The following is a 144,179-nucleotide window of genomic DNA, read 5'->3' on the forward strand; positions in this document are numbered from 1 at the left end:
ATATTCAGAAATGAGATAATATACATTTGTATTGCTAGATTTATTTTGCTCTGCAATTTTATTTTAATGTTTCACTTATTCTTTGCTTTGCAGAAGGGAATGGCAATCCACTCCAGTATTCTTGCCTGGAGAATTCCATGGACAGAGAAGCCTGGCTGGCTACAGTCCATGGGGTTGCAAAGAGTCAGACACAATTGAGCGACTAACACACACACCCATACATTCTTTGCTTAGACCACTGAGTTAGAATTAGACATTGAGTGTTGTTAGTACAGTGTATGATAATTCATACTGAGTAAATTCAAAGCAGAGTTTTATAAGCTAAATTCTCATTTTGTTGGGCCTGTTTTCAAAATGCAATTGAATCGCAAATGGGCAATTCATTTGGTATTTTATATTTAAAAAGACTTAAAATATGAAGAAAGAATGGTTAATCATGGCATTTGATACAGTGTAGGTACTTAATAAATATTTATTCAATTGTATTCAATTAATTTTTCTTAGTTTACCATTACAAATGAAAAGTAGAGCTATCTCAGTTAATCTATCTCTATTTTGCAAGATATCTTTCAAGGAACTGAATCTGTCTCAGTTTATCCCTCAGTCTACAAATACTCATGGACTGTTTATTGTGGTCAGTTGAAAAAACTCACCCATTATGATGAATCTTTTCTATGTTAGGAGTTTTGGAGATAGGGAGTCAATCTCAAATCAGTAAAAGACCAATAATAATAAACTGTTACCTTTACAGAGTGCTTTGCTGTTTTCAAGACACTTTCACATGCCTCCTCACATGTAACACTCATAACAACTTTGGGAGATGGGTATCATCCTCATTTTATAGAGAAAGAAAGTGAACCTCTGATAGTGATTGATTGTCCCAAGTCACTGAGGACAGAAAAGTGAAAAAACTGAGACTCAAACTACCGCACTTCAAATTCAGGCTTCCTTTGATAAATATATATACATATATATATATATATATATATGGAGAAGGCAATGGCACCCCACTCCAGTACTCTTGCCTGCAAAATCCCATGGACGGAGGAGCCTGGTGGGCTGCAGTCAATGGGGTCGCTAAGAGTCGGACACGACTGAGTGGCTTCACTTTCACTTTTCACTTTAATGCACTGGAGAAGGAAATGGCAACCCACTCCAGTGTTCTTGCCTGGAGAATCCCAGGGATGGGGGAGCCTGGTGGGTTGCCATCTATGGGGTCGCACAGAGTCAGACATGACTGAAGCGACTTAGCAGTAGCAGTAGCATATATATATATATATATATATATTCTTATACAAGAGTTACTGTCCTTATAGGACAAATCCTTAAAAAAAAATTAATTCACACTTAAAGAGTGACCTATATAGAATGGGAAAGAGGAAGTCTGTTGGTATACCAATAACAAATTAGTACCCTGTGAGGTTATATGTATGTTAAATCTAAAGTACATTCTACCCATGGTTCTCAATATATGGTCCTTCACCAGCATCAGCATCCCCTTGAAACTTGCTAGAAAGCAAAGCCCCATCCTGGACCTACTGAATCAAGATCTGCTAGGGGGTCAGCAATCTGGTTTTAATAAATCCTCCACATTTATTCTAATGCACATTAAAACTTGAGAACCATAGTCCTATCTTGTAAACTGGCAGAAGATAAATAACTTGCTATTCAAATCTGAACACCTACCTGTCTGAACCTTCCTGCTGAAACATATCCTATTGAGGTCAAAAGATATACCTTCTACAGAGATCAAAAGACAGCTTTCTCATTTGAAATATAAGCAGCTGCTCTCTGTGGATCCAGGTCAGGGCTTATTGCTTCCAGGTATAGTGGTAGGATTTCACTTCCTTTAATATATTCTTCATTTCTTGTTATGGTGAAAACTAATTTCAGAATCCTCCTCAATCTATTTCTCTATTAATTCCCAGTTCCCACATAGGAATATGAGATAATTTATGCTTTTCACTGATTCATTAAATTCTGCATGCAAAAAAAAAAAAGACAACAAACAGAATAGAAATAAAATTTCCCATATCTTAAATATACAGTAGGACAATAACTATAACAAACAAGATAGTGATGTTTTGGTGATTGTTATGAACTGTTTATGTCCCCCAAATCCATATGTTGAAACTGTACCCCATGATAAAATGATACTAGAAGGTAGGACCTTTTGAAGGTAATTAGGATTAGATGAGTTGTTCTCATGTGAGAGATGTGTCTCTAAAAAGACACTAGAGAGCTTGTCTCCTTCCTTTAGGCTCTGCTACAAGATGGCAACAGTATGCAACCTGAAAGAGGGTCCTCCCGAGAACCTGACTGTGCTGACTCTCTGATCATGGCCTCCCAGCATTCAGAACTGTGAGAAGTAAGTTTCTCCTATTTACAAGTCACCTGTATGAGTACTTAGTTGCTCAGTCATGTCTGACTCCTTGCGACCCTTTGGACTGTAGCCCACCAGGCTCCTCTGTCCATGGGGTTTTCCAAGTAAGACTACTGGAGTGGGTTGCCATGCCCTCCTCCAGGGGATCTTCCCAACTCAGAAACTGAACCCATGTCTCAGACGTCTCCTGCTTTGCAGGTCGATTCTTGACCCACTGAGCCATTGGGAATTCCCTCAAAGATAGTAGAGGAGGCCATGAAAAACAAAAGGATCATGACCATAGGTTACTGTTCAGAAACTTGTCTTGCTTCATATGAGGATTTGAGTGAGCCTTAAACATTTTTGCCATTACAGCAGAGACCTGAGATTTTACTTCTGTCATCCTTGTTTGGCTTAGCATCTATTTCACAGGCTAAGGATTCTCCTTGGATTTTATATCATCAGCCTACATTAAGAAACAATGTGAGGGGAAGCATTCAGTGATAGATGTTGCTATTAAGTTAGAGGAGTTTCATTTATTGTGTGTAAAGATTGTCATCCAAAGTAAGCAGTAATTGTTGAGTAAATTAATACACATATGTATAAGAAGCAAATTTTGAGCACCTTGCATATTTCTTTTATGAAAATGAACCAGTGAGGTATGTATGCTTTATAGAAACTTTGATGTGTTTTAAAAAATATTTAATAAAGTTTATTTTTTAAAGAAGTTTTAAGTTTATGACAAAATTTAGTGGAAATTACAGAGAGTTACCATATATTTCCTGTTCCCATATATACATAAACTGCCCCATTATTGATCTAAACCACAGCAATACATTGTGACAATCAGTGAGCCTATAGGATCCAAAGTTTACAGTAAAGTTCACTCTTTTTTTTTTTTCTTGTGTGAAATGCTGCTAAAGTTTTATTTTATTTTTTTATTATTTATTTTTAAAATTTTTATTTTTACTTTATTTTGTTTTACAATACTGTATTGGTTTTGCCATACATTGACATGAATCAGCCATGGGTGTACATGAGTTCCCAATCCTGAACCTCCCTCCCACCTCCCACCCCATATCATCTCTCTGGATCATCCCCGTGCACCAGCCCCAAGCATCCTGTATCCTGTATCGAACATAGTCTGGCAATTCGTTTCTTACATGTTAGTATACATGTTTCAATGCCATTCTCCCAAATCATCCCACCCTCTCCCTCTCCCACAGAGTCCTAAAGTCCATTCTATACATCTGTGTCTCTTTTGCTGTCTCACATACAGGGTTATTGTTACCATCTTTCTAAATTCCATATATATGTGTTAGTATACTGTATTGGTGTTTTTCTTTCTGGCTTACTTCACTCTGGATAATAGGCTCCAGTGTCATCCACCTCATTAGAACTAATTCAAATGTATTCTTTTTAATGGTTGAGTAATACTCCATTGTGTATATGTACCACAGCTTTCTTATCCATTCATCTGCTGATGGACATCTAGGTTGTTTCCATGTCTTGGCTATTATAAACAGTGCCATGATGAACATTGGGGTACACGTGTCTCTTTCAATTCTGGTTGCCTCAGTGTGTATGCCCAGCAGTGGGATTGCTGGGTCATAAGGCAGTTCTATTTGCAATTTTTTAAGGAATCTCCACACTGTTCTCCATAGTGGCTGTACTAGTTTGAATTCCCACCAGCAGTGTAAGAGGGTTCCCTTTTCTCCACACCCTCTCCGGCATTTATTGCTTGTAGACTTTTGGATTGCTGCCATTCTGACTGGTGTGAAGTGATACCTCATTGTGGTTTTGATTTGCATTTCTCGGATAATGAGTGATGTTGAGCATCTTTTCATATGTTTGTTAGCCATCTGTATGTCTTCTTTGGAGAAATGTCTATTTAGTTCTTTGGCCCATATTTTGATTGGGTCGTTTATTTTTCTGGAATTGAGCTGCAGGAGTTGCTTGTATATTTTTGAGATTCGTTGTTTGTCAGTTGCTTCATTTGCTATTATTTTCTCCCATTCTGAAAGCTGTCTTTTCACCTTGCTTAGAGTTTCCTTTGTTTTACAGAAGCTTTTAATTTTAATTAGATCCCATTTGTTTATTTTTGCTTTTATTTCCAGTATTCTGGGAGGTGGATCATAGACGATTCTGCTGTGATTTATGTCGGAGAGTGTTTTTGCCTATGTTCTCCTCTGGGAGTTTTATAGTTTCTGGTCTTACATTTAGATCTTTAATCCATTTTGAGTTTATTTTTGTGTGCGGTGTTAGAAAGTGATCTAGTTTTATTCTTTTACAAGTGGTTGACCAGTTTTCCCGGCACCACTTGTTAAAGAGATTGTCTTTACTCCATTGTATATTCTTGCCTCCTTTGTCAAAGATAAGGTGTCCATAGGTGTGTGGATTTATCTCTGGGCTTTCTATCTTGTTCCATTGATCTATATTTCTTTTTTTTGTGCCAGTACCATACTGTCTTGATGACTGTGGCTGTCTTGTAGAGCCTGAAGTCAGGCAGGTTGATTCCTCCAGTTCCATTCTTCTTTCTCAAGGTTGCTTTGGCTATTCGAGGTTTTTTGTATTTTCATACAAATCTTGAAATTATTTGTTCTAGTTCTGTGAAAAATACTGCTGGTAGCTTGATAGGGATTGCATTGAATCTATAGATTGCTTTGGGTAGTATACTCATTTTCACTATGTTGATTCTTTTGATCCATGAACATGGTATATTTCTCCATCTATTAGTGTCCTCTTTGATTTCTTTCACCAGTGTTTTATAATTTTCCATATATAGGTCTTTAGTTTCTTTAGGTAGATATATTCCTAAGTATTTTATTCTTTTCGTTGCAATGGTGAATGGAATTGTTTCCTTAATTACTTTTTCTACTTTCTCATTATTAGTGTATAGGAATGCGAGGGAATTCTGTGTGTTGATTTTATATCCTGCAACTTTACTATATTCATTGATTAGCTCTAGTAGTTTTCTGGTGGAGTCTTTAGGGTTTTCTATGTAGAGGATCATGTCATCTGCAAACAGTTAGAGTTTTACTTCTTCTTTTCCAATTTGCATTCCTTTTATTTCTTTTTCTGCTCTGATTGCTGTGGTCAAAACTTCCAGAACTATGTTGAATAGTAGTGGTGAAAGTGGGCACCCTTGTCTTGTTCCTGACTTTAGGGGAAATGCTTTCAATTTTTCACCATTGAGGAAAATGTTTGCTGTGGGTTTGTCATATATAGCTTTTATTATGTTGAGGTATGTTCCTTCTATTCCTGCTTTCTGGAGAGTTTTTATCATAAATGGATGTTGAATTTTGTCAAAGGCCTTCTCTGCATCTATTGAGATAATCATATGGCTTTTATTTTTCAATTTGTTAATGTGGTGAATTACATTGATTGATTTGTGGATATTGAAGAATCTTTGCATCCCTGGGATAAAGCCCACTTGGTCATGGTGTATGATCTTTTTAATGTGTTGTTGGATTCTGATTGCTAGGATTTTGTTAAGGATTTTTGCATCTATGTTCATCAGTGATATTGGCCTGTAGTTTTCTTTTTTTGTGGCATCTTTGTCAGGTTTTGGTATTAGGGTGATGGTGGCCTCATAGAATGAGTTTGGAAGTTCCCTTCTGCAATTTTCTGGAAGAGTTTGAGTAGGATAGGTGTTAGCTCTTCTCGAAATTTTTGGTAGAATTCAGCTGTGAAGCTGTCTGGACCTGGGCTTTTGTTTGCTGGAAGATTTCTGATTACAGTTTCAATTTCCATGCTTGTGATGGGTCTGTTAAGATTTTCTATTTCTTCCTGGTTCAGTTTTGGAAAATTGTACTTTTTAAGAATTTGCCCATTTCTTCCAAGTTGTCTATTTTATTGGCATATAATTGCTGATAGTAGTCTCTTATGATCCTTTGTGTTTCTGTGTTGTCTGTTGTGATCTCTCCATTTTCATTTCTAATTTTATTGATTTGATTTTTCTCCCTTTGTTTCTTGATGAGTCTGGCTAATGGTTTGTCAATTTTATTTATCCTTTCAAAGAACCAGCTTTTGGCTTTGCTGATTTTTGCTATGGTCTCTTTTGTTTCTTTTGCATTTATTTCTGCCATAATTTTAAGATTTCTTTCCTTCTACTAACTCTTGGGTTCTCCATTTCTTCCTTTTCTAGTTGCTTTAGTGTAGAGTTAGGTTATTTATTTGACTTTTTTTTCTTGTTTCTTGAGGTATGCCTGTATTGCTATGAACTTCCTCTCAGCACTGCTTCTATAGTGTCTCACAGGTTTGGGGTTGTTGTGTTTTCATTTTCATTCGTTTCTATGCATATTTTGATTTCTTTTTTGATTTCTTCTGTGATTTGTTGGTTATTCAGAAGAGTGTGTTTCAGCCTCCATGTGTTGGAATTTTTAATAGTTTTTTCCTGTAATTGAGATCTAATCTTAATGCATTATGGTCAGAAAAGATGCTTGGAATGATTTCAATTTTTTTGAATTTATCAAGGGTAGATTTATGGCTCAGGATGTGATCTATCCTGGAGAAGGTTCCTTTAGCACTTGAGAAAAAGGTGAAATTTATTGTTTTGGGTGAAATGGCCTATCGATATCAATTAGGTCTAACTGGCCTATTGTATCTTTTAAAGTTTGTGTTTCTTTGTTAATTTTCTGTTTAGTTGATCTGTCCTTACGTGTGAGTGGGGTATTAAAGTCTCCCACTATTATTGTGTTATTGTTAATTTCCCCTTTCATACTTGTTAGCATTTGTCTTACATATTGCGGTGCTCCTATGTTGGGTGCATATATATTTATAATTGTTATATCTTCTTCTTGGATTGATCCTTTAATCATTATGTAGTGGCCTTCTTTGTCTCTTTTCACAGCCTTTGTTTTAAAGTCTATTTTATCGGAGATGAGTATTGCTACTCCTGCTTTCTTTTGGTCTCTATTTGCATGGAATATCTTTTTCCAGCCCTTCACTTTCAGTCTGTATGTGGGTGGGTCCCTTGTAGGCAGGATATATAGGGATCTTGTTTTTGTATCCATTCAACCAGTCTTTGCCTATTGGTTGGGACATTCATCCCATTTACATTTAAGATAATTATTGATAAGTATGATCCCGTTGCCATTTACTTTATTGTTTTGGGTTTGGGTTTATACACCCTTTTTGTGTTTCCTGTCTAGAGAATATCCTTTAGAATTTGTTGGAGAGCGGGTTTGGTGGTGCTGAATTCTTTCAGCTTTTGCTTGTCTGTAGAGCTTTTGATTTCTGCTTCATATTTGAGTGAGATCCTTGGTAGGTACAGTAATCTGGGCTGTAGGTTGTTTTCTTTCATCACTTTAAGTATGTCTTGCCATTCCCTCCTAGCCTGAAGCGTTTCTATTGAAAGATCAGCTGTTATCCTTATGGGAATCCCCTTGTGTGTTGTTTGTTGTTTTCCCCTTGCTGCTTTTAATATTTGTTCTTTGTGTTTGATCTTTGTTAATTTGATTAATATGTGTCTTGGGGTGTTTCGCCTTGGATTGATATATCCTGTTTGGAACTCTCTGTGTTTCTTGGACTTGGGTGATTATTTCCTTCCCCATTTTAGGGAAGTTTTCAACTATTATCTCCTCAAGGATTTTCTCATGGTCTTTCTTTTTGTCTTCTTCTTCTGGGACTCCTATAATTTGAATGTTGGAGCATTTCATATTGTCCTGGAGGTCTCTGAGATTGTCCTCATTTCTTTTAATTCATTTTTCTTTTTACCTCTCTGATTCATTTATTTCTACCATTCTATCTTCTATTTCACTAATCCTATCTTCTGCCTCCGATATTCTACTATTTGTTGCCTCCAGAGTGTTTCTGATCTCATTTATTGCATTATTCTTTATATATTGACTCTTTTTTATTTCTTCTAGGTCCTTGTTAAACGTTTCTTGCATCTTCTCAATCCTTGTCTCCAGGCTATTTATCTGTGATTCCATTTTGATTTCAAGATTTTGGATCATTTTCACTATCAATATTCAGAATTCTTTATCAGGCAGATTCCCTATCTCTTCCTCTTTTGTTTGGGTTGGTGGGCATTTCTCCTGTTCCTTTACCTGCTGGGTATTCCTCTGTCTCTTCATCTTGGTTATATTGCTGCGTTTGGGGTGGCCTTTCTGTATTCTGGGAATTTGTGGAATTCTCTTTATTATTGAGTTTCCTCGCTGTGGGTGGGGTTGTGTCAGTGGCTTGTCAAGATTTCTTGGTTAGGGAAGCTTGTGTTGGAGTTTTGGTGGGTGGAGCTGGATTTCTTCTCTCTGGAGTGCAATGAAGTGTCCAGTAATGAGTTATGAGATGTCTATGGTTTTGGAGTAACTTTGAGCTGCCTGTTTATTGAAGCTCAGGGTTGTGTTCCTGTGTTGCTGGAGAATTTACATGGTATGTCTTGCTCTGGAACTTGTTGGCCCTTGGGTGGTGCTTGGTTTCAGTGTAGGTATGGATGTGTTTGATGGAGCTCCTATCGATTAATGTTCCCTGGATTCAGGAGTTCTCTGATGTTCTCAGGATTTGGACTGAAGCCTCCTGCTTCTGGTTTTCAGTTTTATTTTTACAGTAGCCTCTAGACTTCTCCATCTATACAGCACCGATGATAAAACATCTAGGTTAAAGATGAAAAGTTTCTCCACATTGAGGGACACCCAGAGAGGTTCACTGAGTTACATGGAGAAGAGAAGAGGGAGGGGGTAGTTAGAGGTGACTGGAATGAGGTGAGGTGGGGTCAAAAGAGGAGAGAGCAAGCTAGCCAGTAATCACTTTCTTATGTGCACTCCTCAGTCTGGACCGCTCAGAGATGTTCACAGAGTTATACAGAGAAGAGGAGAGGGAGGAAGTAGACAGAGGTGGCCAGGAGGATAAAATAGGGAAATGAAAAAGAGAGAGACAGATCCAGCCAGTAACCAGTTCCCTAAGTGTTCTCCATCGTCTGGAACACACAGAGATTCAGAGTTGGGTAGAGAAGAGAAGGGGGAGGGAGGAGGCAGAGACAACCTGGTGGAGAAAAAGGAGAGTCCAAAGGAGGAGAGAGTGGTCAAGCCAGTAATCTCGCTCTCAGGTAAAATTGGGTACTGAAGATTGGGTTTTTTAATGTACAAAATTGACAACAAATACTAAAAAGCAAAGATTAAAAATCTAGAGTAGAGGTTGGATTTTCAAAAATACAATATTGAAGAAAAGAAGAAGAAAAAAAGAAAAAAAAAACAAAGTCACGAGAATTATTAAAAAACAACAACAACAACCACAAAAAATATATATACGGCGTTTGCTTTAAAAATAGGGTCATTTTTTTTGAAAAGTAATAGTAGGTTATAAAAATTAAAATTAAAGGAGAAACAGAGGACTTAAAAATTTTTTAAAGTTAAAAAAAAGAAGAAAAAGAAAAAAACAATCAAACTACTACATCAACCAAAAAAAAAAGAAAGAGAATGGTGGTAAAAATAGTAAAGATATTTCTGGGACTTTCTGGTGTTGTGGGCAGTGTGGGGTCACTTCCAAGGCGGTTCCCTCTGTTTAGCTTCTTCTGTTTGCTGGTCTCTTCAGTGTCTGATTTCTGCCCTGACACAAGGGGGGCGGTGGTGGACACTTTTTTTTTTTTAGGCTCACTTGTTCAGTCGCGCTGTGGGGAGGGAGGGATGCTGCAAACAAATAACACTGGCGTGTGCTCGCAGTGTCTCAGCCACGCTGGGCATGCCCCTGCACACGGCGCACACCGCTCAGGCTCTACGTTGCTCCGCCGGGAACCGTCTGAGGCCGGCCCTAGGCTGCATGCACCTCCCTGGTCTAAGCTGCTCAGGCTCGGCGCTCAGGTAGCCCTCAGAGGCGCAGATTCGGTTGGGCCTGCATTTTGTGCCCTTCCCAAGACCGAGTAGCTCAGGTGTTTGGCGAGCGCAGTCGCTGCAACTTATTGCCTTTCCCATACCTGCCCCTCTGTTTTCTGGGTGTACCATTGGTGCCCCTTGTGAGGCGGATGGTGACTGTCCAGGACCCCAAGAAGTCTTAGCAAAGAAGCCTGCTTGCAGTTTGGTAGGTAAAGTCTCTCCGGGGCTGTGATTGCCCCCTTCCACCCCTTATGACTCTGGCGGCCTGTCATCGGAGGGGGATGGTCTGCAGCCGGCTACTTCTGTTCCATCCTTTGTTCTGTGCGTGGTCCTGGCGGTGTCTTATGTTAGAGCTTTTCTTGTGGTAGCTATCCCACAGTCTGGTTTGCCAGTGTAAGTTAGTTCGCTCTGGTTACACTCGCGGCATTCTGGCCTGATTCTTAGAAAGCACTGCAGTTCGTGCCTCCCTGCCCAGCCCCCACTTGCTAGTGGTGGATGCAGGCGTCTGCACTGCTTCTCCTCTGGGGGAGTTACCCCTGGGCTCATAATCTGTGGGTTTTATTTATTTATTTTTCTTCCCTGTTATGTTGCCCTCTGTGCTTCCAAGGCTCGCCACAGACTCGGCAGCAAGAGTGTTTCCTGGTGTTTGAAAACTTCTCTCTTTTTAAGACTCCCTTCCCGGGCCAGGACTCCCTTCCCGGGACGGAGCTCCCTCCCTACCTCCTTTGTCTCTTTTTTCATCTTTTATATTTTTCCTACCTGTTTTTGAAGACAATGATCTGCTTTTCTGGGTGTCTGATGTCCTCTGCCAGCATTCAGAAGTTGTTTTGTAGAATTTACTCAATGTTGGAATGTTCTTTTGATGAATTTGTGGGAGAGAAAGTGGTCTCCCTGTCCTATTCCTCCGCCATCTTAGGACCACCCTCCTGAAGTTCACTCTTGGTGTACATTCTAGTCTAGACATATGTGTAATGCTATGAATTCATCATGGCAATAATATCATATATAATAGTTTACTGCCCTAAAACTCTTCTAGGCTCTGCCTATTCACCCCTCCCTATAGGGTCCCCACCAACCCCTGGCAACCACTGATTTTTTAATGTCTTCATAGTTTTACTTGGTCAAGAATGTCACATAGTTGGAATCATACATTATGTACCTGTCCCTTCATAATTTGCATTTTACTATCCTCTATCCTTTTCATTGTTTGATTGCTCATTTCTATTTGGTGTTAAATAACATTCCATTGCCCAGATTCATCATAGTCTATTTATTCATTCACCTGCTGAAAGACATCTTGGTTGCTTCCAGGTTTTGGCAACTATGAATAAACATCATTGTGCAGCTTTTTGTGTGGACATAAATTTTTTATTCACTAGGATAAATACCAAAGAACACCACTGCTGGATATTATGGTAAGAGTATATTTAATTTCACAAGAAACTGCCAAACCATTTTCTAAAGCATCTGTACCATTTTGAATTACCATTCAACAGATCTATTTGCCTGTTCTTTGCCACTGCAGCACTGAACTGATTACTGTTTTGAGTACTTGACCTACTGCTTTATAGTCCATCTTTAAGACGGTTATTCTTCTTGAAGATGGGTAGTGTCAGTCTTCTGATTTTGTTCTTCTTCTCCCATACTGAATTGCCTATTCTGGGTCTTTTGCCTCTTCCCAGTAACTTTATAATAACCCTGTTCTTATCCAGAAAATAACTTTTTGGGATTTTGATTAACCTTGCACTGAACATTTTAGATCAAGATGGGGAGAACTGACAGCTTGGCAATATTGAGTTTTCTTATTCATGAATGCTGTTGAACCAGCCTTGCATAATTAGGATAAGTCCACTCTGGACTTTTTTGTGGTGTATACTTCTTTTTATATATTGTTTAATTCAATTTGCTAAAGTGTTTTTGAGGATTTTTGCAACTTTTTTCTTGAGAGATGTTGTTCTGTAGTCTTCTTGTAATGTCTTTTTCTGGTTATGATATTAGAGTAACTCTGGCCTCATGGAATAAGTTAGGAAGTATTCTCTCTGCTTCTATCTTCTGGAAAAGATTGTAGAGAAATGATATAATTTCTTCTTTAAATGTTTGGTAAAATTCACCAGTGAACCTATTTGGGCTTGGCGTTCACAGTTTTGGAAGGTTATTTGCTATTGATTCAATTTCTTTAATAAATATAGGCCTGTGCTGATTATATGTTTATTCTTGAAGGAGTTTTGGCAGATTTTGTCTTTCAAGGATTTGGACCATTTCATCTAGGCTATCAGATTTACAGGTATAGAGTTAGTTGTCCACTGTATTCCTTTATTATTTTTTAATATGTATGAGATCTATAGTGATGTCCCCTCTTTCATTTTTGATGCTAGTAATTTTTGTCTTCTTTCTTCTTAGTTAGCTTGGAGAAAAGCTTATCAATTTAATTGATCTTTTCAAAGAATGAGCTTTTGGTTTTATTGATTTTCTCTATTTGTTTCCTGTTTTCAATTTCGTTGATTTCTGTTCTGACTTTTGTGATTTATTTTCTCTACACACTTTGGATTTAATTTGCCTTTTTCTAGGTTCCTAAAGTAGAACTTAGATTATTGATTTTAGGTTTCTCTCTCTTCATTATCAAGGGCTTCCTTTGTGGCTTCCCTTATCAAGTGCTTCCTATATCAAAGTTTTCCCTTGTGGCTCAGCTGCTCCAGGAAACCTGGGTTAGATCCCTGGGTTGGAAAGATCCCCTGGAGAAGGGAAAGGCTACCCACTCCAGTTTTCTTGCCTGGAGAATTTAATGGACAGAGGAGCCTGGCGGGCTCCAGTTCATAGTGTCACAAAGAGTCACACGCAGCTGAGCATACCCATAGACAGGCATCCCTTGTATCATGGTGTTGTTTATTCTACCTGTATGGAAGGACACATAAGCCTACAGAGTATATATGGGCTTCTCAGATTTTGCTAGTGGTAAAGAACCTGCTTGCCAGTGCAGAAGACTCAAGAGATGCAGGTTTGATCCCTGGGTTGAGAAGATCCCCTAGAGAAGGGCAAGTCAAGCCACTCCAGTATTCTTGCCTGGAGAATTGCAGGGACAGAGGAGCCTGGTGGGCTACAGTCCATAGTGTCACAAAGAGTCAGACACGAGTGAATTAACTTAGCATGCTAGCATGCATACAAGCATAGAGTATGTAGATATATATATATATATATATATATATATATATATATACTCTTACTCATGCTATTATTTGAACCAGTTGCTCTAGATCAATAAGAAGCAAAATGAAACTTTTTGTTTTACTTTTTCTTTTTCCTTCCCTGATGCCTTCCTTTTGGTTGACCTGAGTTTGTGATTTATATTATTTTCCTTCTATCTTCGGAACTTCTCTTAAGATTTCTTACAAGACAGCTCTACGGGAAGCAAATCTTTATTTCTCTTGCATTTATGAACAATAATTTCAGAGTTTAGCATCCTAGTTTGGTGAATTTTCACTCTCAACACTTTAAATATTTCGCTCCACTGTCTTCTTGCCTGCATGGTTTCTGAGGTTTTTGTTTCTCTGTCTTCTTTAAAGATCTTTTCATTTATTATTTATTTTGTGAAGCTTGACTATGATATGCTTAGATATAGGTTCTTAAGGGACTTGTTTCCTACTTGGTGTTCTGTGAACTTCCTAAAGCTATGATTTGGTGTCTGACATTAATTTGAGGAAATTCTCAGTCATCATTGCTTCAAATGGCACTTCTGTTCCTTTTCTTTCCGGTATTCCTATTGCATTTTCATGTGGTTGTCCCTCAATTCCTGGATATTATGTCGTTTGTTTCAGACTTTTTTTTTTTTCTCTTTGATTTTCACTTGTTTCTATTGTCATATATTGAAGCTCAGAGATTCTTCCCTCAGCTATATCTAGTCTTCTAATGAACCCATCAAAGGCATTTTTCATTTCTGATACTGCATTTTTGATTTCTAGCATTTCTTGTTGATTCTTTATTAGAATTTCCACACGTTTACTTTCATTATCCATCTGTTCTTGCATGTTGTCTACTTTTCCCATTAATGCCCTTCACTTATTAATCTAGCTTAAAAAATTCTTCGTATGATAATTGCAGCATTCCTGTCAAATCTGATTCTGATGTTTGCTTACTCTCTTCAAATTGTGTTACTGCATTTTGTTGGGTTTTGTAATTTTTTGTTGAAGGGTGGACATGTGCTGGGTAAAAGGCACTGCAGTAAATATGTCGTTAGTAATGTGATGGTGAGGTGTAGGGAGAGAGAAGTATTCTACAGTCACAGGACTGGGTCTTTGTCGTTTAGTGAGCCTGTGCCCCTGGACTGTGAACTTCAGCAGTGCCTTGCAGCCCCTCCGCACTGCCCCACCTTAGATGGGAGAGAACTGCTAGAGAGGGCTGGAGTAGGGCAAGTCCTTTGTCCCACATGAAAAGCTTGAAAGATCTGGAATTGGGTATTTCCCTTCCTCCAGTTAGGTTAGGCACTGAAACCCCAATAGTTAACAGTTTGCTAAAACAGTTTCTCCTGAGGGCAGGCCTCCTTAAGATGAACAGAATGCTATCTTGTCGTTCAGAGTGGTTTCTTTTCCCCTCCACTAGCTGGAAGCACAATATTTTTCTCAGATGTTCAGTGACTTGAGTTTAGCTTTTGCATTTCTGCCCAGTGACTGTTAATCTCAGTGTCCTCCTGTCTGTTTCTCCAGTTTTGGGGCAGGGAGCAGCAGTTTGTCCTATGACTTCAGTTCTCAGACAGGTCTGAAACTCTTTTTAAATATTTTCAGTTTGTTAAGCTGCTTTCTTATTGTTAGAATGTAGTGACTTCTAACCCATTACATGCCAGACCAGAAAGTCTGTGCATTCTTTTCAAATGAATAAAATACAAGCTAACATTGAATTGTTTGTTTTTCCTTTACATTGAACAGTATTTTTCTAAGAGAGCAGGTGACATAAAGCTGTATATCTGAATAAAATTATAACAATGAAAAATCTGGGCCATAAAACATAGCATAATATAATCATGTTGCTACTTGGAAAGATTAATCACTAATCACAGTGCAATTTTTAATTAAAAAGAAGGTGGGAACTAGATGAAAAAAATTAAGGATGTTCAGTAAGCTAGTGATCAAAGCTCAGCATTAAATTAAAATGTTTTCTATGAAAATTTGAATCTCCTTATGCAGATTATCCCACTGAATTATTTCACCATCTGCAGAATTCATGCCTTTTTGTTTGACTCATTTATTACAAGTAGCTTATCCGCAATAGCACCCACTATTAACATAAATAAGAGATTCTTAGATGATGACGAGAAGAGACAATTAGAAAGTCATAATCTGTTAGAAAAATTAAAGAAACCAGCAATATATTTTCATCCATGTATTACAGTATCAATGAGACTCTGCCCTTAAAAAAATCCAGTTGTATTCCAAAAAGAAAAGCAATTATATCATAGAGACTGTTCAAAATTAAAGATGCTCTTTGTTGATTTAGTTATAATTTTAATGTAGCATGTGCATAAAGATAGAAGCCTGTTTAATGAATTTTCTGTACTGTGGTCAAATATACTGTTACTGACAAAATTTTGAAAATCACATTTTTATTTAAAACATATTACAATTATGCATTTAAAGATTTCATATCCACAACTATGATGCCTGTATTATGCATCAGCAGACATAGTAGTCTTCAGCTTTTATTAAATGATAATGAATTATTCAGAGAAGATATCAAGCTTTCATAAATGGAATATCCACTGTTGATCCCTGTGATCTATGTTTCTTTAGTTTGAGTAGGTAATATGTGTACTTAGAGGCATTAGGAAATTTTTATCTATGTATCTCTTAATCTTAGCCACCTATTTATTTACCCAGATCGCTATCTAACATCTATATTTGCACGTGTATTTGAGATATTAGAAGTGAAAGTTTCTCTTGAGATTCCAAGTTTTCTTCAACCAAGTGAATCTGGAAGTTCACATTTTAATTAAATTACTTTGAGTCATGTCCCACTCTTTGCGACCCTATGGACTATGGACTGCCAGGCTCCTCTGTCCATGGGATTCTCCAGGTAAGAATACTGGAGTCGGCAGCCATGCCTTCCTCTAGACATCTTCCCAATCCAGGGATCAAACCTGCATCTGTTATATCTACCTGCATTGACAGATGGATTCTTTACCACTAGCACCACCTGGGAAGTCCCGAAAGCCTCAGTTCAGTTCAGTTCAGTCAGTCAGTCATTTCTGACTCTTTGCAACCCAATGGATTGTAGCATGCCAGGTCTCCCTGTCCATCACCAACTCCCAGAGTTTACTGAAACTCATGTTCATTGAGTTGGTGATGCCATCCAACCATCTCATTCTCTGTCATCCCCTTCTCCTCCTATCTTTAATCTTTCCCAGCATCAGGGTCTTTTCAAATTAGTCAGTTCTTCACATCCAGTGGCCAAAGTATTGGAGTTTCAGCTTCAGCATCAGTCTTTCCAATGAATATTCAGGACTGATTTCCTTTAGGATGGACTGGTTGGACCTCCTTGAAGTCCAAGGGACACTCAAGAGTCTTCTCCAACACCACAGTTCAAAAGCATCAGTTCTTTGGTGCTCAGCTTTCTTTATAGTCCAACTCTCACATCCATACATGACCACTGGAAAAACCATAGCCTTGACTAGACGGACCTTTACTGGCAAAGTAATGTCTCTGCTTTTTAATATGCTGTCTAGGTTGGTGATAACTTTCCCTCCAAGGAACAAGCATCTTTCTTTTCATGGCTGCAGTCACCATCTGCAGTGATTTTGGGGCCCCCCAAAATAAAGTCTGACACTGTTTCCACTGTTTCCCCATCTCTTTGCTATAAAGTGATGGGGCCAGATGCCATGATCTTAGTTTTCTGAAGGTTAAGTTTTAAGCCAACTTTTCATTCTCCTCTTTCACTTTCATCAAGAAGTTTTTAGTTCTTCTTTGCTTTTGCCATAAGGGTGGTGTCATCTGCATATCTGAGGTGATTGATATTTCTCCCGGCAATCTTGACTGCAGTTTGTGCTTCATCCAGCCCAGCGTTTTTCATGATGTAATCTGCATATAAGTTAAATAAGCAGGGTGATAATATACAGCCTTGACGTACTGCTTTCCTTATTTGGAACCAGTCTGTTGTTCCATGTCCAGTTCTAACTGTTGCTTCCTGACCTGCATACAGATTTCTCAACAGGTAGGTCAGATGGTCAGATATTCCCATCTCTTTAAGAATTTTCCATAGTTTGTTGTGATCCACACAGTCAAAGGCTTTGGCATAGTCAATAAAGCAGTAGATATTTTTCTGGAACTCTTGCTTTTTCAATGGTCCAACTGATGTTGGCAATTTGATCTCTGGTTCCTCTGCCTTTTCTAAATTCAGCTTGTACATCTGGAAGTTCATGGTTCATGAACTGTTGAAGCCAGGCTTGGAGAGTTTTGAGCATTTCTTTACTAGTGTGTAAGATGAGTTCAATTGTACGGTAGTTTGAGCTTTCTTTGGCATTGCCTTTCTTAGGAATTGGAATGAAAACTGACCTTTTCCAGTCCTATGGCCACCCCAAAGCCTACAGCACTGATATTCCCATGTGGTCTACCATCCAAGTACTAGACAGGCCAGACCCTGCTTAGCTTCCAACATTAGATGAGATCAGGTGTATTCAGAATGGTAACTACCTTTAGTGAAGTGAAAATTTGGATATATCCTGGGAAAAAGCCCAAAGGAACAACCAGAATTCCACGTAAAGCCATAGAAAACTAGAGAGCAGGAAAAAAGACTAACACATGTAGAAATTTTGAAGAAAAAAATTGGAGTGCGTTAATAATAGTCCTCCAGGATCCTCTGTCCATGAGATTATTCCAGGCAAGAATACTGGAGTGAGTTGCCATTTTCTACTCCAGGAGATCTTCCTGACCCAGGGGTCAAACCCACGTCCTCTGTGTCTTCTGCTTTACAGGCAGATTCTTTACCACTTGAGCCATCAGGGAAGCCCCAACAATGAAATTTTCTAAATTTGTGTTTTCTTCAGTTTCCCAAATGAAACAAGTTCTTTCTTGGGAACTCTAAAATTTCTTTCATATGCTGCCTTTGGTTTGATCCCTATTTATGGCTGCTATCTCCTAGATTAACAGGAAAGATAATGGACTATGGTTTCCAAAAGGAAAAAAAAAAGAATTTTAAAATAGCTAACCATTGCAGATATTGTAAGAAAGGAAGCTACATTATTAGAAAATGTAAAAGTCACTTTTTAATGGAAGGCCCAGAGACCACCTTAGAGAGATCAAGTCATGTGCTTTGGGAAGTCATGACTCTGCTACATGAATGAATACAAGACTTCTGGGGGAAATCTAAATTTGCAGTAGCTCTGTTAGACCCCCATCATCAAAAGTGGGGAGAATAGGAAGTTTCTGTGAGGCTTATGTCTGCTGTTACATATTTTGTCCATAATGTATTTCATGATAGTAACATACAGAAATGACTACACATAAGGAAGGCTTATAGAAGAGTCACTAAATGCAGACATAAAATCTTGTGCTGTTCACTTCAGTGCAGAAGAGCTCATCATATTAGAAGAATGGGAAACATTGCATTATGAGACAGGGGAAACAATGGATGGGGAAACTATGCAGTACAAGTTCTTGGAGGCTCTTAACATTTCCAAAGTTCAAATTAAATAGGTATCAAAGTTTTCAAATTGCATTTTTAAAAAATAGAATTTAAAATGAAGCAGTTATCCCCTCTGCCTGTGAACATTGCCAAGTAGGCATTTTAAAGTCTCCCTCACAACAGCCCTTCTGTTTAAGTCAGAGTCTCCCAAAGAGCCAGAAAAGCTGCAGAACTCTTCATTCAAGGCTTGAGTTTTGAAACAACTGAGGAGAGTCTGAGGAGCCATTCTGACCTCCTGGACTGCTGGTAATGAGAGATGTAAATGCCAAGCAATCTAAATCTTTTGGGTTTGTCATATAAACCTTTGTGGAGGAGGTGCATGCAGCCATGAATTCAGGGCCACACATGGTGGGTGGAAAAGTTATGAAACCAACGGGCACTGTGCCAAGAGAAGATTCTCAAAGATATGGAGCCCACTTAACTGTGATTAGATTTTAACTATGAAAAAGTTTTGTTGATACAGTAAAAATGCTAAAGAACATCACCTGAGAGAGCATTATATTTTAATTGAAGTATAGTTGATTTACAATGTTGTGTTAGTTTTAGGTATACTGCAGTTATTCAGTTATATACATATATATGTAATATAATATGTATATATATAACTGAATCTGAATATATATTATATAATATATATATTATTGTTTTCCAGATTCTTTGTCCTTATATGTTATTACAAAATATTGAGTATAAATCCCTGTGCCATATAGTTTTTGGTTATTTATTTCATAATCAGCTGGTAAAGAATCCTCCTGCAGTGCTGGAGACCTGGGTTTGATTCCTGGATTGGGAAGATCCCCTGGAGAAGGAAAAGGCTACCCACTCCAGTATTCTGGCCTGGAGAATTCCATGGACTATATAATCCATGGGGTCGCAGGAAGTTGGACACGACTGAGCGACTTTCACATTTCATGTATAGTAGTGTATATATGTTTAACCCAAACTCCTAATTTATCCCCCTTCTTACCCTCTGGTAACCATAAGGTTGTTTTCTATTTGTTTCTGTTTTGAAAATAAATTCACATTATCTTTGTCTTTTAGATTCCATATATAAACAATATATGATATTTGTCTTTCTCTATCTGACTTACCTCACTTAGTATAATAACCACTTGATCCATCCATGTTGTAAATGGCAGTATTTCATTCTTTTTTATGGCTGACTAATATTCCATTGTGTATATACGTCACATCTTCTTTATTTATCTGTCAATGGACATTTAGTTTGCTTCCATGTCTTGCATGTTGTAAACAGTGCCACAATAAATGTTAGGGTGCATGTACTTTTTCGAATTAGAGTTCTTTCCAGATGTATCCCTAGTAATGGGATTGCAAGGTCATATGATAGTTCTGGGGGTTCCCCAGAGGCTCAGCAGTAAAGAATCCGTCTGCAATGCAGGAGACACAGGAGATGAGGGTTCAGTTTCCGGGTCTGGAAGATCCCCTAGAGGAAGGCATAGCAACCCACTCCAGTATTCTTGCCTGGAGAATCCCATGGACAAAGGAGCCTGGTAGGATACAGTCCATAGGGACGCAGAGTCAGACACAACAGAAGCGACTGAGTATGCACGTGGTAGTTCTAGCTTTAGGCTTTTAAGGAACTTTCATACTGTTCTCCATGGTGGCTACACTGATTTACATTCTCACCAATGGTGTAGAAAGATTCGTTTTTCTCCATACCCTCTCCAGTACTTATTATTTGTAAACTTTTTTTGATGATGACCTTTCTGATTTATGTGAACTGATACTTCCTTGGAGTTTTGATTTGCATGTCTCCAATAATTAGCTATGGCACCCCACTCCAGTACTCTTGCCTGGAAAATCCCATGGACGGAGGAGCATGGTAGGCTGCAGTCCATGGGGTCGCTAAGAGTCAGACACGACTGAGCGACTTCACTTTCACTTTTCACTTTCATGCACTGGAGAAGGAAGTGGCAACCCACTCCAGTGTTCTTGCCTGGAGAATCCCAGGGATGGGGGAGCCTGGTGGGCTGCCATCTATAGGGTCACAACAGAGTTGGACACGACTGAAGTGACTTAGCAGCAGCAATAATTAGCTATGTTGAGTGTTTTTTTCATGTGCCTGTTGGCCATCTGTATGCTTTGGAGAAATGTCTATTTAGATGTTGTGCCCATCTTTCTTTCTTTTTTTTTTTCAATGTTAAGCTGTTTGTAAATTTTGGAAGTTAATTTCTTTTTATTCCCACCATTTGCAAATATTTTCTTCCAGTTCATAGATCATCTTATTTTGGTTTTGGTTTCTTTGCTATGCAAAAGATTTTAGTAGTGGAAAAAAAAATCAACAGATGAGATTCTTTTGAACAGTATGAGTAAATTGAAGTGATCAAAATTTTGGCTGAGACAGTGGCAAGAAGAGAGGCTAGATTCTTTACCCTCTGAGCCACCAGGGAAGCCCACTGCCACACCATGAATGGCCATAGCTGAAGTAAGAAAAGACCTAAGCAAGAGACAACTAGTGCTTCATCCAGGCAAAGAGGTTGAAATGGTTCTGGAAACTTTGGTGGTGATCACGGAGGTGATTTTGGTGAGAATGACAACTTTAGTCATGGAGGACACTTTGCAGAGGTGGCTTTGGTGACAGATATGGTGGCAGAACTACTTAAAATCCTAAAAGGTGGTGCTATCAAAATACTGCACTCAATATGTCAGCAAATTTGGAAAACCCATCAGTGGCCACAGGACTGGAAAAGGTCAATCTTCATCCCAGTTCCCAAGAAAGGCAGTACTAAAGAATGTTCAAACCACTGTATGATTGCACTCATCTCCTGTGCCAGTAAGGTTATGCTCAAAATCCCGCATGTTAAGCTTCAACATTATGTGAACTGAGAACTTCTAAATGTCTAAGCTAGGTTTAGAAAAGGCAGAGGAACCAGAGATGAAATTGCCAACATTCGCTGGATCATAGAGAAAGCAAGGGAATTCCAGAAAAATATTTACCTCTGTTTTATTGACTACAATTGAGCCTTTGACTATGTTCACTTCAGTTCAGTTCAGTTGCTGAACTTGAGCTACTAGAAGTAGTTTGAACATTCTTTGGCATTGACTTTGTTTGGGATGGAATGAAAATGAACAATTTTCCAGTCCTATGTCCACTGCTGAGTTTTCCAAATTTGCTGGCATATTGAGTGCAGCACTTTAATAGCATCATCTTTTAGGACTTGAAATAGCTCAACTGGAATTCCATCACCTCCACTAGATGTTGGTGGATCATAACAAACTGCGGAAACCTCTTAAAAGAAATGGGAATACCAGACCATCTTACCTGTCTCCTGAGAAACCTATATGCCGGTCAAGAAGCAACGGTTAGAACCCTATATGAAACAATTGACTGGTTCAGGATTGAGGAAGGAGTACAACAAGACTGTTTATTGTCACCATGTTTATTTAACTTATACACAGAGCATATCATGAAAAATGTTGGGCTGGATGAGTTATAAGCTGGAATCAAGATTGCCAGGAGAAACATCAATAACCTCAGATGTGGGGATGCTGCTGCTGCTGCTAAGTCGCTTCAGTCGTGCCTGACTTCTGTGCAACCCCATAGATGGTAGCCCACCAGGCTCCTCTGTCCTTGGGATTCTCCAGGCAAGAATACTGGAGCGGGTTGTCATTTCCTTCTCCAATGCATGGAAGCATGCTAAGTTGCTTCAGTCGTGTCTAACTCTGACCCCATGTACAGCAGCCCACCAGGCTCCTCTGTCCACAGGATTCTCCAGGCAAGAATACTGGAGTGGGTTTGCATTTCCTTCTTCAGTATGGGAATGATACTACTCTAATGGCAGAAAGGAAAGAGGAACTAAAGAACCTCTTGATTAGGAGGAGAGTGAAAAAGCTTGCTTAAAACTAAATAATAATAATAAAAACTAAGATCGTGGCATCTGGCCCCATCACTTCATGGCAATAGAAGGGGAAAAGATGGAAACGGTGACAGATTTCCTTTTCTTGGGCTCAAAAATCACTGCAGATGGTGACTGCAGCCTTGGAATTAGAAGATGATTGCTTCTTAGGAGGAAAGCTTTGACAAACCTAGACAGTGTATCTTTGTTTAGACATCACTTTGCTGACACAGGTCTGTATTGTCAAGACTGTGGTCTTTCCAGTAGTCATGTATGGTTGTGAGAACTGGACCATAAAGAATGCAGAGCACTGAAGAATTGATGTTTTTGAACTGTGGTGCTGGGGAAGACTCTTGAGAGTCCCTTGGACTGAAAGGAGATCAAAGCAGCCAATCTTTAAGGAAATCAAGCCTGAATACCCTTGGACTGATGCTGAAGCTGAATCTTCACTACTTTGGCCACCTGATGCAAAGAGCATTGCAACTCCAATGATGCAACTCATTGGAAAAGACCCTGATACTGAGAGAGATTGAAGGCAGAAGTAGAAGAGGGCAACAGAGTGTGTGATTGTTGGATGGCATCACTGATGCAATGAACATGAACTTGGATAAACTCCGGGAGATGGTAAGGCACAGAGAAGCCTGGTGTGCTGCAGTCCATGGGGTCAGGAAGAGTTGGACACGACTTGATGGCCAAACAGCAACAGCATGATGGCAGTAGGGATGGCTGTAATGAACTTAGTAATGGTGGAAGCAGTTTTGGAGATAGTAGAAGCTACAAAGCTTTTGGCCAGCACAATAATCAGTCTTAATTTTGGACCCATGAAAGGAGGAAACTTTGGAGGCAAAAGTTCTGGCCCTTTTGGTGATAGAGGCCAGTACTTTGCCAGACCATGAAACCAAGACAGCTGTGGCAGTTTCAGCAGCAGCAGTAGCTATCCCAGTTAAATCCTTGGCAGAAGGATTTAATTACTGCCAAGGAATAAAACTTAGTAGGGAGAGAAGAGTCAGAGAAGTGGCAGAGGGGTTATAGGTGTCAACAGATTTGTGAACTCAGCCAAATACAGTGGAGGCAAGGCCAAGCTGCTATGAGAAGACGTGTTTTAAATGATACTCATGTGGGTGAAAAAACTCAAGGATTTTATCTGTGACTGATAACACAACAGGTTATTTTGATTTCTGTTCTGTGGAAAGAGTAAAGCATTCCAACAAAAGTTTTTAATGTAGCTTTTTTTTTTTTTTTTTTTTTGCACTCACCCTGTTGATTGCCAAATGTGGTAATCTGATCGTGACACTGAATAAATGTGTCTTAATATTATACAATTAGTTTTTAATTCCAAATGCTTAATGGTTAATCCCAAATTCATGTTCCTTTGATTCCTGAACTCTCCAGGAGAATGTTGAATAAGGGCATGTGTCTGCTGACCAGAGGCTAGAAAATTTAGATCATCAGGATGGTCTGGACCGCAGTTCATATATGGCCATATCAGACAGTACCACACACAGAAAACGGTGTGTAAGCAGACTGTGTCAGCGATCCTATTCTTGGGTTGCAAAGGATTATAAGCCTAACACAGAGTAAATAGTTTTGTTTACATTTATGGAAGGCTGGACAATGGCTGCAGACAATATGGTCAAAGAGCTAAAGTAACCACTCAGTGCAAAGCCAGAGGGTTCTAAATGTTGAATAAAATGGGGATTTGGGATCTGTATATCTGAACTCATCCAGAAATCAAGAACCACATTGTGTTTGTCCGCACACTGCTAATGCATACATTCATACTTGCTAACATAAACAGAATTAAGTGACATGCACACACACAAAAATTCACTTTCATTTTTTAAAATATTTATTTATTTGGCTGTGCCAAGTCTTAATTGCTGGCATGTGAACTGTTAGTTGCAGCATGTGGGATCTAGTTCCTTGACTGGGGGTTGAACCTAGGCTCCCTGCTTGGGAGCGTGAAATCTTTTCCACTGGACCAGCAGGGGAGTCCCCTGCACCTTTGATTTTAAAGTAAACTCTACAAAAGTATGTTGTTGTTGTTATTTAGCCTCTAAGTTGTATCTGACTCTTTTGGACCCCAATGACTATAGCCCACCAGGCTCCTCTGTCCATGGGATTTTCCAGGCAGGAATATTGGAGCAGCTTGCCATTCCCTTCTCCAAGGGATCTTTCCAACCCAGGGATCAAATCTGGGTCTCCTGCTCTGAGGATGGATTCTTTACCGTCTGAGTCATGTGGGAAGCCCCAATATATGTATGGGGTTAGATAGTGTTATTTGCTCATGTCCCACTCTTTTCCTCAACCATAGAATTCTCCAGGCAAGAATACTGGATTGGGTAGCCATTCCCTTCTCCTCTCCAGGGCATCTTCCCAACCCAGGAATCGAACCTGTGCTGTCTCCTGCATTTCAGATGCATTTGTTACCTTCTGAGCAAACAGGGAAACCCTAACAAATGTATAAACACATGCTATTTTCAAGAATAGTGCATAGGAAAACTGACTTTTTTCCTTCTCTGATTTAGACTTTAAAACATTAATATTTAAATAGTGGCTATTTCAACTATAATAATGAGATGGTATTGTTTTGTTCTCTAATTTTCCAGACCTATCAAATGGCAATTTTATTGATATTTTTTGAACATCCTAAATTCCTTAAGAACCAGTTGGAAGGACAATACTTGAGTTTGGGTGAGGCAGTCTCTAATTTTCAGAATTAAGTGATCCAAACAGTTTTTGGGAATGTTGATTTATTAGCTTAAAACCTCAGAGATACATGTCTATGCGAACATGATTTTGAAGAGTATTAAATTTAACAAAACTTTCCAGTGAATTTCACCATATGAGAAATTACATGTTAACCTGTATGTTAAACATAATACTTGAGAATAATAATCTTTCTGTAAACAGTACATTAAATCTCTCACATCAGAAATTGCTGTTATGAACTCTAAGGTGTATTTGCTCCTTTTGGCAACTGATGCACTGGAATAAATTACATAGTTATTTTATAAAGTAAATTTACTATGTAAATTACTGTGTAATTTTCTATGTAACTAAAAGAGTTAATAGTCTTCCTAGTAAGCTGATTATAAGCACTTCAAATATGTTTATTCTTCTGTATACATTGATTAAAAGTGTGTGCCAGTTTTCTAAAAATATAGATTCTTATAATGAAGAATTTCTTTTTAAATTTGTAAGAAAATAAGTTTCTTGAGCAGATCATTCATTGGACAAGCAAATGCTGGAAGAAAACAAAAAATTTACATGGGAAAACAAAAAAATTATAAATGAATTCCTGGAAATGCCTTAATAATCTGACTGAAGCAACATAGGAAATACATTTTAGTTTCCTAATTGGAACTGGATTTTATGTTCCTTATCAAAGTAAACTTTAAAAGATTAAACCAAATAAATATTTTTAGTGCTTCTATTTACTGAAAGGTTTTTGCTATACAGAATGACAACATTGGATATTAAAGTGGACACAGACACTTCCTAGCCCTAGTTATATTCCAAAATCCCATTATCTTCTAGTACTGTTACTAATACATAGACTGACCAGTTTTCCTACAGATACTAAGGATAGTTTTGGAAGGTAACTTGAGGGAGAAAGGACTGTGAGCTTCTTGAGTTTTGTGATCCTTTTCTTATTTTTCTCTTCATGTCTAAAATGCTTAGCTATTAGCAATTATAGGATCTTCCCTGTAGCTCAGACAGTAAAGAATCTGCTTGCAATACAGGAGACCTGGGTTCCATTCCAGCATCAGAAAGATCCTCTGGAGAAGGGAATGGCAATCCACTCCAGTATTCTTGTCTGGAGAATCCCATGGGCAGAGAAGCCTGGAGGACTACAGTCCTTGCGATCGCAAAGATTTGGACACGACTGAGCAAGTAACACTATGACTATTAGCAATTACATTTTATTCACTTCTCAACAAATATTTGTTGTGTGTGTATGAAGAACCGCAGAAACTCTTTTAGGTACTGGGAACCAGCCAATGAAGAAAGCAAACAAAAATCCCTACATGCATCACAGATTTTTATATTCTAATATTAAGTATTATACTGTTCACTATCTTTTGAATGAAAGTTTATGGAATGTATGACGAAGGAGCAGCCATGGGAAAACTAGAGAAAAGCATTTTGAAATTTTGTAATTATGACCATTTTTCCATTGTCCTGATAAGGAAATTATGGAGTGTCAATAGAGCATACAAGTTACTTTCGTTGAATAACATTTTGAAGAATGTAACTTCCTAAGCATCTACCTTTAGGTTAAAAGCCATGCTTCAAAAGCTGTCTCACATATGAAAAATCACTTAATCATATTTTAATGTCGTATTTCTTTCTTTGGAAAATATTTAAGTGAAATCAGAATGTGTATCTGTTGCTCCTGGATTAGGAGTTGATATTATCTAAAAGAAAACTCCTATTTTTTGGGGGGGGGGGGATATCTTAGAATAGTGCAAGGGCAGGTAAAGGAGCATACAGCTTGTCTGCTGGCGCCAGGTGGTAGTCTCAAGATTAAAGGTCTTAAATCTTTCATTCATGGTGTTACAAACTGACTGTTATGATCCATTCACTATTCTACTCTGCTGCCGCTGCTTAGTTGCTTCAGTCATGTCCAGCTCTCTGTGTGACCCTATGGACCACAGCCTGCCAGACTCGTCTGTCCATGGGATTCTCTAGGCAAGGGTACCAGAGTGGGTTGCCACGCCCTCCTCCAGGGTATCTTCCTGACCCAGGGATTGAACTCACATCTCAAGTTATCTCCTGCATTGCAGGCAGATTCTTTCCTGCTGAGCCACCAGGAAAGCCCTATATCTACTCTAAGGAATTGCTACAGAGTAAAGGAATGAAGGCACTCTCAAAATTTCTCAAGACAAGAATTTTAAAAGACAGACAAGGTAATTTTGAGAAAATTAAAGATGGTTTGGATATAAAAATATGTTTTTCTCTGATTTTTTTTTCTAATGGGAGCATATTACAAATAATGCTCAGCACTATATTCTGTCCTTCTCTTGACCTAGAGGCAAACACACACCAAAGGAAGGATTAGTCTGTGAATTTTAAAGAGATTTAAAGTCATTCTGTAATGGGAAAATTTGGCTCGTTATCCTAGCACATCAGCTATTTCCTTTGAAACTGGCTTTTATATTGCAAAAATACTTTTTAGCTTTCCTTAGTATAAATAAAATCTTTTTCTTTCTAAGAAATATCTTAATCACCAACCACTGTAAAATTTTGAATTATTATACACTTCCAGCTTTTTAGTTTGAGAAATACATGTATATACACATATATTATAAACATAATTTTTTAAAGAATCCTTTTTTTCTATCAATCTCTTATATGAATCAATTGTATATTTTATATGTGCATGCATGCCAAGTTGCTTCAATCATGTCCAGCTCTTTGCTACCCCATGGACTGTAGCCCATCAGGCTCCTCTGTCCATGGTATTTTCCAGGCAAGAATACTGGAGTGGGTTGCCATGCCTTCCTCTAGGGGAATCTTCCCAACCCAGGGATCGAACCCATGTCTCATGTCTCCTGCATTTGCAGGCGGGTTCTTTGCCACTAATGCCACCAGGAAAGCCCATATTTTAACATAGGCAGTGTTTATTCTGTTTACCAAATATGAGTTTATAGAGTTAAGATATATTACATCTACACTGTTGCTGTTGTTTAGTCCCCAGTTGCGTCTGACTCTTTTCAACCACGTGTATTGTAGGCCAGCAGGCTCCTCTGTCCATGGGATTTCCCAGGCAATACTGGAGTTGGTTTTACATCTACTGAGTATAACTTAAATCTGTCTATAATTACATTTTAATCAAAAATAAAAATATCACACATTTTCTTTTCTTCTTAGAATAGCTGAAACAAGGACTCATAAATGATTTCAAATTTAGAGATGAAAGGAATAGATCCCATTTAAAGTCAATGTATGGCGAAACCAATACAGTATTGTAAAGTAAAATAAAGTAAAAATAAAAATCAAAAAAATAAAATAAAGTTGTTGTTTTAGGAATTCCCTGGCAGTCTAGTAGTTAAGACTCTGCTCTCCCATACCTAGGACCCAGCTTCAATCCACCAAGCTATGTGGCAAAAACAATTTGTTGTTTTGCTTGAAAGGTCCTAGTTATCCTCATTGGTAGTAATGACTTGGCCATAATGGCTGGACTCTGTGGGAGAGGGAGAGGGTGGGATGATTTGGGAGAATGGCATTGAAAAATGTATAATATCATATAAGAAATGAATCACCAGTCTAGGTTCGATGCAGGATACAGGATGCTTGGGGCTGGTGCACTGGGATGACCCAGAGAGATGGTATGGGGAGGGAAGCGGGAGGGGGGTTTCAGGATTGGGAACATGTGTACACCCGTGGCGGATTCATGTTGATGTATGGCAAAACCAATACAGTATTGTAAAGTAAAATAAAGTAAAATTTTAAAAAAAGGATTATCATAAAAGTAATGACTATTGTATCCCAGCCTGCGTAGTTTAAAATCTTTAGTCCTTAAACATTTGTAGGGTATCTTCACATTATACCAAAAGGAAATAATCTGTTTTTCTGTTTCTCTATGATTACAAATATAATGATAAATCTCATAGCATTAAATAAATATAAGACAGGCACTTTGTTTTAGCTATTTGAAATATTTAACTTTTATATTTATAGGGGGAAACGAGGCTTGAAATCAGAACTGATTTTCAATCCCCTAAATATTGTCTGAATTGCTGAAGTTCAGCCTATTCATTTATGAAATAGGATATATTTTACTTATCTCAGTGCTATTGTGATAGTTAATAGGAAGATATATGGAAATGCAGCAAGTAAGTTGTAAGTGCTATGAAATAAGAAATAATCAAGTCGTCTGTAAATTTGAGGGGTCTTTGAAAATTTCAGATAACATAACATAACATACTAGTTCCCCAGACATTGGAGTTCTGACTCATTGTGTCTAAAAATGAAGCCATGTATATTTTTTGTGGGTGATGGAGTAGGGCATTATAGTGGATAAATATTTTCAGTGCTAAATAAGAAAGGTAAATGAGATACAATACCCATTATCAAGAAGCAGTCTTTTCAGGGAGGTGGACAAATAAAGAGATCATTATAAGTTGCTGTTATCAGTGGTATAAATTAGAAAAGCATAACTTATTATTGTTGGACATAAGAATGCCTGCTAATTTTTGATATTGAGGTGATCAGAACAAACTCATAAAAGGAGGTGGTTTTGAAACTTTATTCTTAGGTAAATAAAGTTTATTTATTTGAAACAGAGCAGTCCTGATGAAAGGGATAAAGAGAGAACAAAAGCAGTGCAACAGGAGAGAGCTGTAACTGTAAAATCATGAAGGAGGATGAAAGAGAAAGACCTTGATGATTTGGGGATGGAGAGAATTTTAATATAACTTGAATATAATGTGAAAAGGGAAGAATGTAGGGCAAGATTGAGAAGGGTCTTATATGGCATGCTGAGGAACCCCTGGGCTTGTTCCCAGAAACTGTAATAATCCACTGAATGATTTAAAGATGTATGCCTTTTTTATGCTGAAAAGAAACACATCTATTAATTGAGATTTTTCATCATTAAGCATGCTGAATTATGAATTTAATAAAGGATGTTTCATGGCAGGGAAAGAATTCTGCTTTAGGGAGAAGAAAAAGTCCATAGATCATACGGATTTCTTGTATAACACTGTCATTTTCCAGTAGGAAAATAATGGAACACTTCTATTTTCAGATGGACATGTAACTGCAAGTATGAAAAATAGGAAGAAAAGCTATGACAAACCTAGACAGCATATTAAAAAGCAGAGGCATTACTTTGCCAGCAAAGCTCTGTATAGTCAAAGCCATGGTTTTTCCAGTAGTCATGTATAGATATAAGAGTTGAACTGTAAAGAAGGCTGAACGATGAAAAACTGATGCTTTTGAACTGTGGTGTTGAGAGTCCCTGGGACTGCAAGGAGATCAAACCAGTCAATCCTAAAGAAAATCAGTCTGAATATTCACTATTTCTGGATATTCACTGGAAGGACTGATGCTGAAGCTGAAGCTCCAATACTTTGGCCATCTGATGCGAAGAAAGGACTCATTGGCAAAGACCCTGATGCTGGGAAGGATTGAAGGCAGGAGGAGAAGGGGATGACACAGCATGAGATATTAATAAATGCCTTCATGTACTCTGAAACAATACTGGGTTAAAACAGTGGCTATTAATTTTCGTATTCAATTATATATGTTTAAATAGTCCTAATAATTTTATTTATATCAAAATTTAGGTTTGCATCCTCTAGAGTGTAAGAACATATCTTCTTAGATTTGACAGAAAATTCTCTTATACTTGCCTTGCCTACATTTTAATCTGACCAAAATTCATAAGTGATATATCTATTAGGACAAACATTGGATCATTAAGAATACATATTTAATAAGGCATGCCTCTCAAAATTTTCCTAAATAAATTATTTTGCATATTCTAGATAATAAAAAACAACCAGAGTTAGAACTTGAGAAGACAGTATTAAAAAAAAACACATGAGTCAGTGTGTTAAAGAGCAGAAGTGTTAGAGGTAGCAGTGATGGTTCTCTTTCATCCTTAATGCTGTTGTTTTTGAGTCGCTCAGTCATCTCCAACTCTTTGCAACCCCATGGTCTGCAGCACGCCAGGCTTTTCTGTCCTCACTATCTCCCAGAGCATGCTCAAACTCATGTCCATTGAGTTGATGATGCCATCCAACCATCTCATCCTGTCACCCTCTTCTCCTGCCCTCAGTCTTTCCAAGCATCATGGTCTTTTCCAATAAGTCAGCTATTGGCATCAGATGACCAAAGTATAAGAGCTTCAGGTTCAGCATCAGTCCTTCCAGTGAATATTCAGGGTTGACTTCCTTTAGGATTGACTGGTTTGATCTCCTTGCTGTCCAAGGGACTCTCAAGATTCTTCTCTAGCACCACAGTTTAATGCTTTCATTGTTAATACCAATAGAAGAATACAGATTCAAGAGAAGATATAAGGATAAACTTTAATAGAAAGGAAATGATATATGTAAATTCCAAATTGTTATGGAAAAGGAAGAATTATTTATAAGAAATTGAATTCTGTACCTGATGACATAGAATTAAGAATAAAAGGAAACAGCTAAACCACATAAAATATACACAGCAGAACTAATATAAAAAACGGCCCAAATGTCAGTTTTTACAATAAGTATTAATGGAGTAAACTCTAACATGAATTGCCAACATAAGATTGTATTAAGGAGTATTAATAGCTACGGGTCTTAAAAGACACCAAAAATTAGATGGCAGAGAAAAATTGAAATATAAAGATGAGCAAAAAGATATAAGGAGCAAAGAAATCTCTTCTTTTTTTTTTGTCATGGATGGCTATTGACAAATAATAAAGGAAATATTTAATTGAAAAGCAATGCTCCATCTCTCTCATTCCTTGTCCTGGCAGATTACACTCTCTATATCCAATTGGTCATGCCTTAAACACTGGAGTTGTCCTTGATTCCTCTTCCGTACTATTCACATGAAACTGGTCATAAAGTTCCAAGGATTCTGCTTTCTAAATACCTCTAGAATTAGCCTACTTCTTTCCACCTCTGTTATCCCCATGTAATCCAGACCATTGCCATCTTTCATTCTGGATTATTACATGGTTTGTAATTTATATCATTATGTATATTCTTGGTTAGTTTCCATCCACTTTATTTTCTGTAACCTGGGAACTCTTTATGAAACTTAGATATTATATAATTGTGTTACTTCCAATCTTAATGCTTGTCAGGTATTTCACATTGTCATTTGGATAGAGTCTAATATCAAGCTCCTTTTCAAAATTTATGACTCAGACCTGACTCCTGTGTACATTTGGTAGTAGGGATTATAATCTCTTGTGATACACTGAGTTCTATGAGCTCAAATCTCTAGTATCTGAAATATCCTTAGAATTATATTCAATGTTAGAGGTCAATACTAGAAAGCTGTAGTGGGATGTCATCCAAGAGCGTGTAAAACATGAGTGTGTAAAAACTTCATCATGTTTACAGACGTGTCAAAACCCATTTTTCTTTACTCTGGTACTGTCATTCATCCCTAGGGATAGCAGAGTGCTTGGTAAATGTAGTGGACCATGAATAAATGTATAATGAATGAGTAAATGAATATAAGTGTTAAGGTTGAGGGCAGGAGGAGAAGGGGCCAACAGAGGATGAGATGGTTGGATGCCATCACCAACTCAGTGGATATGCATTTGAGCAAACTCCGGGAGATAGTTTAGGACAGGGAAACCTGGTGTGCTGCATTTCATGGGGTCACAAAGAGTTGGACAGGATTTAGCGACTAAACAGCAAACAACAGCAAGTGTTATAGGCTTCATGGAAACCAGCACCTTTATGGAACTCATTACACTGAACTTGAATACTGACAGACACCCTCCACAAAAATCACAGAATCAAAATGCAGTATATAAATCAATGCTAGAAAAATGTTAAATTGCTTCTATCCATTTTCTTAATTGTATATAATAGAATATAGTAGTAGGTTAGCATATCTATGAAATTGTGAAATCTAGTAATTATATAGGGGCTTTCCTGGTGGCCCAGTGGTAAAGAATCTGCCTGCTAATGCAGGAGATGTGAGTTTGATCCCTGGGCCAGGAAGATCACCCATTCCTGTATTCTTGCCTGGGAAATCCCATGGACAGAGGTATAGTGGCTATCCCATGGCAGGCTACAGTCCATGGAGTCAAAAAGTCAGACATGACTTAGTGACTAAAACAACAACAACAACAAATTGACTATTGTATTAAAGAGTAATTCACTGAAGAAAATGCTCAGGTAAATTTTTGTGACCCTTTCTGGCAAAATTCTACATCCTAACTTTGAGCCAGACATCCTGGAATGTGAAGTCAAGTGGGCCTTAGAAAGCATCACTATGAACAAAGCTAGTGGAGGTGATCGAATTCCAGTTGAGTTATTTCAAATCCTGAAAAATGAGGCTGTGAAAGTGCTGTACTCAATAACCAGCAAATCTGGAAAACTCAGCAGTGGTCACAGGACTGGAAAGGGTCAGTTTTCATTCCAATCCCAAAGAAAGGCAATCCCAAAGAATGCTCAAACTACCGCACAATTGCACTCATCTCACATGCTAGTAAAGTAATGCTCAAAATTCTCCAAGCCAGGCTTTAGCAATACGTGAACCATGCACTTCCAGATGTTCAAGCTGGTTTTAGAAAAGGCAGAGGAACCAGAGATCAAATTGCCAACATCTGCTGGATCATCAAAAAAGAAAGAGAGTTCCAGAAAAAATCTACTTCTGCTTTATTGACTCTGCCAAAACCTTTGACTGTGGATCACAATAAACTGGAAAATTCTGAAAGAGATGGGAATACCAGACCACCTAACCTGCCTCTTGAGAAATCTGTGTGTAGGTTAGGAAGCAGCAGTTAGAACTGGACATGGAACAACAGACTGGTTCCAAATAGGAAAAGGAGTACATCAAGGCTGTATATTGTCACCCTGCTTATTTAACTTATATGCAGAGTACATCATGAGAAACACGGGGCTGGAAGAAACACAAGCTGGAATCAAGATTGCCGGGAGAAATATCAGTAACCTCAGATATGCAGATGACACCACCCTTATGGCAGAAAGTGAAGAGGAACTAAAAAGCCTCTTGATGAAGTGAAAGAGGAGAGTGAAAAGGTTGGCTTAAAGCTCAACATTCAGAAAACGAAGATCATGGCATCTGGTCCTATCACTTCATGGGAAATAGAAGGGGAAACAGTGGAAACAGGGTCAGACTTTATTTTGGGGCTCCAAAATCACTGCAGATGGTAATTGCAGCCATGAAATTAAAAGACGCTTACTCCTTGGAAGAAAAGTTATGACCAACCTAGATAGCATATTCAAAAGCAGAGACATTACTTTGTCAACAAAGGTCCGTCTAGTTAAGGCTATGGTTTTTCCAGTGGTCATGTATGGATATGAGTGTTGGACTGTGAAGAAAGCTGAGTGCCGAAGAATTTATGCTTTTGAACTGTGGTGTTGGAGAAGACTCTTGAGAGTCCCTTGGACTGCAAGGAGATCCAACCAGTCCATTCTGAAGGAGATCAGCCCTCGGATTTCTTTGGAAGGAATGATGCTAAAGCTGAAAGTCCAGTACTTTGGCCACCTCATGCGAAGAGTTGACTCATTGGAAAAGACTCTGATGCTGGGAGGGATTGGGGGCAGGAGGAGAAGGGGATAACAGAGGATGAGATGGCTGGATGGCATCACTGACTCAATGGACGTGAGTTTGAGTGACTCCAGGAGTTGGTGATGGACAGGGAGGCCTGGCATGCTGCGATTCATGGGGTCGCAAAGAGTCGGACACGACTGAGCGACTGAACTGAACTGAACTTTGGGAAGTTTGCTTTTGAGTGAGAAGCTTTACAAAAAAGAGTTAGTGTAAAGAGGTACATAGGGTATGAATGTTCATATGTCAGAAAAGGTGGTAGATAGTATTGATAGATTTTCCCTTTATGATCATTTTTCAACTTGAAGTGGTTAATCAAATGTGATATAACAACTGTGGTGAATGGTTCCCATATGGCATGACCTTTGGGGGTGTGCTGAATATTTTCTCTTTATCATTCCGAAACTATTCTCCACTGTATTCTATGCCCCAAAGGGTGAACTCTATAACCTTTATCAGTTTGGGTCCTTCTGACCCAAGATGAGGGCTAGAAAGAGAGAAATGTCAGGGAAACGTCATCTAGTTCCTTCCTTGCTTGTCCTCAATTTGTCAGTGACCTTATTCTTCTAGGGCTCCCCTGCTGGCTCAGCTGGTAAAGAATCCACCTGCAGTGTGGGAGACCTGGGTTTGATCCCTGGGTTGGGAAGATCCTCTGAAGAAGGGAAAGGCTACTCACTCCAATATTCTGGCCTGGAGAATTCCATGTACTGTGTAGTCTCTGGGGTCACAAACAGTCAGACATGACTGAGTGACTTTCACTTTCATTTTATATTTCTATAGGGCACAGTTTCTGTTAGGCATCCCCTCCTATGGTGTAACTATAGCTATAGCTTTTGCTCCCTCCACTTGCCCTTACAGACCTAAAGATGAGTAAGTCTTTCTGACTGCTACCTGTGAGTGCTCATTTCTTCTGGTTGGTTTTCCTGTAGAACTCAGACCTTTGCAAATAACTTCTTTACTAAAATTTCTGTGATAACCTCTTTTATTAAATTAAGGGTTCTTAGCTTGAGAGAAATACCTCCAAATATCATAAAATAATTTGTATCTCTCTATTTATTGTCTCAGTCAATTCACTCTATAAGCAATCGTAACCCCAAACCATTTTTGGTTCTAAGGACCAAGCTTAACATTTTCCACTGAGATTTGCTAGAGTAAAATTTTGCTGTTCATGTAAGTTGCTTATAAAAGGATTTAGCTTTAAGCCCTTTTGAATGTCTTTAGAGATTCCTTAGAGTTCTGAAAAAGATCCTTGGAGGATTTTCTTGGCTTTCCATTTGTTTGTATCAAAATAAGAATCAGAGAAATGACCCTTAATTACTCAGCCGTGAGGCAGTCAGGGCACATTTCAACATGTCTGTGATCAGGTGTAGAATCAGAAAAAATATCTTTGACATGCCCTCTCTGCCTCAACTGCCATAAAAACTTGATTTTCCCTTCTATTTATCCAAGACTCAGGGGCGGCATTACTGAGAGAGAGTTCAAGAGCAATAATACCTTTAAACTTTTTCTAGGACAGTTAGAGATTCGGATTATCATTAGCGCATAGCAATGTGTTGGCATTAGATGCTTAAAAGGAGTTAGAGGAAGAAAAGGCTATTGCCAGTTGTGTTGAGTATAGAATTCTTCATAAAATAGGAAATATTTGTGTTAAATCATTAAAGATGTATATTTTATTATTATTAATTCTATTGTTTTATTTATAAGATAAGAGGAATTATTGAAAGTGCAACTGTATGCAAGAGCATTGGAGTGAGGAAATATAAGTAAGTATAAGAAGCATGCAGGGGACAGACACTGACTAAAACAGTTGAAGTAGAAGCTCGTTTTTAAAGGATTAGTCAAAGATATTTGATGATATAGACTGAGATCAAATAGGTATAGGAATTGAATATTTTTGAATTGGAGTGTGACAAGAATATTGGTCGTTCTGCAGGACTTTACTCTGAAAGTATCGTGCAAAATGGAGTAAGGCAGCGGACTAGGGCTCTTGCCATGGTCTGTGGATGAGGTAATATAGGTCTGAATTGGTCTAGGTACAGTAAGAGCTTGAGTGGGAAGAAAGCCTCAAATAAGAAACAGGATATAAAAGAATTAATAAAATTCAGGCAGATACAGATGGTTTGAATTTCAACCCTCTTAATACTTCAGTTAGCCATGTAGACTGTTCATTATTATGTTAATTTGTTTTCAGTATAGATGAGTTTTCTCTTTCTTAACTATGTTTTGTGAATGTAATATTCTGGAACCATTCCCAAATTCCATAAGCGATTAGCAAAAATCAACAAAAATGATTACATAATTTATTTTGCCTGAAATTTTTGTCTTCTTTCAGGAATGCTGTAAGCTAATTACATTGACAATGCAAATATTGATTGTTTAATTGTGTGAATAAAAGCTTCAGTTGCTATAGGGCTTGCAAAGACATAAAAATTACATCACTAAACTCAAAAGGGTGATAATGACTTCACCTTCTTTTACCTTTGTGATGTACATATACTACATTAGGCCTTACTGTTAAGAGCATAGCAAAAAATAAATAAACAAACAAGCTTATATAATGGTCTTATATAAAGAAACCAAAATTCTTTCTCAAAGAAGTAGAAGGGATGCATATGTTTTGAGGGCAAGAAACCTATAGCTTTGACTTTATAAGTTCCCCAATTACACTGCAGTAATTATTTATAAATTTTTATAAAATAATAATTCACTTATAAACTAGATAAACTAACTCCTAGTAAAACCACATTATATTTGTCTATTTTAAATTTTAATCAGAGATACCTCTCCAAAGTCAGTGAAGAGCTGGTTGAAACTAGACTGAAACACAAAACCTCAATTTCAGACTTCTTATGATGCCCAATATTCTGGCTACAATGTTGAAAGTAAATAAAAAATTTAAAATAAATCAACCTATATGCTAGATTTCTTAAGGTCAGATCTTGTACCTGTGAATGCTCTCATTTTCCTAAGAACACTTCATTTTATACTTGACAGAAGATCAGTTAGCCCCCAGAGAAAAACCGTTCATAGACATTAGGCTAAGGTCATTAACTCAAATTTCAAATTTCTCATCACCCATCATTACTCAAACCTTGGATAGTTCTGGCAAAGCTTGCTGAAACAACACAACAAACCACCAGGACCGTATTCAGTGCTTCCATATCCTGGCAAGTGCTTCCTCTTATGGATTTGGAAGACTTCCCAGATTCTGCTTTTTTTTTTTTTGCACTCTAAAACATGAAGTCTGTATCGGACTGGATGACAGAGTGTATGCATAGCAGGCTGAATATGTATTCTCCTGTCTTTCCCTCACCTCTCTCCTCTCAATGCTTATGCATCATTTTGTTATATGATTACTACTGAGCATCTCATTTTTAAGTAAATGTGGAATTTTACGCAGTGGTTGATTCACTAATGCAAGGCTGCATAGTGGACCAGTGAGAAGCCATATTTTATTTTAAAAATGAATAGCTTTCTTTATCTTTTTTTCTGGGAAACATTTGCAGATAGTATCCTTGAAATGTAGTTTCTCTGTGATAATGAATCTACTCAATGGAAAGACCCTCTAATGACACCATGTGTCTGGAGAAGTAAGATATTTTTCAAATAATATGTTCCTGGATTATTTAAAGCAACTGTTTAAAGATTATTTTTATCTTTTAAAATTTCTGTTCCTAAGTTGTTTTATACCTTTTCTGTGTCCTGACGGGAATGTTAGTTTCTCAGTCATATCTGAGAGACCCCATGGATTGTATCCCACCAGGCTTCTCTGTCCATGGAGTTTTCCAGGCAAGAATACTGGGTTGTCATTCTCCAGGCAAGAGTGGGTTGCCATTCCTCTCTTCGGGGAATCTTCCTGATCCAGGGATTGAACCCAACTCTCCTGCATTGCAGCAAATTCTTTATCATCTGAGTTACCAGGGGAGCCTGTCCTGACAGGAATAGTTCACCATTTCCCTTGTATCATTAAAAGAACAGCACTATGAAACAAACCTAAATAATTGTAGATACATTGTTAGGTTTATTTGTTTATTGAGCAGTGAGTCTATTTCAGTTGCTATATATTCTAGGAGGGCTCAGGGATGTGCGTGTGTAAGGCATGGTATGAAGAATCTAACCTAGCACTCTAATTTGGGGGGAAAGTTAGAGTTTACTCAGCAGAAGATCTGCCCAGGTTATTGTAGTGTCCCCTTCACAAGACGGCTTCTCTGGTGGCTCAGTCTGTGAAAAATCCACCTGCAAAGTGGGAAACTGCCTGCAATGCAAGAGACCCAGTAATGGAATACATCATGGGGGAGTTCGGCAGGACCTGGTGGTATTCAAGAATCCCCAGGGGCAGTAAAGCAAGGCTTTGGTCCCGAAGAGATTGTAGAAATTCAGGTAGTGAATCAATGGAGAATATGAGCTGGGTTGCCCAATCCGAATACCCTCCTAAAGTCTGGTTGGGAGTACAGTCAATTTAGGGGAGATGGGGAACCTAGATCCTATGGTTGGGGTAACAGGCTAACAGGCAAGCCCCTATAACCCATAGCTGGTGTGAGTTTACTGCTGTACCTTGTGTACATCAGATCTGGCTTAGCTATTGAGGTCTGTTAGACAAGAAATAGTTACAGGAAGCTAAAGAAAGTAAAGGCAGAAAAAAAAAGTTGGAACAACAAAATTACCTACTATATGATTTAATGGCTACTATACTAGGCTGGCATCAAAATAATAAAGATCTAATTTCCTTCATTTACAAATATTGTCGGGAAATCCAACTTCTAAACAAATCAACTGATCTTAAAGAGGTGAAACATACCAAATGGTAATCCAGTTTTACACATTGAAATATATATATGTGTGTATATATATATATATTTATATATATATTCACACGACAAATTTTGAAAACTGTTTAGAGCTTTTGCAGTATCTTTGTTCTTGCCATTGCCACGTTCAACTTCTAAACCATATGGCTTTGTAAAAGTCACATGGACTCTGTTCAGTGGACCTGGAAACATATCCTAGCTTTAACCTTCTACAAGTGTCTGGTTTGGTGAGAATTTCGAAAAATTCCTGGGAAAGAATTTTGAGGTAGATTTAAAAGACTACCTTGAAAGGGATAGTGAATACATGAGATGAATGATCTAGTCAAAGGGAATATTATTTGTAAAGTTCAAGATAACGTTGTGATCCTTTTGTGAGTAAGAAGAATATGACATTGGTTATATTGCATGAAGGGAGTCTTTAACTGTATCAGACTATAATTATTGTCAGTGAGTTTTAAATCAGTGATTATTTTCCAGATTCATGGGGAATATGGTCAAAAATACAAGTTAAACATATGGTTTATATTTGGTTACATTTAGTAGTCATTAAGGTCAGATGCCGTACTCTGTTCTTAGAAGAATATGTTCATAGAGCATTCTATAAGAGCATCTTAATAAAATTATCAATTAATATTTTAAATTCTGTGATGTTTCTACACACAAAAATTAACTTGTTAGATTCAAATGACAATTCTAATTAGACCATACTGACAGCAATACAATAATTAAGATTTGATCAAAATTTGATTTTTTAAAATTGGCTTCATCATTCTGTCATTGAATCTTGATGCACTGAGTTATAATTTTACAACTAGAAGAAAAAAATATTCATCTAGCCCTTGTATGATAAGTAAGAGAAAGAAGACCCAGAGACATGAGTTTGCAGAGTTTCTGTATATAGAAAACAACAGAATAAAGACTAGAATGAAGATTCTTAGCCTGGAGCTCTTTCTTCTCCATCAACCACTTCATTTCTCTTCTTTCTATCAAAAAACTCAATGCCCAGAAAATGCTATACCTGTTTGCTTTAATCGACTGTTGACATGGGTTGAAGGTCTTTTCCTTGTTGTCTTTTATCTCACTTTCTATCAGTGCTTGCATTTGATCATTATTTCTTTTTATCTTTCCCAAACATGGGCTACTAATCAAAGCAAGTTACCCTCAATGCCACTATCTGTAGAGTTGGGGGCTCTTATAAATGTTTTATAATCCCTGAGATTAACAGAGTGAGATAATTACATTGTAACAATCCTTTTATGAAAATCAAAACAAGAGAAAAAAGTACTTTTAAACATTTTTTTTTAATTTTAAAATACACATAACATAAAATTTCCATTTTAACTATTTAAGTGTATGATTCAGTGGCATTAATGACATTCACAGTGTTGTACACTTTTCACTGCTGCTGCTGCTGCTGCTGCTAAGTCGCTTCAGTCATGTCCAATTCTGGGCGACCCCACAGACGGCAGCCAACCAGGCTCCACCGTCCCTGGGATTCTCCAGGCAAGAACACTGGAGTGGGTTACCATACACCTATCATTACTATTTCTAAAATCCTTTCATCACACAATAGAAATTCAGTACTTATTAATCAGTAATTTCCCATTTTCCTTTTCCTCAGCCTTTCAGTTCAGTTCAGTTCAGTCGCTCAGTTGTGTCCAACTCTATGTGACCCCATGAATCGCAGCATGCCAGGCCTCCCTGTCCATCAACAACTCCTGGAGTTCACTCAGACTCACGTCCATCAAGTCAGTGATGCCATCCAGCCATCTCATCCTCTGTTGGCCCCTTCTCCTCCTGCCCCCAATCCCTCCCAGCATCAGAGTCTTTTCCAATGAGTCAACTCTTCCCATGAGGTGGCCAAAGTACTAGAGTTTCAGCCTTAGCATCATTCCTTCCAAAGAAATCCGAGGGCTGATCTCCTTCAGAATGGACTGGTTGGATCTCCTTGCAGTCCAAGGGACTCTCAAGAGTCTTCTCCAACACCACAGTTCAAACGCATCAATTCTTCGGCACTCAGCCTTCTTCACAGTCCAACTCTCACATCCATACATGACCACAGGAAAAACCATAGCCTTGACTAGATGGACCTTAGTCGGCAAAGTAATGTCTCTGCTTTTCAATATGCTATCTAAATTGGTCATAATTTTTCTTCCAAGGAGTAAGCGTCTTTTAATTTCATGGCTGCAGTCACCATCTGCAGTGATTTTGGGGCCCAGAAAAATAAAGTCTGACCCTGTTTCCACTGTTTCCCCATCTATTTCCCATGAAGTGATGGAACCAGATGCCATGATCTTCGTTTTCTGAATGCTGAGCTTTAAACCAACTTTTTCACTCTCCTCTTTCACTTTCTTTAAGAGGCTTCCTCTTCGCTTTCTGCCATAAGGGTGGTATCATCTGCATATCTGAAGTTATTGATATTTCTCCCAGCAATCTTGATTCCAGCTTGTGTTTCTTCCAGTCCAGCGTTTCTCATGATGTACTCTGCACATAAGTTAAATAAGCAGGATGATAATATACAGCCTTGACATACTCCTTTTCCTATTTGGAACCAGTCTGTTGATCCATATCCAGTTCTAACTGTTGCTTCCTGACCTGCATACAGATTTCTCAAGAGGCAGGTCAGGTGGTCTGGTATTCCCATCTCCTCAGCCCTTAGTAACCTCTAATCTACTTGTTGTTTCTATTAATTTGTATATTCTATTCATTTAATATAAGCAGAATTATTTAATATGTGTGTGTCCTTTTGTGTTTGGTTTGTTTCATTTAGTATGTTTTTAAGATTCTTCCATGTTGTAGCATGTATCAGAACTTCATTCCTTTTTATGGCTAAATAGTATATTCAAAAGCAGAGACATTACTTTGCCGACTAAGGTCCATCTAGTCAAGGCTATGGTTTTTCCTGTGGTCATGTATGGATGTGAGAGTTGGACCGTGAAGAAGGCAGAGTGCCGAAGAATTGATGCGTTTGAACTGTGGTGTTGGAGAAGACTCTTGAGAGTCCCTTGGACTGCAAGGCGATCCAACCGGTCCATTTTGAAGGAGATCAACCCTGGGATTTCTTTGGAAGGAATGATGCTAAGGCTGAAACTCCAGTACTTTGGACACCTCATGGGAAGAGTTGACCCATTGGAAAAGACTCTGATGCTAAGAGGGATTGGGTCAGGAAGAGAAGGGGATAACAGAGGATGAGATGGCTGGATGGCATCATGGACTCGATGGACGTAAGTCTGAGTGAACTCCGGGAGATGGTGATGGACAGGGAGGCCTGGCATGCTGCGATTCATGGGGTCGCAAAGAGTCGGACACGACTGAGCGACTGAACTGAACTGAACTGAATGTTTAATTTTATCTATGCAGTACAGTTTGTTTATCTGTTGACTTGTTGATGGACTCTTTTTTTAAATCTTATTTTATATATTTTTTTTAATAGGAGGCTATTACTTTATAGTATTGTGGTGGCTTTTGCCATACATTCACATGAATCAGCCATGGGTGATGGACTCTTAATAATTTTTTAAAGTAATAATGCCATTCTCTAATATTACATTTATCTAAAACCCATAAAAAGTTAAGGGTTATTTGGTGTAGCTTTGTATCTGAACTTTGGAAAAATTATTGTTAAAAATGAAGCCATTACCACTATCAAACAACATTAAAAACTGATCAATAATATACTATGGGAAATAACTTCACATTTTCCATTAGATGAGTCACAAGATTGGGCTATCACTAATTCAATAGTATTATCTAAATAGGTTTTATGTACATGTTAAAACATATGCTATTTAAATGAATTTTATGCTAGTTTAAAAAAAAATGAATTTTATGCTAGTTTAGAATTATAACCATATAAAGACCATATGTGGGCTTCCACACTGGCTCAGACAGTAAAGAATCTGCCTGTAATGTGGAGACCTGGGTTCGATCCCTGGGCCAGGAAGATCCCCGGAGAAGGGAACGGCTACCCACTCCAGTATTTTTGCCTGGAGAACTCCATGGACAGAAGAACCTGGTGGGCTATAGTTCATAGCGTAACAGAATCAGACACAACTGAGCAACTAACACTTTCACTTTCAAAGACAATATGTCCTCTAAACATATTAGAGTCACAGATACTTTATGAATACATCATAAAAGTCTTTAATGCAAAGGCACATGCACACAATTTCTCAGATGATACTATAGTTCATGGAACTCCAAGCTCAACCCTTGCAAGTATTCAATTCCAGAGTAAAGAATTCAAATCCTGATGGGATATTTAACCCAATGTTCTAGGAGGTACAGATAGTTGCACACGATCCCTCAACTCACTCTTCTTCTTAATGCATATTCCCACCCTTATAATGCTGACAAAATTCTCATAGGCTTAATTCATTATCCTTTGGTGGTTGTTTTGTATTTCCTCTTACATTGCAATCATTTATAGTAAACAACCAGGGCTTATATCTGCTAAATTTTCACACTCTTTAGTGTGCATAATATTTTCAATAAAAGTTATTTGTTTTACATCTACTAGATAGTTTTAAATGGGGATGTAATACTTCTTTTGCATTTCCATTATTGCCTTTGCTTTTTTAACAATGATACTTTAGCATCATACTTTATGCTTAAAAGATTGTTGTTTTTGTTTAGTTGCTAAGTTGTGTCTGACTGCAACCCCATGAACTGCAATACACCAGGCTTCCCTGTCCTAAAATATAGTTCAGAATTAGTTGTTAGTTTGATTTGATCTTTGTTTTAGATTCTTTCTGAAAATTCTTTATTTTTCTTGGTGTTGTGAAAGGATAGCTTTCTATAATTTGAAAGGCAATGAAGAAGTCATGTGCCTATATTGTCTTTAGGAAGAATTATACTTGTACCATTATTACTTAGCTGATATTTTTCGATATGAGTTCAGTAAATATTTCTAATATTGTTAAGCATTTTAAAGTACTACCAAAGAGAGCAAGAAAGTGGTTTCAATACTTTCAGAGAAAAGTTAATTCACAAAGGAAGCTTGTGTTTTATGAGGCTTTCCTGAATTACAGAAATTAAAGATGGAAGGACCCATTAGGTCATTCAGTTCATTCCCTTAAGAGTGCAGAATTGCTCCCTGAAGAATATGCACTAGGGCTTTTCTGGAAAGGAAACATTAAAACTCAACTGCAATTGAGATAGTAAATTTGTAATTTATGCACAAGAAAGGTTTTTCTCCACAGATATTAATACTACCACATATTTTAAAATCTGGCTAAAGCATTAATAAAGTGATTAGCAGAAGTCAAGGAGGCCATTTGTTAGTGTACTTCCTGATGAAATAAAAATCTCCTTAGGCAATTAGTGTGGAAGGAAATGAAAATGAACCCCCTAATTCCTCTTTCTTATGCCACCCATCTAAGGCTTTTCCTCTTTGTTCCCCAAAATACAGTTTCACTGTTCTGTAATTAAGGGGTAATGGTTCCTGCTTGGGAAGCATCATGGATTGAAATTTTCTCTTAATTTTTCTCGTTCAAGCATAGTTTTCCCAAAAGCCCTTTAGAAAGATAGTGTGCAAAATATTAATTTGACCAACCTCTAAACTCAACTTGTACAAGGATCAAGGTTGTTATAGTTCCTAGCCTCAAAAATACTTTCTCATGTAACTACTATGGCACTAGAAAATGTAACCTTTGCATTTATTTCTTAGGTTAACTCTTCCCAGCATATTTTTCACAGAACAATAGTCTTGAGGTAATAGCTCTATGAAGAAATCTGGGAAATGCTGAGTATTTGATTTCCTCTCTTAGAGATGTATGATGTCTGACAATGATTTAAAGACTGAAAAACCCACAATAAAGAGAGCTGCTTTAACTTTGAGAAGTCAAATATTTAACTCAGAGTTGTTTTTGTTTTTTTTAAGTTTGTGACCATCTATTAATGATCATGGAACATATTTTTGGAAAGCTGGCTTAGAATTCTCCAGATTCTTTGTTCAAATTATAAATATCTTGTGTGGGGTAATGCTAGTGTTTGACTCTCAGAGGTTTGATCTGTGGTATAAATCAGTGTATCTTTGAGTTTTCTAATAGGTGGTATTCTAGAGGAATTGAAGGAATAACAGGGCAATAAAAGGACTAGTTTGGCCTTCCCAGGTGGCTCAGTGGGTAAAGAATCTGCCTACAGTGCAGGAGACATGGGCTTGATACCTGGCCCAGGAAGATCCCCTGGAGAAGGAAATGGCAACCCATTCCAGTATTCTTGCCTGGAGAATCCCCATGGACAGAAGAGCCTGGCAGACTACAGTCCATGAGTTGCAAAGAGTTGGACGTGACTCAAGTGACTTAGCATGCACACACACAGACTGACTATATTAGTACTGGACAGCAGATTTTAGACCAAAGAATATTTCCAGTGTTAAGATAGTCATTACATAATGAAAAGGGAATTGATTTGTAACAATCCCAAATAATTACTCAATAAGAGAGCTTCAGAACACATGTAGCAAAAACTGATAGAACTGCAAGAAGAAATAAATCCATAATTATGATAATAGATTTCAACACCCCTTTCTGAATAACTGACAAAACAAGTGGACAGAAAGTCAGCAAGAGTATGGTAAATTCGATTAATACTACCAACCAAATTAATCTAATTAATAAAACAGTATACCCAATAACAATAAAATAAACATTTTTCAAGTGCACACAGATTATTTATCAAGAAATTGAATTTTAAGAAATTTAGATTGGATCCCATTTATTATTAAGATATTTTGTGCTTCACTTTTAAATCTTTGTAGCATTTCTATAAAAATTAATTTACAAGCTTTTATTCTACTTTATTTTAGAAATAAACTTTTCTAAACCACAATTTTCTTTGGGAATTTTAAATGTAACACCCATAAAATATAGATATATACCTAATTAAAGAGATACATTTGGTATTTCAAATATGTGTCTGGCATAAAAAAAAATGTTTCATATCATATTAATACCAAAGTCAAAACAGCAGTTAATATAGAGTACTATCACCCAATAAAATCACCCAGTAGGTTGCAGCATGTTTATCTTTACCAAATACTAGAGACACTAATAATTTAGGAATTAAGAGCACCTTCAAAAAGATGCTATTTTAGAAATGTCCTCATTTATTCATTTTAATGTTTTTTGCTTTTGCTTTAAAACAACTGCTTAGAGTATCTCTCTACATTCTTTTGTCAAATACTGACTGCTGCTTTCAAGAGGCCTACTCAGTAGCCCAATATTTAATAGCCTGTGCTTATCTACCACAAAGGTTAAACAAGAATAAAATTGGCAATAGCTTGAAAGAAACAGGCAGAGTAGGGGAATGAACAAATTTAGGACTAGGTTGGCCTTAATGTCACAAATTAACTTAAAAACAAACTTGCAGTATTATTCGGAGGCAAACTCCTGCAATAAATTCTGCCTGAGCAGGGCAGTTCAGCCAGGAGTTGGAGGATACCTGTTTTGTTTTGTTTTTATAGTTGATTTACAATGTTGTTAATTTCTGTTTATAGCAAAGTGATTCAGTTATACATATATATATATACACATTATTTTTAAATGTTCTTTTCCATAATGATTTATCATAGGATATTTTTTAATTGGAAGATAATTGCTTTACAATGTTGTGTTAGTTTCTGCTGTACAGCAATGTGAATCAGCCATAAGTGTAATATATCCCTTCCCTCTAGGGCCTTCCCGCTCACACCACATCCCACCCCTCTGGGTCATCATAGAGCACAGATCTGAGCTCCCTGTTACCCAGCAGCTTCCGACTGTGTATCTGCTTTACCCATGCTAGTGTATGTATGTCAGTGCTACTCTCAATTTGTCCAGGCTTCTCCTTCCCTCACTGGGCCCGTCGGTCTGGTCTCTACATCTGTGTCTCTATTTCAGCCCTGTTTTTTATCCCTCCCCTCCAATCCAGGTTCAAAATATAGACTCACTTTTAAGATGCAGTGTATGTGTATAGGAGCTGTGCATGGTTCAAGACATTCACTCTTATGGACATCAGTGTTGTCTCAAAATTCACCAAAGCATGATGATATAATTTTATATCTCTAAAGGCAAAGAAATTGAGGTGCACAGAAGCTCTTCAATTTATGTCAGTTCAGAAATTAGCAAGGAGCAAAGCCAGTTTTTAATCCAGATCTCCAGGGAACAAATCTAATGTTCTTTTCACGCTTAGACTTTGTCCTCTTTTGGGGAGTGTTATTTTTGTGGATTGCTCCTTTTAGTTCCACTCTAAACAGGCTTTGAGTCAACCAGTCCTGGGTCAAGTTCTGCACCAGTTACTCACTGGTTACTTGATCTGAGCTTTGTTTTTTTTTTCATCTGAAAACTAAGAATCCTAAAAATATATAAAAAAATTAACTTACCTAAAGTTCTTACTAGAATACATGCATCACAGAAAATACTTTAATAAACATTAATTCTCATAAGAGTATCCAGACTTTTAGTTCCCTGATTTTGGTATCTCTGTGTTAATAAATAAAACTCTACATTAGATGTTACAGATTTAGTCAAAGCATCTAAATATTGTAATGGACGTCATTGCCTGTCGGGAAGTTATCAACATGTAAGAAATACATGAAGGTAATTTGGAGTCATTCCTCATAGAATATTTCTGAAGTTAAATGTTATTTAGTGAATCAGTCTTAAGAATAATATGTAATGTGGAGATTTGGATTATGGTTGGAGTCATGATAAGTAAGAACTATTGTCTTATATTTTATCTTTGTGTAATTATGGGATGGTTGAAAGACTGATCATTTTTAATTGATCAAGCTTGTTTAGAGAATTCTTACATCATATATTAAGTCCAGAAACAATGCTGTCATTTATTTCACCCACTTTCCAGAGAAGCTTGTTAGCTGAGAATCAAGAAAAGTATATGACATACGTCATGAATATTTGACATTTTAGTACCTAATCTTCTTTCTTATTTGTGTTGGCAGTTCTGATTTTCTTCCTTTAATAAGTGTGTCATCAATTTATGATAATTAATGAAGATGTCCAGGGAAAAAAATGCTTCCCTGAAGTAGATGCTTTTTAAATACTAATAAATAACTTGGCTGTTTAAAATTTTCATAACAAATTTATCACGTGCAAAAATGCACCATAAATTATAGATACCCATCATTAGTAATGTATAGACCATCTGATGTCAGACGTATTAAATAGAGAGTACCTTAAAAGAGCCCTAGTTGCCGTGGTTGTATTGTTCACTGTTTGTAGCCATATTAAACATCTCTGTTTCACCCTAGTATGTCCTACTCCAAGTAATTTTTATACAATTAGCAAGCAACTTGAAATCATTATCACCCTAAAATAGCATTACAAGGATAAGAGGCTATTAGTTTTGGTCAAGTGAAACTGGGTTGCAATGGGTTAACTGGGATCATTGCCTCAGAGACTGTTCATATCCTCAGACTTCACAGCCCTAGCAGAGGCTGGCTCTGTAATAAGTCTCATGTTACATGCGGATTAGATTTGTAGAAATCCTGTAACTCAATAGGTACCTGCCTATTCTCTCCTGGCGTCAGCCTGCCTGCACTGCTTTGCTCTGTAGACATACCTGGCATTCCACCCATGCCTCTCACTTACTAAGTGAACTGGAGTCTGCCTACCAAAACATTGGGATATTGTTGTGAAGAAGAACATTCCCTGACAGACAAGTAAAGTGTGAAGTTGGGCTTCCAGTGATGCCTTGTTACCTTTCGCTAAAGCATACATGCTCCTCTTTCTAACCTCCTCATACCCCTAAGCTTAGTTGATTTGCAGCTATTTCCAGGTATTTGTAAGTAAAATGCAGTCACTCTCCAACAGTAAGATGGCGTTCTGGCTGTCTTTTCCTCCTCTCTTTTCTCTCCCTCCCTGACTGTGGCCCCCTTGACCATAAGTCTTCCCCTCCCAACAGTGGTACCTTGACAAACATGTTTACACTGAAAGGTGAGAAAACAAAACCCAGCACAGAGCACAGCAAAAAACAAGCTTGGCACCAAATCCTAGAACAGTCAGTGCACTGATTTCTGGGAGCCGTGCCAAACGCGATCAGCACTGCTATTTTAACACATATCTCTAGTTCTCAGCGCAAATCATTCATTAAATAATTAGCATGTTACCTTGTTAAGAATCTTTCGACCTAAGGTAAGGTTTTCCTTCAGGAAGCACATCAGATTGTTTAGCATCTTTTTCTAATTAAGCATTAATCCCTCCCAGGAAGAATGAGTCACTCAAGCAAGTGAACTTGCAAAGATAAGGGATTTCTCTTTTGTAAACTGCAATTAACAGCTTTTAACAGCCAGCGCTGCTTTGGTTCTCCCAGCGGTTGAAGTGATTCTGATGAGGTGTTTTCTGTGTTTTTTTTTTTTTCTTTCTTTCTTGCTTCTTATGCAGCTAAACAAACTCAGGAAATGGAGACATAAATGACAAATGAGAGATGAGTAGTAAGAAACCCAAACCACACCAAACCAAGCAGAAACTTGACTTACATTGCAATCCCATATAGCATCCTTCTTAAAGGAGATTTTTCCAATGTGTCAAGTAACGGCACCTTCCTTGGGGACACGTATGGCATTCTTTGTGACAGCTTGGTGTAGGTGCTTCCTTTCACAGGTGCAAAACTTACCCTGGCAGTTAAACTGTATCACTTGTCCTAAGAATAAGTACACTTTTTAAATACAAAAATTTACTTTACATTTATATTTGAAAGAAGCGTTGAAGAAGTCTTTAAGTCCTACAATCATTCAAACACTTATTTCCAATTTTTGATAACAAAGGCAAAGATAAAATCTTCACCCTTGCTTGTAAATAGCTGAATGGAGGACTTATGCTCTCTCTGATGTACCTGGTAATTCCAGAGTAGCAGTCAGACTGTTCCAAGTGGGCTCTTACACTATTATCCATTTATTGTTTGCATATTCTTATAGGGGAAAGCCATAAGCTATTTCCTTCCTGAAAGTTTTCATGCTTCACCATTTTCAAAGAGGATGTATGAAAAACAAAGGGTAAGTGTTCAGGACTTGTGCGATTCAAAAAGGAACAGCACCGCTGGTTTCTCATGCGTGTTAAACATTTTGTTATTAGCTCTGTCTGGGTTGCTTCAAAGGGCATTTTTACCTGTGAAATTCATTCGGTTGTATATCTGTAAGGGACCTTGAAAACAATCCAGTCCAGTTTTCTCAACTTTTAGAAAATTAAATTGAAGCTAGGGAGGCAAAGTGACTTATCCAAGGTTACACACAACTTCATTGCAAAGCCAGAACTAGAACTAGGTCTGTTGTTCAGACATTTCAGTTGTGTCTGACTCTTTGTGACCCCATGGACCACAGCATGCCAGGCTTCCCTGTCCTCCACTATCTCCCAGAGTTTGCTCAAGTTTATGTCCATGAACTAGAACTAGATCTCTTAACATCCAGTTCAGGAAGCTCTGTCCTTTGACACATGATGTCTGGGAAGGAGTCTCAACTGTAGGAAGACATCACTTCCTCAGTTAGTGATGGGGAATAATTCTCAGTGGTTTTCTTCTTGCTGATATTTCCATTAAAGAACTTCAGGTGTTGTTCAAGGAGAAAGGGGAACACTGAGCTTCAGTAGGTCCTTTTGAAAATGACCGATGCATAAAGTGAAAACAGACAAATGGATAAATCGGCAAACTCTATCTTAAAAAAGCAGACCATTGTCGGATTCAAGTTTGATTTTGTCACTGATGGAGGGAGCAGAAATTCTAATTTAAGCTTCATGCTCACAGAAGTCAAATACTTTCAACACACTTTGAAGGGACAAACATTTCTTGCATATTTTGAAAAACTATCTGTAGAATAAAGACCAACTTTTGTTCTCAATAACTTTTTACCTTATTACAGGGATAAGATAAACATAAAAAAGCACAAAACCCCAACTTATACCAGAAGTGCAAAGGAATACAGTGATAATATAATTAGAGATCTTTAGTATTGCATATGTAAAGCTGATGGTTTATAAGTTGTTACACATACTATATTAGTCAAGCTTTTGTATTTGTTTCCTGCATTTAAATTGTTGATTAAAAACCGCAGTGGGAAAATATGTATTTCAACACACACACACACAGGCACACTACTACATTGAAATAGATGTACCAAAGTCCTTGGTATGGTCAGAAAACAGCCATGTTATCTATTCTTATTTATTCAGACAGTTTTACTGAGATCTAATTTTTGTGCTAGCAGCCATGTAGGAAACCCAAAATGTATATAAATATGGTTGGCTTTGTCTAGAAGTGTATAATCTATCTTGGGGAAGTGAAAAATATAGGGAAAGAGCTAGTAACTTTGTAAAGATGATGCCTATTAAAATGCCAAAAAAAGAACATCAACCAATAAATTACATTAGGCATTTAGAGGAAGGAAAGACAATTAGAGTTGTTTTAGATGGGAAAAATCTTATTAAGAATTTAGAATTAAGTCAGGCCTTGAAGATTGTTCCAGATTAGATATTAGTTTTACTTTTAGTTCAGAAGTCTGAGGATAGCATTTATGGAAGAAATGAAAGACAGATCTCTATAAATTCACACACTTTTATATACATGATACTGTAGATAGATTGCAGTTCTATTATGTGTTAACTCTTTTATCAGTAATTCATAAATTTCTTAGTCCTTCAAATCCTCCCAGTACCATTTAAGTCCCAAGACCTTCATAAATTCATTCAAAACAACTTCAGTTAATGTTTTTTCCTTTCCTTATCACCACTGGTATTCAGTGTATAAATTAGTTTTTAGACAGAGATTTATCAGAAATATTTTGAAAAGACATTGCATCAGGATCTCAGGTAAGTTTTTTCCTAAGTATCTCATAAAATCTTTGGAGATAAGCTGGAGAAATGTGAAAAGGACAGTAGTACAGAGAAATGGATCCATAGTGGAATGAATCATGGGATGAAATTAACAGGACCATTACTGAAATGCATGTTTAGTTTAAATATGAATCGACTATTTAATTTATTCCATAAAGGATATCACACAAAAACTAATCTCAATATATATTCCATCAAAGGGAATCTTAATATCTATGTATTGAAAAGAAATTCTATCACCTGAAATTTCTACAACTGTTACACTGGCATTGATGCCAACCATTTCCCACTCAATAAATCAAACACAAAGTTCCAAGCAAGTATGTTGCCATCTAATTTTCCACCTTTGAAGACTGTACATCAACTTTAGTACTGTTGATGTTATTCAAAACATTTAGCATCATCTTTTGGCTCAGATATCAGAGTAGATTTTTGCTCATGGAAGTGAGATCTTCTTAGATAGCCTAGATTTTTGGAAATAGCCAAAGGTTTGAGAAAAATTGGGGAAGTAGAGAAGTGAGTCTGTAATGTAGCAGGATTTAACTTGGTGTGTTTCTCCTAAGGGTTTATGAAGGCAAGTCAAGTAAGAGCAACGTTTTGGGTGATGGCAATGCATTTTCATCACCTTCACCATGTGACTGCTTTAGAGGCAATGTGAGTTGCAGTTAAAAACACAGCCATCGAAGCTGGAGATACCTGGGTTGCTTGACCTTAATGAGCACAAATTTCCTCATTTTTAAATGAGGATGATAATTTCTGGTCTTCCTTGATGGCTCAGGTAAGGAACCCACCTGCTGACACAAGAGATGTGGGTTCAATCTCTTGTTCAGAAGATCCCCTGGAGAAGGAAATGCAACCCACTCCTATATTCTTGCCTGAGAAATCCCATGGACAGTGGAGCCTGGTAAGCTACAGTCGATGGGATCGCAAAAAAGTTGGACACAACCAGGTGACTAAAAAACAAGTATTCCTACCTTAAAGGATTAGTTATTGTTAGTTATATTATTGAAAGATGACCTTGACTGGTAGAGATTTAAAATATCTATTACTCCACAATCTCACCTTATACTGTTACCGAAAGGTGGGGGTATGGCTGCTCACCACCCAAAAGTCAATAAACAGGAAAAGAAAGTTTGCTTTATTTCAGATGCCAGCAACTAGGGGCAGGGGCAGGTCTGTCCAAAGGCCTACTCCCCCACCCTGATAATCAGTAGGCAAGAAGTTTTTATAGACAGATGGAGGGGCTTACATGCGGAAACAGTATAGTCAGGTCTGACAGTCATTTTCAAACTGGTCATGGGTGGTCTGACCAGGGTCATCTTGGTTGTGTTAGGTGCAGTTAACCTTCAGTTCCGGGGATCAGTTTGTTCCCATTTCTTTGAGGCCAATTGTTGGAATTGTGGCAGCTTATCCTATGAGCTTCCCAGATGGTGCTAGTGGTAAAGAACATGCTTGTCAGTGCAGGAGACTTAAGAGACATGGGTTCAGTCCCTGGGTCAGGAAGATCCCCTGGAGGAGGGATGGCAACCCACTCCAGTATTCCTGCCTGGGAAATTCCATGGACAGAGGAGCAGTCCATGGGGTCACAAAGAGTCGGATGCTACTGAAGTGACTTAGCATGCATGCACATGTTTTGGTTACTGTCTGGTCATCATATAGTTAAGTTCTTCCACCTGGTGAGGTTTCAGCATCTATAAGACAGCTCATAGGAGATGGCTCCAAATATTATCTATGGCCCTTGAGAAGGAAATAAAGGTCTTTTGACTATGCTTAATGATTACATTATTTTTATTTGGTCTCCTTTGACTGTTTTCCTTTGTTTCTACATGTTTTCATTTCTCTGACTAAACTTATTCTTTGACTAAAGTTTTTCAGAAACAAAAGGCAAGCAGAGGACACGGTGTTAAGGGGGTGGGCAAGGACAATAGAGTCCAACTCTGTTTCAATACTTTGTCTATCCTATCTGCATTTGTGCATCATAATCATAATTTGGCTATTAACATATTTAACAAATCTACTTAAAATTCAGAGCATTTCACCAGGGTTTTATCTTTATGGCAAATCTGTTATTAGAGAATGATATTAACCTAGTCAGTCATAGTTAACAAAAGGCCAGGTGATTCTTTCTGTGAAATACTAATCAAACCAAATTGCAGATATTAGCGAAGAGCTTCCAGGGTAGAAGAGTCTGTAAGAAAAGATGAAACATGAAACACACATGATTGAATAAAATGTCTTCAGTGAGCAAATGATAATCTCACGCAGATACATTGGTTCAGGCTGTTAGCAAGGTTATAAGAAAATTTTTTAGAAAAAAATGGTAAATGTGTCATATTATTAGTCATTAATATTTGCAGAAGGTCCACACCTTCATGCCTGAATGGATCACACTCTAGTATTCATCCCTGGTAGGACTGAAAGAGGATAATAATAATTTGTTTTTTAAATCTGTGGATTGAAACACCAAAATACTTTTATAGCTCACTTAACACTTAAAATAGAATTCATTTTGGATACTAAGTTCTCTATTATAGGTTTAATTTCTAATAGGACTCTGCTTGTAATAATAATCACACTATGCTGCACATATGTTCCTAATGTTGGGTTTTCTCCCAGCAATGTTCTCTCATTTCTCTCTTTAAAATTTTGCAAATTGACTGAATTTTCATCATTAGACTAACATTATCACACTGTAGACAGTTAAGAAAAAGGATTCATAACTTTACCCCTCTAAGGTAAAAGTCTCACAATGTTGGTATTTTACATTTTTAGTTTTGATTCATGTAGTTATGTTGTTTAACATGACTTTAATCATAGTGTAGATATACTTTGTATCCTCTTTCTTACTCATCTTGGTAAAAACTATACTGTATCCTCAGTCAATCATTGTGATGCCTTTGAGAGTTTCCATTCAATAGACACAGCATTTACAATTATCCCCATCAAACTTGTAGTGTTGGCATATCCTCACCTGGTCTGTGATGCGCTTCATTACATGTTAAGAGATTCATTCACAGAGAGAGAATACTAGTGGATTTTGTGGCTTGAGGTTGAATCCTGGCTTGGCCACTGCGTCAGTTTGATCAAGTTGTTTCAACTGTTAATCTTCAGTGTCCTCCTCTGTAATTGGGGAAGTATCTTCTGACAGAGCTGTTGTGGGAATTAGATGTAAAACTTCATTTAAAGAGCTCTTAGTATAATGTTGTAAGCTTTCAACCAATATGAACAGACTAGCAGTCAGGTCTCCCATTGCACTGCCCAATCCAGCTTTCTTCTCCCTCTATCATGCTGAGAACCTGGGAGTCAACACAATGATAAATGTATGCCTTAATCTCCATAGCTCCTATACATCATTTCCTGGGCTGTGGATTATCACAGTCTATATTTCATGACTACAACTCACATTCTTTCAGAATACTTCAGCAGTTTTCACTGTGCAGGGTTGCATTCTTTTTTCCCAATGCTAAACATGACTGACAAAGAAATTTAAGAGAACTACTCAATGAAATCTCAACACAAACTGTTCCTGTTTGCAATGCTAAGATCCCCAAAACGCTGAGCTCCATCATTTAGAGACTTCCGGGGAAATTCAAAGTACCTAACTTCCATCTTATCCTTTAAGAAGACCAAGCTCCCAGTCCCCACACCCCATCCTATATCACACACATACAGTTGTAAATGTTGGTTTAAAAAAATACCACCATTGGCTTAGCATTTCTGAGGTGAGTTGGGCTTTCTGAGAGTCTTCATTATTTCAGTTTGTCTGTAGGTGAAATAGAGGATTGGATTTGTAAAATGGAATGAGATTATGATGCAGTAATCTTATTTCAAATGTTAATTTATGGGTTTCATAAGATCTACTGTGCTTTAGTGCTTAGAATATTTATTTTCCAGTAGCTCAATGGCTCAATTTCCATGGCAGTGCCACTCCAAGAAAATTGAGTAGTTATCAGAATGAGAATTTTTGTTCCATGGTATGTGAGTATCTAGTGATATTCACATAAATTTCATAAATCAGATAAATTTCACTCTACCCCAGTCAGAGCACTGTAATTTTAACACACACACACACACACACACACAGTGCAATTGTGAAATAAAACCAAGAATGTCTTTATTAGCATCCCAAATCTTTCTCTAATAAAAGAATACATATTTGTTAGCAACCTAGAACTTTGTACATAAATATATTACAATTGTAAATGTGAAATAAATTCCATCACATTTATTAAATTCATGTTTTTTAAGGAAAAGACTTAAAAATCATAATAAAAACAAACTATAGTGAAAGATACACTGGATTGGAAGTCTAGTGTTCAGAGCTTAAGTTAGCCCCATTACTGCTCCGTGGTGAAATTAGATTGTTGTAAGATTATTTGGACCACAGTTATGGTTAGCAACAGATCTTGGTTTGACTGGACTGTCCTTATTTTAAAACTGAAAGTCTTGCATCTGAGGAAACCTTGCTGGCAATCTGCTACAGCTGGCCACCCTATAAAGGGAGAGAACTTTGAAAGCTTTAGCTTGGAGAGTGGAAGGGGAATGACTTAAGCAGTGATGGACTGCGATACTAGAAACGTTCAGGTCATTGTGGATTTCTGGAAGACTTAAGGTATCTCAAAGAGGCGGTCCTGCCTAAGAGTATTGCTGGACAAAAGGCTGTACAACATCTATAAATTTGGAACTGGGCTCTCCTGAATCCTAGCTCATTTAAAACCATAGCAGAAATGTTATTGTTCAGTCGTTCAGTCCTGTCTGACTCTTTACCACCCAGGGACTGCAGCATGCCAGGCTTCCCCGTCCTTTACTATGTCACAGAGTCCACCCAAGCCCATGTCCATTGAGTTGGGGATGCCATCCAAACATCTCATCCTCTGTTGTCCTCTTCTTCTCCCACCTTCAATCTTTCCCAGCATCAGGGTCTTTTTCAGTGAGTCACCTCTTTTCATCAGGTGGCCAAAGTATTGGAGCTTCAGCTTCAACATCTGTTCTTGCAATGAATATTCAGGGTTGATTTCCTTTCAGAGTGACTGGTTTGATCTCCTTGCAATCTGAGGGACTCTCAAGAGTCTTCTCCAGCACCACAGTTCAAAAGCATCAATTCTCGGTGCCTGTCTTCTTTATGGTCCAATTCTGACATCTGTACATGAGTACTGGAAAAACCATAGATTCAACTATACAGAACTTTGTCGGCAAAGTGATGTTAGCTTGTAAAAACATACAAATCTGCTAGCTCAGACCTTTCTGCCTTTAGGGCTACATGATTACTCATCCCTTTCTATGCCTCATAAGCTGCCTTTGCCTCTTCTGTTTCAACGAAACCTGATCTTGGTTGAAAGGACAGGGAAGCCTGGTGTGCTGCAGTCCATGGGGTCACAAAGTATTGGAAACGACTGAGCGACTGAACAACAACAAACCTGATTTTGAACTATTTCTATCTTTGATCCTCTCCCTTCTGCTTTTCAGTCAGCCAATGTTAACTTCCCCTACTTGCATAACAGCTGACCTGATCACAGTTTAACTTAGTTTTCCACACTTGTCTTAGTCCCTCAGTCGTGTCCAACTCTTAGTGACCACATGGACTGTAGCCTGCCAGGCTTCTCTGTCCATGGAATTCTCCAGGCAAAAATACTAGAGTGGGTAACCATTCTCTTCTCCAGGGGATCTTCCTTACCCAGGGACCGAACTTATGTCTCCTGCATTGCAGGTGGATTCTTTACCACCTGAATTACCAGGAAAATCCACACTGAGACATTGTTTCCGCATCTGCCTTGGGGATTAATCCTCTATCATGGCTTCCAATTACTGTATCTGACATTTTCTTTGAGAATTTTCTCTGAACTTCCCCTGGTGGCTCAGTGGTAAAGAATCCTGCTGTCAATGCTGGAGACACGAGTTTGATCCCTGGACTGGGAAGATCCCCTGGAGAAAGGAAATGGCAACCCACTCCAGTAATCTTGCCTGGAAAATCCCACGGACAGAGGAGACTTGCAGGTGATAGTCGATGGGGTCTCAAAAGAGTTGAATAGGACCTGGCAACTAAACAACAACAACAACAACAACAACAACAAATGTGGAAGATGGAACTTGCCTCACATATATTTTTAAGCAACAATCACACTTATTGAAAAGGAAGTCAAGGAATCATTTTCCTTTTTGCATCATTGTTTTCTTTGGAGGCTAAATTGTATTTTTTTAATTGAATATAATTTGTTTATAATGTTGTGTTAGTTTTTTTCTGTACAACAAAGTGGATCAGTTATGCGTATACTTTATCCACCCACTCCAGTGTTCTTGTCTGAAGAATTGCATGGACAGAGGAGCCTGGTGGGCTACAGTCCATGGAGTCACAAAGAGTTGGCCACAACTGAAGCAATTTAATACATTCCTTCCTCCTTAGTTCACCACAAATCACTGAGTAGAATTCCTTGTGCTATATAGTAAGTTTTCATTAGTAATCTGTTTTATACAGAAAAGTGCATATATGTCAATTACTTTAAATGGCTTTGTCCTCATTAAGTTTTGTTTCGTAACTATGAAAAAATCCTTCCCTATGTCGTACACAATGTCACATATCAATTCAATTCACAATATCTTGATTATTTTAATTATTATGGTGGCCTTGATGAGCCTTTGTATTTATATGTTAGGAAGGCTGCAAGAGTCATCCTTTTCTTGTAATTTATTTCTCAGACTACTTCTGTTCCACAAAGATCTCTCAGTGCCTTCAGAAGGACCTCTGAAAAGGCTAGAGGAAGCAAGGTGAGTCTGAGCCATTCCAAGGCCATAGTATAGAACCGCTGCTTAGTAGTACTAAAAATACACAACCAAGGACATGTAAGATTGTCACATCATGAAAAACATTGTTTTCATAATTTTTGTCATATTTGTAAGCTTTTCATACTTTTAAACTTGTGATTTCTTTCATACTCTTATTACATATTAGACCTTATACATAATGTTGAACTGGCAAATTATTTTTCTGTCTTTTAAACAGTGCCCTCCATATTATACAAACTTGAGGCACCACAATTCTTAGATCTGTTTGTGCTCTTTAAGAAAAAATCAGCAAGTACTACCTACTTCTGAGCTCAAGCCTTTCTGTCTTAAAAAAAATGTATTTGGAATATCCTTTCATTTCTACCACAGACACTGCTAGTTACACAAAAATTCTGATTTGTCAGAAATTAACACAAGCAATTAGAAGGATTCATCATACTTTCATGACATACAAAATAGATATTTGTGTGGACTGAAAAGAAAATCCTTGTTAGCCTCTCAAGTATTTCTGAAGTATTCATTCTCAAGTAAACTGTTGGTGTGGCTTTACTTGGGAGAGAGCTTTCTTGTGGTCATGAAAATTTTTTGTAGTTTCACCCATTCTTCTAGTGGTAGTTTAAAGAGATTGGCGAAACCAAATGGAAAAGAAGATAAAAGAGAGAGGTTTTAGCTTGTTTCCAACACTGCCAGTTTATTGAGTTATAAACCATGTGCTCTGTGAATATTTCCTATAATCTCTTACTTAATGTTTTGTGACAGATTTAATACAGCAAAATTAGACATGCTGCCACAGTCTTTCTGACAGCTACCTGATTTCCATGCACTAATACCACTGGCTTCTTGCCCAGTACAAATACACTTGAAAGGAAGGTCAAGGAACACAACAAAAGCAACCAGGGAGCATAAAAATAAGAAGTATGTTTCAGCATGCAAACACTAAATGCTTCTGAAGAAACTTTATTTTTTTTTTTTTAAATTTTTTATTTTTTATTTTTTTTAAATTTTAAAATCTTTAATTCTTACATGCGTTCCCAAACATGAACCCCCCCTCCCACCTCCCTCCCCATAACACCTCTCTGGGTCATCCCCATGCACCAGCTCCAAGCATGCTGTATCCTGCATCAGACATAGACTGGCAATTCAATTCTTACATGATAGTATACATGTTAGAATGTCATTCTCCCAAATCATCCCACCCTCTCCCTCTCCCTCTGAGTCCAAAAGTCCATTATACACATCTGTGTCTCTTTCCCTGTCTTGCATACAGGGTCGTCATTGCCATCTTCCTAAATTCCATATATATGTGTTAGTATACTGTATTGGTGTTTTTCTTTCTGGCTTACTTCACTCTGTATAATCGGCTCCAGTTTCATCCATCTCATCAGAACTGATTCAAATGAATTCTTTTTAATGGCTGAGTAATACTCCATTGTGTATATGTACCACAGCTTTCTTATCCATTCATCTGCTGATGGACATCTAGGTTGTTTCCATGTCCTAGCTATTATAAACAGTGCTGCGATGAACATTGGGGTACATGTGTCTCTTTCAATTCTGGTTTCCTCGGTGTGTATGCCCAGCAGTGGGATTGCTGGGTCATAAGGTAGTTCTATTTGCAATTTTTTAAGGAATCTCCACACTGTTCTCCATAGTGGCTGTACTAGTTTGCATTCCCACCAACAGTGTAGGAGGGTTCCCTTTTCTCCACACCCTCTCCAGCATTTATTGCTTGCAGATTTTTGGATCGCAGCCATTCTGACTGGTGTGAAATGGTACCTCATTGTGGTTTTGATTTGCATTTCTCTAATAATGAGTGATGTTGAGCATCTTTTCATGTGTTTGTTAGCCATCCGTATGTCTTCTTTGGAGAAATGTCTATTTAGTTCTTTGGCCCATTTTTTGATTGGGTCGTTTGTTTTTCTGGAATTGAGCTGCAGAAGTTGCTTGTATATTTTTGAGATTAGTTGTAGCAAAAATCAACAAAGCCAAAAGCTGGTTCTTTGAAAGGATAAATAAAATTGACAAACCATTAGCCAGACTCATCAAGAAGCAAAGAGAGAAAAATCAAATCAATAAAATTAGAAATGAAAATGGAGAGATCACAACAGACAACACAGAAATACAAGGGATCATAAGAGACTACTATCAGCAATTGTATGCCAATAAAATGGACAACGTGGAAGAAATGGACAAATTCTTAGAAAAGTACAATTTTCCAAAACTGAACCAGGAAGAAATAGAAAATCTTAACAGACCCATCACAAGCACGGAAATTGAAACTGTAATCAGAAATCTTCCAGCAAACAAAAGCCCAGGTCCAGACGGCTTCACAGCTGAATTCTACCAAAAATTTCGAGAAGAGCTAACACCTATCCTCCTCAAACTCTTCCAGAAAATTGCAGAGGAAGGTAAACTTCCAAACTCATTCTATGAGGCCACCATCACCCTAATACCAAAACCTGACAAAGATGTCACAAAAAAAGAAAACTACAGGCCAATATCACTGATGAACATAGATGCAAAAATCCTCAACAAAATTCTAGCAATCAGAATCCAACAACACATTAAAAAGATCATACACCATGACCAAGTGGGCTTTATCCCAGGGATGCAAGGATTCTTCAATATCCGCAAATCAATCAATGTAATTCACCACATTAACAAACTGAAAAATAAAAACCATATGATTATCTCAATAGATGCAGAGAAGGCCTTTGACAAAATTCAACATCCATTTATGATAAAAACTCTCCAGAAAGCAGGAATAGAAGGAACATACCTCAACATAATAAAAGCTATCTATGACAAACCCACAGCAAACATTATCCTCAATGGTGAAAAATTGAAAGCATTTCCCCTGAAGTCAGGAACAAGACAAGGGTGTCCACTTTCACCGCTACTATTCAACATAGTTCTGGAAGTTTTGGCCACAGCAATTAGAGCAGAAAAAGAAATAAAAGAATCCAAATTGGAAAAGATGAAGAAACTTTAGACACTTCTCAGCACTGACTGTTTTGGAAGGAAGGAAAAATAACTGTGTACCTGTTTCAGGCATTTAAAGACTGTGTGACATAAGGTAAATCATCCAAAGTAATCTTAAATTTAAAATAATATTGCATAACTTTTAAAACTTCATATCCAGTTAGAGTCATTATGATAAATTCAGATGAAATGGTTTTGGAATAAGTCCATTGATTTCCACATAAAGTTGGAAAGGTGCATAAAGGAGAAATGTTATTGTTGTGCTCATGCTCAGTCACGTCTGACTCTTTGCAACCCTATGGACTATAGCCCACCAGGCTTCTCTGTCCATGGATTTCCCAGGCAAGAATACTGGAATGGGTTGCCATTTCCTTCTCCAGGGCATCTTCCCAGCCCAGGGATCAAATCCAAGGCTTTTGCATCTCCTGCAAATTGGCAGTCAAATTGTTTACAACTGTATCACTTCATGGGAAATAGACAGGAAAACAGTGGAAACAGTGTCAGACTTTATTTTTCTGAGCTCCAAAATCACTGCAGATGGTGACTTCAGCCATGAAATTAAAAGACCCTTGCTCCTTGGAAGAAAAGTTATGACCAACATAGATAGCATATTCAAAAGTAGAGACATTACTATGCTGACTAAGGTCTATCTAGTCAAGGCTATGGTTTTTCCAGTAGTTATGTATGGATGTGAGAATTGGACTGTGAAGAAGGCTGAGTGAAGAAGAATTGATGGTTTTGAACTGTGGTGTTGGAGAAGACTCTTGAGAGTCCCTTGGACTGCAAGGAGATCCAACCAGTCCATTCTGAAGGAAATCAGCCCTGGGATTTCTTTGGAAGGAATGACGCTAAAGCTGAAACTCTAGTACTTTGGCCACCTCATGCAAAGAGTTGACTCATTGGAAAAGACTCTGATGCTGGGAGGGATTGGGGGCAGGAGGAGAAGGGGACGACAGAGGATGAGATGGCTGGATGGCATCACTGACTGGATGGACGTGAGTCTGAGTGAACTCCGGGAGTTGTTGATGGACAGGGAGGCCTGGCATGCTGCGATTCATGGGGTCGCAAAGAGTTGGACACAACTGAGCGATTGAACTGAACTGAACTGCACCGCCTGGGAAGACCAAAGAAGAAGTATATGAAGCAATATTCTTTTTACTTGCGTCAAAATAGTTTAATCATTTCGTAGGTTATACTAGATAATTCTTAGGCCATAATTACTCAAGATTATAAACAGTAGATTTTAAAACATTGCTTTCTTTTTGGTTCACAATCTTAGTGATAATTGTGTCTATAAAATAGAGTAAATGCCAAGTGCAAATACAGCATCACCACCTTAGGATCTAGTAGGGAAAAGTACACATAGAATAAAGATTATGAAAAAAGTCAAATTCTTAACATTTTATCCATTTGCGCCATTGTTAAAAAATCCCAGTGCCATATTTTCAGACAAAAAATTGGAGGAAAGAGGAAACTGAAATGATCCTATAAAAATCTATCATTCAGAAAGTGAAAGTGAAAGTCACTCAGTCATGTCCATCTCTTTGCAACCTCATGGACTATACAGTCCATGGAATTCTCCAGGCCAGAATACTGGAGTGAGTAGCCTTTCCCTTCTCCAGGGGATCCTCCCAACCCAGGGATCAAACCCTGGTCTCCTGCATTGTGGGCAGATTCTTTACCAGCTGAGCCACAAGGGAACAAGGGGTTCCTATCATTCAGAGGGTTATGACTACTATTAGTACTTCTCCTTTATGTCCACTCAGGTAAATCCTTACGTTTTGGATTTGCCTATACTCTCATTACTGAGTCATATTCTATATTAATACCATGTATCTGTTCACTATTTGTATGTTCCGTGTTGGCTTTGAATAAAATTTTTGTTCTGATTTTTTGCATCACTTTGCCTTTCAACAAACTATTTTTGAAACATTGTTTCATTTTAGTGAATTAGGAAAATAATGTATCATAATGATAAATTAAAAGAAACAATTTTAATAAAATTTGTATAACCACAATGACAGGAAATATCAGCATATTTTAAATATTTTAATATATTATTACTCATTTAATTACATGTTAGCCAAGATGAACTTAACTGCATTTTGAAACAGAAATACAGTCTTTAGGAACATAACAACTGTTTTAATATAACATGATTGGAAGGGGGCAATCATAATAAATTAAAACATCACACATGTCAGATTAGAAAAATTAAGTTAGCAATAACATTTATCACTGAAATTATGAAAAATGGGAAATTTTATATATTTGGTGGAAATATAAATTGATACTGCCCCTTTAGAAAATAATTTGTCAGTTTCTAGGAAACCTGTGCTGTGCATGATCTATTTACCTAGAAATTCTACTGTATTTGTACTCTTTATAAATTATTACACAAAAGTACAAGAAGGCATATATTGACCTGTTTCCTGTAGTGCTGATTGTCATTGTGAAAAAAAATAACAAACAACCCATTTATTGAGAGATGATGAAGTAACCCTAAATCTTGTCAGTAAAAATGTAGAATGACTTCTAATTCAGATACTTGGAATTCTCAGATATGAAGTTAAAATAACTATATTAGTATCCATAAAGAAATAGATGCCAAAGAGGAAAATATTACCAGAGATCTGGAGTCTATACAAGAAAAGCGTAAGAGGGAAATTCTAGATATTTGAATAAAAACCAATATCTAAAACTAGGAATTCAGTAGGTGGTGTAACAGCAAACTAGATAGACCAGAATAGAAGCTTAGTAAACAGAGAGATAGGTCAGCTGAAATTATATAGGATCAAGCTACAGAGGAAAAAAAAAATGATGAAAATGTACAAAAAGGGCACAAAGTATATGTAAAGTCAGGAGGGAAATTATAGTAATGTATGTATAATTGAAGTCTCAGAAAGAGAAAAAAGAGAGAGAGAGAAGGGAAAGAAAATTCCAGGAATGATACGAGATGACATTTGCAAGTAGTTCTGTAGCCACAAGGTAGGAAACATAAAAAGAACATTATACTGAGGCACATTTTGCAAACTGCTGACCACCAAATTGTAAGAGAAAATTTAAAGGTAGACAAAGGGGAAAAAAAAAAAGACATTAACTTCAAGTGGTTACAAGACTGACAGCTGGTTTCAAAACAGATCACAGGAACCAGAATACAGTAGGGCTTGCCTGGTGGCTCAGACAGTTAAGAATCTGCCTCTAATGTGACAGACCCATGTTTGATCCCTAGGTCAGGAAGATCCCCTGAAAGGTAGTGTCTACGCACTCCAATATTCTTCCTGGAGAACTCCATAGGCAGAGGAGCCTGGCAGGCTACAGTCCATGGGGTCACAAAGAGTTGGACACAACTGAGGGACTAACACACACACACAGAATTCAGTGGAATGGCATTCTAAGGTGCTGAAAGACAGAAAGAAGAAAGAGAAAAAGGAAGAGAGAAAAAGGAAGGAAGAAAGAAAAAAAAAGGGGGGGGGGGAGCTGCCTATCCACAATTTTAAATCCAGTGAAAATACACCTCAGAAAGTAAAGTGAAGTAAAGATGTCTGAGGGGAAAAATGATATATTATCAAGGGAATCACAATTAAAAATCTAGTAAAGGAAGTTCTTCAGATAGAAGGAAAGTGATCAAAGATGTGGGCATGGATATTCAGAAAATATAATAAAGAACATTTTAAAAGTAGTAAATACATATTCTTTCTAAAGTTATATGGAACAGTAAACAAAATTGATATCTTGGATAATAAAACACATCTTAACCAATAAAAAATGATTAAAAATTCTGTGATGTATCTTCTTTGATGATAGAGAGGTTAAGCTAGAAATAAAAATCCAGCTCTGTGAAAAATATCATTGGTAGCTTGGTAGGGATTGCATTGAATCTATAGATTGCTTTCGGTAGTATACTCATTTTCACTATATTGATTCTTCTGATACATAAACACAGTATATTTCTCCATCTATTAGTGTCCTCTTTGATTTCTTTCACCAGTGTGTTTTATAGTTTTCTATATATAGGTCTTCTGTTTCCAGAAAAATAAATGACCCAATCAAAAAATGGGCCAAAGAACTAAACAGACATTTCTCCAAAGAAGACATACAGATGGCTAACAAACATATGAAAAGATGCTCAACGTCACTCATTATCAGAAAAATGCAAATCAGAACCACAATGAGATACCATTTCATGCCAGTAAGAATGGCTGCTATCCAAAAGTCTACAAGCAATAAGTGCTGGAGAGGGTGTGGAGAAAAGGGAACCCTCTTACACTATTGGTGGGAATGCAAACTAGTACAGCCACTGTGTAGAACTGTGTGGAGATTCCTTAAAAAATTGCAAATAGAACTCCCTTATGACCCAGCAATCCCACTGCTGGGCATACACAGAGGAAACCAGAATTAAAAGAGACATGTGTACCCCAATGTTCATCGCAGTACTGTTTACAATAGCCAGGGTATGGAAGCAACCTAGATGTCCATCAGCAGATGAATGGATAAGAAAGCTGTGGTACATATACACAATGGAGTATTACTCAGCCATGAAAAAGAATACATTTGAATCAGTTCTAATGAAGTGGATAAAACTGGAGCCTATTATCCAGAGTGAAGTAAGCCAGAAAGAAAAACACCAATACAGTATACTAATGCATATATATGGAATTTAGAAAGATGGTAACAATAACCCTGTATGTGAGACAGCAAAAGAGACACAGATGTATAGAACAGTCTTTTGGACTCTGTGGGAGAGGGAAAGGGTGTGATGATTTGGGAGAATGGCATTTAAACATGTATAATATCATATATGAAACGAATCGCCAGTCCAGGCTTGATGATGATACTGGATGCTTGGGGCTGGTGCACTGGGATGGCCCAGAGGGATGGTACGGGGAGGGAGGAAGGAGGGGGGTTCAGGATGGGGAATATGTGTATACCTGTGGCAGATTCATGTTGATATATGGCAAAACCAATACAATATTTTAAAGTAATTCACCTCCAATTGAAACAAATAAATTTATATTTTAAAAATCTAAAAAGAGCAAACAAACAACTAATAAGCATATTGATACAATAGAACACTATACAGCAACAGAAATTTATGAAATATTATTACACAAAGCAATATGGATTAATTTCACAAACACAATTTAAAACAATAGAAACAAGCAGCAAAAGGCATATGCTACATAATTGCAATTATATAAAGTTCAAAATAAAACTAATCTGAAGTGATTAGAAGTCATTACACAAGTTATCCCTGGGGAGACAATATTGTTAATGTTTCTGTCCTTTGTGGGTGGTTTCTCTGGTGACTTTATTTTTTACAAATTCATCAAACTGTTTATGTATTTTTCTCTCTGTGTATTTTCTCTATAATATATGTATTTTTCTCTATAATATGCATAAATATCTTACCTCAAACTGCATAGAAAACAGAGCAGAAAGATGCGGTGTCTGGAAATAAAAGTGCAACTTTAAGACTAAATTTTGAAGAAGAAGAATTAGCTCATACTCAGAGAATTGAAAAAACAAAAGATGTAGCAGATAGAAAGAATGCTGAAGTCAAAGGGCAAGAAACATGGTGGCTGAATCATTAAAGAACGGATCTATGGAAGAATCCCTGAAAAAAGGAAAAAATTAGAAGATTCAGTTCTGAATCAAACTGGTAAATATACAATAGCATCTTCAAATTCTTAGGTAGGATGATTATTTTTTAATGTACTCCCAATAATCCAGTGGCGTGCACTATGTGCTGTGACTGTGCAATTTTTGTTTAATTACCAGTAGGGCAGATTTGTTTAATTACCAGTAGGGCAGTTTTGTTTAAAAGACTTGTATGGAGTGACCTGGGGGAGGAAGGCAACTCCTAACCACATCTCCCACATTCCTGGACCTTGACCTCCAACTTTAACATTTAAGCTACTTCTATTCTAGACAGATATATGTATTACTGTGGGCAAGAATCCCACAGAAGAAATGGAGTAGCCCTCATAGTCAACAGAGTCTGAAATGCAGTACTTGGGTGCAATCTCAAAAATGACAGAATAATTTCTGCTTGTTTCTGAAGCAAACCATTCAGTATCACAGTAGTCCAAGTCTATGCCCCAACCACTAATGCCAAATAAACTGAATGGTTCTATTAGGACCTACAAGACCTTCTAGAACTAATATCCAAAAAAGTTGTCCTTTTCATCATAGGGGACTAGAATGAAAAAGTAAGATGTCAAGAAATACCTGGAGTAAAAGGCAAGTTTGGCTTCAGAATATAAAATGAAGCAGGGCAAAGGCTCAGAGTTTTGCCAAGAGAATGCACTGGTCATGCCAAACACCCTGTTCCAACAACACAAGACACAACTCTACACATGGACAACACCAGATGGTAAATACCAAAATTAGATTGATTATATTCTTTGCAGCCAAAGATGGAGAAGCTCTATCCAGTCAGCAAAACAAGACTGGAAGCTGACTGTGGCTCAGATCGTGAACTCATGATTGCAAAATTCAGACTTAAATTTAGGAAAGTAGGGAAAACCACTAGGCCATTCAGGTATGACCTAAATCAAATCCCTTATGAGTATACAGTGGAAGTGACAAATAGATTCAAGGAATTAGATCTGATAGAGTGCTTGAAGAACTATAGACAGAGATTCATAACATTGTACAGGAGACGTTGATCAAAACCATCCCCCAAGAAGAAGAAATGCAAAAAGGCAAAATGGTTGTCTGAGGAGGCCTTACAATAGCTAAGAAAAGAAGAGAAGTGGAAGGCAAAGGAGAAAAGGAAAGATGTATCTGTCTGAATGCAGAGTTCCAGGGGGTAGTAAGGAGAGATAAGAAAGCCTTCCTCAGTGATCAATGCAAAGAAATAGAGGAAAACAATAGAATGGGAAAGACTAGAGATCTCTTCAAGAAAATTAGAGATACCAAGGGAACATTTCATGCAAAGATGGGCACAATAAAGGACAGAAATGGTATGGACCTATCAGAAGCAGGAGTTATTAAGAAGAGGTGACAAGAATACACAGAAGAACTGTACAAGAAAGATCTTAATGACCCAGATAACCATGACAGTGTGATCACTCACCTAGAGCCACACATCCTGGAGTGCAATGTCAAGTGGCCTTAGGGAAGCATCAGCATGACCAAAGCTAATGGAGGTGATGGAATTCCAGCTAAGCAATTTCAAATCCTAAAAGATGATGCTGTGAAAGTGCTGCACTCAATATGCCATCAAGGTTGGAAAACTCAGCAGTGGCCACAGGACTAGAAAGGGTCAGTTTTCATTCCAATCCCAAAGAAAGGCAATGCCAAAGAATGTTCAAACTACTGCACGATTGCACTCATCCGCAATGCTAACAAAGTAATGCTCAAAACTCTCTAAATTAGGCTAAGCTGGATTTAGAAAAGACAGAGGAACCAGAGATCAAATTGCCAACATCTGCTGGATCATGGTAAAAGCGAGAGAATTCCAGAATACCATGTATTTCTGCTTCATTGACTAGGCTAAAGCCTTTGATTGTGTGGATCACAACAAACTGTAGACAATTCTTAGAGATGGGGATACCAGATCACTTTAACTGCCTCCTGAAAAATCTGTATGCAAGTCAAGAAGCAACTGTTAGAGCCAGGTATGCATGAACAGACTGGTTCCAAATTGGGTAAGGAATATATTAAAGCTGTATATTGTCACCTTGCTTATTTAACATATATGCAGAGTGCCGGGGTCCAGCCCCGGTGGATCCAGGGAATTCGAAGGGTGGACGGCGTTGGCGTGGAAAGACTTGTTTGTTTATTAATGTAAGATTAGATTAAGAAACTATAGTGTAATAAGAAGATTAAGTGGAGGAAGAGGGCTGAATAGCTTGGTTTACGCGGAAGGCCAATAAAATTCCAGACAAGGAATTTGCACCATCTACGTTGGGCCACCGGCGCCCGCTTGAATATCTAAGGGTGCCTCGCCTTAAGCTCCCTTTCGTGCGGGTCTTAACAGCCGGGGCAAGTAAGTAGACCTGGCGAGCCTCCGCGCCCCAGATGGAGATTCAGCCTGAAGTTAAAGTAAAGAGCAGAGAGAGGGAAGGGGAGAGAAGAAGAGAAAGAGAGAGAGAGACATCGGGGGAGCCAGAGTCCCAAGAAACCAGGCCGAGAGACTAGTTCGAGAAACTGGTCCCATCCTTTATTGTTCAGAAGGCCTTTTATACTTTTGATAAAACATGGAGATCAATGGGTAACACAGAATTATGTAGCGTTCGCAGCCCAGACTCTTTCTATACATCATTTTGTATACAAAAGGTCTCAGGTGATTTACATTATCTTCTGGCCAAGAGGCTTGTTAACACTTTTTAGCTCTCTTCCTTAATGAATGTTAATTTTGTTTCCCCTGAAGTGTTTTTCTTTAATCTGCATCTCCTTAAAGCATTAAAGTTACATCTCTATAGAACAAAGGTGCAGTGGGATATAACAAAGAAGGTGCTTAACTCGAAGATCTAATGTTGCTAATACCAGGTCTACTACTTGTTTTTCTATATACCAACTATATCTAAAAATAAAGGATATGAAAATTTGGCAGCAAGCATTGACTCAACAAATGAAACTCTTAATCAGTCCTATTCTAAAGATTTTGACTCTTCGGAAGCCCCTACATTCCTAGGATGTTTTAAGCTTCCTGTGCCTCCTGCGGTCAGGAGGCCTCAAACAATCACACTCGCAGAGTCCTGCAGGCAGGCTAGAAAGCCATCGGAGGGGTTTTTTGGATTGAAACACTCTTTCAAATGCAGAAGACTAAAGCCCTGAATTGACTTTTTCCAGAAAATGTCAGAAGAGTGGAAAAGCAGAGCACAAAAGCCGGCAGATTTTTGTTGGGGTACATGCTTAGGAATTTCCAGAGGGGTCCCTGAAGTCTGAGCACGCCTTGCGTATGTCAGCTTCCTTCCTCATGACCTTGTCATGGGCGGGATTCCTCACACTGGCTTCCGGCAGCAGAGTATGTCATATGAAATGCCAGGCTGGATGAAGCACAAGCCACAATCAAGATTGCAGGGAGAAATATCCAGAACCTCCGATATGCAGATGACACCCTCCTTATGGCAAAAAACAAAGAGGAACTAAAGAGCCTCTTGATGAAAGTGAAAGAGGAGAGTGAAAAAGCTGTCTTAAAAGTCAACATTCAAAAAATGATCATTCCATCCAGTCCCATCACTTCATGGCAAATAGCTGGGGAAGCAATGGAAACAGTGACAGACTTTCTTTCTTGGGCTGAAAAATCACTGCAGATCGTGGCTGCAGCTATGAAATTCAGTGACGACCCTGTATGCAAGACAGCAAAAAAGACACAGATGTGTATAACGGACTTTTGGACTCAGAGGGAGAGGGAGAGGGAGAGGGTGGGATGACTTGGGAGAATGGCGTTGTAACATGTATACTATCATGTAAGAATCGAATCACCAGTCTATGTCCGACGCAGGATACAGCATGCTTGGGGCTGGTGCACAGTGATGACCCAGAGAGATGTTATGGAGAGGGAGGTGGGAGGGGGGTTCATGTTTGGGAACGCATGTACACCTGTGGTGGATTCATGTCAATGTAAGGCAAAGCCAATACAGTATTGTAAAGTAAAATGAAGTAAAAATAAAAATTAAAAAAAAAAAAAGGATGTTTGCTACTTGGAAGAAAAGCTATGACAAACCTAGACAGTGTATTGAAAAGCAAGGACATTACCAACAAAAATCCATCTAATCAAAGTTATGCACAGTTAACCTCATATTTCCTCTTTTCCCATAATCCCTTAAGCAGTTAAATATGGACTTATTAACTATGCATGTATATTCAACCATTGAGTTTAGTCAACTGCTTGATTATTCTGGTGGGAGTTTTATTAATTGGTTGTATAGAGGTCACTCAACCATTTCTTCCTCACCATCTACTGTTTGACTGTAAGTTCATTTCTCCATATTTGCCAAGGCACCACAGCCATTATCCTTTCAGATGGGAGGAATTTGTTTTGGTGTTTTAGGTTGATTCAATTTTTTTGAGTGTAATTTTAAACCAGTAAATGTTTACTCCCTTTTGTGTTATGTTCACCTTCTAATTTGCTCTCAATCACTAAAGTTTATCTAGTCATTATAAAAACACAGAAGTAGGTAAAATAAGAAATGAGGTTTCCCTTATCTTTATTCCCTAAAATCCTTCAGAAATAATAATAAGTGCCAGCCTAGACTTTTTTTTTTTTTTTTGGTTAGGAAAGTTTCTGAGAAAAGCTAACCTCAATATGAAAATAAGTGCAAAATTTAAAGCCAACTTAAAACAATCTTAGGTCATCTGTTTTATTATTACATGTGTTAAGAAGTGGGAATCTGACATTCAGATCTGATGCTTTTCTTTGTAGATGAGTAACCAAGAATGAGAACTGGGAATATGGATTGTTTGAGAAAAAATAAAAAATTGCAACCAAAAATAATGTTAGTATTCATAGATATTTGTTGAAATGCTTCACAGGCCCAGAATTTTCATATTTCCTTCAAACAATGCCTCTCTGTCTGTATCTTCTAAACTTCAACAAAACATCTATCTTGATTGATGACTTCTTCAGATAGCTCCTCTATAAATCTTAAAACTTTGCATTTCTTTTTCACTTGCCCGTAAGCTCCTTTAGGCAAAAACTGCATTATTATTCATTTTTATGTGTGCAGCTTAGCATTATGTCTGGCACTTGGTAGGGGTTGGATTAATAAATCCTGTCCTTGTTTAAGAAAATGTAGGAGAGATATCTTTAGATTCAATTGAAAATAATCTTGAGCTGTATATAGGAGTAAGATAATTAAATCACTGCTGTTGAGATACTAAGTGGCTGTTTATGCTCTCACTTGTTCCTTCAACAAATATCCTCAGAACTTATATGTATAAAAGACTTGCCAAGCAGCAAATCAGACCCTAGAAAAGAGAATTGAGTTAACTTAATCTAAATAACTATTATTAAAAGTGATCAAACTATATTGCACATTCAGTGTTCTTTGAACATGCCAGAATTCCTGTGTTTGAATTATGGGAGTAGTATTTTTAGATTAATTTTCAGTTTAAACTCAGTTTTCAGTTTGTACTCTCTATGGATAAAACATGTCAGAGCACATTAGAGCAGCTACTCAGATGTGACCTTTATACCAGACTTCTTGCCTTCTCAATCACATTCTGGATATTAAAAATATGTATACTATTTTCTTATTCATTTACTTTATTCATTTTGACATCCAAATTTGGAAAAAAGGCATGTATTTGCAAGTAGCTTTAATAAAATTATTGGTTTGCTCAGAAGATGTGTGAATATTGTTGTTTACCTCCAGTGTTCCAAATCCTAATGAAAATGCCCTACACACTTGTCATATTTTATATTTATTAATGCAGTAAATGGGCCCCAAAGCAATTCTACAAAAGTGTGAAGTGACACATTAGTAACTAGGCATGTCTTTTTGACATAGCCTTAATTGTTTGAAAAGTTAAATATTCAGTCAATCACCCCAAAAGTAAGCTCTGTACTATTTTTTACACTAAAGTGATTTCATTTTAACTCAGATTCAATTGATTATAAAGCTTTAGAAAATAAAACAGATCATTCTATAAACTTAAAGAACAAATTATAATTAGTTATTAATTTTCATTCAATTCATTGAATAGTTATTGAGAAAATCCTTCAGTACAATTTAAACAAGCCGTATGGCAGAGAGGAAGAAATATGAGTAAAGGCAGGAAAACTGAAATATTTGAGGGTAGCGTGTGATCTGTGTTGGATGCTATAGACAGGAGGTAGAAGGTAGTTTGGGTTATATTATACAGAGCCTTTAACTAATAAGAATTTGTCTTCATTTCTTCAGCAATTTAAAACCATGGAAAAATTCTTCTATAGCAGAGTGACACCCTTGGAGACGTTAAGACAATTAATCTGCAAACAGTGTTGAATCCAGGCCACTGGTGTTGGAGAAACTGGGGTAAAGAAGATGTCAAAGAGGTAATTTTAACACAATTCAATACATTTTATTCAATTTCTATTGGATTTGTGCCTAATTGTATTTCTGGTGAACCATAGTAATATCCTTCCCTAAAAACACAAGTATTTCAGATTTGTGTTAAAGCAAATCTACTTAGCTTCTATTATATTCACATATAATATCTCATCAAATCCCTAAAAGAGATTTTGCTAATAAGGAAACTGAGAATTAGAAAAGATAACTTTTTCAAGATCAGACAGATAATAAGCCCTGAATGCTTAGAGCAGAAGAGAGAGTGAAATTAAATCAGTTTCAGGAAAAGTAATCCAAGGAAAATATACTGCATAGGTCAGAGGTAAGACCACAAATAAACAGGCCACTGCAATCATTTCTGTTTGTTAATGACAGAAATGAATTAACATGTATATGCTGGTCTTAGAGTGTTGAGCTAAACCTTCTAGTCTCTAGGTAGTAAAGAAATACAATAATAAATTCCATACATTTCAGCCACTTTATTTTCTATGTGTTTGTTGCTATTCTGTGTTTATTTGCCTGTTTAATTTTTGGCAAAGGGAGAAAGATGCCTATAAAGAATCTATTATCTAAGTTGCTGACTGGCCTATAGCTTATTTCAAGTTCGCTTAGTCAGGAATAACATTGTGTTGTTCTCTCTGCCCTTTTACAACATGCAGGAATACCCACATATTATTTCTCTCTAACATATAAATGCGCTCTGTTAGAGTCATACCTTTAAAATGGTTTCCATGAATTTAAAAAATGAATCCAAGTGAAATATTAGGAAGTTAGATATTCCAGCCATGCTGACTTTTGTGTTATACCACTGAAAGTCAGTATTTATCAATTAAAGTTTAAGGTTTAAAAACAGAAGAATGGATTCTGAATTAATGACCCTTCTAAATCAAACAGGTAAAACTTAAACACTTTGCCATTTATTGTGTAGGTGAATTTTTTTCACCAGGTCAACTACATGTTTTGATCAACTAAACCTACACATTTTTCTTACCTTGGGTTAAATCACAGTTCTGCTTTGCTTTCAACAAGCCTGCTTATTTATAAATCAGAACTAATCCAGGGAAAATGATGACATAAATAAATGTCAGTGGGAAGGAGCTAATTGGGTATGCCACAAGTGTAGGACTAGTACTCTGGAAGTAATAACACTTTGGAATATGAAAGATGAAATCAATGCAGAATTTATACTTTAGTCCCCTTATCTGCCCCCCTCCCCCAAATCACATTTCTTGTGCAAGGGTGCCTATTGGCCAAAGGAAAGTTTAGTGAATCAGGCCTTAAATTACTGCACCTAGTAATTGTTGACATATGTGTACTTTACAGTGCTAATTTATCTCACCATGAACCCAGTGTTTACGAACACACAAAAGCAGATTTATAGTATGTGAGATTAAGAACATTTAAATTCTTTATTTTTAATTTTTTACATTAAATATATTTAAACATGCAAAATACATTCAAAAATGACCAAATCTGCCCACATGAAGTACAGTGAACTGTAAAGTTCTTGAGGAACTAAAAAAGAAAATAATTTCATTTAAAGGACATTATACCATATGTTTGAAATACTAAGATGATTTGAAGATCTTAGATCTAAGGTCATGTTAACAGATAAGATCTTGAGGGATCACAGGATTAAGTTATGTTTTGAATAATGAGGCCATCTCACATTTACTGAGCCCTCATGCTTCGCCTGGCACTGTGCTAAGCCTTTCACATAGATTATCTCATTTAGTCATCATAACAACCATGTGAACTGGGCACTGTTAATATTCCAATAGAATAGATGAAGCACTCCAAGTCAAAGAAGCTAACTGACTTCCCCAATGTCATATAGTTAACAGTGGGTAATCCAGGAATCAGCCCCACATCGTCTGTATCCAGAGGCCAACTGTAGCCGCCACCTTCCATTGTAAGAATCAGGTCTGCTCCTTGCAGTAAGTGTACAATGGCTTTTCCTCAGTTGGTGTTTCTTAGAAAACAGCAACTTATTTCAACATTTGTAAATATACTTTGAGACAGGATAAAATGGAAGTTAACTAGATTAAATTATAAAACAGATGAAACTCACATGAGCAAAGATCACTGAAAAAATTGTATTAACTAGTCACAAGGCCTATTCTTCTTTCAGTTTTATGCTTTTCCTCCTTTGGGCTTCCAAAGTGGTGCAGTGGTAAAGAATATGCCTGCCAAGGCAGGAGATGCAGGAGACCAGGGTTTGATCCCTGGGTCAGGTGGACCCCCTGGAGGAGGAAATGGCCACCAGCTCCTGTATTCTTACTTGGAAAATCCCATGGACAGAGGCAACTCAGTTCAGTTTTCTTGCTCAGTAATGTCTAACTCTTTGTGACCCCATGGACTGCAGCACCCCAGGCTTCCCTGTCCATCACCAACTCCAGGAGCTTGCTCAAACTCATGTCCATCGAGTCAGTGATGCCATCCAACTATCGCATCCTCTGTTGTCCCCTTCTCCTCCTGCCTTCTATCTTTTCCAGCATCAGGGTCTTTTCCAGTGTGTCAGTTCTTCACATCAGGTAGCCAAAGTATTGGAACTTTAGCTTCAGCATCAGTCCTTCCAATGATTATTCAGGATTTCCTTTAGGATTGACTGTTTAGATCCCCTTCCAGTCCAAGCGACTTTTAAGAGTCCCTTGTCCAACACCACAAATCAAAAGCATCAGTTCTTCAACACTCAGCTTTCTTTATGGTCCAACTCTCATATCCATAAATGACTACTGGAAAAAACGTAGCTTTGACTAGATGGATCTTTGTCAGCAAAGTAATGTTTCTGCTTTTTAATATGCTGTCTAGGTTTGTCATAGCTTTTCTTCCAAGGAGAAAATGTCTTTTAATTTCATGGCTGTAGTCACTATCAGCAGTGATTTTGGAGCTCAAGAAAATAAACTCTATCACTGTTTCCATTGCTTCCCCAGCTATTTGCCATGAAGCGATGGGACCAGATGCGATGATTTTTGTTTTTTGAATGCTGAGTTTTAGGACAACTTTTCCACTCTCCTCTATCACTTTAATTGAGAGGCTCTTTAATTTCTGTTCTCCTTCTTCCATAAGGGTGGTGTCATCTGCATATCTGAGGTTAATAATATTTTTCCCTGCAATCTTGATTCTGGCTGTGCTTCATCCAGTCTGGCATTTCACATGATGTACTCTGCATATACGTTAAGTAAACAAGGTGACAATATACAGCTTTGACATATTCTTTTCCCAATTTTGAACCAGTCCATCGTTCCATGTCCGGTTCTAACTGTTGCTTCTTAACCTGCGTACAGATTTCTCAGGAGGCAGTTAAGGTGATCTAGTTTTCCCATTTCTTTAAGAATTGTCCACAGTTTGTTGTGATCCACCGTCAAAGGTTTTAGCATAGTCGGTGAAACAGAAGTAGATGTTTTTCTGGAATTCTCTTGCTTTTTCTAGGATCCAGCAGACATTGGAAATTTGATCTCTGGTTCCTCTGTCCTTTCTAAATCCAACTTGAACATCTGGAAGTTCTTGGTTCACGTACTATTGAAGCCTAATTTAGAGAATTTGGAAAATTACTTTGCTAGCGTGTTAGATCAGTGCAGTTGTACAGTAGTTTGAACATTCCTTGGCATTGGCTCTCTTTGGGATTGGAATGAAAACTGACCTTTTCCAGTCCTGTGGCCACTGCTGAGTTTTCCAACCTTGATGGCATATTGAGTGCAGCACTTTCACAGCATCATCTTTTAGGATTTGAAATTGCTCAGCTGGAATTCCATCACCTCCATTAGCTTTGGTCATGCTGATGCTTCCTTAAGGCCACTTGATGTTGCACTCCAGGATGTGTGGCTCTAGGTGAGTGATCACACTGTCATGGTTATCTGGGTCATTAAGATCTTTCTTGTACAGTTCTTCTGTGTATTCTTGTCACCTCTTCTTAATAACTCCTGCTTCTGATAGGTCCACACCATTTCTGTCCTTTATTGTGCCCATCTTTGCATGAAATGTTCCCTTGGTATCTCTAATTTTCTTGAAGAGATCTCTAGTCTTTCCCATTCTATTGTTTTCCTCTATTTCTTTGCATTGATCACTGAGGAAGGCTTTCTTATCTCTCCTTACTACCCCCTGGAACTCTGCATTCAGACAGATATATCTTTCCTTTTCTCCTTTGCCTTCCACATCTCTTCTTTTCTTAGCTCTTTGTAGGGCCTCCTCAGACAACGATTTTGCCTTTTTGCCTTGCTTCTTCTTGGAGATCGTTTTGATCAGTGTCTCCTGTACAAAGTTACAAAATTGCATCATAATTCTTCAGGCAGTCTGTCTATCAGATCTAATCCCTTGGATCTATTTGTCCCTTTCACTGGGATTCGATTTAGGTCATGCCTGAATGTTCTAGTGGAGACTGGTGGGCTGCAATCCATGGGGTTGCCAAGAGTTGGACACAACTGAGTGATTGAGCAGACAAACACACAGAACTGCATTAAATTATAGGATAGATGCAACTCACATGAGCAAAGATCACTGAAAACATTTATTAACTTATTGCAAGGCCTGTTCTCATGGTTTTCTCCTTTTCTTCCTTATCTTTCTCCACTTTTGATTTTCCTGTCCCTCTAAAGGAAATAATGAGAATCTAATAAATGTTTATTGTATATGCTAATCTGTATATTGTATATATTGGTGTGAAATACCAAGAGAATCATACAGTTTATGAATGATGTATGATCTTTACTTCAAGAGCGTATATAGTTTACATGAAAAGCAAGACATAAAACAACAAAAGGCAAGGATTAAATGATAAATTATGTTGTGGACATAATAAATGTACAAAAGTTGAGTTTTTACTCTTTTTTAAAAAAAGTGTTTTTACCTATCAGAGAGTATAAAATAATTAAATAGATAGAAAAGAAAAGTATAGAAGAAAAGAAACTGTTGAAAGTTAAAAGAACAACAGAAATAATGGTATGGAATTATTTATAATCCCTGGTGAGACACTAAGGAGTTTCACATGACTAGAGAAAAATGTCTATTTTGAGGAAGTTTTGAGAACTAATTCAAATAGTAGGATTAGATTGAAGAGAGTTTGGAAATTTTTTTTAAATTTAATTTCATCTAAAATGTAAATGTCTCTCTTGCACTGATAGTGGTAATGTAAATTGATACAACCACTATGGAAGACAGTACGCTGCTGCTGCTAAATTGTTTCAGTTGTGTACGACTCTGTATGACTCCATAGACAGCAGCCCATGAGGCTCCCCCATCCCTGGGATTCTCCAGGCAAGAACCCTGGAGTGGGTTGCCATTTCCTTCTCCAATGCATGAAAGTGAAAAGTGAAAGTGAAGACACTCAGTTGTGTCTGACTTTTAGTGACCCCATGGACTGCAGCCTACCAGGCTCCTCCGTCCATGGGATTTACCAGGTAAGAGTACTGGTGTGGATTGCCATTGCCTTCTTTGGGAAAACAGTCTGAGACTCCTTAAAACACTAGGAGTAAAACCACTGTATGACCCCGCAATACTCCTACGCATATACCTGAGGAAACAAGTTGAAAAAGACACATGTACCCCAGTGTTCATTGCAGGACTATTTACAATAGCTTAGAATATGGAAGCAACCTAGATATCCACTGACAGATGAATGGATAAAGAAGTTGTGGTACATATACACAATGGAATATTACTTATCCATAAAAAGGAACACATTTGAGTCAGTTCTAATGAGGTAGATGAATCTAGAGCCTATTATACAAAGTGAAGTAAGTCAGAAAGAGAAAGATAAATATCAGAGATTAACGCCTATATGTGGAATCCAGAAAGATGGTACTGAAGAATTTACTTACAGGGCAGTAATGGAGGTCAGTGGAGAAGGCAATGGCACCCCACTCCAGTACTCTTGCCTGGAAAATTCCGTGGGTGGAGGAGCCTGGTAGGCTACAGTCCATGGGGTCGCTAAGAGTCGGACACGACTGAGCGACTTCCCTTTCCCTTTTCACTTTCATGCTTTGGAGAAGGAAATGGCAATCCACTCCAGTGTTCTTGCCTGGAGAATCCCAGGGACGGGGTATCCTGGGGTGCTGCGGTCTATGGGATCGCACAGAGTCGGACATGACTGAAGCGACTTAGCAGCAGTAGCAGTAGCAGCAATGGAGGTCAGACATAGAGAACAGACTTATGGACATGGAGAGAGGGGAGGAGGGGGTGAGATGTATGGAGAGAGTAACATAGAAACTTACATTACCATTTGTAAACTAGATAGCCAACGGAAATTTGCTCTATGTCTCAGGGAACTCAAATAGGGGCTCTGTATCAACCTAGAGTAGCCAGATGGGGAGAGAGATAGGAGGGAGGTTCAAGAGGGAGGGGATATATGTATACCTATGGCTGATTCATGTTGAGGTTTGACAGAAAACAACAAACTCTGTAAAGTAATTATCCTTCATTATTAGAGAAATGCAAATCAAAACCACAATGAGGTACCATTTCACACCAGTCAGAATGGCTGCGATCCAAAAATCTGCAAGCAATAAATGCTGGAGAGGGTGTGGAGAAAAGGGAACCCTCCTACACTGTTGGTGGGAATGCAAACTAGTACAGCCACTATGGAGAACAGTGTGGAGATTCCTTAAAAAATTGCAAATAGAACTACCTTATGACCCAGCAATCCCACTGCTGGGCATACACACTGAGGAAACCAGAATTGAAAGAGACACATGTACCCCAATGTTCATTGCAGCACTGTTTATAATAGCCAAGACATGGAAACAACCTAGATGTCCATCAGCAGATGAATGGATAAGAAAGCTGTGGTACATATACACAATGGAGTATTACTCAGCCGTTAAAAAGAATTCATTTGAATCAGTTCTGATGAGATGGATGAAACTGGAGCCAATTATACAGAGTGAAGTAAGCCAGAAAGAAAAACACCAATACAGTATACTAACACATATATATGGAATTTAGGAAGATGGCAATGACGACCCTGTATGCAAGACAGGAAAAAAGACACAGATGTGTATAATGGACTTTTGGACTCAGAGGGAGAGGGAGAGGGTGGGATGATTTGGGAGAATGGGAATTCTAACATGTATACTGTCGTGTAAGAATTGAATCGCCAGTCCATGTCTGACGTAGGGTGCAGCATGCTTGGGGCTGGTGCATGGGGATGACCCAGAGAGATGTTGTGGGGAGGGAGGTGGGAGGGGGGTTCATGTTTGGGAACGCATGTAAGAATTAAAGATTTTAAAATTTAAAAAATAAAAAAAATTAAAAAATTAAAAAAAAAAGAAAATATAGATGTGATTGCAGAACAGACTAACCTCTTGCATTACAACTTTCCTGATTTGGGGGTCAATCTTTTTTATTTCCTTGAGCTACTCTTTCCATTGAATGTTTAGCAAGTATTATGTGAGGATAAGGCAACACAGTGGTAAAGAATCTGCCTGCCTATGTAGGAGATGCAAGAGACTTGAGTTTGATCCCTGGCTGGAGGAATGAATGGCAATGCTCTCCAATATTCTTGCCTGGGAAATCCCATGGACATGGCTCCACTGTCCATGGGGTCGCAAAGAATCAAATATGACTGAATGCACACACACAGACACATGTGAGCATAAATCAGGGTTTCTCAGTCTCAGCACCACCAGTATTTGAGGCTGGGTGACTCCTGCTAGTGACTGTTTTCTGCATTGTAGGATGTTTAGCACGTCCCTGGCCTCCCTCCACTCAATGCCAGTAGGAGCCCTCTCCTTAGCAGTGACAAGCAAAAATGTCTCCAGACACCTTGGTCATCAAATGTCCCCTGAAGGATCAGCATCACCCACATGCAGAACCACTGGGATCAATCTTACCTCTTTGAACTCAAATGCTGATACATTCCTATTTCTGTCAGGGATTTGTGAGGTATATAAATGGCATTGTTTATATTGGCTATGTGGAATCACTTTGAAATATTCTTACTTGGATTTCAAAATACAGATAAAAATTGATGCTGTGCAGTTTGGTATCATAACTCCCGAACTTAAGAAAAAAACTAGCTGTTATAGTTTCTTCTGTTGTTGGAAATCCATCATTAATCACAAACAAGTCAGCTACTTCAGCTGCCCCCACTCTTTCCTGGTCATTTAAAACAAACTTAATTTTCTTCAACATTAATTTTCCCTTATTCTGCTTCTTCATAACAAGCTTTTGGTTGAGTTCTCTTTATATGTTCTCTCTCTTCAATCTAACTGCAAACCACTTGAAAGCATTTTTGCTTCAACATACATTTCCTAAAAGTATACTTCAAAAAGGGTCGATACATGCTGTTTGATTAAAATAAAATCATACTAAACTTTATATGATGGCATTTCTATTCAAATCCATATGAAAACATGTGCTCAGTGCTTTGCTCACTTGCACAGTCATATCTGACTTTTTGCCATTCCCTGAAATGTAGCCCCCCAGGGTCTCTTGCCACGGGATTTTGCAGGCAAGAATACTAGAGTTGGTTGCCACTTCCTTCTCCAGAGGATCTTCCCAACCCACTGGTTGAAATTGCATCTCCTGCATTGGCAGGTGGGTTCTTTACCACTGCGCCACCTGAGAAGCGTACCTAACATGCACACACTTAAAATATAAATAATACTAGTGATTTAAACCATTTTTAAATGTATGGAGGAGTATTATTTTGTATAGTGGTACTTTTAGTAATAGATAGATGATGACAATCCTTTTATTGAGAATTATTAGTAATTAGGAAATAGTTTCTTTCTGAATATCTAATTATTTCTACTTGTATTTCAAACTCTTTTTCAAATAACTATAGAAAATTTAAGTACAAAATGAGATTTTGCTTCTTTGATCTTGGAAATTTTGTTTGAATTCTCTTAGATATTCAAGCTAAAACATGTCATTCAGAAACCTGGATAGTCTATACAAGCAATATGGAAAATTATAGCTTCTAAAAGTTTTTGAATAAAAATAGAATCATGTAGTTAAGTGAATGTATCAGAGTTAAGTGATATATATGATGTTGAGAATTAATTTTATATATCTAATAAGATGGACTTTGATCTCTATTATTTATGGGAATAAATAGAACACATAAACTTCATCTTTTTCGTTTGTCAGCTGGTGCTGCCATCTGCTTACCCAGGTACGTGGAAAATGTGGGTAAAGGCCCAGGAGCATCTTCTCAGAAACCCACCGGCCTGTTTGGCTGTCTGCTCTGGAAATTGCAGTCGGAACTCAGTTGGTCTGCAACAGTCCCCAGCCCTGGCCCATCAGAGCCACCTCTGGGGCACTATCTGGACAAGTGTTGATTTTAGTACTCTTACAGAATGCTTCCTCCTTCTGTCCTACATTTCTACTTAGATTTCTTTTTTCCCTCTTCTCTCATCTATGAGACCTTCTCATCATGGGGTGTCTGATGGTCAGAATTACATCTAAGACAAAGGTTTTTTTCTTTTCTTTCTGTTGCTTTCTTTAATTAAAAAAATAGTCAATTTCTGGTCTAATGGTATCAAAGCAGTTGGAGATTTTCTTACCCTTTCTTGGATTCTTTCTGTAGATGAGAAAATGCAATATCTCTCAGATGGATAGAAAATCCTAACAAAAGTATCCTTCATATGGAAATTATTTGTCTCATCTTTTACTGGGAAAATAGTGTCTAGGGCTGAGGAAGGGTGTTTCATCGTCAAAGCACTTTATAATTGAGCATTTAGAGGACTTGAGTTGCTTTTCATCCTCTTCCGGGAGGTCAAACTGCAAAAGCCATTTAATCCAGTTATTTGACTTTTTCTTTCTCATCAATACTGGAAGCAAATTGTTGGCATAAATGACTTTTCTTAACAGACACATTACTGACCTTTTGCCAAGAAAAAAAGTTCATCGTGTAGACACTTTAATGCATTTTGCTATAATTCACCAAGTTGTTGGAGAAACTGTCCCTACATTTGCACACTTTTGGAACTCTGAAACCTGTTCTGTTTATCATTGTTATTGGTACTATTGTCATACCGACTTACTGCTATTCAGTCATTATACTTTTACACTTCTGGAATGATCGACTTTCAGGCAAGCCATGCAGAAAGCACTCCTACTCCCTTAAATATAAAAGAACTACAACATCTTCAGCTGCCAGCAATTTTAAGCTTGCCATTTGACTGAATCTGAGGGGAAGTGCTTTAAGCAAATTAAATGACTCATTATTATTCCCTGAGTCATGACTGTATTTATCAGCAACTATAAGGCAGAGGAAGACGTGGTTCTTCCCCTAAATTCCCACTTACTCACGCACTTATAATGCAGTTCTCTAAATATATCATTGTACCAAAGCAACTGTTGTATACCAAGTTACATGAAAAGGAAGGAAGAAAAAATCCACCCAAGCATGTGGGGTTCCCTCACCTCTGTTTCATGAAAGCAGGAAATAACTATAACACATAGAGAAATCTGAATGATCATTAATGGGGAAATGGGTAAGTAAATTGTGATGCATTCATATAATAGTATTAAACAGTCGTTTGAAATTAAGTGTAGTACAAGGATAATGGCGTATTGGCATAGGGCAATACCTTATGGTATAAAATTATTTTAAAATTCAGGATATAATCTACTTGCCCTGATTGATATTAACTGTTTAAGTGTACATGCATAGAAAATAAATGGGAAGTAAATTCAACAAAATGTTTGCAAAGGCCATCTCCGGATATAAGGGTTCTTTGTATGATACCACTTTTATTCTGTGTCTTTCAAAATTTCTACTTAATGTCTTAATTCAGTTTTGGGAAAGGAAAAGAAAGACCTTTATTAGATGATATTTTGATACAGGGACACTGTGAATAATAAAATGTTCTGCAATTCTAAATACAGAACATATTAGAGATTAAGGTGTTTCACCTCGAGCCAGACATCCTGGAATGTGAAGTCAAGTGGGCCTTAGGAAGCATCACTACAAACAAAGTTAGCAGAGGTGATGGAGTTCCAGTTGAGTTATTTCAAATCCTGAAAGATGATGCTGTGAAAGTGCTGCACTCAATATGCCAGCACATTTGGAAAATTCAGCAGTGGCCACAGGACTGGAAAAGGTCAGTTTTCATTCCAATCCCAAAGGAAGGCAATGCCAAAGAATGCTCAAACCACTGCACAATTGCACTCATCTCACACGCTAGTAAAGTAATGCTCAAAATTTTCCAAGCCAGGCTTCAGCAATACATGAACTGTGAACTTCCAGATGGTCAAGCTGCTTTTAGAAAAGGCAGAGGAACCAGAGATCAAACTGCCAACATCTGCCGGATCATTAAAGAGGCAAGAAAGTTCCAGAAAAACATCTCTTTCTGCTTTATTGACTATGCCAAAGACTTTGACTGTGTGGATCACAATAAACTGTGGAAAATTCTGAAAGAGATGGAAATACCAGACCACCTGACCTGCCTGTTGAAAATCTTGTATGCAGGGCAGGAAGCAACAGTTAGAACTAGACATGGAACAACAGACTGGTTCCAAGTAGGAAAAGAAGTACATCAAGGTACATACGCCACCCTACTTCTTTAACTTATATGCAGACTACATCATGAGAAAGGCTGGGCTGCAGGAAGCACAAGCTGGAATCAAGATGGCCGGGAGAAATATCAATAACCTCAGATATGCAGATGACACCATCCTTATGGCAGAAAGTGAAGAGGAACTCAAAAGCCTCTTGATGAAAGTGAAAGAGGAGAGTGAAAAAGTTGGCTTAAAGCTCAACATTCAGAAAACGAAGATCATGGCATCTGGTCCCTTCACTTCATGGCAAATAGATGGGAAAACAGTGGAAACAGTAGCTGACTTCATTTTTTTGGCCTCCAAAATCACTGCAGATAGTGATTGCAGCCATGAATTTAAAAGACGCTTACTCCTTGGAAGGAAAGTTATGACCAACCTAGATAGCATATTCAAAAGCAGAGACATTGCTTCGTCAACAAAGGTCCCTCTAGTCAAGGCTATGGTTTACCAGTGGTCATGTATGGATGTGAGAGTTGGACTATAAAGAAAGCTGAGAGCCCAAGAATTGATGCTTTTGAATTGTGGTGTTGGAGAAGACTCCTGAGAGTCCCTTGGACTGCAAGGGGATCCAACCAATCCATCATAAAGGAGATAAAATCCTGGGTGTTCATTGGAAGGACTGATGTTGAAGCTGAAACTCCAATACTTTGGCCACCTGATGGGAAGAGCTGACTCATTTAAAAAGACCCTGATGCTGGGAATGATTGAGGGCAGAAGGAGAAGGGGACGACAGAGGATAAGATAGTTGGATGATATCACCAACTCGATGAACATGAGTTTAGATAAACTCTGGGAGTTGGTGTTGGACAGGAAGGCCTGGTGTGTTGCAGTTTTGGGGTTGCAAAGAGTCGGATATGACTGAGCGACTGAACTGAACTAAGGGGAATAGAGGAGAGTATTATTTAAGAGAAGAAAATGTTCTTAAGATTGAAAAAATGTCAGTCATGAAATATCAGATGTGTATTGACTGTATGGATGTGAGATTTGGACTGTGAAGAAAGCTGAGCACCAAAGAATTGATGCTTTGGAACTGGTGTTGGAGAAGACTCTTGAGAGTCCCTTGGACTGCAAGGAGATCCAACCTGTCCATCCTAAAGGAGATCAGTCCTAGGTATTCATTGGAAGGACTGATGCTGAAGCTGAAACTCCAATACTTTGGCCACATCATGCAAAGAGTTGACTTATTGGAAAAGACCCTGATGCTGGAAGGGATTGGGGGCAGGAGGAGAAGGGGACAACCGAGGATTAGATGGCTGGATGGCATCACCGACTCAATGGACATGAGTTTGGGTAAACTCCGGGAGTTGGTGATGGACAGGGAGGCCTGGTGTGCTGTGATTCATGGGGTCACAAAAAGTCGGACACGACTGAGTGACTGAACTGAACTGAACTGAAGGGCTTCCCTGGTGGCATTAGTGGTCAAGAACCCACATGCTAATGCAAGAGACACTAGAGATGTGGGTTTGATCCCTGGGTTGGGAAGATGCCCTGGAGAAAGAAATGGCAACCCATGCTAATATTCTTGCCTGGAGAAGTCCGACAGAGGAACCTGGCAGGCTATCGTCCACAGAGTCGGAAAGATTCAGATGCAACTGAGTGACTTAGCATATGCATAACCACTGAGAAGCCACAGGTATTTTTGATATCTGTCTTGAGCTGACTCTTGTAGGTAAAAAGATTGAGGTGAAACAGAAAATTAATTCCTTTACAGGAGAAAGGTGTTGAGAACCTATGGAGATCTGAGCACAGCTGTTTACCAATCTTTTAAAATGAAAGAAATCACCAAATTCCGTTTTGATCAAAATAAAAATTTTTGGGTATCTCCAGTTGTAAATTTAACTTAAATGCATTTAATCTGATCCAATTGAGTTCATTTTAGTTCAATCTAACAAATATTTATTGAAAATTATATCTGCCTGCCTCTGTACTAGGAACAAGGAATACCAGGAGAGTAAGTGAGGAAATCGTCTTCCCTGGTGGCTCAGTGGTAAAGAACCTGTCTGCCAGTGTAGGAGATGCCAGTTCGATCTCTGGGTTGAGAAGATTCCCTGGTGAAGGAAATGACAAGTCACTCCAGTATTTTTGCCTGGCGAGTCCCCTGGACATAGGAGACTGGCAGGCTACAGTCTATGGGGTAGCAAAGAGTCAGACACGACAGTGCCGAGAAAGCAACAAAGAGAGGAAACAATGTCTTCACAGAGCTTACATACTGGTCATTCATGCAGTCTCATTCTGCTGTGGTTAGGTCAGGAGAGAAGGAGTGAAGGACAGAGTGCAGAATTCTCAGAGGAACTCGGAGACCTGACCCCTCACCTGGAAGCAACTGGCCCTGAAATATATGCAAGAAGCAAGTAGGACGTAGATAATGATTGTATGTGTGTATATGTGTTGGGGACACATAAAAATAAAAATAAAATAAAATAAAATCAAAATTTTTATTTTGATCAACACTTATACATGTGTTGGGGACCAAGAGGCTTGGGAACTCAGTTGAGAATAAGGACTACTTGCAAAGTGCAGATAGAAAGAGATGGAGCTTTAGGAAAGGGGAAGCAAGTTTGGTTTGTTCAAACTCAGAGTCTGAATTAGCAACTAAAAGAGAAGAGATTAAAGAAGTAGAAAGAGAAACCAGAGCCTACTATACAGAGTGAAGTAAGCCAGAAAGAAAAACACCAATACAGTATACTAACGCATATATATGGAATTTAGAAAGATGGTAATGATAACCCTGTATGCGAGACAGCAAAAGAGACACAGATGTATAGAACAGTCTTTTGGACTCTGGTAGAGGGAGAGGGTGGGATGATTTGGGAGAATGGCATTGAAACATGTATAATATCATATATGAAATGAATCACCAGTCCAGGTTCAATGCGTGATACTGGATGCTTGGGGCTGGTGCACTGGGACGACCCAGAGGGATGGTACGGGGAGGGAGGGGGGTTCAGGATGGGGAACACGTGTATACTTGCGGTGGATTCATGTTGATGTATGGCAAAACCAATACAATATTGTAAAGTAATTAACCTCCAATTAAATAAATTTATATTTTTTTAAAATAAAGAAGTAGAAAGGATGTCTATACAGTTTAAGTATTAGAGTTCATCTTCCAGGAAATGAGAAGATATTTAAGGGTTTCAATAGGAAAATAATTTGCTTAGATCTGTTTTAAGAAGACTATCCCGAGCTTTCTGTATATTATTTTATTCATATAAAAGTTTTTTTTCTAAATATGTAATCATGCTAAGTATATTGTGCTTTTCAAGTTAATCCTGTCTCATATTCTAATACTCTTCTTTAAAAGCTGGATTTATTCTCTTAACATAGAGTTTAGGATTGCTAATCTCAAATGAGAAAAACTAGAGAAACCTCAAATACTACGTCTAGGCATAGGATCAGGGTCTGTGTTGCTAAACTGAAATTGATGCATTTCAGTATCTCGAAGGCAGCTGAAAATGCTTTCATTTTAAAGAAGAGTTAGAGAAATCTCTTATTCTTGAATAACACAAAAGTGATATAAAGGACTTTTCTCCACCTCCACGTTCTTCTGCATCTGCCTCCCTTTTTCCCTCTCTTTTCCTTTTTTTCGTTTTCCTTTCTCGTTTCCCTCCTACTTTTCTTCTTCCTTTGTTCTTTTAATATTTTCTAAATGTATCATTAGAAGAGGGCTTTAAGATACAGAATTTATAATCTGAGTATTTAACTGAAAAGATAAAAAATAAATGGAAAATTTAACTTAAGAAAAAAGTGAGGCAATATAGCATTAAGTGCCAAAATGAGTGATATAAATGTTAAGTTCTCTAATTTTCTAAGAGAAAAGATGTTTGCTAGTGAATTGGAATTTCTGGGAAAGTTAGATTTGACTTAACTAGATTTGACTAGATGGAGACTATATCTGAACTTATAAAATTTTTAATAGATTTTTAAAATGAAAACGTCTTCCCGAGGGAGAAGCAACCATTTGCAAAGGCTGTTATTATTTTAATAATTAGATCTTAACCTTCAAATTAAAAAGTTTGGAGACAACTTTACAAAATGATCATTTGTAATGATTAGGAGAAGCTATTCTCTTTGGAGTCTATTTTTACTAAATAGAGACTTTGAATGCTATTAGATGAACAGTTTGGCTTGAAAATGTCTTAGTTATTTGGAAAATAAAATTGAAACGTTTTTGTCTCATGCTCAGTTTTAACTTCAATTGTGTATTCAATGGAGATATTTCATTAACTTGTGATATTCTATAATATTTTGCATGAGAAGAGTTACTAACTTTTCTTTAAATACTCTTCATAATCTTAGCATCATTAAATAGCATAAAAAATTTCTTCTGGTACTTAATAATGTTTTTAAATACTATATGGCATCACCAACTCAATGGACATGCATTTGAGCAAACTGTGGGAGATAGCAAAGGACAGGGGAGCCTTGCATGCTATAGTCCATGGGGTTGCAAAGACTCGGACTTGACTTAGCAACTGAACAACAACAATAATGGTCTTAGATGTCCAAATATTCAAGTTCAAATGTTCTGCATGTGGAGTGTTACTACTGAAATTATTGACTAGTCTGTGTTCTATTTTCAGGGCCTCTTAACATCTTGACACTGTTTTAATGATGATACCCTTTAAGAGGAATAACAGCTTTATGCTCACTTTTCCGGTTTTCAGAGTACTTTGTATTCTTCAGTGGATACTATCATTTTTTGCAATAACTGATCACTGAGCCATGACATTTATTCATAGATACAATCCTCAACATTGATAAGTTCACTTAAAAACTTCAGATAAAATTATTTAAATGTATTCTACCTAGGGCAGAGTTTCTCAACTTCAGCATTATTGACTTTGGAGGCTTAATAATTCTTCTATTGTGAGGAGCTATCTTGTGCACTGTAGGATATTTATCAGCTGAGAGTGACCCACTAGTAGTCAGGAGCACGCCCCTGCTTTGAACAATCAGTAATGCCTCTGGACATTGGAAAATGTGCTCTGGGGAGCAAAGTCATCCCCAGTTAAGAACCACTGATTTAGGGCTACCCTTGCAGAACCACTGGAAACTCCAACTTGGCAATTTAAGACAGCAGCTTTGATCTAGCCTATTGGTTCCAAGAGGCATGGCATACCTATGGACATTAAAGCCTGATATTAAGTTTCTATTGTTTAATGGCTTGAGCAGTAAAAATTCATGAAGTTAGATTTAGTCAGTTTTGCATTTCCTTACTTTTGTGCCATGCTTAGAATTAAGAAAACCCACAACAAGCAATCTAATCCTTCTAAGTGTGAACCTTGAATGACCAGAGAGGTAAGACATTTTTATCCAGAGACTTTTAAACTAAGTCTAACAAAAATTTGGGTTTTCATATGTTTAACATATTTAGAAAATAAAACTGGGATGGATCTAATGCCACAAAAATAACTAAAGCTAAACTTACTGATGTCTCATAATTGTTCTAGATACTTTAGGGAAGGTTTAATTTCAGTGTTACAAAGCTTTAAATACTGTGCAGAAATAGAACTATGAAGCTTTTTAATTTTTAGATTCAGATAATATATGGTACTTCATTTATATATCCGAAAAGCAATTTATGGGCTAATATGCTCACTTCTGATTAGATATACTTCAGAATATGTTAATTCAAGTGACATCTTTTTTCTCCTCTAAGCAGAATTTCTCTTTATTCCAGAATTCACTACCACCAGGCAACCTACACACTGCTATTTCTTCATGCAATGGGAATATTTTTGGCTTGAAAAATATTTTTATGTTCTGTTCGTTCCATTAGAAATTTGTACGTCTCTGAGCATATAGTTAAGAAGAAAGAGATATGCTTGCATAGTTTTCTTCCCATAATGGATATACAGTTTATTCTAATTCTGTCCCTCTTAAATGTTTATGTGCAATTTCTTTCTAATGCAAGGAGTTTCAGTATATCCAAATATTCAACACCATATGCACATCTATATTTATATGTCAAACATAAACCAAGCTATCAAAAGATAATTAGGTGAGACATGCATGTTTTGTCATAATTAATATTCTGTCAATAGGCTAGATAAGAAAACTCCAAGGGTTAATGTTTTGCTGGGCTGCCAGATACTGTTGCCAGTGAATTTTTCTAGCTCACTCCATTAATCCAGTCAGCACAATGGATCAAGCTAGAGATGTGTCTCCATAAATCACTCTGAAGTGCTGGGGGTAGGAGTATCTAATTAATCAGCACTGTCATTATGTTTGACTTGTAGCTGCCTTGCTGTGTTTGGGATGGAGATTCAGTGTGTTTAACCCACATGCTCTTAAACAGATCTCCAGTGGTGTGTAAATTTTAACCCATTTTCAGAAAAAGTCAAGCAGCATGATTCAACCATATTTTTTAACAGCAATACATCTTTTCAACATATGACCCCTTGTTACGTTCAGTTAATTTTTCATTTACTACAGTAGATCTCCATTTGTAGTGTTAAAAACAAGACATATTCAAATATTATTTTGTATATTAATACTATGGTCAGGGCAAAACTATATCTTAAAATATTCTCTTAACCAATACGATAGCGCACTTAAAATGGAAAGAATTTTTGTATTTTAATGTCACCATCAGTGAAAATGTCTTCTGTATCTTTGATTTTTGCTCTTGAATTTCAGTGTTTTTGGACCATATATTTTCATAGAGTACTTTTCCTATTTAAGTGATTTTTATTCACTGCTGCTGCTACTAAGTCACTTCAGTCGTGTCCGACTCTGTGCACCCCCATAGACGTCAGCCCACCAGGCTCCCCCGTCCGTGGGATTCTCCAGAAAAGAACACTGGAGTGGGTTGCCATTTCCTTCCCCAATGCATGAAAGTGAAAAGTGAAAGTGAAGTCGCTCAGTCTTGTCCAAGTCTTAGCGACCACATGGACCGCATCCTACGAGGCTCCTCCATCCATGAGATTTTCCAGGCAAGAGTACTGGAGTGGGGTGCCATTGCCTTCTCTGTTTTATTCACTAGTGAAACGATTACTTTATGGTTTAAAAATTATTTAACTAGATATTAACTATTTTTCAAATGTGTTAACTACTTCAAAGACTTGTTCTTGAGTATATAGCTCATACAAGGCTGACTCAGTCTAGATCATGTTTCATATCCCTTAGGTTACCAAGAAAATAAATATGAGGGATAGATTGTAAAATAGATTTTTGGACATAGCTTGAGGAATCCACCATTATTTTATAATAACACTCCTTATATTTTATGACAACTAATTACTAGGTAGGGCTACAAAATGACAACTTTTTCCCACAAAACCCAAAATGTAAGTAGCACTGTTAATCCTATAAAGTGTAAATTAGTTTTGGATTTCTTCAGTGAATCTCTGTCTACACACACGCGCGCACGCATGCACGCACTTACCTACACGCATATGGCAGATGGTTGTCCAATAAATACATTCATCTTGACAAGAATGTGGGAGCATTGATCTTTGGAGGAGGAACACTTATTTCAATAATGATGCAATCAGTTGTCAAATATCTCTGGAACTCATCTTTTGATTACTCTAAGTAATGGTGAAATTTGATTCTCCAAGAATGAATTTTATTGTCAATAAGAGCCAAATGTCCTTCAACAATAAATTCAGTGATTAAGAATATGAACTAATTAGATAATATTAAATGGAATAAAATTGACAAGAACTTCAGAACAATAAAATTTTACTCACAAAGAAGTTTAGCACATATACCAGAAAAGTAAGGTTTAGGTCTGTTAACAAAAGTGCTTTAATTTGACTAAATAAAAAAATAACTCAGATGTGTTGTAGTTTGATACTGGAAAATTATTGTACAGATAGGTAAGGAAATGGAGATATATATATTTATCATATATTCACATTTGCATAGCATATATCTGTACAAAACATGCATACATAGGTTATATGCTTTACATCATATTATACATAGTACAAAAATATTTGCATAAAATATTGAACATAATAGTAACTAGTTTCATTTAAAGCATATTTAGCAAAGTTCATAGTATAAATATGGGATTTCTTTATTACTACTTTTCATATATTTTTCCACTCTGTTCCTTATATTTAAAGTTGGTGCTGCTACTCCTCATCATTAAATGATTAATTTACTTTTTCTTTTTCAGTGGTCAGAAAAGACCTACTAATAATCCTCCATCCTACTGTGATTAGAAGTGCTGGTTTGCAAGTTAAATGGGATGCCAACTTTATTTGTCATTAACTGACAGAGGAAGTCTAGCTGATGAATTGGGGGATCAAGCTTCTCATTTTTGTCCTATACTAACTGCTCTAAATCTCTGGTCTTGCAGAAAGACTTTAGAAACGAAGTAACTAAAAAGATACTCACCTAATAGTGTCCCAGTGACCAGAATAACAAAATTCATAAAATACTTTGCTCAAATCATGGAAAGAAATCCTCTATCCCGAGATGTTCCTGTTTCTGCAGATGTAAATCTTTTAGGGACTTTATACTAAATGAGTTGTAATTCTATCCCAATTCTTCAAAATGAGAAAGTTTACTTTGAACTTTTAAGAATTATCCAAAATTTCATGGAAAACAACCCCAAGTATATGCACTTTATTATGGCTACTAAGCTTTGGGTAAAAAGAAACTTTGGAGATAAAAATTCCTGCAGAGCATCCACACAGAAACAAGTGATATTTAAATTTTAAAATGTGATATAATATTATGTTAGTGATGACTTTTAAAATACTATTATGTGAGAGGAACCTGAATAACTCATGTGTTATGAACTTGGAGAGGCTTCTGATATAGTGCATCAGATCTTGGTCTTTTATATTTCACTTTGTTTGCAGATATGTGTTATTTTGAACCTAAAAATATGCAGGGTACTCTGCTAGTACCTGAGTAAATATGTAAATAAGACTCACCTGGGTTGCATTTTAAATATTTTTAATATATACATGTGAAATATGTGTATATTAACAATAACCTGATTATTTATGAGAGACATGTGGGTATTTCTCAAAGAAAAAGATAAAAATTGATTAAATTTTGACTTCAGTTTTCCTAATTTTACTGAGATTTCACATCCTCAGCATCAAAAGAAATACATTTTGAACGCATGTACACCCGTGGTGGATTCATGTCAATGCATGGCAAAACCAATACAGTATTGTAAAGTAAAATAAAGTAAAAATTAAAATTAAAAAAAAAAGAAATACATTTTATACAAAATGTCCGCTTGATATGGTCATTTTGATGTACTATGATCTAATAGGCTGGAAAACATTTGGTTCTATCAAGTAAATTTTTTCTACAGTTAAAATAATTTAATCTTTTGATTATTTTTTATTTTATTTATTTTTTGATTGGTGAAAAATCGCTTTACAATTTTTTGTTTATTTCTGCCAAACAATGCATATTAGTCATAATCATATATATATATATCATCTCCCCATCCCACCCTTCTGCTCATCACAGATGGCCAGACTGGGCTCCTTGTGATGTTTAGCAACTTTCCACTAACAATCTATTTTACACCTAATAGTGTTTACATGTCAATGCTACTTTCTCAATTCGTCCCATCCTTACCTTCCCCTTCTGTGTCCACTAGGTTCGTCAGTAACATTTTTCTAGATTCCATATATAATAGCTTAACTTTGTGTGGAGTTTCTTATTTTATCAGTAAGTAGTTTGGAGACACTACCTGTGTGATGCACACTGTGGGGAAAAATGAAACAGAGATTGTTGTTAGAGCTATGAGATTGGCTGATAGGTAAAACATATATAATCATGAACATGATAATACAACATAATGTAGCAGAAGGGCTAAGTGATTATGAAAAAGCAGGACATCAGGGCTGAGGCAGGTTCCTAGGTGGCTAGAAGTCAGAAGGTCATTTCAAGTATGAAAAATAATGATAGTGTCAGCAGAAATAATGAAGTAGAAATATTCAGAGCACTACAAGTAGAACTGTCCAGCTTGAATGATGAGTGGGAGATAACGACAGAAAGTGAGATTGAAGTGAAATTATCAAGAGCTCTGAATTCTACAAAGCAGTTCAGAATTACCTTATTAGCCATGGGCAGCCATCGAATACTTCTGATGAGATTAATAATAAAATGAATCAGTTCAGTTCAGTCGCTCAGTCATGTCCAACTCTTTGCGACCCCATGAATCGCAGCACGCCAGGCCTCCCTGTCCATCACCATCTCCCGGAGTTCACTCAGACTCACGTCCATCGAGTCAGTGATGCCATCCAGCCATCTCATCCTTGGTCGTCCCCTTCTCCTCCTGCCCCCGATCCCTCCCAGCATCAGAGTTTTTTCCAATGAGTCAACTCTTCACATGAGTTGGCCAAAGTACTGGAGTTTCAGCTTTAGCATCATTCCTTCCAAAGAAATCCCAGGGCTGATCTCCTTCAGAATGGACTGGTTGAATCTCCTTGCAGTCCAAGCGACTCTCAAGAGTCTTCTCCAACACCACAGTTCAAAAGCATCAATTCTTCAGCACTCAGCCTTCTTCACAGTCCAACTCTCACATCCATACATGACTACTGGAAAAACCATAGCCTTGACTAGACGGACCTTAGTCGTCAAAGTAATGTCTCTGCTTTTGAATATGCTATCTAGGTTGGTCATTACTTTTCTTCCAAGGAGTAAGCGTCTTTTAATTTCATGGCTGCAGTCACCATCTGCAGTGATTCTGGAGCCCAAAAAAATAAAGTCTGACACTGTTTCCACTGTTTCCCCATCTATTTCCCATGAAGTGATGGGACCGGATGCCATGATCTTCGTTTTCTGAATGTTGAGCTTTATGATTTTTTTAAAAGAATGATCTAGTATTTGTGCATAAAGATAGAAGTATGGGAGCTGTGAACTCAAGGAGATCATTTTGGAGGCTGCTGAAAGGGGAGTTTAGAGGGGAAGTAATAAGGACCTGGAATAGAGCAGTGACAGTTGGAACTGGCAAGCATGGAAGGGCTTGAGAGCGCTAATGTAGGATATATATACAGTGCTTCTGCCCAAGGATATTACCAAGTCCTGTAGCAGATACAAAGGAAGGAGGGTCAAAAACTAACTATAAGCTGTTAGGTGGTTAAAAATCTGACAGTTACAATACTGTATAAAATATAGTCATAAGAAGAAATTTGTAAAAACACAGGTTTTATTTTAGGCATGGTTATTTTAAAATGATATTGGGAAAAACAAGAATTTTTCTTTATCATAGTCATATTGATACATATACACGATGAATGAAGTGAATTTGGGATAATTACTTCATTATTTTGACCAATATGGAAATATAATATGGATTTCCATTTTTAATTAAATTTTCAGAATTAAATGACTTAATTTGCTGTGAATAGCAGAAACCATATTTCTCAGTTATTTATCTACTACACTTTTCTGTACAGAATCGGTCTGTGTGAATGTATAATTTTTGCATTGAAAATAAAAGTTTAATAGTCATAAGCATATTTTCATTTTTAAATATGTATTATGATTGAAAGTACATATAGCATAATAGTAAATATCATAAAACACTACTTCTGATATATTACATTGTTTTTAACTTTACAGACCGTTTATTGGCTCAAGGATTTTAAAATTATAGATACATGTTTATAAGAAAGGATTAGTATATAAGATGTATTATTAGAATATCAAATTTAGATTTATGACTCTAGAAAAATTTCTTTTTCCATGCAGAATAAGGCAAACCTGCATTAACCAGTTGTGTTACTTTTTGTAGGAAGATGGCTGTGGTGGACCCTGATTGCACAAGTAGGAGTATTCTAAAGACTTTTAAAAACACACACATACACACACACAGGGACACACTGACACATATGTCTCGTTAGGATCAAACATTGCTGATTATCTGTCAGAAATATTATACTGAACTGACTTATTCAAAAAGCTTTTGAAATCATTTTCAAATGATTTATTTCATAACTATATGAACTGTAGGACAGAGGTCCCTTCTATTTTATAGGTACTGTATGCTTTAGGCAAACAATTCTCTAAAGTCACAGGCTGTTACCATTTGTGGCAGGGAAAGCACCTGGGTGGTCCTCGGGGGAAACCTTGGGCAAACAGTATTGCTGTAATCTAATCTGCACAGCAAATCACCATGGAACCAGGAAAAGAGAGAGATGGCGGAAGTCTCCACCTAAACCAAAATGTGGGAAAGAAATCAAGTGCATTACTAGTAATATTCTACTTAAAAATGAAGGAACTGCTGTATGACTCTGTTTCACTGTATTCACTTTATTAACAATTCCCTGTTCTCTTCCATAGTTTGAGAGGATAAATGGATTGTGTTGTGCTGTGCTTTGTCGCTCAGTTGTGTCCTTCTCTTTGTGACGCCATGGACTGGGTAGCCCGCACAGGCTCTGTCCATGGGGATTCTCCAGGCAAGAATGCTGGAGTGGGTAGCCATTCCCTTCTCTAGAGGATCTTCCCAACCCAGGGGTCAAACCCTGGTCTCCTACACTGAAGGCAGATTCTTTACCATCTGAGCTACCAGGGAAGCCCCATAAATGCATTTCACAAGCGCTTAAAAAGATAGTCCAGCTCAAGTGGGATTCCCTAGGGACAATGAAAGAGGGAGTTATCAGAATCCCTTCTGAAGAGTAAGTTATCCTGAAATTTTCCCATTTTGTTCTCCAATTTCAACAGCTCACCTAAAGTGAATTTCCTCTGGCTTGGATCTCCTTAATGGTTTAGAGGAGATAGGAGGCAATGTCTCTGCACTGTGAGCCCCCAAATAACATTTAGAATTAATTGCATTCATGTTAGGCCACCTGTTCAATGTTTATTTGAAGTTCTAAAAATTTCCTAGTCATTCCAGTAATTTTATATATTCATTCATCCACTCATTTATTCATTCACTCATGTTCATTCAAGCAATCTTGACAATCTTCTTACGATGACTCAGATTTTTTTAAATTAGGTGTTGTGGATAAAATAAGTATTCATAAAAAGGGGGACACAAACTCTTCTTTCATGTAGTTTACAATCATATAAAAGAAGATAGTAATTATTAAAATAATTTCAATAAGAATGCACAATTGTTTCCTGAAATTATGGAAATTCAGATATAGAAAATGGAAATTCAGATATAGAAAATGTAAATACATCATGACCTGTTTCATAAACACAGTAGTCTTAATTGCTAGTGTATTATATATATACCCCATGAGAAGTGAGTATTAATGTATATTAATATACAGTATCTAATCATTTACTGAGACAGTTATATTGATAATTATATTGTTTTATAATATAACAATTATAGAGAGTATAATTTCCCTCAAGTTTTGTTTTTGGATATATGTTTATGGATGAACTTTAATACAAATTTGACCCTTAGGCAGAAATATTCAGCATGAATTTATGAGAGAAGAAAATTTTTTCTCATTGAGAGAACATTACTATTAGTTAATATTGTTATTATTTTTAAAAAACCATTTGAGAGTAGTTTATTCCCAATGATAACTTGTTAATTTGAATATTTTTTCCTTAATTTTTATAAATTGCAAGAACAGGGCAGAATATTTAAATATCAAGGAAATCAGCAAGATGAGAGAGGCAATTTCATCTATTTTCTGAAGCATCACATGATACAGGCAAATAAATATGCTTAGTAAAATATCTGCCTTAGGTTTAATAAGGTATGTACAAAGCCATCAAGAATAAAAGAGATACTATTTCTTTTACACTCAGGTTTTCTCATGTGCTGTTGAGTTCATTCCCACCAGCCTGAAGATCTTTCATGAAAATGGCAGCAGAAGCAATCTCTATTCCCTGACATCTGGACACAACACATTAGTGGCAGGCACACCAACCATAAGGGCATAAAACTAGGCTAGAGATCTGGACGCATCATCTGGTACCTGTTATAAGTCAACATAGATTCTGTGCTAAGTGGTTCCACAGATTGCACCAAGCAAGGAGCAAGCCCCAGGAGAAAAAGCCAAAAGCAATAATGTTCTGAAGGGCCGCAGAATTGTGGCAGTGGTCTCAGTTAGTGACATTGATGATACTGATGACAATTAGGAGAGAGGGTTTAGAATGTGAATGGGGAGCAATTCAGCTGCTACAATATCCATCAGCAGACTGTTGCCTGAGGCAGAAGGACCCTGCTGTCCTTTATTTTTCTGTTGTTACTGGAACATTGAGGAGAGGTGGGGGTGGGAAATGGGAATTTATAAAATTTTTAATAAAAATTTCACACAAAAATAATTGTTGAAGAATTTTAAATGAGCCCTTTTTAAGAAAGAGTTTGTTGCTGCTCCTATTAAATAAATGTGAGCTATCCCACTCGTACAGAGGGATAGTTCTCAATTTTAAAAAATATTGAAAGAGAAAAAGTTTCTATCTGCTCAGAGGAAGTCATCGGATTAACACTATTAAATGTTCAACTATTTCCTCCTTGCCCTAACATGCCTTGGTAATAATTTCCAGCAATGTGATAGTACCTAGCCATTGTTAGACCATTGTTACAATTTTATCTGTCACTGGAACCACACTGAGCAAACTTTCATTTTAGGTTTGACAGACAGCTTGCTGTAGTTTAAGATAAATTAATGAGCATTTCACAGGTCACTAATTTTTTTAAATTAGATGTTTATTTTGTTTATCCTAAGGAAGCTGATATCTTTTATTTTCATGGAGAATTATTTCTATATGTAAGGAATCTTATGATTAATATGCCATATAAACAGAGATACATACTGAGATGTATCAAAAACCTGAAAAATTTTAAACTCCAGAATATATAAAATCCAGAAAATATTGAAGGCAAGATTTTACTCAAATGTTATCTCTAAAATGGAAAATATAGAATACAGGTACCTGTATTTTCTATCCTAGAAAAAAGAAATATGTTTTATCTTTAGGTCCTAGAAAGAAAAAATACTATTCAAGTCTAGTAGTGATTTTTCATCATATGCCACAAATTTCTTCTAATTGTGTTCTATAGAAGTGCTACAAGAAATATAATTTCTAATCTTAATTGAGTAATTCTGCTTGGGGTCTCAGAAAAAAAGCAAGAATTCTAAAATACATGGAATGTATTCCATGTTTTCCATAATGATCAGTTCTAAATGTTTAAAAGTTAAAGTTAAAATCATTTTCCTCAGATTTCAACAGATATATGATTTTTAAAAGCAAAAATTTTTTGACAAATTCTCTTTAATATATCACACAGATGTGTTTTATTAGACTAGTAAAATGAAGCTTAAGCAATTTATTTTAAAATGTTTTCCTAGCTTTCATGACTGATGGCAGGATCTAAATTAGAGAATGACAGGCTTTTTGATTTGGCAGAGAAAACATTTTATTTCACACTATTAGCTTTATTTTGTTTTAGTTCTTTATTCTGAGCTGATAACCTCATATATAAAGAGCTTTAAATGCAGTAGAAATAAGATAACCAGACCAGATTAAAAATTTAGTTGGATTTGTAATGAATTTTTTTATTGTTACTCTGTACTTATAGCTAATTTGTTTACAAGGGAAATACCAAAAACAACTTATCACTAAGAATTCTAAAAATCATACCAACTTGCACCTGAGAAGAATTTTCAGCATGGAAACAAAATCAGGCCAACCTCAATCATGGCTTATTAAATTACAGCTGGTCCAAAACTGTTTGATATTCAAGCAGCTAATTAGCAATGGAGATGGCTAATTCAAGCGCTGGGCTTTGATCTCTGGTTCACCCAATATTTATTAGTTTTCTTTAAAAAAAGAATGGAGAGGGAAAGCATCCTGAAAGCTGGAGGAGACAGTCTGAACAGTAGTTTACTTATAATTTACAGACTTGTGGTACTTAATATATAATGCAATAATCTTCCCAGTGCCATTTGTCATTTGGACACGGCCACAGATTATAGCTTAGGGCACTGCATCTGTGCACAGATCTGGCAGGAAATGGTCTAAAATCTTGAACAGCTGAGCATGATGTTTCGGTATAGTTGGAAAATTCAACCTCTGCTCCAGAGGTCACTGCATGCTTCTGTCCTGACAGCCCAAATTGTTAAGCATGTGACTAATATGCATACAGAACACAGGCTGCCTGTCGTCTGCTACAAGCTTGATGGCTGGTTAGCGGCTAGTCTTAATTTTATGTGACAATCCTATGTAGGAAGTGCTGTGTGGGTGACTAAATGGAGCATATTGATGTCCCACTGGGTGTAGCCCCTGTTGTTTTGACAAATTCTCCTTAGCATTTATCAATCAGGCCTTCAATGGGGAATGTGCTGAATATCTAATTCAGACATGCTAGTCAGGGCTAATAGAGCAAGATAGCATGTTATTCAATTTGTACTTGTTAGTGATGTCCCACTGTCACTGGGCAATTTACCTTCACACTTCACAAATGAAAAGAGAAATTTGCTGGGCTTCAAACACTTACATGAGTTACAAGCAAAATTTTAATTAGCATGTCATTACAGCAATAATTTATTGCTTCTTTGTAGTTTTCCTCGCATACAGATTGTGCTTTTCCTATTTTCGAAGGGATGTCCTCAAGGCTTAGGAAACAGGTAATAATAAGGACAACTAATAAGCTTTATTCAAAGATGCATACTGATGTTTTCTCTTTGTGACATTTTCAGTAATTGTTATACATGGAGGTTAAATGGATCTTTATGATTTATGTGTGCGATTCAATGTTTTTTAACACTTTTGTTGTAATACTGTGTTTCTTTATGTGAATAGGTTCTACTGTGCTTTGGTTCATTCCTAAATATCTCACATGTGGGCAAACTAAAGAAAGCACACTTACTGTGACGAAAAGCACTAGATATAAGTGAGGGGAACTTCTGGAATTCTTCCAGTAGGAGCACTTGTGAATACACAAGGGTTTTTCTAGGTTGGGAACAAAGCAGAATCCATTGTTTTCTACCAGCTCTTTATGGAGAGTTGTCTAGACGCCCAATCTTTAATCAGCTGTCAGATAAAACATGTTTAAAAAGGAGGGCAAAGAGGAGGAGCTGCCGTGGTTCTTCATGTGTGGCCTTAATCTGGTATCCTCAGAATATAGAAATGGAAGACTGACCTAGATTATCCAAGGCAGACAGAAACAAAGGAGATAGTTTGAATATACAGAAATGGCGCTTTTGAATGGATTAAAATAAAAGTGGAATCAAGACTTTGATCACAGCATTGGAATATTTTAAGGGGTTATCTTGGTCAAAACCTCCTTGCTTGAAAGGCCTAGTCCGATCACTCTGAAAGACAACTAGTAGTTCCTCAGAGCAGGTAGGTAAGTCAAGGAAAATAAACACACCAGAGTGGTATTCTGCGTATATGATCTGACCTAAAAGAGCATGGTTTGAGGAGTAAATTTCCCCATCTCTTTCCAAATCTATAGAAATATGACTTTCTGACCATTAAATTCTGTGTTAACTAATTTTACAGAATATGGTTGTAGGACCGTCTTCCTCAAGGGCTTTCCTTGTGGCTCAGCTGGTAAAGCATCTGCCTGCAATGCAGGAGGCCTGGGTTTGATCCCCTGGAAAAGGGAAAAGCTACTCACTGCAGTATTCTGGCCTGGAGAATTCCATGGGCGGTATAGTCCATGGGGTCACAAAGAGTCAGACACAACTGAACGACTTTCACTTTTCCACCGAAGCTTACTGTCAAAGGAATGGGATCTTGGGTTGCATTTCTGTTTCAGATGACAGGGATGTGTCTCACTCATCTCGATAGGCCATTGACTAGCATGAGCAGAGCTTCCAGCAAGAGCTTAACATACAGCTATTGAAAGAATGAACAGAAGAGCGATCCTACAAATGAGCCAAAGGAAAGAAAACAAGAATAAATTTGTGCTCCAACTGTTTCCTTTATCCAGGGGACTAGTTAAAAGTATATTTGAAAAATACAGGAAATCAGGACACCTTATGTAAATCTAATACTTCGGGAGGTTGAAAATGTATCTAGGACAAAGAAGTTTGCTAGCAATTGTGAGCAGTGTCCATTTATTCATCTTTAATTAATCTTTCCTAGTTGTATATATTTCAGACATAATCAACTTTTTTTTTAAAAAGTCTTTTGGGAGCCAAGTATGCACAAAATATGTATAAAAAGCTTTGTCATAATAATTAGACTAATCACGTGATCACTCTAATATTTTTAAAGTATGCATTGTGTATATGCATGTGTGGGGGTGGGGTGGTTCAAGAATATTGTTAGCATTGCCTTCTGAGTTCAGGTTGTTGTATGAGTGTGTGTGTGTCTTCCACTGGAAAAATCTTGCCCTGATTAAAGAAGCTACTTTTGAATAATAAAAGCAACATAGTCTTTCTTAATACAATTCTTCACAGAGAGAATTTTGAAGGATTAGAATGAAATCCTGATATCTAATGTGGATAATTAAATATCACTAGTTAAGCAGCTTTAGTATGTATTCCAGTTTTACTGAGAGAGACTAAATTTACAAATACTTCCTATACTAAGCAAATTTCATGCACGGTGATATGCTAAGAATAAAACACAGTTTAAAACCAATTGATCACAGCACATTTCTGGTATTTTTTAGATTAATAAGTAGGTAGATAGATTCATACATACATAAAACACTCAAAAGCGTGTGTGCCCATACTGGAGTGATATTAAGGACTATTACATCTTCTCTCGACGTACTTTTCTACTCCAAATATCTTTGAAAAGACAAAATTAATATTTTTAAAAACTTTGTTTTGGAGTCATTTTTCACTTCACTTTCCCTACTCAGTCTTAAGAAGACAAAAAAAAATGTAATAGTGTGTTTGTAGAATTTGGGATGAGCAGTAGGGACTTCAGAGGTTCTAGGTTTTAATTGGAATTCAATATATATTTTTAGAGTGCTACAATGATCGTAATACTGTTGGATGCTATGGTGATCAGGGACAAAAATGAATATAGGGTCAGGCCTGTAAATATTTATCCTATAAAATCCAAATATTTATCCAATAAAAGTGTCCTGATAGCTCAACGGGTAAAGAATCTGCCTGCAATGCCAGAGACACAGGAGGTGTGCATTCGATCCCTGCATCAGCAAGATCCCGTGGAGGAGGAAATGGCAATGCATTCTCACCTGAAAAATCCCATGGACAGAGGAGCCCAGTGGGCTACAATCCACAGGGTTGCAAAGAGTCAGACATGACTGAATGACTAACACACACACGCACACACAGTAAGAAACTAAGCATGCATTAAGAGCAGAGGAGTTCCACACCTATTTGAGAATATCAGACACAAATACATGGAGAGAATGATGTTTGAAACGGGCCTTGACGAAAAGGTAGAATTTCAAGAGATAGCGATGTGGGTATCAGAGGATGCATCAAGCAAAAGGATCAACAATAAAAGCACACACACAAAAAGCAACCAGGAAACAAAAATTCAGTATTTTTGTATTTGTGTTTTTATTTTTTGTATTGCACCAAAAGAGAATAACGGTACAAAGTTGTAGCATAGTTTAACTGAGTGTAGAGTATATGAAGAGAGTAAGCACAATCTGTATAAGGTAGCAAAGATTCTGGGGCCAGATTATGAAGGACCTAGTTCCTGCTTCTCATGAATGCTTCTAATTTAATATGTAGCAGAGAAACTTTAAAGAATTTTGAACAGAAGAGTGAAGTGACTGGTTGGAACCCAAAAGCAAATTGTAGGATGTATTGAGAAAGGAATTGCTAGAGACCTCAGAGCAGTTAGGACTCTTGAAATATTCAGTTGAGAATTTTGTTAAGAACCCAGTGTCAGGAAAGAGATAAGATAAAACTTTATTTGCATAATGAATTCATGAATTTCAGCTACTTAATTGTACTTCAATTCAAATTCAACAATTGGTACAAATACAGTGTTGCATCAGAAATAAGCATGCAGCATATTTGAAAGAAATGATCAGGGTTTCTCTGTTGGCATTTCTTTTTGCATTCTATTTAAATAAACACGTAAGCAATTAACAGTCTGGAAAGTACTCTTAATTAAAGCATATATTCAGATTTCTGAATATATATACTTAGAGATAAAGATAGAGGAGGAGGAGAGAGAGGCAGAGAGAGAGAAAACACTGTATGGGGATCAAATTTAATGAAAATATTGCCAGAGCATATAGTTCAATTCCCTTTTTGGGAAACTGATTTCATCAGCATGTTCTTTTTGTTGTTATTGGCCAAAAATTCAGAAATTAGATTTTTTAATTATACTTATTTTTTGTTTATTTGAATCCGCTGTAGTCCAGGGGAAATTTCTCTCAAACAGGAAGAAGTTATCTGTGTCTCTAAAATTTGTGTGAAAATTGAGACAACATCCTCCAAGTTCTTGGCTACTGATCCATCACCTTTAAGTTCTTTTGAATAATAACCAGATAGCATGTAAATACAAAGCAAAAGGCTAACCTTTTTGATTTTGCAGATGTTAAAATGAAACTCCACTAGTCATTTTTGCAGTTAAACAGTATTTTTATCTTCTACTCTTCAGATGCAAACTGACTCTCCAGTTTTCAGTGTTTCAATATATTTTTGTCCACACTAGCCTAGATGTAGTATATGTAAATATTCTTTTGTTTAAAAGACTGAACTAAGATCTGAATCAATCTCATGAAGAATTATTTTGTTTCTGTTTTAAATATTTAACATTTCATTCTTTTTTAAGGAACTAAATGTAAATATTGTAATTAGTGCATTCTAATGGAAATTCAGGCATACAACAATGAAACTGTTTTCTGAAAGTCTTAAAATACTAAAAACTGAAATGAGTCCAATCCTATACAAGCTCTTGCTTCAAACTAATTATGGTTTTAATTTGCCCTTTCAATTTATAGTAGACAGATCCTGCTTAACCCAAATTTCAGTCAAACTGACAAGTCTTCCTTCCTCATAAATTGCTAGGTGGGAAGTTGTAGCCATGGTTCTAAACCTGCTATTGTTGTTTTTGTTGTTGTATTGTGCTCAGTTCTTACGTTGTTTCCACCTGTTTGTGACCTTCCAGGCTCACGTCTCATGGACTATACCCTCCAGGCTCCTCTATCCATGGGATTCTCCAGGCAAGAATACTGGAGTTGAATACACACTCCAAGAATATATTTCCTTCTCCAGTGGAACTTTCTGACCCAGAGATCGAACCCACATCTCCTGCATTGGCAGGTGGATTCTTTATCACTGAGCCACCTGGGAAGACCTTTGCTGATTTTAAAATGACCCATTTATTTTTGTGTATCAGTCAAACTGAGATCTTCTAAGCTGTTTGAAGCACCTTCTTTCACATTCTTTAAAAATACCATTTCTCCTTTTCCTAATTAGTTAAGGATTTTTTACTCTCTCTTCACGTATAGAGAAACTGAGGTAGGTATTCACTAACATACTACAAACATTTTTTAATAGGAAGATTATCAAAAATAAATAAGAAAAACATGATAGCCATATTTCCAAGCAAAAAACATAACAATACCAAATTTATTTCGTATAGAATCATTGCAATGTGGTAAATAATTTCTTTATGGTGAAATAAATGTTTATTTTATTTTTGAACATCTAGTTTGATCATGTTGCATTAACATTCTTTACTCATATTTATATATACACAATACTTTGAACTTACATAATTTTCAATAAGTAAGAAGAAAATAAGTATGAAAAATCATATGATAAGGAAACTGAATGGAGATGTAGATCAATTACCTTCGTCTTTCTAACCTTCATATCTAATCCATTGAGTCCTATGGAGTTTAACTTTTACATATCTCTTGGTATGTCCAAATTGCTCTGTGGCCGTCTCTTCCACCCAGACCCGAGATGCTAAACTCTTGTGAGTTACCACAGAAGATATCCTTTCAAACTTCGAATCTGTTTTCTGCAATATAGCCAGAGTAATCTTTATAAAGTGCATATCTGGTTATGTCACAGTTCAACTTAGAACTGTTTAATTTCCTATTGCTTTAGGATACTGATACACTCCTTAATATGATTCCATCTTATTGTTCTGACCCATCCCTATCTCTGCCCTCCAGGCCCAATGGTTCTTTTTCAGTCTTTAACATTCATTGTGCATACCCCAGGACCTGCACGTAAGAAATTTTTATTCATTTGGAATGCCTTTTCTTTTCCCATGGTTTAACCAATTCTTACTTACTCTTCTACAATTCTTTATTCTTTCTGAGCTCTCAGAATGGTCAAGTTCTTTCAATACACTCAGAGTACCTCATGTGTAATTTGATGTTTATTGATGAGGTTATTTGATAAATTAGTCTCTGCTCTTTTTTTGATCAAGTTATAATTTCTACAAGGACAGAATTCTTGTCTGTTTATTTTTGTGTACCTGGTATATTGTAAGCAGTCAGTAAATATTTCCTGAATAAATAAATGAGAATAAACATAAATCCAGCACCGACCCATTTAAAGAACTAACTATAAAAAAAAGTATGAAGTCCTTTAGACCTCTCCTCCCTGTGCCTCTCTGGTCTTGGTCGTTCCTGCCCTCACCCTGTATACTTTATCCCCTAGGAGACATCTGCACTTTCAAATGCTCTGCCCTCTCCTACGTCTAGGCTTTTATACTTGCTGTCCATGTTTTCTTGAACATTTCCTTGTACTCAGGCTCCACTCTTATTTTTAATTTAATCTCTGCTGAGATTCCCTGCCCCCAGTGAGTGGATCTGGTGCCACATTATATTCTCCCAGTCTACCTCCATATAAGACCACATAAACCACAGAATGTACCTGTCTGTCTAGAGTACAGTATGAGGGGTGAAAGGCAAGGGCTTTTAAGCAATTCATAGGCTCTATCAACTCCTCCTCCAAATCATGCTTAATAATTTAAATAAAAGCTAGATTCTAGTTATGACATGATTTCAAGATTGGTTCACTAAAGCCTGTTCTTTCTCAGACTTCCTCCCACAGGTCCACCTTCACCAATGGAGAAATGAAGAGCAGGGAGAACTAGGAGAAACAGTATATATACTGTAATTAGCATTATCTTAAAGTTGGATGTGACCATAATCATCAAAGGGGCTTTTATAGTTCTCCGAGATGTTTTATCACATGGATATAAACACAATTAAGTTATGAAGTGTATCTAGGTCTGCAGCTGAGTATATATGATTTCCAACAAAGCATGAGCTATATATTACCTATATATATATAATTTTGAAAAAGAGGCATGTTTAAGTCAAGATGCAAGTATACTTATAAAAACAAAAATAAAGCAAGATGATTTTTTTTTTTTAATTTAGATGGCTCAAATGTGTATCCAATATTAAAATCTGTAGCTAGGAAAAAATGACTATTAGCAAACTATAGAAAAGAAAATGTTCTGGTTGGTGTTCTTATTTAACCGCTAGGTTGTGTCAGATTCTTTTGCGACCCCATGGACTGCAGCGTGCCAGGCTCCGCTGTCCTCCACTGTCTCCTGAGTTTGCTCAGATTCATGTCCATCAAGTCAGTGATGCTTTCTAACCATTTCTTCCTCTGCTGCTACCTTCTCCTTTGCCTTCAGTTTTTCCCAGCTTCAGGGTCTTTTACAATAGGTTAGCTTTTCACATCAGGTGACCAAAGTATTGGAGTGTCAATTTCAGCATCAGTCCTTCTGATGAATATTCTCCTTCCATTGAATATTCAGGGTTGATTTCATTTAGTATTGACTTGTTTGATCTCCTTGCAGTCCAAGAGACTCTGAAGAGTCTTCTCCAGTACCACAATTTGAGAGCATCAGTTCTTCAGTGATCAGCCTTCTTTATGATCCAACTTTCACATCCATACACGACTACTGGGAAAAACTTATCACTTTGACTATACGGACCAAAGTGATGTCTCTGCTTTTGAATATTCTGTCTAGGTTTCTCATAGCTTTTCTTCCAAGGAGCAAGCATCTTTTAATTTCATGGCTGTACTTACCATTGCAGTGATTTTAGAGCCCAAGAAAATAAAATCTGTCACTGCTTCAATTTTTCCCCTTCTATTTGCCACGAAGTGATGGGATCAGATGCAATGATCTTCATTTTTTAAATGTTGAGTTTCAAGCTAGCTTTTTCCCTCACCTCTTTCACTTTTATCAAGAGGCTCTTTAGTTCCGTTTTGATTTCTGCCATAGAGTGGTATCATCTGCATAACTGAGGTTGTTGATATTTCTGTCCCGGCAGTCTTGACTCCAGCTTGTGGTTTATCCAGTTCAGCATTTCACATAGTGTACTCTGCATAGAAATTAAATAAGCAGGATGACAACATAGCCTTGTCATACTCCTTTCCAAATTTGGAACCAGTTAGTTGTCCCATGTCCAGTTCTAACTGTTGCTTCTTGACCTGCATACAGTTTTCTCAGGAGACAGGTAAGGTGCTCTGGTACTCCCATCGCTTTAAGAATTTTCCACAGTTGGTTGTGATACACAGTCAAAGGCTTTAGCATAGTCAATCAAGCAGGAGTCAATGTTTTTCTGGAACTACTTTGCTTTCTCCATGATTCAGCTGATGTTGGCAATTTGATCTCTGGCTCCTCTGCCTCTTCAATACTGAGCTTGAACATCTGGAAATTCTCGGTTCATGTATTGCTAAAGCCTAGCTTGAAGGATTTTGAGCGTAGCCTTACTAGAACATGAAGTGAGTGCAATTGTATGTTAGCTTGAACATTCTTTGACATTGCCCTTCTTTGAGATTGGAATGAAAATTGACCTTTTCCAGTCCTGTGGCCACTGCTGAGCTTTCTAAATTTGCTGACATATTGAGTGCAGCACTTTAACAGCATCTTCTCTTAAGATTTTAAATAGCTCTGCTGAAATTCCCTCACCTCTACTAGCTTTGTTCATAGCAATGCTTCTTAAGGCCCATTTGACTTCACACTCCAGGATATCCAGCTCTAGTGAGTGACCACACCATCTTGATTACCTGGGTCATTAAGGACTTTTTAGTATAGTTCTTTTGTGTATTATGGCCACCTCTTTTTAATCTCTTCTGCTTCTGTTAGGTCCATGCCATTTCTGTCTTTTTTTGTGCCCATCCTGCATGAAATGTTCCTATATCCAGTTTTGTTGAAGAGATCCCTAGTCTTCCCCATTCTATTATTTTCTCTTTATTTTCATTGTTCATTTAAGAAGGCCTTCAGTCTCGCCTTGCTATTCTCTGCAACTCTGCATTCAGTTGGGTATACCTTTCCCTTTCTTCCTTGCCTTTCATTTCTCATCTTTCCTCAGCTATCTATAATCCCTCCTCAGACAACCACTTTGCCTTCTTGCATTTCTTTTTCTTGGGGATGGTTTTGGTCACTGTCTCCTGTATGTTACAAACCTCCATCCATCATTATTCAGACACTCTGTCTACAAGATCTAATCCCTTGAATCTATCCATTAGATATCTCCACCTGTGTAATCATAAGGGATCTGATTTAAGTCCTACCTGAATGGCCTTCAATTTAATCCTGAATTTTGCAATAAGGAGCTCATGATCTGAGCCACAGTCAGCTCCAGGTCTTGTTTTTGCAGACTGTATTGAGCTTCTCTCTCTTCAGCTGCAAAGAACAGGATCAATCTGATTCCAGTATTGACCATCCGGTGATGTCCAGGTTTAAAGTTGTCTCAGGTTGTTGGAAAAGAGTGTTTGCTATGACCAGTGTGTTCTCTTTACAGAGCTCTGTTACCATTTCCCCTGGTCTATTTTATATTCCAAGGCCAAACTTGACTGTTATTCCAGGTATCTCTTAACTTCCTACTTTTGCATTCTTATTCCCTATGATGAAAAGGATATCTTTTTAGTATTAGTTCTAGAATGTCTCATAGGTCTTTCATAGAACGGTTCAGCTTCAGCTTCTTTGGCATCAGTGGTTGAGGCATAGTCTTAGATTACTGTACTATTGAATGGTTTACCTTGGAAATGAACTGAGATCATTCTGTCATTTTTGAGGCTGCACCCAGGTACTACATTTTGGACTCTTTTGTTGTTTATGAGGACTGCTCCACTTCTTCTAAGGGTTTCTTGCCCACAGTAGTAGGTGTAATGGTCATCTGAATTAAATTCCCCCATTCCTATCCTTTTAGTTCACTGATTCCTAAGATGTCAATATTTAATCTTGCCATCTCCTGCTTAACCTCTTCCAGTTTACCTTGTATCATGGACCTAACATTCCAGCTTCCCATGTAGTCTTGTTCATTACAGCATCAGACTTTACTTTCACCAGCAGACACATCCACAACTGAGCATTGTTTCACTTTGGTCCAGGTACTTCATTCTTTCTGGAGCTATTACTAATTGCCCTCTGCGCCTCCCAGTAGCATATTTGATACCTTCCAAACTGGGGGTCTCGTCCTCTGGTGTCATATCTTTTTGCATTTTCATACTGTTCATGGGGTTCTTCAGGCAAGAAAACTTGAGTGAGCTGTCGTTTACTCCTCCAGTGGACCACAGTTTGTCAGAACTCGTCACTATGACCCCTCTTGGGTGGCCCTGCATGGCTTGGCTCATAACTTCACTGAGTTATACAAGCCCATTTGCCATGACAAGGTTGTGATCCATGAATGCTTATGGTGTGTTAAATTTAAACAGGATAGAATATATTCAACTCTATAAAATGTGAATAAAAACTATATAAAACAAAAAGAATAGTGACATTATAAGTAATATTTTTTTATTTTTAATTTTCCAAATTGTTTTTCACATGGTTGTTGCTGGGAGAAATATCAATAACCTCAGATATGCAAGTGATACCACCCTTATGGCAGAAAGTGAAGAGGAGTTAAGGAGCCTCTTGATGAAAGTGAAAGAGGAGAGTGAAAAAGTTGGCTTAAAGTTCAACATTCAGAAAACGAAGATCATGGCATCTGGTCCCATCATTTCATGGCAAATAGATAGGGAAGCAATGGAAACAATGATAGACTTTATTTTTTAGGGCTCGAAAATCACTACAGATGGTGACTGCAGCCATGAAATTAAAAGACACCTGCTTCTTGAAAGAAAAGCTGTGACCAACCTAGACAGCATATTTAAAAGCAGAGACACTACTTTGCCAACAAAGGTCCATCTGGTCAAAGCTATGGTTTCTCCAGTGGCCATGTATGGATGTGAGAGTTGGACTATAAAGAAAGCTGAGTGCTGAAGAATTTATGCTTTTGAACTGTGGTGTTGGAGAAGACTCTTGAGAGTCCCTTGGACTGCAAGGAGATCCAATCAGTCCATCCTAATTGAGATCAGTCCTGGGTGTTTATTGGAAGGACTGATGTTGAAGCTGAAACTCCAATACTTTGGCCACCTGATATGAAGAACTGACTCATTTGAAAGGACCCTGATTGAAAGGGAAAGATTGAAGGCAAGAGGAGAAAGGGATGACAGAGGATGAGGTGGTTGGATAGCATCACCGACTCAATGGACATGAGTTGGATAAACTCCGGAAGTTGGTGATGGACAGGGAGGCCTGTCATGCTTCAGTTCATGGGGTCGCAAAGAGTCGGACACGACATAGCAACTGGACTGACTGACTGATATTATTTATCATTTAAAATGAATATAAATGATTTTAAAGGATAAATAAACAAATGATAAATAGTTTAACACAAAATGTCTGCATTATTGAAATGTGTTTGTAACACTACACAGAAAGAGTAGGGTTCTCAAAAAACAATGGTCATTCTATAGTAATTTTTAGACAAGTTTCATATTAAATGAGTGTGATACAAAATATAGAATGGCATAAAAATAGAATCTGTCAGATTCTTAATCAGTAATAATAGTAAAAATGAATGTGCCTTTAACTTTTTATTCATGGTAAAATGGCATCATTTTAAAGCCCCAAATGAATAGTCTTACACTTTTCCTGTTCCCTTAATTGTTTTTTCTTTAATTGGCAAGAGTTGTTTACTTTTTAGTTATAGATCAAGTTATATACTCCTGTAAACTTTTTATTAAAAGTTTAATTTATTTTTCCTTCTCATAATGAACTAACAATCTCAAAGAGCACTTTCAGTATATAAGTGACTGAACTGAGTATTATCATGGGCCATATCATCCATTCTGTTGGTTTCTAAGTCCCTGATAATAATACATTTTAATATCTCAGTTCTTCATATGAGGAAACTGAGCCTCAGAGAGCCTTGGTTATTCACACAAGGCCACCCAGGTAAGAATCAATGAGATAGGACTTGGAACACAGCTCCCCTGAACTGACTCTAGCTTTCCTTTCCTTGCACCAGCCGTCTCTCTGATAAGTTAAATATTTTGTGGTGGTCACTTTTATCATCCTGAAATCAATTATGATGCTGTCAGTTCTGATTTTTATTGCTAAGAAAAGGCATGATAAAGCTCTAAAGAAAGAGGTCTCTAGTAGTATTCATGTAGTTGGTCTCCCAGTTACTAAAATGCGTATTTTTACATATGGAGCACTACTCTTGGTGTTCTAGATGATGCAGTGATTAATAATATATGATTATTGTCCTCCAGGGTCTAATAAACACTTTGGAAGAAAAGACCTACAGTATGTGAGAGAAGCAATCATTAAGGTTTCCTGGCAGCAAGCAACACAAACCGACTCAATACAACACTGCCAACTTAAGCTAAAAAATTCTCTTTGGAAGGAAATTGGAGAAACCTAAAAATCTGAGGGGAAAAAAATCCTACAGCCAGGCTTCATAATGGACAAAAATAGAGCAACTTAAAAATTCTAACAACTATGCTATAATAGGTACCACTTATTTAGCACTTTTCCTGTGTCTGGTCTTGTTCTAAGTGTTCTACACCTATTAACACCTTGAATCCACATTGCAGCACAATAGGTATTACTATTGTTGTTATTTTAGTAGATGAAGCAATTAAGGCACAGAGAGGTTAAGCAACTTGCCCAGCCTCACCACTGTCTTCAACGTGCCACCAAAATAATGACTGAGTTCTGAAATGTTTTCATTTTTGTGACATTTCCCTCAAGATTCAGGTACAGAGGACCTAACTGGGGTCATGTTCTGGACTGCAGATGAGGGATGGATAGTTCCTTAAGAAGGGACTGTTACTGGAGGAAATTAGGCAAATTTCACAGATGTCCGCTGTATTGTAGAGATAATAAAACCAGGCTATGGGGACGGGAGATATTTTTATGTACCTGTTGAGTTACAAGCCTTGAAGTTTAAAGATACTGCCTCCTTCTGCAGGGCACACAGACTAGGGAGAAATGGACCAGTTGTTTGCTCCCCTAGTCAAATAGATACTTCCTCAAGAATAGGAGAGGCTAGAACTGAAATCCTCGAGGATTTCAGTCTGGAAATGCTGATGGATATGTAAAGATATCTGGGAAGTCACTCGTTTGTTAGGGTCCTGGCTGGCCTTCTTAAATGTCATGAAATTTAAGTGTGAAAATGGTTATAAATGGGACACATGAATCCACATCTATCAGTGAGGTACAATGCCTTAGTCCAATAGTATCCTTGATCGGATCGTACCCCATCTCCACCCTGTCACCGTGCTTCTCCCACTCACACCGGGCCTCCCTCCTGGAATAAGAGAGCAGTCAACTTCAATAGCCATTTGTTCTTTTGTTCATTCAACAGATAATCACTAAACCCACTTTACATAAACATGACACACTGATTCTATCTCCACGGAGGGGAGAGTGTGGTGGAGGGTATAGAACTGTAAAATGGCCATTATGAAACAGTGTGTCCCCTGTCATTGTGGGGGGACATAGTGGTTGCACATAAGAAGAGCCTCTAACAGAACGCTGGAAAATTAGAGAGAGCTCACTGAAGGAAGGGAGTTTTGAAAGCAGAGTGTGAGGAATGAAAAGGAGCTGGGGTGGAAGTGTACCAGGCAGAGGGAATATTTGGGGAGAAGATCTGGCAAAGAATTTGTGACCTATAGTGAGAAGAAGGGAGATGAGAAGGATAGTATGTATGACTTCAGTTGGCTTAGGACGGAAAATAAAACAGGTCCAAAAATAATCAGAGTATCACCTGGATTAAGACAAGGGCCAGAGAGAATTCAAGGAAGGTGAGACTCATAGAAGCTTAACACAACATTGTAAAGCAACTATAAGACAAGGTAAAGTGAAGTCACTCAGTCATGTCTGATTCTTTGCGACCCCACAGACTGTAGCCTACCAGGCTCTTCTGTCCATGAGATTTTCCAAGTAAGAGTACTGGAATAAAAATTAACTTAGAAAGCGAAGGTGAGACTCCATCTTGGCAGAGAGAATCTCAGACTTTGGGAGGGGGATGATTTTAGATGAGTCTTGGAGAATGAAGTTTCAATCAGCAAAAGTGGAGGAAAGGGCACATGTTTCAGAGAAATGCTCGAGTCAGGCCAGGGCAAATACTCGTTGCCCTGTTTGCTTTAAGCGGTATTTTCCTGCCTAGACCATGTCTCCCAGGGTCACATTCTTTTCGCTTTCCTCTTATTCTTTCTTCAGAATTCATGTGGTTGCATCCTCCATGATGTCCAGGCCAGCAAAAGGTAGCTGTGCTCCTGCAGCTATTGTTCCATTCATTTTTGTACCCTCCGGGGCTTAGCATAGTTCCAAGAACCTTTAGTGGTTTTGATGAGTCAATTAGTTATTTACTGAGCAAACCTATGGCAAGAGTCTGGTACAGTGGTTAGGAGTGTGGTTCCAGAGTCAGACTGTTTGCATTCAAATTCCAGTTGTGTTAAGTTCTATATGTGTCTTGGGTCAATGATTTAAAACTCAGCTCCTTTATTTGTCAGGTGGGTATAGTAATAAAATCTTCTCTAGAGTCCTTGGAAGAAAAAAATGTGGAGTATTCAGCAGAGTGCCTGCACCTAGTGATTAAGCAACACGTGTTCATTGCTGAGAGGGTTGATATTATACTACCATCTCTCTCATGCTGTGCATATGGATGACAAAAATATAGGGAAAAATATCAAACACTGGAAACTGGATGAAAAAGCCTTCAGACAAAGGGCAGAATGTTTCTTGACTTAGTCAAAATGACAATGAAGGTAGAGTATTACAGTCGTGCTTATATGGCAGTCTGCTCTGTTTGATGACAGCATGGTTAGACAAGTCTGTTCTTAGTACCAGAAGCTAATGTACATCCTGGATGCAGATCACCACAGTTCAGAAGAGAATGAGTCAACATCAAAGACAGTGTATATATAAAAAATATTTTGCAAATGTTCTCTAGCATTGACTGAGCCAGAGAAGCTTTGCAAAAACAAAATATATATATGTATATAAAGTCATTGTCAGTCCCCCATGCTCTTCTAAGCTGAGGTCTTCTGAAGCTTTCTGCCCTGCCCCCACTGTGTGTTCACATGTTCCTTCAGGTCATCCTGAATTCTCTACTCTGGCATTCCACATGGACCACCTTTCCCCAGGTTTTTAACATCTTCTCCCTGCCTTGCCTCCTTCTCCAAAAAATCTAATCAAAATTCCATTGCCATAGGTGGGTTCATTCACATCTAAGTAGTAAAGAACAATATCAGTTCAGTTCAGTCACTCAGCCGTGTCCGACTCTTTGCAACCCCATGGACTGCAGCACACCAGGCTTCCTTGTCCATCATCAACACTCCAAGCTTGCTCAAACTCATGTCCATCGAGTCAGTGATGCCATCCAACCATCTCATCCTCTGTTGTCCCCTTCTCCTCCTGCCTTCAGTCTTTCCCAGAATCAGGGTCTTTTCAAATGGGTCAGTTCTTCTCATCAGGTGGCAAAAGTTTTGGATCTTCAGCTTCAGCATCAGTCCTTCCAATGAATATTCAGGACTGATTTCCTTTAAGATTGACGGGTTTGATCTCCTTGCAGTCCAAGAGACTCTCAGGAGTCTTCTCCAACATCACAGTTCAAAAATATCATTTTTCGTTGCTCAGCTTTCTTTATAGTCCAACTCTCACATCCATACATGGCTATGAAAAAACCTCAGTTTTGACTATATAGACCTTTGTTGGCAAAGTAATGTCTCTGCTTTTCAATATGCGGTCTAGGTTGGTCATAGCTTTTCTTCCAAGAAGCAAGCGTCTTTTGATTTCATGGCTACAGTTACCATCTGTAGTGAATTTGGAGACCAATAATAATAATAATGAAGTCTATCACTGTTTCCACTGTTTCCCCCAAAAGGCACAGGAACCAGAGATCAAATTGTCAACATCCGCTGGATCATCGAAAAAGCAAGAGAGTTCCAGAAAAACATCTATTTCTGCTTTATTGACTATGCCAAAGCCTTTGACAGTGTGGATCACAATAAACTGTGGAAAATTCTCAAAGAGATGGGAATACAAGACCACCTGACCTGCCTCTTGAGAAACCTATATGCAGGTCAGGAAGCAACAGTCAGAACTGGACATGGAACAACAGACTGGTTCCAAATAGGAAAAGGAGTACGTCAAGGCTGTATATTGTCACCCTGCTTATTTAACTGATATGCAGAGGACATCATGAGAAACGCTGGGCTGGAAGAAGCATGAGCTGGAATCAAGATTGCCAGGAGAAATATCAATAATCTCAGATATGCAGATGACACCACCCTTATGGCAGAAAGTGAAGAGGAACTGAAAAGCCTCTTGATGAAAGTGAAAGAGGAGAGTGAAAAAGTTGGCTTAAAGCTCAACATTCAGAAAACAAAGATCATGGCATCTGGTCCCATCACTTCATGGGAAATAGATGGGGAAACAGTGGAAACAGTGTCAGACTTTATTTTTGGAGGCTCCAAAATCACTGCAGATGGTGACTGCAGCCGTGAAATTAAAAGACGCTTACTCCTTGGAAGAAAAGTTATGACCAACCTAGATAGCATATTCAAAAGCAGAGACATTGCTTTGCCAACAAAGGTCTGTCTAGTCAAACTATGGTTTTTCCTGTGGTCATGTATGGATGTAAGAGTTGGACTGTGAAGAAAGCTGAGCACCCCAAAATGGATTCTGTTGAACTGTGGTGTTGGAGAAGACTCTTGAGAGTCCCTTGGACTGCAAGGAGATCCAACTAGTCCATTCTGAAGGAAATCAGCCCTGGGATTTCTTTGGAGGGAATGATGCTGAAGCTGAAACTCCAGTACTTTGGCCACCTCATGTGAAGAGTTGACTCATTGGAAAAGACTTTGATGCTGGGAGGGATTGGGGGTAGGAGGAGAAGGGGACAACAAAGGGTGAGATGGCTGGATGGCATCACTGACTCAATGGATGTGAGTCTGAGTGAACTCTGGGAGTTGGTGATGGACAGGGAGGCCTGGCATGCTACGATTCATGGGGTCACAAAGAGTCGGACACGACTGAGCGACTGAACTGAACTGATGGGACCAGATGCCATGATCTTAGTTTTCTGAGTGTTGAGATTTAAGCCAACTTTTTCACTCTCCTCTTTCACTTTCATCAAGAGGCACTTTAGTTCTTCTTCCCTTTCTGCCATAAGGGTGGTGTCATCTGCATATCTAAGGTTATTAATATTTTTCCCAGCAGTTTTGATTCCAGCTTGTGAATCATCAAGTCAGGCATTTCACATGATGTATTCTGCTTATAAGTTAAATAAGCAAGGTGACAATATACAGCCTTGTTGTACTCCCTTCCCAGTTTGGAACCAGTCTGTTCCATGTCCAGTTCTAACTGTTGCTTCTTGACCTACATACAGATTTCTCAAGAGGCAGGTAAGGTGGTCTGGAATTCACATCTCTTTAAGAATTTTCCACACTGATGATAGCAAATACCCTCTTCCAACAACATAAGAGAAGACTGCACGTGGACATCACCAGATGGTCAATACCAAATCAGATTGATATGTTCTTTGCAGCCAAGGATGGAGAAGCTCTATATACTCAGCAAAAACAAGACCAGGAGCTGACTGTGGCTCAGATCATGAACTCCTTATTGCAAAATTCAGACTTAAATTGAAGAAAGTAGGGAAAACCAGTAGACCATACAGTTATGACCTAAATCATATCCCTTACAGTGCGATTATACAGTGGAAGTGACAAATGGATTCAAGGGATTAGATCTGATAGACAGAATGCCTGAATAACTATGGATGGAAGTTCATGACATTGTACAGGAGGTAATGATCAAGACAATTCCCAAGAAAAAGAAAGACAAAAAGGCAAAATGGTTGTTTGAGGAGGCCTTACAAATGGCTGAGAAAAGAAGAGAAGCTAAAGGCAAAAGAGAAAAGGAAAGATATACCCATTTGAATGCAGAGTTCCAAAGAATAGCAAGGAGAGAAAGCGTTCCTCAGTGATCAATGCAAAGAAACAGAGGAAAACAATAGAATGGGAAAGACTAGAGATCTCTTCAAGAAAATTAGAGATACCAGGGGAACATTTCATGCAAAGATGGGCACAATAAAGGACAGAAGTGGTATGGACCTAACAGAAGCAGAAGATATTAAGAGGTGACAAGAATACGCAGAAGAATTGTACAACAAAAGATCTTCATGATCCAGATAACCACAATGGTGTGATCATTCACCTAGAGCCAGACATCCTGGAATGTGAAGTCAAGTGCACCTTAGGAAGCATCACTACGAACAAAGCTAGTGGAGGTGATGGAATTCCAGTTGAGTGATTTCAAATCCTAAAAGATGATGCTGTGAAAGTGATGCACTCAATATGCCATCAGGTTTGGAAAACTCAGCAGTGGCCACAGGACTGGAAAAGGTCAGTTTTCATTCTAATCCCTAAGAAAGGCAATGCCAAAGAATGCTCAAACTACTGCACAATTGCAGTCATCTCACACACCAGTAAAGTAATGCTCAAAATTGTTCAAGCCAGAACTGTGAACTTGCAGATGTTCAAGCTGGATTTAGAAAAAGCAGAGGAACCAGAGATCAAATTGCCAACATCCATTGGATCATCAAAAAAGCAAGAGAGTTCCAGAAAAAACATCTGCCCCTGGTTTATTGACTACACCAAAGCCTTTGTTGTGTGGATCACAACAAACTGTGGAAAATTCTTAAAGAACAATATAATTAAATAAAATACCTCATGAATCCATTCAAACATTCATGCAAATAGTTAGGGGGACTCTATTTTTGTTCTAGGCATAGGGAAATTGAGAACCTTACTCCAAGAAACATTTTTTGTTTCAAAAGAAGTAGCTGATTAATCGATTTATGTTAAGGAGCATTTCAGAGAGTATGGGAGAGATACCGGGAAGCCTCCTGTAATATGAATGATCAACTACCCTAATGCAACTCCAGTAATAATTTCCAGGTTTTATGACTACTTCTAAGGATGGTCAGAATAACAGGAAGGGAAAGAGAGCTTGCAAATATATTAGTACTGTAGACATATCATATAGCTACTACCTATGTTTAATTCTTGATATACAGTGGTTAATAGCAAAGATTCATGACTCAGATATCTTTGGGTTCAAACCCCAGCTTTCATTTTTATTAGCAATATAAACCTGGTAAATTACACTGTTTTCTAGGTTCTGTTCCTTTATTTGTATAGTGAAGGTATGGGATTGTTAAAGATTAAATGATTTGGTTTGAATAGTTCTCAATATGTTTGTTTGGGTAAAATAAGTAAAAAGTATGTCATTGAAATCTGCAATTACCCAATTGATGCTAATTTCTCCTGTATCTTATGGATAAATGTGTTTCTGACATTCAGGCATACACTCAACATCCATAAACACTCTTCTTAGTACCAAAACCAATAAATGCATTATCTTATAAAACCCTATTCCCTACTCTCACAGTCATCTGTATTTTAGCATCTTACTCAGATAATACATCTACATTTTATCTTTCCCCTCTTTCTCAATGGGAAAAAAAAAAGCAACAGCCCATTCAGTACTGGCTGCCTTCTGATGTAATCTCAGAATCAAATATTACTTGAGAAATTGTTACAGGCTGAAGTTGAAGTAACAGATATCTATAATCCATTTTAGGAATGAATAGAGGATACCCAGGAGATTTTTTCCCTGAAGATGAAAATTTGCCATTGACCTAGCATATTTCTCTTTCAGATAGCTAGAATGGTAGAAAAATAAGAATAAAAGGTAATTATGAGATTATTTCATCCATCTTCTAGCTTTCATTCTAGTATTTTCATCTCCCTTTGGATTAATGAGAATTTGCTTGTCATCATTCTTCAGTTTAGCCTGAAGCCATATATTATTTCCTGTTTCTAGCTACCATACCAAACTAAGAAGTGTTGGCTGTAGCAACAAAAATGTTCATATAACTTTGCCAAACAATGTTTAAATGGTAAGTTCAAGGAGAAAGTCATACCACTGACTGATTTGGCATTCTGCACATAGGGGAAAAAAAACAGTTGACTTGATTTTTCACTTTTCCTCTAGACATATGATGTCCTGTGAGCATTTCTTGATATTAGAATTTATGATGACAAAATGACACACACAAGTCTGCTCATGAATTTTTTAGACAAATTTTGGAAATTCAAGATAGGTGAATAGTTTCAGGCATGTTTATGAAGCAGAAAATCTGGTAAAGTGTATATTTATTAAACTTAAACTGTATGATTGACTTCAGTTCAGTTCAGTTCAGTCGCTCAGTCGTGTCCTACTCTTTGTGACCCCATGAATCACAGCACGCCAGGCCTCCCTGTTCATCACCATCTCCCAGAGTCCACTCAGACTCATGTCCATCGAGTCCTTGATACCATCCAGCCATCTCATCCTCTGTTGGCCCCTTCTCCTCCTGCCCCCAATCCCTCCCAGCATCAGAGTCTTTTCCAATGAGTCAACTCTTCTCATGCGGTGGCCAAAGTACTGGAGTTTCAGCTTTAGCATCATTCCTTCCAAAGAAATCCCAGGGCTGATCTCCTTTAGAGGGAGAATGACATTCTAACATGTATACTATCATGTAAGAATTGAATCGCCAGTCTATGTCTGATGCAGGATACAGCATGCTTGGAGCTGGTGCATGGAGATGACCCAGAGAGATGTTATGGGGAGGGAGGTGGGAGGGGGGTTCATGTTTGGGAACGCATGTAAGAATTAAAGATTTTAAAATTTAAAAAAAAAAAAAAAAAGAATGGACTGGTTGGATCTCCTTGCAGTCCAAGGGACTCTCAAGAGTCTTCTCCAGCACTACAGTTCAAAATCATCAATTCTTCAGCGCTCAGCCTTCTTCACAGTCCAACTCTCACATCCATACATGACCACAGGAAAAACCATAGCCTTGACTAGACGGACATTAGTTGGCAAAGTGATGTCTCTGCTTTTGAATATGCTATCTAGGTTGGTCATAACTTTTCTTCCAAGGAGTAAGCGTCTTTTGATTTCATGGCTGCAGTCACCATCTGCAGTGATTTTGGAGCCCAAAAAAATTAAGTCTGACACTGTCTCCACTGTTTCCCCATCTATTTCCCAAGAGACATCAAATATGCTTCATTCTGTGTTCATTAAATGTGTTTGAAAATCCCATTGAAAGGGAAAGGAGGTCCATAGGAGCAGGTCCTCGATGTGAAGTAATAGTTTTTTTCAAAGCACATTTGACTCTCAGGAGGCACCACTGTTGGACAGAATTTGTGTGGAAAGCTAAAACTGCATTCCACTACTGTGTAAAGGTCATCAGTTTCCTTTTAATATGAGTTTGTTTGTTTTTTTTCCCTTACAACTATTCTTACATAGGTCTTCCCCAGTGGCTCAGATAGTACAGAGTCTGCAGGGAATGCAGGAGACTTGGGTTTGATTCCTGGGAGAGAGTTTGTAAACAATGAATAACATTCCTACAGTATTCTAAATTTGATATTATAATCTGTTTTCAAATTTCAGCTTTGAACTTTTTTGAGAATATTAGCTGCTGAATAACAAGATTATTCTTTAGTTCTTCCATTGATTTAGTGAGCTGTACTGTTTGAATTCTCAAATACTGTATATGTATCTAATATGTATATAAATTGCATAAACCATATATTTTTATGTATGTAGATATTATAGAGATACACACACCACATACACATATATATAGGATTGCCATCATGGCTACTAGTAATTGTTTTGGCTTTTCTACCTGGTTTTATTTTTCTTCAACATTTCCTTAAATAAGGTATTTTCTGAAAGAGTTATATTTATGATTTTTATTGGAAACTAAGAATACAAATGAATTTTATAAAATTGCATACTTTTGTGTAAAATGAGCTAGTAACAAAAGTATAATGGACAGTTAAATTTTAATAGCTATTCCTTTGGTATATATAATGATTTTATTAATGGGGTTATTAGAGATTCCATTACTTCAAAGGCAATATGATATATTTGAAATTTGGAAAAAATAATGTAGATAGTAAAATGCTGATAAAAAGATAAGTTTCTACAATTAAACCAACATTCTATATTTTTTTCTTCTAAAATGTTCTTAAAGCATACATGGAGGGGATCTAACATTCCGGACCAAGGATGTCTTTAGATATTCTAGAATTTTATGATGCCAATGTCCTTAAAAAATAAAGTTTTAAATATTTTTAGTATTAAAATATAGAGGTACAAAATGCAAGCAGTTTAAGTGGATTCACACAGAAAATTGTGAAGCTGTACACATTTCATTGCCAACTGTTTTCTTCCAAATCCTATGAAAGAATTTAAAAGTTGCTAAAGATATATTCTTATACCTTTGTTGTTGTTATTTAGTCCCTAAGTCATGTTCAACTCTTGCAACCCTATGAACTATATAGCCCATCTGTCTCCTCTGTCCATGGAATTATCCAGGCAAGAACTGGATTGCGTTGCTATTTCCTTCTTCAGGGGATTTTCCCAACCCAGGGATCAAACCCACCACGTCGCTTGCATTGGCAGAAGGATTCTTTACAACTGAGCCACCTGGAAAGCCCCATTCTTATAAGTTAATAGGGCTTTAAAAAAAAAGAAACAAAGCTGGGACATTTTTCATTGTTTGGGTGTAATTCTAGACTTTTGCCATTGTTGTTGTAGCTGTTTGACAATATTTTGTTGGTTTCAGGGATACAGCAAAGTGATTCAGTAATATATATATACATAACGTCTGTGGGAGTTTCTAGGCAACAGTACTGGAGTGGGTTGCCATTTCCTTCTCCAGGGATTCTTCCCAACCCAGGGATCGAACCCAGGTCTCTACCGTCTGAGCCACCAGGGAAGTCCATATATATATATACACATATATCAGATTCTTTTCCATTATAGGTTATTATAAGATATTGAATATAGTTCCCTGTGCTATATGGAAGGTCCTTGTTGTTTATCTATTTTATATAATAGTGTGTATCTGTTAATCCCAAGTGCCTACTGTATCCCCCAACTTCCCCCTTTCTCCTTTGGTAACCATAAGTTTGTTTCATATATCTGTGAATCTCTGTCTATTTTGTAATTAAGTCTATTTGTATCACTTTTTTAGATTCCGCATATGAGTAATATCATGGTATTTCTCTTTCTCTATCTTACTTACTTCACTCAGTATGACAGTCTCTAAGTCTATCCATGTTGTTGCAAACAGCAATATTTCATTATTTTCATGAGTATGTAATATTCCATTGTATATCTCTATCTATATATACCACATCTTCTTTATTCATGTACCTGTCAATGAACATTTAGTTTTCATGTCTTGGCTATTGTAAATAGTGCTGCTGTGAATATTGGTGTGTATATATCTTTTAAAATTAGAGTTTTCATCTCTTTCTGGATATATGACCAGAAGTGGGATTTCTGGGTAATATAGTAATATTTAAGAAACCTCCATATTCTTTTCCATAGAAAAGAATGAATTTACATTCCTACCAACAGTGTAGGTGGAGTTCTTTTTCTTCACATCTTCTCCAGCATTTATTATTTGTAGATTTTTTCATGATGGCCATTCTGACTGGCGATACCTCACTGATTAGTACTGTATTTGTTTCTCTTTTATTTGTATTTCTCTATTTATTATCAACATTGAGCACCTTTTCATATGCCTCTTGGCCATCTGTATGTCTTCTTTGAAGAAATGTCTAGTTAGGTCTCCTGTCCACATTTTGATTGGATGATTTTTTTTGATATGGAGCTATCTGAGCTATTTGAATATTTTGGAGATTAATCCCTTGCTGGTTGCATCATTTGCAAATATTTTCCCCCAGTCCATAGATTGTCTTTTTCTTTTGTTTATGATTTCCTTTACTGTGGAAAAAGCTTGTAAGTTTAATTCAGTCTCATTTATTTTCTGCTTCTGTCTAGATTTTTGCAATTTCAGTTGTTATTCCTACTTCACAGAATATTAATAAGCTACTCTAATACATATACCTACAGGGAGTTGTGCATGGGTCCAAATCATGTTTATGAAATAATTATATGAAGATTTTATGATGTAATAGAAGAAGACTTCAATAAGAAATCAGAAGAATTTGACCCCCTAGGTGAGTCACTTAGTTTCTCTGTTAACCCTTAGTTTTCTTGTTTATAAAATGGGAACCTATAGGAAAACACAGAGTAAATGAGCAAAGAATTGTTGGGAGAAACACACAGGTTAAATATACAGAAATCAGTTTTTGAAATCTTAATTACCTTGAAGATTATGTGCAAATATCTTTATTCTTTTTCTTGCCAGCTAGAATATTTTAGTCCATTTTGCGTGTTTCATATTTGTGGTTTTGATTCAGTAGTTTAAGTTAGAGATAAGACTTCCATGCAAAAGACATACAGAGGTTGCTACAGTAAAAATTGGGGCTTTCCAAGTGGCTCAGTCGCAGAGAATTCACTTGTCAGTGCAGGAGTCACAAGAGATGCAGGTTTGATCCCTGAGTTGGGAAGATCCCCTAGAGGAGGAAGTGAAAACCCACTCCTGTATTCTTGGCTGGAGAATTCCATGGACAGAGGAGTCTGGTGGGCTACAGTTATAAGAATGTTAGGTAGAGCGTGCTTTAAAGGGACAAATTTTCCATTTAAGAAAAATTTGATATGGAAATAAACCTGAATCCCTGATTTGAGAAATCTTTTTTATGCCAATCAATTTGCCAATCAATTATTATGAAAATGCGAAGCATTTTAAAATGATATGTACTACTTTAATGCTAAGGAAATCTGGAAGCCCCAGAATACAAACAAAATGAGCAGTTTTTCAATAACAGAGCTTCACTGAGCCTCATTCATATAAACTGGTATACGGGGTGTCAGAAACCTAAGGGGAACCAAAAATTCTAAATTTGATATTTTTTCATTGTACAAAAAGCATTTCTTGAAAACAAATGGTAAACAAGGCTAATTGTCATTTTCATCTATCATTTATGTTTTTCTGATTGAATTTACAGTCCTCAAGTTCAGAGACTGCCGATCCGGTGGAGAGTTTGAAAAAGCACCTAATTAAAAAAAAATAAAACTCGGCAACACCAGAAAAGCATTGTCACCAAACAATAAATAATGCTTCCATCTACAGTATCACTCAAAGATGAATCCATTTTGGGAACTGAAAGGTGGGAGCGCACCTGCGGCACAAACCTTAAATGAGAAATAAAGACAAGTGGGTTGTAGGGTGCCTTCCCCTCTTTAAAGTAAAATTCTTTACAACATGCAAGACAAATGGCACAAAAGTGAAAGGGCAGTGATGCAGATTGGATAGGCTTACAGCATAATTGAATTAAGGCTTGTGCACCACATATGACCACAAAGCAGGCCTATGGCTCGGGCCAGCTGAATGGAGGTGGCTGGTCTGACAATAAAGACCCTTTAAACTGGTTAAATGCCTCATAAGCGTGTGTGCAGAGAGCTTTCTAGCTAACAGGTGGCTGAGTAAACCTCAGCTGGTGCCACACAGGGCTGTCGCATTGACCTTCTTTAGGATAATTTCAGCCCTCTTTAAAAAAAAAAAATTGTTACTGTACTTGCTGTGGTGGAAACAATTTAGGGATGAATAATTTCTTTTGGTCCCTAGAGGCTCTCTCTCTCCCTCCCTCTCTCTCTCCCTCTCCCCCTCTCTCTTTTTTTCTTGAACTCTCTCTCTCTCCTCCTCTTTTTCTCGGTCTTGAAACTGAATTAACATAAAGGAACAGTGACAACAGCAAGCTGAAAAGCATAGCTGGTGGGAGGATTAAGTATATCATTGAAAGGAATTATGTTGTAAATGGCTGGGAGGGGTCGGGGCTTCTGTTCCTTAGTCCCATCTGGTCCTTAAAGAATACCTTGTTGTAATTACCCCCAGATGGTTTGTGCTCACTGGGGTCTGGACAGCCAGGTGCCACTGTGCCCTGCTGGGTGTGATATTCATTGCTACATGCAGTGACAAAAATGGGCTTTATTGAAACCCAATTTCTTCCAGGGTATTACACAAATATGAAATGAACCTAGCTCATCCAGAGAAAGCCTTGTTTGTTTCCAAGCCGAAGCAGTCTCACCTAAGATAAGGCTGCCTGGTTATTTTACTTGTAACAATTCTAAAAAGAAGAAGCAAAAACAATTCACAATGTGTGTTGGATTTAATTCAGTTTTTTAAAATAATGAATGTAGTCCACATCAATGGCAGGTTTTTATTTCTTGCTGCTAAGTAGTTTTACAAGTGATAGCTAGGATTTTTAAGACCATGTTGTGATCATTTTACTTTGAAATTAATAGGAAATAAAGTGACTCATGGTATATCCATGTGTAAACACATTTTGTTATTAGTGAGCAGATATTTGTAAAACTCAAAACTTAATCATATATTATTCACTATAAAGTACCACACCACTTAATAAACAAGTTTGAACATTCTTGTGTTGTACTTTAACGCTTATATTATCATAGAAAAACAAGGAGAAAACTAAATATTAACAAAGCTTAGCTGTCTCGATATACAAAAAGATAGGATTTTTTAAAATTATGCTTACTTTAACTTTCAGGAAATTTCACTTTTAATTTTTAAATATATTTTTAAAGCAGAAATAACATGAAAATGAAAGTTAAAGTCATAATTGTAAAATTCAGTTATGTTTATTTTATTCTAATTATATTTGCAGTAAGTCTAATAATCTTATTTGATAAATTATATGAGAATATCTTATAGACCTGATTAATATTAAAAACAAAATATTTATCCATCCCATGTCTTATTATAATTTCACGTGTATAAACATTGTAGCAAAGTAGCTCAAATTGATTGCCTTAAATCATGAATTTTTAAATGAAGAATTGGGAAATTTTTTTTTTTTTTTAAGAATTTGGAAATTTTTAACTTGAAAATCAAATGGGAATTAGAGTGAAGTGTAGAAAATGAATACACATGATATTCCTGTTTTCTTTATAACTGTAAATTTTACACAGTATTAAGAAAGTTTCTTGCCTGGAAAACCCCATGTACAGAGGAGCCTGGTAGGCTGCAGTCCATGGGGTCGCTAAAAGTTGGACACGACTGAGCGACTTCACTTTCACTTTTCACTTTCCTGCATTGGAGAAGGAAATGGCAACCCACTCCAGTGTTCTTGCCTGGGGAATCCCAGGGATGGCGGAGCCTGGTGGGCTGCCGTCTATGGGGTCGCACAGAGTCGGACACGACTGAAGTGACTTAGCACTTAGCAAGAAAGTATAAACAGTTAATATAATCATAATGAAAGTATTTACTTTAATATATAGGAGTTATATATGTTTACTATGAAAGTGTTAACAAAAGGAAAACAAAATACAATGTTTCTTGCTGCATATTTAAGAGAGAGTTAAATACACAGACTATCAAATAGAGGGAAATGATTTTTTAAATTGGCAACTTACAAAAACCTGGCAACTTACACGTAAGGAGCAATTGCTCTGCCAAACTGAAATTTGTCAACTGACAAGAACAGGTTTTAGTACTTCGTAAATAAGATTTTAAGGTAAAAGTCTTAAAGGTAAAAATGGAATCCCAGTATTCTGTTCAAACTTTACTGTATTGGGGGCAGCATAATTTTGCTAGTATCTGAGATATACTTGCAGTATGGAGGACAACTCTGACATGTAGCGAAAAGTCTCTAGAGGAGAATCCGAGAGACCTGAACTCTAGTCAGCCTGATCCTCAGAGCTCTAGGATCCTGAACATTCATTCAAGCTCCATAAACTGTAGCTTCCTTCCAAAGAAAATGATTGTAAAAGAGCTTGATTAAAAGACCAGATCTGTGTTTTAAAAAATATATGTGTTTGATGATATGATTTCAGAGATACAAGGAAGAACATGGAGACCACCGTGGTCCAAGCGTTCATGATTAGGTCTTGAATCACAGGTTAGATGAGATGAAGAAGAGAAGACAGAAAGACATTTAAGACTAGGGAAAAAAAGGAGTGTGAATTGGGAGTTTTAATTATTAAATAAGTGGAATCTTCATTTTTTTTCACTTTTGATATATTTTTATTTTATTTTATTAATTTTTATTGGAGTATAGTTGTTTATAATGTTGTGTTAGTTTCTGCTGTATAGCAAAGTGAATCGCCTATACATGTATCCACTCTTTGTTGGATTTTCCTTCCTGTTTAGTTCACCACAGAGCACTGGGTAGAGTTCCCCTGTGCTATACAGTAGGTTCTTGTTCAATTGCTAAGTCGTGACCATATCTTTGCAACCTCATGAGCCACAGTATCAGGGTCTTTTCTCATTCTCTCTCTCTTCCTTTCTTCTCTTTCTGAGACTTCAGTTATACATCAGTTCAGTTCAGTCGCTCAGCCGTGTCTGACTCTTTGTGACCCCATGGACTGCAGTACACCAGGCTTCCCTGTCCGTCACCAACCCCCAGAGCTTGCTCAAACTCATGTCCATCCAGTCGAAGATGCCATCCAACCATCTCATTCTCTGTTGTCCTCTTCTCCTCCTGCCTTCAATCTTTCCCAGCATCAGGGTCTTTTCCAATGAGTCAGTTCTTCATATCAGGTGGCCAAAGTATTGGATTGCTAAAAAAACCATAGCTTTGACATTACAGATCTTTGTTGGCAAAGTGATGTCTGTGCTTTTTAACATGCTAAGTTTGTTATAGCTTTCCTTCCAAGGAGAAAGTGTCTTTTAATTTCATGGCTACAGTCACCATCTGCAATGATTTTGGAGCCCAAGAAAATTAAATCTGTCACCTTTTCCACTTTTTCCCCTCCTATTTGCCATGAAATGATGAAACTGGATGCCATGATCTTAATTTGTTTTGTTTGTTTGTTTGTTTGTTTTCTTTTATGTTGAGTTTTAAGCCAGCTTTCTCACTCTCCTCTTTCAACCTCATTAAGAGACTCTTTACTTACTCTTTACTTTCTTCCATTAGAGTGTATAATCAGCATATGTGAAGTTGATATTTCTCCTGGCAATCTTGATTTCAGCTTATGATTCATCCAGCCCAGCATTTTGCATGATGTACTCTACATAGACGGAGGAGGCAATGGCAACTCACTCCAGTACTCTTGCCTGGAAAACCCCATGGGCAGAGGAGCCTGGTAGGCTGCAGCCCATGGGGTCCCTACAAGTCGGACACAGCTGAGCGACTTCACTTTCACTTTTCACTTTCACGCTTTGGAGAAGGAAATGGCAACCTACTCCAGTACTCTAAGCAGGGTGACAATATACAACCTTGATGTACTCCCTTCCCAATTTGGAACCAGTCAGTTTTTTCCATGTACAGTTCTAACTGTTGCTTCTTGACACGCATACAGGTTTCTCAAGAGACAGATAAGGTGGTCTGGTACTCCCATCTCTTTAAAAGAGTTTTAATTTTCCACACTTTGCTGTGATCCACACAATTAAAGACTTTAGCATAGTCAATGAGGCAGAGGTGGATATTTTTCTGGAACTCCCTTGCTTTCTCCATGATCCATCAAATTTTGGCAATTTGATCTCTGGTTCCTCTGCAACTCAACTTCTACATCTGGAAGTTCTTGGTTAATATACTGCTGAATCCTTTCTAGAAGGATTTAGAGAATAACTTTGCTAGCACATAAATTGAGTGCAACTGTACAGTAGTTTGAACATTCTTTGTCATTGCCCTTCTTTGGGATTGAAATGAAAACTGATGTTTTCCAGCCCTGTGACTGCAACTGAGTTTTCCAAATTTGCTGGCATATTGAGTGCAGCACTTTAACAGCATCATCATTTAGAATTATAAATAGCTCAACTGGAATTCCATCATCTCTGCTAGCTTTGTTCATAGTAATGCTTCACTTCCTAAGGCCCACTGAACTTCACACTCCAGGATATCCAGGTTTAGGTGACTGACCAAACCATCATGGTTATCTGGGTCATTAAGATCTTTTTTGTATAGTTCTTTTCTGTATTCTTACCACCTCTTCTTGATCATTTTTGCTTCTGTAAGGTGTTACTGTTTCTGTCCTTTATCGTGCCCATCCTTGCATGAAGTGTCCCTTGATATCTCCAGTTTTCTTGAGGAGATCTCCAGTCTTTCCATTCTGTTATGTTCCTCTACTTCTTTGCATTGTTCATGTAAGAAAGCCTTCTTGTCTCTCCTTGCCATTCTCTGGAACTCTGCATTCAGTTGGGTTTTTCTTTCCCTTTCTCCCTTGCTTTTCGCTTCTCTTCTTTCTTCAGCTCCTCAGGAAGGAGGAGTAAAGCCTCCTCAGACAACCACTTTGTCTTCTTACATTCTTTTTCTTGGGGATGATTTTGGTCACTGCCTCCTGTTCAGTGTTAAGACCCTCCATCCATAGTTCTTTAGGCACTCTCTCTACCAGGTCTAATTCCTTGAATCTATTTGTTACCTCCACTGTATAATTATAAGGAGTTTGATTTAGGTCATACTTGAATGGTCTAGTGGTTTCCCTACTGTCTTAAAATAAAGTTTGAATTTTGCCATAAGGAATTCATAATCTGAGGCACAGTCAACTCCCAGTCTTGTTTTTGCTGACTGTGTAAAATTTCTCTGACTGCAAAGAACATATTCAATCAGATTTTGATTTTGACCATCTGGTGATGTCCATGTATAGAGCTGTCTCTTGGGTTGTTGGAAAGGATGTTTGCTATGACCAATGTCTTCTCTTGACAACGCTCTCTTAAGTTTTGCCCTATTATTAACTTGCCTGTTACTCTGGGTTTCTCTTAACTCCCTACTTCTGCATTCCAAGCCCCTATGATGAAAAGGACATCTTTTTTTGGTGTTAATTCTAGAAGATGTTGTAGGTCTTCACAGAAAGAGTCAATTTTTTGGCATCAGTGATTGTGGCATAGACTTGGATTACTGTAATGTCGAATGGTTTGCCTTGGACAGGAACTGAGAATATTGTGTTGTTTTCAGATAATCATGGTCCCTTTCTTTATGTTTACAAAGCAACACATTTCTATGTAGATAATCTCTAATAAATTATCCTTGTTTTGAGTTTAATTATGCCTTCTTATAGTTCAGTTTCTTGCTATTGTAAGGACAATTCTGTATTACAATAGGAAGAAACACCCCTGCTAACCAAGCCAAAATTAGACATCTAGAATGCAATTTTTTATTCCAAACCTTTCCAGTTATGTTAGCACTTCTGTCTGCCAGTCTCAATACACTCTCTACTAATCTTTCCCTCTGAATGTACTCTTCCTCTAAAACACATGGAGAGGAAAAGGAGAGAGAGGAGAGATCAGTGAGGGAAAAAGTTTTTCATGGATTAAAATGTGAATTTAGATTTTGAGTTGTCTGGATGCTTTGCTAAAGTAGAAAATTTTCTAAAATGTGAAGAGTTTTATTCTAAACTGGGAGAGGAAGATTGTGTGGACACTAGATCCAGAGTGTAGACATCTATTTCCTCATGATCTACAATTCTGAATACTCTCTGTAAGACTCCAAAAATCTGCAAAAAATAATAAAAAGAAAACCCTTACCTACATAGTTGTCACTACCTTCTAACTAGTCTATGTCAGATTTTATCTTCTTCCAGGCCTCCTTTTTTCCAGAATTAATTTTTTTAAATATGAATTTTATTTCTCTATTCCCATCTCATTATATGTAAGTCCAAGCTCATGTGAAAGCGTTAGTTGCTGTGCCATGTTCGAGTCTTTGTGTCTCCATGGGCTGTAGCCTGTCAGACTTCTCTGTCCATGGAACTCTCCAGGCAAGAATACTGGAGTGGGTTGCCATGCCCTCCTCCAGGGGATCTTCCCAACCCAGGGGTCTAACTCACGTCTCCTGCATTGCAGGCAAACTCGTTATCATCTGAGCCACCAAGGAAGCTGTCAAAAGCGGCTTATAAAAATCAAGCTCTTAAAAGGGGCTTAGAATGCCCTTTGGCTTCTTGTTCCTTCCTATCTCTTTTTCCTTATCTTTTTCAGCCTCCCTCCTTACCTCAGTGTTCAACAACACAGAAAACAATTTTAGGTACTCCGCTTTCATATATGAGTTGTTACCCCCATGTTAAGTCTGATGAGTTCCTGTTCTTCCTTCAAACACCAGCTAAAGTGCTCACTTAAGCAGCACAAAGAGTAATTTTAGAACCACACAGAGGAGATGAGCAAGGCCCCCAGACAAAGATGGCATGCAAATCTGTGTTTTCATACTGTGTGATTCCACTCATAGGAGGTACATGCAATAGTCAAAATCATGAAGACAGAGAGTAGAAAAGTGGTTAGGTTGGAGGAGGAGAGGGTAGTTATTGTTTAATAGGTGAAATATCAGTTTTGCAAAATGAAACATTCTGTGGAGGGATAATGGTGATGGTAGCAGTGTAAATATACCTACTGCCACTAAACTGTATGCTTAAAATTAGTTAAGGAGGTAAATTTCATCTTATGTGTATTTTGCCAAAATTCAAAAAAAAAAAAACCCTGAAATTCCAGTCTCCTTTTCTCTGTACCCTTGCCATTCCCAGAGTGAGTTATGCATTTCCATTATTTAATCAGTGTATTAAAATGGCTGCACCTAAGTGAATGTCAAGAAGGCTAATCTTGAACTCACTGCAGTTTAATATTCAAATACATGGTCAGACAATATAAATTTGTGAAAGATTGCCTGAGTGAAATACAATCCATGTGTTTCTATAGATCCAAAACAATTCATCTTTGGAATGAGCCACACAAGCAGATCTTCATACATCTGGACCATATGGTTTATTCTCTTGTAAAACTGCTTTTATTAAATGTAATTTGCCATTATATCATCATTGACCCATGCTTAAAGCCACTGTAAGAAAGTCAGCCATGAAATCAATCCATTTAGTATGCAAGTTTGTTAAGAGTGGTTTATTGTTGTCTCAGTATCTATGAGGAAAAACGCTTTAGTTTTGGCACCAAGAGTAGCTTTGTTTTAATTTTCTATGGAGGTAATATGAATAATCTTATTAATTTTCTCATTTTTCTATCCTCTTCAGAAAGCAGAAAGGCCAACTGGTGGCTTGTTCTAGAGTTTTCTAGATCTTAGCTATACTATTCTGTATAGCCATTTGTTGTTGACTTCAAATTATCCATTAAAACTTTTTTTCCCCCTCCAAATCCACTTCATTATTTGTGTTGCCTTTTATTTCATCTTGTTTCAGACCACTTAAATCCATTTTTAAATAAATGAGGAATAAATGAACTAGTAAAATTAACTAATAAATTCACCTTCCCTCTAAGTTCTTACACAATATTGCATATATTTCTAGTATTGTTTTTATCACTGTTTATTTGCATTTCATGTGTGCTATTCACAGTGAACAATATACTCTTTTAATGCGTGATCTGTATCTTACTATAGTATTGTTTATCTCAGCAAAATTAGAATGTCTATGGAATAGTCTGCCTGTAAGTAAGTCTATTAGATTAAATTGATGTCTAAAGAGAAATGAAAAAGATAGTAACACTTGAAATCAGAATGTAATTTATTCATCTTTTTAACAACATGCCATTTTTTTGCTAATGGTGAAAGCTGAAGACTCAGATAATCTGCTGAAAGAATTCCCAGTCTTAAACAAATTCTCATTTATTCTATTTCTTGTGGCTATTAGCATTCATCCAAGAACTCAACTCAATTCTTGCTCTTTGTTGTGTGTGTGTGTGTGTGTGTGTGTGTGTGTGTGGTGTAGCAGACTGCAGTTATAATAAGATGCGTGGTTTTTCCAATAGTCACGTATGAACGTAAGACTTGGACCATAAAGAAGGCTGAATGCCAAAGAATTAATGTTTTTGTACTACAGTGTTAGAGAACACTCTTAAGAGTCCCTTGGACTGCAAGGAGATCAAACCAGTTAATCCTAAAGGAAATCAATCCTGAATATTCATTGGAAGGACTGATGCTAAAGCTGAAGCGCCAATACTTTGGCCACCTAATGTGAAGAGCCAACTCATTGGAAAAGACCCTGATACTAGGAAAGATTGAAGGCAGGAGGAGAAGGACAGATGAGATGGTTTGATGGCATCTCCAACTCAATGGACATGAGTTTGAGCAAGCTCCAGGATATGGTGAAGGACAGGGAAGGCTGGTGTGCTGCAGTCCATGGGGTCGCAAAGAGTTGGACACAACTGAGCAACTGAACAACAGCAGCAGCAGCATAGTTGGGTAAACATATCTCTGTCTCTCTCGATAAATAGATTGTTGTTTAGTCACTAAGTTGTGTCTATCTCTTTTGCGACCCCATGGACTGTAGCCTGCCAGGTTCCTCTGTCCATGGGATTTTCCAGGTAAGAATACTGGAGTAGGTTGCCATTTCCTTCTTCAGGGGATCTTCCAGACCCAAGGATCAGACTCACCCCTCCTGTCTTAGCAGGCGGATTCTTTACCACTGAGACACCTGGGAAGTTCCTACTCCACAGCTTGCCTCTGTTCAATTGTATCCCTATTGATGGGTTTATCTAGAAAACACCAGCCCACTTTCCCTAAACACCATATCCAGCTCGCCCTTGGACAGGGAGCATGGTTTCCCCAACTGAACTTGTTGCTGTCCACCCTTGGTTCCTCCTCCTCTTAAACCCCTACTCTTCATGATTGGCATCTCCAGCTTCCTGTCCCCCAAGCCTGACCCTTGGAAGTGGCGAGTATCTCATCCTCCTCTTTTACTGTTTTTCCCCACATCTAGCCTACTGCCAGCTTCTTCTCATCTCACCTTCTAAATGCTTCTGAAATTCTCTCTTCAAAGTCATTCTACCAACCTCATATCCTGCAGAATTTTAGATGAGAACCAAGATTATTTCAATAATCTCCTAAAATTCATCCTTTTTATTTTGACTGCTGTTATTTGAAAGGCAAATATTACAGTGTATCCTATCTGCTTAAAACTCATTCTTGGCTGTCTACCATTCATGAATTCATGGTTTCCTCATTAGCATGGCAAGTGAGGTTTGTGTCCCAGGAGTAAACCTGTAGCTACATGTTAGCCACTTGGATTTCTCTGCACACGCTACAGTGGTTCAAGTCTTCAGGAGTTTGCTAGCACCATTCTCTTTACCTAAGGGATTCTTTCTTTCCTTCTTCACCCTTCCAGGTAATAGAGTATAGATTTTAAGATCAAACAAATGCAGGTTTAGGTTTCAACTCCACTACTGATGTTCCTGGAATTTAAATGACAGAACAAGTCAAAACACTACTGATGCTTCTTTGCATAAGAATCATTACCAAACCAACTTGTTTAATTAATTCATAAAAAAAATTTTTTTTTCTTTAGCAGAAATTTTAAACTCTACTTGTGGGCTTCCCTTCTGGCTTAGCTGGTAAAGAACCCGCCTGCAATGCGGGAGACCTGGGTTTGATCCATGGGTTAGGAAGATCCCCTGGAGAAGGGAAAGGCTACTCACTCCAGTATTCTATCCTCAAGAATTCCATGGACTGTCTAGTCCATGGGGTCGCAAAGAGTCAGACACGACTGAGCTACTTTCACTTTCACTTAAACTCCGCTAAGTACCTGCTTATGGCTTTGAACCATCCTTAACTAATCTATAGACGGTAACAGGTTTATATTCTGAATGAAATGATGAACTTCCTTAGATCGTTAACATCAGTTATTACAAAAGATTCCACACAAATTGTAAAGAATTCATTTTTTTCTTTCATATTTTTAATAAATGTGATCATAATAATTAAACATTCTATCTCAGGTGTTAAGCAGGTTTTTTTTAGGTAAGAAGCGGATTCATTTAGACAGAAACACACTCCACAGAGTGTGGCCATCTCAGAGCACCAGGGTATGCAGTTGTCAGTTTTTGTAAGCAAATATTTTTATCCTGTGTCACACAAGTTAGTGTTGGCTCCATATGTGTGAGTGTGTGTGTATTTACTTCAGTCAAATGGCAGATTTCCAAATTTATATCTTGCTTGTAAATGTTTTCATTAGGGAATAGAAAAAATAGTTTTATTCTTATTGGCAGGTGTAGGCCACATATGTGTTTATTCTAGAATTTGCAAACTGTGACCCAGTCATTTCAATCTGAAAATTGCAACCATATGTTTTGAAGGAATTCTGGCACTAGATGGATCACTTCTAGCAAAATTTAGTAGGTAGAAAAATGGCATAGATATCACTGTGGCAGTAAAGGAATTGTGAGCAGAGAAAGGCTGCACAGATGAGGACCAGAAGCCTAGCACAGTCCAAGAGATGCTCATTACCCACCTGCTGCAAGAGCCCAGACTCTGAGAATTCTCTTTGTCCATTTCAGTTAGAAAACTTGAACTTCATGAAGAATAACAGTTCTCTTGAAATCTCCTCTTGAAATTCTAAGCTCTTTTCAGAACCGAGGAGATTATGAGGCAAACCCAGAGAGTCTTCATGGGTCAGAAGCAACCTTGAACAACACAAAGGTCATTGTCGACTAAAGTTTGGTGTTAACAAGGGTTTGAACTGCATGAGTTTACTTACATGCTAATTCTTTTTTCACTAAACACCTACTGCAGTACTACACAATCCGTGGTTGGTTCCCAGGGATGTGGAACCACATTTAAGGAGGGTCAACTGTAAAACTGTACTCAGATTTCTGACTGTGCAAGAGGGTGGGCAATCCTAACCCTCTTGTTCAGTGGTCAACTATATAGCAAAAGTTTCTACAAAAAGCAAAAATACTTTCTGTCACTTTTGACCATATATTGCTAGTGACTTTCACTTACTTATTTTTACTTATTTATTTTTAAATGTTTATTTATTTAGAAGGGTAGATTTTATTTGTTGCTTATCATTGAAGTATAACTGACTTACTGGGGCTAAGTCACTTCAGTCATGTCTGATTCATTGCAACCATTTGGACTGTAGCCAAGCTCCTCTGTTCATGGGATTCTCCAGGCAAGAGTACTGGAGTGGATTGACATTTCCTTCTCCTGGGGATCTTACCAACTCAGGGATCAAACCCCTGTCTTCTATGTCTCATTCATTGCAGGCGGATTCTTTACCGCTAAGCCATCAGGGAAGCCCATAACTGACTTACAACCCTATGTTAATTCCAGATGCACAACAAAGTGATTCAGTATTTCTATGCCTTACAAAATAATCATCACAATAAGTTTAGTTCCCATCTGTCTCTATATAAAGTTATTATATTACTGATGATATTTCCCACACTGTATGCTACATTTCCATGACTCCTTTATGTGTAACTGGAAGGCTGTACCTCTTAATCTCCCTCACCTTTTTCTGTCATCCTACCAGTTACCCCCCCCCCCCATCACTGTGAGTCTGTTTCTGTTTTGTTTTTCTTTTTTTGTCTTTTACATTCCACATGTGAGTGAAACTATACAGTATTTGTCTTTTTCTGTCTGACTTATTCCGCTTAGCAAAATACCAGCTAGGTCCATCCATGCTGTCACAAATGCAAGATTTCATTATTTTCTGCAGCTGAGTGATATTTCATTGTATGTGTATACCACGTTTTCTTTATATATTCATCTATCAGTGAACACTTAAGCTGCTTCCATATTTTGGTTGTAAATAGTGCTCCAATGAACGTAGAGCTTTATATATCTTTCCAATAATTGTTTTCACTTTTTTCAGAATAGCTGGATCATATAGTAGTTCTATTTTGAATTTTTTGAGAATCTCTGTACTGTTTTCCATAGTGACTGCACCAGTTAACACTCTCACCAGCAGTGCAGCAGGGTGTTTTTTTCTGTATCCTCACTTCACTTCTTCTTTGTTGTTGTTTTGATAACAGACATTCTGACAAGTGTGAGGTGCTGTCTCATTGTGGGTTTGACTTACATTCCCCCGGTGATTACTGGTGTTGAGGCTAGTGATTTTTAAAGGAACTTTCCAACAACTTAGGGATGTATTCAGAAAAAAAAAAACAATGTACGTTCCATTTTACACTTTGAAGAGGAACATGCTGCTCTTAGCGCTGTATGTTATATCTAAAGTTGGGACAACTACTTTTACTTGGAAACAGTTTTGTTCAGGGTCGCATAAATATTTCACATAGATATAAAATTGTTACTGGGGAGTCCCTGGCAGTCCAGCGGCTGAGACTCCACACTTCCACTGCAGGGGCATAGGTTCTATTCCCAGTCAGGAAGAAACTAAGACCCTCCAGGCTGCATGGTCAAAAAAAAGTAAATAAGTAAATGCTGTCTTCCAAGCCACAAAACCCCGTGTGCTTTGACTTCAAGTTACCAAGATTTAGAAGTACTCAGTAATTTTTGCTTTCGGGAAAGAAAGAATAGTAATAGCAAGTGGAGTATTTTGGGGAAGTACAAAAATCAAAACATGAAATATAAATTGCTTGAGTGACCTTCTCGCACACTTTAGCTTCCACATTGTTTTGGCTTCTTTTTGTATATATACGACTATACTTTCTATTCAAGAGAATTGGAAATAATCAGAAGATCATCTATTCTTGAACACAGGTGACATAATCCCCCACCCCAACATACACACAAATATCATTTCTCATCTGTGGTGAATGGTTTTTCTACAAGCAACCGTAGGTATACATTTTATACCTAAGGTATACAGAAGCACTAGAAATGAAAACTTGACAGCCAAAGACAATCTTTCAAAATCCTTTGATCTGATCATGAAGAGCGACAAGAAGCCTTCAATTCAATGTCCTATGATCAATAACATTTGACTGCTATGTAGACCCAGAGCACAAAATCTAAGAAAAAGGAGGAAGGAGTAAATGAGGAGAGAGAGAGAAATTAGGGGTGGGAAGAAGAAGAGGAGGCTGAGGAAGGAGAGGGAGAAATAGTATGAAAGAAGGGAGGAGGAGAAAGCAAAGAGATGGGTCTAAAGAGAGAACTGTAGTGACCTAGGGAAACCTCCAAAAAGAAAATATTTGTTCTGTAGTCAACCTTTCGGGATTTCATGCAGTTGTTTTGTTTTGCTGTGCTGACCTCCCCTGGCCATGTGAAAATACACTTTTGAATTCCGCTTTCTCTGGTCTCATTTCCCCAGAACTTCCAATACTTTAGCACCCTGATGGGAAGTGCTGACTCATCAGAAAAGACACTGATGCTGGGAAAGATTGAGGGCAGGAAGAGAAGGGGACAACAGAGGATGAGATGGTTTTCCCCAGGCCAGAATACTGGAGTGGGTAGCTGTTCCCATCTCCAAGGGATCTTCCCAACCCAGGGACTGAACCCACGTCTCCCACTTTGCAGGAGGATTCTTTACTAGTTGAGCCACCAGGAAAGCCTTTAGATAGTATAACCGACTCAACAGGCATGAATTGAGGTAGTGAAGGACAGCAGAGTCTGGCATGCTGCAGTCCATGGGGTTGCAAAGAGTTGGACATGACTTAGCAACTGAACAACAATGACAACTGCCTTTATGTCTTCAAGGATTTCCTCCAATAAAACACTCAGAGCCTGACTCTTAAAGCCTGATGTTAACATGTTAGCACAGCTGGAACCTGCCACTGCAATTTGACTTTCCCTGAAGGGGGCAGCTAAATTACCATTTTTGATGCTTAGTGTTTTGCAGTTATTGTCTTAAGATTCTAATGCCTCTGGTAATCCTTTGACCCCAGATTATCGTAATTTAGTATTAGATTTGCAGTTAGGTTTTTCTTTTTTAACATTAAAAAGTAGGAAAACGCAAAATTTGATGTAAAAGCACTGTCATTCAATATTGCAAATGTTAATTTTTGTCATTTTAAACTCAGATTATAGAGACAAGTACATTCACATGGATACATGCACATGGACACTTACACACTGAATGGTCTATATTTTATATAAAATAATATAGCATAAATAAGGGTTCCCCTTTGCTGCTTTCCTTAAATCCATTACCCACTCTTCTCTCCCCCAAACCAGTGCCAAGATATTGCTTAGATTTCTTGAGCCAATCTATGTTTTAATGTTTTTATATCTATGTTCTAGTGAAAGTGAAAGTTTCTCTGTTGTGTCCCACTCTTTACAGTCAATGGAATTCTCTAGGCCAGAATACTGGAGTGGATAGCTGTTCCCTTCTCCAGGGGATCTTTCCAACCCAGGGATCGAACCCAGATTCCCTGTATTGCAGGCAGATTATTTACCAGCTGAGCTATTTAGGAAGCCCAAGAATACTGGAGTGGGTAGCCTATCCCTTCTCCAGCATCTATGTTCTAATTAGAATCCATGTTTTTTACCTGTGTATATCTCCACCAACAATATATTGCATTGTTTTCTGTGTTTTAAATGTTTTCTTCATTAAAGTCTTTGTATAATTCAGCAAATTACCTGGCAGTATATATTTTTGTAACTCCTCTGATAGATTAAGTTATCATTGCTGGTCATGATACAAATATATCACAACTTATTTACCCACTTTATTACTGACACTCATTTATGTTGTCATTGTTTCTCTGTTATAACAGTGCTGCAAAGGATGTTCTGGTACACAAGCCATAGGATGTGTACATACTCAGCTTCAATAAATAGTGTCAAGATATTTTCTAAAGTAGTTGTACCAATGTATGTCTTGTAGGCAGAATATGCCTGTTTCCATAGTACCATACCCTTATCAGTGCTTGACTTTGTCAGGGTTCACTTTTCTTTTTGCCAGTATGATGGCTATAGAATGATCTTACAGCGATTCCCTGGTGGCTCAGATGGTAAAGAGTCTGCCTGCGATGTAAGAAACCTGGGTTTGATCCCTGGGTCCAAAAGATCCCCTGCAGAAGGACATGATAACCCAATGCAGTATTCTTGCCTGGAAAATCCCATAGACGGAGAATGGTGGGCTACAGTCCATAGGGTTGCAAAGAGTTGGAAATGACTGAGCGACTTCACTTTCACTTTCTTTTCAGAATGATTTTGCAGTATAGTTTTATTTCTTAATTGTATCAAAATACTGTTGATTTTCAATATGGTGGTAATTTATTCTGTATAGCAAAATAACAGAACATGTATATTATTTTTCATAGTCAGTTTGGTTTCAATTTATAGTTCTCTGATTGTCATTAGTTAAATCCTGTGTCTTTCATTTCCTTGTTGCTCATTCACTTTTTTCTCTCTTCAGAGGGTACTGCTCTTGACCCTTGCTCATTTTTCTTTTGGGCTGCTTTCTTTCCTTCTTCCTCTCTCTCCATCCTCCCTCCCTTCTTCCTTTCTCTTTCTTTTTTTCTTGCTTTCCTCCTTCCATTCCTTCCTCCCACATCCTCCTCTTTCTTTCTTTGTAATTGTCAGAGATTTGTTGTAATAGCCTCTATAAATTCTTCTCTCAGTATGTGCCTTGTTTTAAATTTTGTCTATAGTTTCATTTGTTGCAGTTCAAATTTCAATATAAGCAAGTATAATAACCTACTTACTTAGAAGTCAGACCTCTTGTATAGTTCTTAAGACATCCTTTCTTATCCCAAGTTTCAAAACATGTTCTTCTGAATGTTTATCAGTTTTTTAAGATCCTTTTTGACATTTTGAAATTGAGTCCATCTGGAATTTATTTTATTTTGCAATTTTATGTAAGAATCAAACTTATCTCTTCCCATGTAGAAAGTCAGTTGTTCCAGCATCATTTGTTTAGTCCATCTTTTGCCCTATTTCTATGGTATATAAATTCTTATATATGTTAGAGTCTATTCAGCTCTTTATTGTTTATGTAGATCTTCTTATCTCTTGCAGCATCAAACTTACATGGTTTTATTTAAGTATTTATTCATAAGAAGCCTTAATATCTATATGACAGATCACTTGTCTTTATTCTTCCTTTTTTATACTTGTCTTGGTTATCTTGGCTATTTATCCTTTAAAATGAATTTTAGAATCTGTTGGTTCAATTTCAGCAAAAACTACATTGAAGTCTTGATTAAAACTGTACTGAACATTTATAAAAATGTTGGGAATTTCTTCATCTATGAATATAGTTTGTCTCCATTTATTCAGATCTATTTTATTTCCTTCAATAACATTTTGCCATTTTTTAATACAAGACTTAGACCTCTTTTGTTGTATTTATTCCAAGGAAGTGTACAGGTTTTGTTACTATTCTGAATAGGAAGTTATTTTTCATTGCATTTTTCTATTGGTTATTGATGTTATATAAGAATATAACATTTCTTATGTAATATAAGAATATTTTGGGTTCTGTTACCTATGGTGACCTTGTCTTATTAGGTTATATACTATTTTAGGTGTTCTATGATAGAAAATTCAGTGCCAGCAAGTAATAATAGCATTGTTTCTTCCTTTTCAAATTTTACATATGTTATTTCTTTATTTTCTCTTCACCTTAAGAGTTGTAATTTTGCAGCCATTCTCTTTTTGTTTCTGA

Source organism: Capra hircus, chromosome 20 (assembly GCF_001704415.2).
Source record: "Capra hircus breed San Clemente chromosome 20, ASM170441v1, whole genome shotgun sequence".
NCBI lineage: Eukaryota > Metazoa > Chordata > Mammalia > Artiodactyla > Bovidae > Capra > Capra hircus.